At 47.4% G+C, this 144,179-nt stretch overlaps 2 protein-coding genes and 1 long non-coding RNA gene across 6 annotated transcripts; all 3 read left to right on the top strand.

Annotated features, from left to right (window-relative positions):
* The first annotated feature begins 5,445 nt into the window (after positions 1-5,445).
* LOC146178269 (uncharacterized) lies at positions 5,446-10,190 on the top strand. The gene is made up of 3 exons (XR_014700578.1): positions 5,446-5,981; positions 6,337-6,498; positions 9,125-10,190. It is a non-coding gene; the product is annotated as an uncharacterized LOC146178269 (long non-coding RNA).
* A 10,135-nt stretch (positions 10,191-20,325) lies between these two features.
* Positions 20,326-22,192, top strand: APP-BP1 (Nedd8-activating enzyme E1 regulatory subunit APP-BP1). Its single transcript, XM_084578078.1, has one exon. It carries the CDS (start codon positions 20,441-20,443, stop codon positions 22,049-22,051), a length of 1,611 nt encoding a protein of 536 aa, XP_084434204.1. The 5' UTR covers positions 20,326-20,440; the 3' UTR covers positions 22,052-22,192.
* A 44,878-nt stretch (positions 22,193-67,070) lies between these two features.
* LOC146178267 (FYVE, RhoGEF and PH domain-containing protein 2-like) lies at positions 67,071-138,745 on the top strand. 4 transcript variants are annotated; one of them, XM_084578075.1, is made up of 20 exons: positions 67,072-67,417; positions 94,131-94,331; positions 95,741-95,835; positions 96,464-96,936; positions 97,697-97,900; positions 100,841-100,988; positions 101,055-101,314; positions 102,339-102,495; positions 102,750-102,837; positions 106,756-106,806; positions 107,027-107,085; positions 115,757-115,903; positions 116,270-116,454; positions 123,272-123,302; positions 123,770-123,841; positions 124,003-124,140; positions 126,133-126,342; positions 128,084-128,206; positions 130,208-130,368; positions 134,682-138,745. In XM_084578075.1, the coding sequence occupies exons 2-20, from the start codon at positions 94,157-94,159 to the stop codon at positions 134,728-134,730; spliced, it is 2,826 nt and encodes a 941-aa protein (XP_084434201.1). In that variant the 5' UTR covers positions 67,072-67,417; positions 94,131-94,156; the 3' UTR covers positions 134,731-138,745. The 4 variants fall into 4 exon arrangements, with proteins under 4 accessions (XP_084434200.1, XP_084434201.1, XP_084434203.1 ...); XM_084578076.1 differs by having other exon boundaries at positions 67,074-67,417; positions 101,079-101,314; XM_084578074.1 differs by having other exon boundaries at positions 67,071-67,417; positions 100,841-101,314.
* The last annotated feature ends 5,434 nt before the right edge of the window (positions 138,746-144,179 follow it).

Here is a 144,179-nt window from a genome sequence, read left to right as displayed (position 1 = left end):
CTGCACAATTCAAACTACCACTCACAAAGAGTTCATTTTGTTGCCTTTGACCGTGCTTACTGATGGTGCTGTCAACGACAATAATCATTTGAATTTTTAATTGTGAGCGCTTTGCATTCTAACATCTTTTTATAATGGCTTCACCGATACTTGGTACTGTTCTCATGTGGTTGCACTCTCGTGATGTACTTGTTCGCATAGTTTCATTGCTGTATACCACTTTTCAGCAGTGTAACTCTATTACATTTATTGACATCACTTTTTAAGTAAGTTGTTCTGGGATTCCTTGCAGTGGTGTCGCTAGGGTCACCCGCACTCGCTGCAGCGGCACGGTGCCCCCCCCCCCCCCCCCACGTTGTGTATGTTGCATCTAATAGCTGACTTAAAGAGTTGATGAGAGGGAGAAAAGGATGGAGAAGGAACGTGGAGGAAGAAAAAGCAGTGCGGCTAGAGGTATCGACTAACTCCTCTGCACCGGGTGCGGGTGACTCTAGCGACGGCACTGCCGACGGGTGTCGTTTAGCTCCGGCGCAGTGGTTCCCGATGGGTATCGGGTTAATGTTGCTGTTTCTAGGGTGCACACACTTACACAGGCCCGATCCAGCGTTAAAACGGCGTGGAGTCTCTGGTATAAACTACAGCATGTGTTTTCAAGCACTCACAACAGAATAATTCGTTCTACGAGAAGGTCACACTTGCCATTCAGTGGCACCTATCCGCTCCTTTTTGCGTCTTTACACAATAATTCATTTTGCCCCCACCCCTTCCTCCTTCTCATTGCCCATCTGCACCCCCCTGAATGCTGCACCCGGTGCGGACCGCACCCCTCTCGCGACGCCACTGATTCCTTGATTGGTGCCTAGAAAAATTTCTCAATAATTTTTATCACAGTAACATGCTTCTGTTAGTGTGTTGTTCCATTCACTCACTGAAACTGCATAAAATCAGAAGAAAAAAGCTTTTTCTTCCAAGCTGTGGTGTCTGAGAGATTCCAGATATGTTACATGCTTTCAAAATGCTCTCATTTTACACATATATGTGCGGGAGATGTTTAGTAAGAAGCTTGCACCAGCTCAGCTGTGCGTTTTATTTCTAGCGACCGTCCACATCTCATGTAATGCCTTTATGTCAAGACGTGCAGCCCCACAGGCAGGCCTCTGGTGAAGCCCCCATATATATGGTTATCATAAGTGTATATCAGACAGTTGTTGTGCAGAGATATTTTGCTGTTTCTAAGCAAAACTCATCCATGGTCGTTCTGCTGACCTTGTTTTTAGTTGTGCAGCCCCCTTTCTAAAACTATGTCAAGTGGCAGTCATTAAATAGTAAAAGAAAAGCATTGTAGGAATATCACAAATTTTGCACACTTTTGTAAGCATACTTCATATATGCTTGCAAGCACATGCAAACAACAAGGCTTGTGCATTACTTGTTAAATTTCATTATTTCTTTAAAGGTTGTTTTGTCATTTAACTTGGCTATTTGGAGAGGCAGTTCTTGGAGGAAAATCTTTTTACAGTTTGAAAAAAAAAGAAAAACAACAACAAATTCATAAGGTCTGAAAAGTACTCGTGTCCATACCTGGAGCTGTGTGTGCACTTCTTCAGATGCCTTTTAGTTTTTCATGTCTCTGTTACAGATTCTGTAAGGTAAAGAAATCTTTCTCATAACTTGTAATCTTGTATTCTCATTCTCCTTATTTCTGTGACTTGAAAATGAGGCTAATAGATTGTAAAAAAAAAATTGGGGGGGACACTTAAGCTCTTCCTTTAAGGGTATGACACAATAGCTTTAATAGCTCCCATCTGTGGCTCCCCTTGACGATTCTCGTTCGTAGACATGCACTCTACAACTTGCTTAATCACTAAATCCTTAATTCGTGCCTCTATAGTTCACACATACTCATTAGCGTACAGTTGCAAGCTACTACATTGTGTGAAAGGCCACCCAACATAGGTATAGATCCCTTCTTTAACCATGCTGTGCAAACATGCTTGTGTGGCCTTGGGATAGCATCTCTGGCTTGGGATCCAAGAATCCCAGAGGGTTCGATCCTTGCATTTTAAAGTAACTGCTGAAGCTGCTAACTTGACTGTATTGTGCTGCCTCATGACATCACGCTACACAACAACCAGTCAGTGCCTGGTCATGCTATTTTCCAACTACCGCCTGTCAGAGGCATTCTCAGGATTTTTTTGCTCACGTTGCCACCGTCATATTCTTGGGGGAATGGGCCCTGTAGGGGGGAGTGATGGTAATTGAATGTTGACTGGAATCTGAGCAGAGAAGATCCTCGATTGAAAGAGCGCTCAGGTGATAACACTCAGATACACAATCAAGAACATGCACCACCTTGCCCAATAGTCTACCATTCCAGAGAATATACATATAGTGAAAAGTGCATTTTTTAAAAGGTTTTTCAGAGTATCTGTAATGAAGATCTAGATCCATATTCTGAGTCTGCCTCGTTATCGAAAGTGTCGCCATCTCTCTAAGATCGGGTCATATGATTGGTGGAAATGCCAGATAGGAAGTGGCTACCACTTCTTGTTCCGGCATTTCCACGAATCAGATGCCTCGAGGTCATTGAGATAGCGATACTTTCGATAACAATGCAAACTCGGAATACGGACCATGGCATCAGAATGAAGGAAGAGTTAGCAGTGAGTGAGCCAGAAGATCAAATCACTTGATATTGTCGACCATAAACCCTGACTGCTCATTGGAGGGTCAAATTCTAAAGTTAAAGCTCAGCTACTTTGGTCATCTGATGAGAAGAGAGGAGTCGCTGGAGAAAGATTTGATGTTGGGAAAGGTTGAGGGTCGCCGGAGAAGGGGTAGGCAGCGAACGCGATGGTTAGATGGCATCCTCGAGGCATTGCAGATGAAGCTATGTGATGTTAAGAAGATAGTGAGAGACCGGAAAGCGTGGCGTGACATGGTCCATAGGGTCACGAAGAGTCGGACATGACTGAACGCCTGAACTGAACTGAACTGAGCACTTTTTTTATATTAAGCATAGGAGTTAGATTTGGGAAATATTCTAGTGCACTTGCTAAAGTCATGTTCCATCATTTGAGCCAATATATTGTGACAGTCAGGAAGCATTCTTTCATTGTTTTTTTTATGATGCAGTAAAACGAAGGATCAAAAGGGTTGTGGGGGGAAAAATAACCTGAAATGTTTGAAGCATTTACTGCTATTGTGTGGCACTACAATGCAAAGGCAAAGTGTGTGTAGAGGTATCAGCAGAATTTTGGTTAGAATTAAAAGTTTCATTGGGCTAGTTTTGATGAACTAGCTGTTAACAAGTGTCAGTGTTGAGGCCAGTGTTCAGAGTGTTTTATCAGTGTGCTAATGGTTCAAGTTGGACCCTAGCTGGAATGGGCTGGCACTGACTTGAAGCAGCCAGTTCTGAAGCGCATATGTGAGATGTTACTAACTGCTCTCATCATCATTATCATCATCAACCAGTGCAGGGTGAAGAAATCTCTCATGTTATTCCTATTAACCCTGCTCTGTGCTAGCTGCATCTACTTGACCCCTGCGAACTTCTTAACCTCGTCCGCACACCTAACTTCCTGCTGCCTTCTGCTACGCTTTCCTTCCCTTGGAATCCAGTTTGTTACCCTAAGTGACCATCAGTTATTCTCTCTTTGCACTGCATGCCCTGCCCATGCCCATTTCTTGTTGATTTCCGCTAGGGTATCATCAACTCGAGTTGTGATAGTGCTGTAGTGAAAGCTTTACTTCACTGGTATTAGCGTGCAATGTTCTGAAGAAGGCTCTTCCCGAAAGTTGTTTTCAGCGTTATAAGTGCATTGTGCCAATTTTTGTTTGGAGGAAAAGTGCTTTCCTTGTAACTGTGCTTGCACTAATTGTCCTTCTGTCCCTCTTGTGACGGTTGTCTCTCTCTATCTCCTTCTGCCCAGATCATTTGGATCATACAGCTGTGACTCTTTCGCTCCAAGTTGCTGGAGGGAACCAGCCTGCTTGTGCTCCACTATCTGGAGTCGGATATTTTATCGGCAGCGACCCTTAGCAAGTTCAGGGCACATTGTGCTGTGGCCGATGTCATGGATGTTTGTTTTCTCAGTGACATTTTGTCGTGCTGTCTCAGCAGAATCAGCATGTGGCCAGTTGTTATCACAGCCAGGACAAGCTCAAGGGATTTGCGCTGTTTTTAATGAACACATGTTAATTATCAGATTGGATGTTTAGACAAGTTGGTTTGGTATACAAGTAACAGCTCCGGCATACAAGTTACAGAAGTACACTAACGGAGCTCTGAAGTTTTGTCATAGGAAGTGTTTCTGTGCACGTGCATGCATGTGTGTTCTTTTCTTCCTCTTTTTTTTTTTTTTGAGGCAGGCGTGCCTTTAGTGGGTGCACTGACAGATTTTTGTATCATTGTGGATAGATATTTGTTCAAAGTAGGTGCATATGTGGGGTTGGGGGCAGAAGAGAGGTTACATGGTAGCATTTGCAAATGTCGTACCTTCAGAGGCATGCCTACAGCACATTCGACCCTGTACAGCGGACGATATACTACAACTTTCGTTTTTCTCTGTACATATATTTATAGTTATTTTATTAGATTATTTGTTCAGAATGCTTGACATGTGCTATTGTTGTCAGGAGTGGTGACTGTAAGCACACTGAAATCAAAGTTGTGTGCTCATAACCATGGAGGAATGCTGGGAGGTATTGCACAGCAGATGAAATGGAAGAGTTTCATTCATTCGTGAGTAGCAAGCAGTTAATTGCATGGCACTAAGATACTGCCAACCTTTTTTAAAATGAACCATGAAATGTTTTTCTAGAAAAATTTATGATTTTGCCCATCAAAAGTACATAATCATCATTAACATTGCCTGGTGCTGAAGTCAAAACCCGAAATCATTATGAAAACCATAAGAAAGGCGTTATTTTGTATTGCAGCCTGCTTATACTGCTGTTAGGGCTGCTCTTGGAAAACTGAAAGTGCATGTATGCTGATCTAGGTACTTCGTGCGAGTATGAAAAGCTTTTAACCTGGCAAAGACAAGGTACTAAAAAAAGTTAAGTGCTTGTAAACAGGTTGGTCCAATACAGCATATTTGCTTGACTGTTCACTGCTTGTTTTATTTTTCAACTGTTTACTTTGCAGTGACATGATATAACAGGTATACCTCTCAAAATACTTTGAGCCATTGACAATGTTATTCATAAGATGAATCTGGTGTATCATTCCCAGTAGGTTGCCATTGAAGGGGCTCAGAAATATCTCTGAGTTGTCTGCTTCCTCATGATATTTCAAATCTTCATTACCAGCACTAGAATGATGTTTTTGCAGTAAAAACAGGCAGGGCGACACAAAGAAATGCTATAATCAAGACAAGATTGTGAGGGAATTACCTCTCTGTTACCCAGCATCCAAGATAAATGCTGTAACTGCATTTCTTTTTCTTGGGGGAAAGCAGAGTTGCAATTTTTGTAGGTATAATTTAACTCCTGTGGTTTTCATGAATGGCTTTTCTCTGTGTTCAAATTTGCCCCACTTTAGCAATATTTTCATTTTGTTTAATTAATTTCATTTGGAAATCACTGCTTTTAACATCTCTGTACTTTGCGCCATCCTGTGCGTGTGCTTGTGCCATTGGAGGTACCCAGCTACCCTGCACATTCCATGATAGAAGGTGAAAGGGTATACTGGGGGCCTGTTGTATGGCATTTTTATAAGCTTGCTTGTTGGGTCTCTTATTAAACATGCTCATGACTAATGATATTCTCTGGTGGCACTTTGTTTTTACTGATTTTTACGTTTTTACAAAAGCCTCTGAATGTGGCACGGGATTAAAGGGAAGCAAAGAAAAAGGCCTAAGAAGAGAACTTAAGGGTTTTGTTTTGTTCCTTTACAGAGAATGTTCATGCTGTAAAATGCGGTGATGATGTCTTCACACTTGGCTTTTAGACAATCCTTTTCAGCACTTGAGATGTATGTGAGTTGGCTTAGGTGTCTTTCTATCATCTACTTCCTTCATTTGTGAACAAAGCAGTGCCGAGGAACACTGTAGTAACATGTTAACAAACAAAATATGGGCCTAGAAAATAACTGTTAAAGTCGCTGCCACCTTTATTAAAAAGAAAGAAAATCTTTTTGACGCTATAAAGCATATTGTAAACTGTTTGTATGACACTGTTGTTTTAAGCCAAAGAAGGACATAGACGCAGCTTTTTGTCTTTGTACTGTTCTTGAAGGAGCCTGGCATTTCCTCGCATCCTTTTTCATTCTGTATTGTAGTGGTTACTGCATGCACAACATAGCACGAAGAAAAGCCTTCTTGTGGTTTGCAGGTGCTACTGCTCAGTGTCAGCAGCCACAGCATCGGGAGCAAGGCAATCAGCCAACTCAGCGGCATCAGCAGTTCGGCACCATCACTGACCTCACGTGCCGGTTTTGCTCACGAGTGTTCATCTACCGCAGCTATCGGGAGAGGCACGAGCGGATGCACACTGGTTAGTCGTACTGCTCTGTATTTGCTTTGGTTTCTTTCCTTCTTCAGATCTCAATTTTCATCAGCATGCACAGTTCTGTTCAGTACAGTACAAGGGCACCCAGGGGAGAAAATGTATCGCACCTTTGCATTTTCACAATGATGTTCAGAAAAAGTATGATGTGTTGTTGTTTAACCTGAGGCGAAGAAGACCCTCCACTAACAATAATATTACCATGCCTGGAGTTTCTTCCTGCAACTCACTCTCAGCAGTCTAGTTTACCCTCGAGTAAATAAATTGTTAAGCACGAAAATTCAACCTTGGAACCAGGCATTGATTGCCAAGCCATGTTATTTTAATTCTTACTGCGAACTAAAATCTGCTTTTTTTGTAGGATGCATAGCCTTTTGGGAAATGGACGAAAACTAGCTGAAAAGAAATGCACGCTAGAGATGCAGGCATGGTCCTGTTGCACGAGCTGTGCCTGTGAAGTGACAAGTGTGTGCTTGGAAGCTGCTGCCACCTGTCACCTCCCACTAGCATGAACTGCACATGGGCAGCAAAAGCAGAGTAGAGTGTTTGCTTTCAACCAATAGAGCGGCAGGCATTCAGGTGCACAGAGCTGTTATGGGCAAAGGGCAGATTCTCCTACGTCAAGTGTCACCATCTCTGATATTGAACAGGAAAATTGGGGAATGACTGTCATTGAAGTAAAACAGCAAATTGTACCGCTTGCTAAACATACTTGGAGTATTAAATACTAGCCATTGCGAGGATGTTAAACGGGCTCCAGGCCTTTTTCTGTATGCGTGGCATGTCTCTTAAATCATGATGGCTGCAGTTCATCAGTCATATCTTTCGCTACTACAAAATTGGTATGGTAAGCGTAGAGGTCGGATAAAAGAACATTTGGGAACTGCAATTGGCATAGAAATGTGTTTGCATGGGAATTCACACTGTTGGATGAGCCATGATGGCACCTTGGCTAAGGCACTGTTGTACTTTGAGTGGGGCCGTTCAACTGCAGCTGTGGTGGCTTCACTTTATTTGTGGTAAAGTGCAAAGACAGATTTGTTCTAAAAATTCACTGCTCATTGAAGGACTTCAAGTGGTCCAAATCAGCCCAGAGCCCTCTAATGCCCTGTAGCATGCAAATATGTGTCAGTGTTTAAGTACACAGAGGTCAGACTTTGTACACAACTTATGGAAAAGCAAAAGGGTGCAGTAAAACTTACGTAGTCCCTGCTTTATGAAACAGTGATGAAGCAGTGACAAACAAGGTGCAAAAAAATGTTATACAATAAATGCATAATTATTACACCTCTTGTTAAAGGTTCGCAGAACCCAATTTTAGCTAACAAATTTAATGTTGTTCCATCCAGAGCACATTTCTGGATTGTCAGTATAATGCCCTGTACTTTGTATACTCATAGCTAGGCTGTCTATTCTAGCCTGCAAGCAAAAAAAAAAACGGCGAATAGATGAAAATTTTCCGCTAGTATTGTATTTTGTAAGGTTTTTTTTCTCTTACCTAAATGTACATAAAAAAACAGGAAAATTTTGAAATTTTGTGTGTAACAACGTGCATGCAGCATGCCCAGAGCACTTGCAGGTGCAGTCTCAAATGCACATAAAAATCAACATTCATTAGAGTTGAAGACAGACTACCTACATTCATACTCAAAGAGCCAGTAAGCTCTTCTTTTGTAATTTGCTGATTGCAGTTATTTCTTCAACAGTAAAAATACAGGGCTTTGAAACCATTACAATGAGCAGATTTTTGAAACTCGGAGCAGCAGCCACGAGAGCTTTCACTCCTTGTACCTACCTTGCTGCCCAGTTATATAGTCAAGTTCAAAGTGCCAGCAGCTTAGCACAAGGTGTTCAGTATTAATGAGTTAAGCAGCTTAGTGCAACTTTTAATCGACTTTTTTTTCACATGGCTGCTCTGCACATGCGCACCTCTCCTGTCCAGCTCCTCTGGTTGAAAACAAACTGCCTGCCTCCATGTTGGGGCAGGTGCATTTAACAGATGGCAGCAGCTGTCGAGCACACACGTTGCTACTTAGCAGGCGCTGTTGGCTGCTAACGGAATCAAATTGTGGCTTTTGCCTAACACATTCGTTTTATTTTAACCAGCAGCAGACAAATTTTTTCCGCTCACCAGGGGCATCATATCTTGTGAAAAAGGTGGATTGTGGGCATACATAAACACCAGTGTTGTCGTTCTGCTGCTGCCCACTAACAGAGACAACATTACACAACGAATAAGGTCACCGATCAACTCAGTGGATTGTGATATGCTGACAGATGTTTTGGGGGGAATTCTTATATAGTTACGATGTGGCCTACGCTACAGGTCGTTGGCCACGTTGAATACTTATAGGACAGGAAATATTTAAGTATCAGTAGAATATGTGTCACTTGGTTGAAATGATTGTGTAGCATTTGTGAATAAAAAATAGCCTCATGAAATGAGTTTGTTCTCTTTCAGTAGTCCTGAATATATATCTGATAGAACGTATTATCATCATGGAAAGAATAATCCAGCTAAGTCTGTCTTTAATGCTAACCCACCTATGTGCCTTTCAGTCAATTTTGTCTACTTGGTGTTATTCTAAGATCATTTGGTGGCTCTTTTGTGCAGGGGACAGGCAGTACAAGTGCAGCACGTGTGGCAAGACATTTGTGCACAAGCACCACATGACAACCCACCAGAACATTCATGTGGACGACAGACGCTGATAACAGGACCCAGTGTTGGCGAGCCCTCGCTGCAGGTTGCTCATGGCAGTTTTGGATTTACAACACCATTCATTGCCAATGATAGCTGACTGTCCAGAAACTGGTGGCTACAGCTCTTTTGTGGCATGGAACCTTGGTATTGTAAACTTGTACTTTGGTTCTAGTGCTGCCATTTCTCTGTCTGTTTTACTGTCAGGTACGGACACACTATATGTGTATGCTTTATACCTAGTGGCACGGGCATAGGCATATTATTCTACTTTCCTTTTGGTTGCCTCACCATATTTGATGTATGTGTATGCTGTGGAAGTTTTAATTAATCTGCATTGTCACAGCCATCCGTGCCTGTTGTAAAGAGGGTGACAGTGTTGTTTACCTGCATGCATGTCAGTTTCCCCATTTTGATTCGTTGCACTCCTGTTTATTGAAAATGCAGAAAAGTTGTTGCATTGTGCAGTTCTTTTGAAGCTTGATTGTAGTACTCCAAATTCTGCAGCTGTGAGTCTGCTTTTGGTAGCTTCAAGCAAACCTCAAAATTTTTCCTTCGGAAAGGGGTGCCCAAGTTGGCGATGGATTCGGACAAACAGGTATTGCAGAAATCGCTGAATGAGCACCCTGCTGGTAAGACACTAAAACCGTGGCTCTCTACAGCCAGGAAAAATTGAGCGCAGATGGAGTGTGTCACTGCACTCTTTGCTCATTTAAGATTTTATTGCTGCAGTTTTTGGTGCAACTGAGCACTTTTGCTACTCCAGTCAGTTGGTCAATACACCCCAGGTATCAGACCTCATGCTGGCCAACTTTGAGATGAGCATCAGCTTAGTCTTCTCTAAAGAAAGCAAAAAAAGTAAAGGCTTAATTAAGAAAGAGGCTAACATTTTTGCAGTAAGGGGAAGCGTGTAACATTTCGCATTTCATCTCGAACAAATGTATATTTTGTTTTAGTAAAAAAAAAAAAAAAAAAAGAAGAGGTGGACCTATATAGCAATTGTGCAGTGAATAGCAGCCTGTATCAATCACCACAGAGTGTGTAATGGGAGTAGGTTATTAGGCAGGACACTGGCCAGCTCTTGAAGGGAGGACAAAGGACCTTATTGCCAAGAATATTATAAAGCTGACAGTGATAAAAATATTTGCCAGCAAGAAGATAGGCAAAACAAATACGTAATCTAGCTGGTAGCAAATTAGAGATTCATGTTCTGAGGAGTCAACTTTTGGCTGTGCTTTCATGTCTCTGCCATAGATCGCCTGAGAAGGAGAGAAGGGGAAATTTCACTGAATACTGTTTTTGGCATTCGGTGAATGGCCATGCACTCTTGAGTTTTGAATGCACGTGGCTTTGGACTATGCCTCAAAGGTGGCATTAGAGTTGCACTTTCATATGTAAAGTAGCCCCAGTCAGCCATGGGAACTGTTCACAAGACTGTCTGACATTACCTATAGTTCTTGCTGAGCCATTCCTTTGACTGCACAGGGAAAGTCATTTTTTTTTTTTTTGTGCATTAATTCATATTTCATTCCTCCTGATTTCATTCCAAACTGTGTGAGAAGAAAAATTAAAAAGGGATTGAGGACAAATAAATTGATGCAGGCATGTGCATCGACAGGTTGTTGACAGCGGAGCTGCTTTCACTGAAATTGGACTTCTCAGAGTGTAGAGGAGACCAAAAAATAATGTTCAGGTCTCTCTGTCACCTGCCATTTCAACAAGCAAACTGTGAAGGAAATATTCTGTTTTCTGTTGTCGACCTCGGAGGCTGGGCTCTTCTGCCATTCACTTCCAAATGGTGATCATGGAGTCTTTGTTGTGATCAGTGCCACAAGTTTAATAAAGCTGTAGTAGGAAACAAAGATTAGTAAATTCATTCTTATAAGTAATAAATGCATCTTTTGATATAACTTTTGTAGCCACAAAAAGCAGAACAGTTAATTTTAAATAAGATTATTATTATTATTATTATTATTATTATTATTATTATTTTTTTTTTTTTTTTTTTTTTTTTTTTTTTTTTTTTTACTGTCGGGTTTCTCCTTGATGTCTCTTCAACATTCATAAAAGTGTCTTTACTCGTGGTTTGGATAATTTTTCGCTTTTCACTTGTAGTGTTTCAGCCAGTCAGATGAGGCTGAAAGTGATGTTTGTGAAAATGATTGCTCCTGAACACAGTCCAAAGAGTTGAGGAGTGGGTTCTGGAGTCTTTCAGAACAAGAACACGCTATAACCATGCTCTCTAATGTGCTTACTGTATTACGTATGCATCTAGTTGCATAGCAATAAGCGTCCTGTTTTATCCCATTTCTGTCATACCTGCACTAACCTGTGCTTCGTTTCTATTGCTCTTTCATCCTTTTTTGGGATGCTGTTGTAGTGTGTGGCTATAGTATCAGCAGTTGTAACGTTCCTTCGTGCAACCATAGCTGTTGGCACAAGGTGAAAATTCATCTACTGTGGTTGCATTCGTGCTGAAGTTACTGCAGTATCGTTGCTTGAGCCACTGTAGCTGTATGTTGTGACGGTACATAGGTCAGGAGGTACCTGAGCAGAAAAGGTGTTTATTGCCCCTGAGCTAGCATTCTTGACACGCCGCAGTGTTATTAATTATGGGCATCATAGTGCTTTTACAACCATGAAATGGTGACTGGCTGTATGCTATTCGACTATCCCAGCCAGCAAAAAAAAGCACTGAATGGAAAGAGACTGTTTCAGGGCTGTGTGTCTGGTAAAATGTGTCAGATACTGACTGTAAGTCCTTTTTTTGTGAATGATCTAGCATTGCTATCTCTTAATTTGAGATGTGCAGCTGGTCTCCTCAGACGAGTGGTAATGCACGTTTTGATTCCACCTCAAACCAAAGAGATAATAAAGACTAGTCTTGGCAAGTAATGCCGCAGTGTGTCTAGTTTGTGTTGCAAAAGATATTAGCACATTATATAAACTACTGATCGATTGTGTTTATTTAGCAGGCACCACTGTTGAGTCTGGTTCTGGAGCATTCCTTGTGATAATTTTTGTTTTGATTTATATTACAATGTTTCTTGCTTATTTTTATGTTATGAACTTTCTTCAAAGCAAAAATCTGGTCTGATGAGCTGTTTGACACCAGAACAAAATGTATCAGAGTCACCGTAAAGTTGTGAATGTTGAAAAATTGCTGCAAACGATGGGCTTGTGAATGGATCTCATTTTCACTTGTAATTGAAATTTGCATTTATCTGCAATACATTTGTATTCCTATTGGGTGGTGTTTCATCAAATGCATGCTATGTTGCAAGCATTTGTCTGGCTCTCTCCTTGAGAGCTTCTCGTTGTAGATCTTTTTGTGTTTCTAGTCACGGGCTGTTTATACTGAGTGTCTTAATGTCCACCATGAAATGTAGCTAATTGAATGATCAGCCACCGCATTCCTTTACAGGAGAAATGGCAGTATGCCAGTCAGGAGGGGGTTCGGACAAGGCATCCACTGCTGTACAGTGTACGTTTGCAGGGGACATTCAGAGGGATGAACTGGGAAGAGTGACATGTAGGAGTGAATGGAGAACTACTTTATTGCCTCAGATATCCTGATGACATCACACGTTTAGGTAATTTAGGAATCGCACTGAATGATTGACGACCTAAACATTAGCAAGTAGAACAGTAGGCTAAAGAATTAATGTGAAGAAGACAAAATAGTGGTCAGCCAGAGTATCAGAGAAACAAGAGTTTAAATAGGCAGCCATGTTTTGGAAGTAAATAGAGGAGAAGCCTGCCTGAGCCAGGTAGTGACCCCTGAACTGAACTGTGCAGAAAAAATTGTGAGAATAAGATTTAGTACCTGTAACTGTCCAACATCTTGTGAAAAAAAAAGTGTGTTATAGCCATGTCTTATCAGTACTAGCCCGTGGGTCTATCAGACATGAAGGCTAATGAAAATGGAAAAGCTTGAAAATAACTTCAGGCCTCTTGGCTATCTGTAGAAAGTAAAATGGTGAAGAAGCAGAGATGGCAGCAGAGTGGACTGCAAGAAAAATAAAATTTAACCAGGTGCAGCACAGATCCCTGCAGGAAGATTAGAGTAGAAATGCTTTCTGGAGTAGTGTGGCCATTGCTGGCGCAGGACAGGGGAGACCAGTGGAAGAGGCCAGAAAAGACCCTGGAGGTGACATAACAAAAGATATGATGATGAACTTATCACAGTGTAGTCTGTTCATCAAGGTTTAGTATGTGCCATTTTTTTGTCTCATTCAAGGAGACATGTGTTTTCTTGTGGTAGTTGGAGCTAACAATTTTGCTCTGTACACTGTCTGCTAATTCTTGTATTAAGTTTTATTGCTTACATATAGTGCAGCCCAGTAAAGTTCTAGCCATATCATATTACAGTGATGTTCCCAAAGCCAAAATCATGCTAAAGTCATCCTCACTAACATTTCAAAGTATAATTGTGGGCTAATATGTTCAGTACTGTCACGCTATATGTCTGTACCTTAGTGCAAAATTAGGAGAATCCCCCAGGGTGGAATAGAATTTGCAATAAGGGAGTAAATATTCATTGACATCCACCTAAGCGTAGTCCTAGCTTTCCTTTGTAGCCGTATGACTTCACTTGAGTGGATGCTAGTGAGTAATCACTCCCTTATTACATACCTGTACATTGAACGAAAACATACTGTGTTCTTTTTAGTTCTTTTTTTTTTTTTGCCTTCTAAGGTGTTTTTTTAAATCTATTTATGAAGCAAGTCAGGGTGCAGTCCTTTATTTTATTTTTTGAATTTGTAAGCTTGTTCTATGGTGGCTTCATTTCCACTGTTTTCATACTTGATCCATTCTGCATTTTATTATTCGAACTCTCCTTTTCCAGGAAAGCTGCTCCAAGCAACAAGGCGTCTCTTTTTGCATGCTCGCAGTGTTAGTTGTCTCCTTACAGCTTACTATAGCTGCACCCATAAACTTTTTGATTGCAAAATCGTCATCACTAAGAGTGTAAAAATGTCTGATGAGTGACCATGGGCATATACTTGATATATTTCTGTTGTTTGTATCTTGGCAATGCTTTGATTTTGCAAAAATCTGTGTTATTTTTTAAAGATTAGCAACAGACCTCGTTTGGCTTCCTGTTGGGTTCATAGTTACTTTAGTACTACAAAGAACATTAGAAAAGGGGTGCCTAAGCATTGAAAAGCATGTTTATGCAGGGCTATGTGTGCAATGCACATAACTGAGATAATTCAACTGGTAAAGCAACAGGAGATGGCAGGCAGGTGATGGTCGACAAATTTTGGTAAAACCATGAGCCTCGTGCGTCAATGCAAGCTCGAGTTGAGGTTGTGCATCTAAAAAAAATTAGGAGAGGTTTAATCGGGTCAATTCAGTTGCACCAATGGCAGTGTGCTAGGAGATGCTGTTTTTTTTTTTGCGGTATAATTTGAGGCTAAAGCTTGAATCAAAGGTCAAGTTTAAGACGGGTGAAATTGAGGTCAAAAGTCCATACATAGTCATAGGCCAAGCTATACCAGCCTTAGTTTGAGTTACCCTTTTGAGCCAACATGGTTGTGACGTCATGGAACAGCTTAGCAAATCAGAACGGTGGTACGCACATTTCTGATGCTCGCCTTGGTTGATCTTGTGAGCGTACTTCTCGGTACATTAAAAATTCTTTCCAACATTTGTTTTGCTGGCCAATCTTGCAGAGCTGCCTGCTGCTGCTGCTATTGCTACAGAGCCTCCTGTGGCAACAAATTCTGTCCCTTCCTCCTCCTCTTCCTCTGGATGCGGTGATACCAGTAACAGCAGCGACGACAGCTCTAGTAGTGAAGAACATGTGCCCGCAACTGAAGATCATGCTTATGCTCGCAAACCAGGGGACACCGGAGCTTTTAAACTCCTGTCCATAAAGCTTGAGCACTCGCCACTTGATGCAGCATGCCCTGAAGTGCCGGACATAGCACCACAGGTAGGACACTACTGCCTTATGAAATCTACATTTTGTTCCAGCATGTGCTCTCTAGAGGGTTTGCCATATGCTCAGCTGTTGTAATATTTTTAGGGGTAGGCGAATATATAAATTTTCGGATACGAATCTAGTACAAAAATTGGAAAAGAATGCCTTCGAATATTGAATACATGATCAGTGGGAAAAATGAAAAGCTGAAAAATAGCGAACACTGTTTGCCTTGTTTATTTTAGGATTTGCATAGTATTTGCAAATAAAGTTAAAGTAGCATCGCACAGAAGTGTATATACCCTGTTAAAAAATCTGATATAAATTTTATAGAGGGTCCCATATACCAGTTTTTTGTACAGGAAGGACCTGCATGAAACCAGATGGGCTGTCGTATTGCTGCTGAATATAGTAAACTCATTCATTCAGTCTTGAAAGAACTAGAAAAAATATTCAAGTTAGCTGAAAGCTCAAATTATTGAGTGGGCTGTAAAAACTGCTGAAAACCATTTGCATCACTGTAATTTTTTATCATGAACACCTGTACGACGGATGTTTGCATTTTAGATGAAACTGAAGTAAGAACAATGTTTTTCCAGTTTTGTCAAGTGCTTCTCTTTGCACACACTGAAGAGAAGGTCCTTTTTACAAAATGACCTCGTCGCATTTTGAAGGTCCCTCTCTGCACAGCTCATGCGCTAAAGCATTGTGGTGAAGTGCGCAGTGTGGAGAAACCGGCGAATTGAGAAATTTTCGGTATATTCGGTAAGTTTTGAATATTTGAAAGTTCACAACATCAATTTTCAAGTATAAATATCTAATTACAAACATATTCGATTCATATTCGTAATTTCAACTATTCGCACACTCCTAAATATATTACAAACAGCCCGAAGAGCTTGCACTTTTTAACTTTGTAATGGGCTGTATGGTTCCTTCAGAAGGCCTAATGCTTGGTGATGTAGGAATGAAGATGAAAGTAATTCAAAGCCATCCACTACTGCACCACTCTCATGGCCCCTGCGCATCATGGGGCTGTTAGAACTCTCATACCGTGGCAATGCCTACCTTGCCACTGGGAGATGTAGAGCACAGATGTTACAATGTGAGCCACACTGCATGGCTCAGATGAAAGTCTGCTTCAATATATAATTTTGACACAGGTTGTATCTTCTTATAAGGTACAACTCTGTAAAAGTCTCAGGTCTTGCATACTGAAAGGAGAGTATGGACCGACAGTCGGCAGTGAGTAAAGAAGTGCATACTATTCTCATATTTGTAATGCGAAAACAGGGGCAAATATATTATTCAGTAAGTTACATAGTAGCTACATGCATAAGCATATCTCTTATGAAATTAAAAGGACGTGGCAGTCTTTATAGGAGCATTAAAAAGAACTGAAAAACTACTTCTAAAAAATAATTTAGGCAGCAGTCTAAGCACTGTGGAAAGATTCTAACGGTAGCCTTTTTGGCTTCTTGGCACTGCTGATTCTGCTGGCGGCATATGGTTGCTTTTTCTTGAACTTTCTAATTGCTCACCTCCATGATTACATCATTATTTCACAGTGATTTGTACAAAAAAAGAAAAGTTATGCTTTTCTTAGTGCCTGTGACTTTTGGATCTCTTTGTATGCACAGAGACAGACACTGACTTTTGGGTTGAGTGGAAGCCTTAGCGCTAATGCACTGAAAGATAGAAAAAATTGGAGGACACTTAAGCTCCACCTTTAAGGGTATGATGCGACAGCATTAATGGCTCCTTTTTGCCGACTCCTGAAGATTCATGTTCACATATTTACACTTTGCTACTCGCTTATGACGAATTGGTTTTAGTTTTGCCTCTATTATCTCATACATACTGATTAGTAAGCAGTCATAAGCTACCAATTATATGAAAGACTGCCCAATGAAGATATAAAGCCCCATTTTAACCAAGCATACGAGCGTGCATGCATGGCCTAGGACTAACATACCTAACACATGAGCCGAGGGTCATGGAAGGCAGCCTCACTCTCCCATCTCAAATGCAAAGTCCAGAATGGCAGTGTCTGCCAATTCGGCCATGTCATGGTCTCGTGAGGTCACAGAACCTGACAACCAGTGAATGTCTGGCTACGTCTCCGGCTAACTACCTCCTGTCAGCGGCATGCCTGTAATTTTTCGTTCACAATGCCGATGCCGGGGTTTCTGAGGAATGATGCTTTATAGCACTATCATATTAAAATAGAGTGTCACATTGTGCCCTGCCCTGCCTGCATCACTTGGGTGCACCCAGAAAGCCGAGTTGATGTCAGTGGGAAGAGACAGAAAAAAACGCATGGTGAGGTGTTGCATTCATTGGCTGGAAGCATTTGCAAGGAGCACTTTTAAAGATTAATTGTAAATTACAGGATCCATGCAGAGCTTTCAAATTTGACTCGAATGCTCACAAAGACCTTGTCTGTACAGATTTGCTGCATTAGAATTTCAGGGTCCCTTTAAAAATTAGTCATTTTTGTTTCTTCAGATAACACCAGGTAGTCAAAATTATTCTAGAGTTCTTTGCTTGGGCTTGCTTGCCATGTATATGCCACATAGTGTGGCATACACAAACAGTAATGTTTTTGTTGAGTCTGTGCAGGTAGCTGACAAAGATGGCTGCATAAATAAGATCCAGGTGGCACGTGGGTCATTGAGCTTACTCCTCTTTGCAGGCAGCTCAAGGTGGGCGGACTCACAGCATGGAAGACCGAGCTCAGGGTGATGTAAGGATTGATGAACACGATGACTCGCTGACTACATGCTTTGTGTGCGGCGAACCTTTTGGGGCACGGCACCTCCTGTTGCGCAGCGAGCTCCATGCCGAGACACGAGTGTGGCACAACTGCCACCTGTGCCCCATGAGGTTCACCAGGGCACACCTGCTGGAGATGCACTTGAAGACGCACACCAGCACCAGCCAATAGGCTGTGGGTCTGCTCTTGCCTGTAGGAAGGAGCAGCTTCGGATGTATACACGGTCGGTCGTTCGAGCACATGGCCGGCAGTTGCAGTGGGGTCATGTGAAAATAGAAACAAAGCTAGGCCACTGCTCTGTTTCAGTGCTACATTTGTGAGTGGACATATTATGCTGACCAAAACGCCAATGCAGTCTCACCACGAAAGTACATTCTGTTGCTTTTGGTGCCACCGAAACGAGGACTTGCTGCTCAGGGACATTGTGCGCGTTTCTCTACGCAGTATGTAGTTTATTTGCTGCCTTGTCATCAAACTTCTTCGAATAAGATTCAGTGGCATGAGTGAGTAGGCAGTGTTTACTTTCTGTTATTCTTTTGGATTTTCTCTTTTTTGTCTGTGCTGCAATTTTGACATAGTGGCTTCATTGTTTTCTGTTATTTAATGACCCTTTGACATGTTTTTCCCTAACTGCTAAAGAGTGACAGGTGGTCTAGACTTGCTAATCACCGATATAAATGCAGAAGCATTATTTAGCACCAGTTTAGCAGTCTCGCTTGACACTGTTCAGTAGTCTTATTTTACATTATTTAGTAGTGTCATGATGCTTGGAGGACATTAAGCAAAGCAAAACTAGTTATGCATCTCTTTACACATACTGCATCATCGAAGACATGAGAACCGACACAACTGGACAGTTATGTTCCATTAGATAATGGATTATGTTCAGAAATAGTCTTAATTCTTCCAAATTAAGTAACCATGGAAAATAAGTATTGCTGGGCTTAATTAGCAATGCCTTAATTTTTATTTAATCTTAATCTTAAGTAATCATAACTAGTCTTAAATATGATTAGTTATACATAGCAAACCTTTACCTGTTAAGCTTAGCTATAACCAGAATAGCAGCTTGGGCTTGTTGGGTTTTCCATCCTGAGGTAATAGTGCAAAACGTGGATGGGAGCACAAGAGAAGACGACACGAGTGCTGCGTTGTTATCTTCACTGTGTCGTCTTCTCCTCTTGTGCTCCCGTTCACGTTTTGCGCTATTACCTCGTGTTAGCTGTAATATCAGTCACATGGCTATTCAAGGGGCTTCACACACCATCTTGGCAAAATCCAAGACTGAAAATGCAGCAAGTATAGATTCTGTATTGAAAGATCTATGCTGGCATTCAAGTACTAGAGGAGGGCTAATTTTGATCAGGCATACAGTATTTTATATCCTGTGTCAGTGCTCTCTTTATGTTCAAATGATATGATTTCATATAGGTGAGCCTGCTGCCACATAACCTGTTGGTGGCATACCTGCTTTCTTTTTCAGTGTGTTAAAATAAATTATTTATTACTGTCAGAATATATTCCTTGTGCTGGTTTTCTACTAGTGCAGCATGCTTGCAACGAAATGTCCTTGACACATTGGGGATTACAGATGATTGTGTGCATATTTTCACTAATTTCTTCAAGCAGCTTACTGCGAAGGGGGTACGAGCAATATGATCTCTATAAATAAATGAATGCACACGCCTTCATTTTGGAGTTTCTGTTTAAAGTACCCTTTATATAGTCAGGTAAGTTGACATAGCTGCTCAGACTGTGAAACTGTTGCTAAAATCCTGTGCATCAGGTAACAAACTTGGCTAGTAAATGTATTGTGCAGTGGCAGTAGCAGATGCTAGGAGCCACATAATGAATTAAGACATTGTATTCTTGTATGCTTTCCATTTTCGGCTGGTTTCTGGGGTGCACCCATGTAAAGGCCTTTTAAATATGCTGCCAGTGAAGCCAATAGGTAAGCACAGCCACTCCTGAATGTGCACTGCGCACAAAAAAGAGTATTGACACAGTGTATTTGATATGCAGTCTGATCAGTTGAAATTTTCACTGTAGTGTTTACAACTTGATGGCATGAGCAGCCATGAGTGCAGGTAGCGTTGCGTAGGTGTAGAAAGGGGGCGATGGTGTAGATCAGTCATTCTACTGATTCTACAGCATCCCTCGCAGCTTTAAAACATTTCAATTTTAAGCTTGTTAGCCAGTGCACATAATTAACTTATTAATGCGACAAGGAAGGCCGACGTCTCAAAAAAAAAAAAAAAGCGCACGTTCAGTCCTTTCGTTCGGGTCGCGCCCACGACATTTTTCCTAATTTCGGTAGTAGTGTAATAAGGTGAAAATGTAGCAGCAGTCAGAAAAAAAAAAAAAAAACTAATTCCAGCCAAACAACCATTGACATCCAGATCCAGTCGTATCCATATCCAGTTGAGCGCAGCAACAAATAGCAAGTTAGCAACGACGCCACGGCCCACGACGCTGACACAACGCTTTCGGACGGTTTGCCGCGTTGTGTTCAGGCACCGGCATCATGAAATCTCAAGCTGCCGAGTCCGAAAAGAGCAAAAAGTACGACAGGCAGATACGGCTGTGGGGCGAACATGGACAAGCCGCCTTGGAGTCCGCTCACGTGTGTCTCATCAATGCCACGGCCACAGGGACCGAAGCTCTGAAAAGCATCATATTGCCAGGCGTTGGCGCCTTCACTATTGTTGACGGGAACACTGTAACCGGTGAAGATGTGGGCAGCAATTTCTTCTTGGACAGTGCGAGCATAGGAAAGCCGAGAGCGCAGGCCGCTACTCTTCTTCTGATGGAACTGAATCCCGACGTCCAAGGCGACTTCGTAGAGGAGACCCCGGAGAACTTGCTCGAGCATAACCCTGGATACTTCTCGAACTTCACTGTCGTTATCGCAACGGCACTTCAAGAAAAGACGCTGCTGACACTGGCTGCAAAGTTGTGGGACGCAGGCGTCCCACTCGTCGTATGTCGTTCTTACGGGTTTATCGGCTACATTCGGCTTCAGGTCGGCGAGCACCCAGTTATGGAGACGCACCCCGATAACGTCCTCGATGACCTCCGCTTGGACCGACCGTTTCCTGCGCTGCGGGCTTTTGTAGACTCAATTAATATGGAAACACTCACGGACAAAGAACATAGTCATACTCCGTACGTGGTCATTCTTCTCAAAGCACTTGATGAGTGGCAGCAGCAGAATGGTTCACAGACTCTTCCCAAGAACAGCCGAGAGAAGGATGCATTGAAAAACTTGATTAGCAAAAAGGTGAGGGTGAAGGAGAACCGCGCAAGTGAGCCAGAGGAAAACTTTGAGGAGGCAGTAAAAGCAGTAAACAGGTCTCTCAATGCTACAGTGGTGCCTCGCGAGGTGAAGGAACTCTTTGAAGATGAAGCTTGCCTTACGATTACTGCTGAGAGTAAGCCATTCTGGGTAATGATGCGTGCTTTGAAGGATTTTGTCGAGAACGAAGGAGATGGAGCTTTACCTGTGCGAGGAACACTCCCTGACATGACATCAGACACTGATCGGTATGTGAAGCTGCTCAACTTGTATCGCGCTGAAGCTGAAAAAGATGTGCAAGCGGTGTACCGTAGAGTTCAGCAGCTTCTGAACACAATCGGCAAGCCCGAGGACTTTATCACGGAAGCTGATGTGAAACTGCTCTGCAAGAATGCCCATGCGGTGCGTCTGGTTCGTGGTCGCTCTCTGGCAGCAGAATATGATGCCAAGGAAGCTCAAGTTCACACTATACTGACAAGCCTGGATTCTCCTGATAGTGAGATAATCTTCTACGTATTGTTCAGGGCCGTTGACCGTTTCTACAACCAGTACAACTGTTATCCTGGCTACTTTGATGACCAGCTTGAAACTGACATCAGCAAACTAAAGGCATCACTGGGCCAAGTGCTCCAGGAATGGGGTTCTGGGCCAGTTGCGAGAGATGACTATGTTCATGAAATGTGCCGGTACGGTGCTGCTGAGCTCCATGCTGTGGCAGCATTCGTTGGTGCTTGTGCAGCTCACGAAGTCATCAAACTGGCAACGGGTCAGTATGTTCCACTAAGCAACACATTTATATACAATGCTATGACAGCTGCTTCGGAGACATTTCTTTTGTAACGTCTCGAGCCTTTCTACGGTACCAGTGGCTTGATGCTGTCACAAGTTATGCTGTGTAAAGTTTTTCTGTGCTTGTGTTGGTGCAATGCATACCAGAGTTTCTTTGTGAGGGTAATATAATAAAACTTTCCTTCCTTTGAATTCTGTCAAGTGCTGTATAGAAGGGAGGAGGGTTTATGGCTTCTGCTTTCTACAGAAACCTTACGTTTTGGCATCATCGCTAATCTTTTGGCACATTGGACAATGGTCCGTCTGCAATATTTGCACTGTCCTATGGAGATTTATACCGTCCTGTGATAACTGAAGCACACAGTATTCAATGATTACATTTTCAGTGCATCTGTAGTCAGACACAACCAGAATGCTGCAGCAAATGCCAATCAAAGGAGATTCTCCTGCCAATGGTGTATCAACTATCGCGATGTTGCAGTTAACCACCAGCATGAAATCGCAGGCTGCTGCTACATGTCTTTGTGAAATGGGATCAACTGCCACGGCATGAGAACGTGTCAACGCCATTTGACTGGGCGGTCTTCTTTGAAAACTTGCTGCTCTGCTGCATTCTTGAGTTGTGTCCAGTTATAGTGAATGCCTATCAGATAGATGGAGTTCGCCTTTGCTTAGTCTTACAGTGACATTCTTATGTTTTGTATTTCCTTAATGGCTACGCATTATTTAAATTTCATTTAATCTCTTTCCTGTAACTTCACTCTAACCTCATCTTGCTTTGTTGGCTCTCCAGGTTATTTTCTCCTTGCAAATTAAAGCATCTAAATGAATACTTTGTAGTTGTATTGGAGGGAATAACAGTTGATTTGACTGTGTTCTGGTCAATACCTTGTTCAGAGCAACAACAAGTTTAGTAGGAGCAGTCCACTGTTTAAAAACTGCCTGCCGCTATTTCATCCCTATGAAATTAGCCACAGGCCCAAAAGCTAAACACTTCTGTTTTAAAGGGATTCCTTGTTTACGCTTTTGGCACTTTATTTCTTTCTAGTGTAGGCTTTTCAGGCAAGTCAATTGTCCAACAGTCTCTACTTGCATCTTATTTCCCTCTGACCCATATATTTCCCAGTATGCGGCCACATTCTTGTCCTCTGCCTGGGCTTCATTGGTATAAATATCCAGATATCGGCTATAGAATAGGTCTCCTCTGTTTCTTCCAACCAGTTCTTGTATGAAAGCCTTAAAGGAGTATAAGCATATAATTTTTGGTTACGTGTTTCATTCTTTGCAACAATGTGTAATGCATTGCTATACACAGATTGCACGCTATTTGCCTATGTTCGTTAAATAATTTATAAGCGAATTTCTTCTCTCGCCTGTTGCGGTTTTGGTTTAAACAGCTGAGCTACGTTTCATATAATGTCCCTGTCACACAGGCAGAGCTGAACTCCATTCAATTCCCTTTGCCCAAGGTCGTCTTTACCTCGAGGGAGCTGCGTGCTGTGTCAGACGGCAGCCCTTTAGAAAAGGAAGTTTAAGGAAGTTCCTAGTGAAAGGAGATTGGTGATCTTCCTTGAAAGGTAAAGGGAGTAGTCTCATTCCGAAGGTGCATTACTTCCGAGTCGCTAAATAAACTTTTTCTTTGATATTGTTATTTTTGACCACAAATATTAGTTTTTATCGCATCAAATGAGTATTCTAGCTCGGTTAGTTGTGTTTATTTCTTGCGACTGCACCATACTCTCGCTTGGACTGTGCCTGCATGTCTTGTTTTGATCTCATGCACGCATGCTCGCAGCTCGCACATGAAAAGGCGGGCAGAGAAGTAGCGCGGTATGGTTATCACTCATTGTACGACTAAAATGCACCAGAACATGAGCTTGCTGATAACCACTCTAGACTGAACGACAAAAGAGTGGCGGTGACGATGCCGAGTCGCAGACGCTGCATGGTGTCCAGCAGAACGGGAAGAAACGCTGTTTATAACATGCTCGTTTTTAGCATGTGTGTTTTATTGTAAATAATATGTCTAGATAATTGCATTTTGTGAAGAGAAGTGGAAAAATATATCAGCTGTTCTGAACGTTATTTTGTTACATGCTTGTACAAAATAAGCAGTGCTTAATGGTCCCCTGGCGTGGTATTACAGAACTGCGTTCAGTTCTGAGCGCTCTGTGATTGGCTGGAAGCAGACGATGCGAAAGTGACGACACACTTCCACTTTAAGCTTTGGCTAGTATAACACAAACTGAACGCTTATATGTCAGTTGACACGCACTTCTGGCGTGGAGTTTTGTCAAGAGGAAGAGCTCAAACAAAACTCCACACCGGAAGTGCGTATCTGGTTACGTAAAAACGTTTAGTTTGTGTTAAGTTTCTGTAATACTGGTCCTGGCAGATACTCTGAGAAGCTTGTTGCAGGCCATGTGGCACGGCGACGACTCCTTTGAAGCAAAATTCCCTATAATTACCTTGCGCTCCTTTAGGTCAATGAAGTTCAAGGTAGTTTTGAGTCGGCTGTGTGAACTCGCATGAGAGATGAAAAACATTCGAGGACACTGGCGACTAAACTGGTGAAAGGTGAAAGCCTTAGTGTTGCATTCTGCTACGCGACCGTTGCGCATGTAGCAATGAATGCTGCTGCGAGTAAAGCAAGCGACTGCTCTTTCACATTTTGCGAGTGCATTTATTCAGTGAATTCTGCTCGGCAGCGACGAGATCACGTTTCGTGTATCTTTGTTCTACGTTTACTGTTGGGTGGTTGATTTTACCAGGTGGGCGATATTAATTAGTAACTAATTAAGTTCAAACAATTGCCAATAATTAGTAATTTGTCATTAATTAGCAGTTAGTAGTAATTAGTGGTTAATTTGTAATCAGGAATTAGTAATTATTAAATTATGTCTTAATCAGTAAGTAATAATTAGTCATTAATTGGTAATTAGTAGTAGCTAGTGGTTAATATGTAATAAGCAATTAGTAATTATTTAAATACTTAGTCATTAATTAGTAATTGAATACTGACTGGCATATGGCCATATAATGCACGAATTCACACATACTGTGACGGGGCTCTGTGATTGATCGAGACCTCCATGACGTCATCCCGTCTCGACCATTCAGAGCCGCCGCAAAAGCGCGACACTTGCTGACGGCAACGATGAGGCAATAAAGGCTTAATGGGTGTGTGCCTGATGTGCCTTGCAGATTAAGTTTCTTAGTAATGGAGTAACACAATTGTAACCATCCAAGTTATATTACACATACAACTTATCAGGTTGGCTTTGACTTCTGGCTTTACTGGGTGGGAAGTGCTGCATCGGTTTAGAACTTTTAAGAGAATGTTTACAAAGTGCTTCAGGCAAACCTGCCACTAATATTAAAGTATAGGCTTTGCAAGGTAGAAATGTTGCTTTTGTGGTATATAATGTCTGGAGGCATCAGAAAGCATATGTTATCTATAGTGGGATACAACTCTAGTCTGCATTAAGTGCCGCACATTCTTCCATGAGAGAAAATAGTTCACTGGTAATGCTTTTCTGCATACCTATATGAACACTTAACCACCAGACAAAATTATAAGCTCTAGAATTGCGATGCCTCTGACTTGTTTGGTGTAGTCAAATATCAAAAACTGATTCTGTTTTCTTTTCGGCAGGCTGATGCACATGCACGCATACCATTGCAACAGCTGTTTCTCAAGTTATATCCTACCATATAGTAATTAAGCTGGTCAAATAATATCTAAACATTTTATGTATTGCTGATAGGCACCCAGTTACAATAAGGGTTTGTAACTTGTGATTAATAATAACATCATCAGATTTTAGAATTTTGAAAATGCAATTACCCTAGCCACTTATACTAAACAAATTTTGGTCATTTCTCGTGCATTTCTAATATGGTGCATACAGCAATGCAACTAGCCCGTGATTCATTTCCATGGTGAGTATATGCCGCGGAATAACGCAGTGGGATGCAATTTGATTGGTGTCACTGAGCATGCATCACTGGCACGCGATTTTCGAACTTTGGGAAAAATGGCATAAATTTGCTTAGCCACAATGCCAAAGTTATTCATGTTTTCGAAATTCTAAACACTGGTAAGGCTGTGACTAATTGCCAGCTACAGGTAGGCTACTACCTGCAGTATCTAGAAAGTATTAAGCAGCTCCTAAATGTGTTTGTCTGATTTCTGGTGTTCGTCAACACTGGTGCAGTTGAACATCGAACATAGCGAGCTCGAAGGTGATTACGAATATTTCAGTGTATTGATAATTCGGTGAACAATATAGCAAAAAATAACCTTATTTGTCACGGAACCGAGGATATAGTGTACCCACGCTACACTGTTCTGGAAGGCCACGCTAATGGCGCCCTTCCTGCAGCGACGTATATATATGTGCCACCGGCTGGCGAAGTCACCTAGATCGTAATATGTTGGGTGCTCAGTGTTCTTTACGTTAACTGATTATTTCCTCTGCACAGTCCAACACTAGTCCCTTGATTTTTTCCACCAATCCTCAAGTCGCCTCTTACTTGCTTCCACTGTTTCATAATTTAGCCTGTCATGGATGTCCCGAAACCCCAGTGCTTCTCGAACCCCCGAGTCAACGTCGTGCATTGGTGGTTGAAGTGCCTTACATTCTATAATAATATGCTCAATCGTTTCCCTGTTTTGCATGCAGCAGCAGCAAATGTCATCTGTGCTGTCAAATTTTTACCGGTAGCATTTCGTCCTCAAGCACCCAGCCCTAGCCTCGAAAAGTAAACCGCTACCTTTGGAATGGACCATTTGCAGAAATCTGCAAGTCAGCTTCTCTGCAAGGCTTGTTTTCCCACCAAAAGGTCTCGTTTTCAGACACCACTCTCGCATTATTTGAAGATGCAGAGGCAAATTCCCCTTCATAAGTAAACTCTGAAATGTCTTCAGTTGACTTCAAGATGACTCGGGGAGAGGTGTCGAAAAGGTACAAGGTTGAATATCACCCCTCTATATATACAAAAGGGGTGGAGATCATCCAGCGTCTTGCTTCTCGAGCATGACTGGTTTCGGCTCATTCGTCACGCTCTCTCCCTGTGAGACTCGCTAATCGCCAGCATGAATGCGCCATAAAGAAGTGACTGTCTCTTACTGCGAGTGCGAGAGTGACGTCGGCGAACGGGAAATTTTGGTTGGAAAACAAGCCCCCGCAGAGAAGCTGACTAACAGGTTTTTGGAAATGGACCATTATCAAAAAAAGTTTTCTTTTTAAATTTAGGCTTAGCCCCCCTATAAAGCTCCATCGTCGGTTCTTCCAGCATTCTCTTTTGCCAACGGGAATTTTCTGAGGATTTAACTTTTTGTTTCAAGTTGGTTTCTCTATCATTTTCTTCCCCATAACATTTGTATTTATTTGCGAGCTATCTAGTTCTCCTCCATGACTCCATGTCGTATCAATACTGCACCGGTACATGCTACCTGAATATTTGTGCCGCCCAGCTCTTCTCATTCATTTGCCTCGACCGTTCTTCTTGAACTGCCTCATTAGTAGTGGCTCCATGTGCCCCCAAAGCAAGTCTGCCGACTGTCCTCTGCTTTATTTCAAGCGCCGAAGTTGTGGCAGATCCCAAGCGCAGCACGTGCTAGCTGCTAGCAGCGCCAAACGATGAGCAGCGCATTGCTAGCTAAGCCTTGCTGCGGGGTGTAATTAACCTATTTCGCATTGATGCCGCTGCGGACGGTGGTTTGGAACTTATCACTGTCTATCATAAGAGGTGTTTTCTGTTACCTAGTACATGGAAGTTGAATAATATCTCGTTGAAATTAACGGACTGTTGGTTTCCGCAACGCCTTCGACAGCGAAACACGGGGCAGATGCGTACGGAGGCCGAAGACCATCCTTACGCACACCTCATGTTCACCTCAGCACGTGGTTTCGCAGCTCTAGCGCTGCTATCTGGTACCCAACGTCGCGCTGTGGTGGTGGTGCTGCTAGTGGTTTATTGAATATTCAAAAAGGAAATAAAAAAAATCACAGTGACTTAGCTGTAGTTAAGCCTAGGAGATTGCGAAAGCAAGAGAGGTGAAGTGTTTCCAGTGGAAAACTACACCAACTGTTAGGGTGCCTCGATGCGCGCGCCCTCGCGCGGCGGAGGGGGGCGCGCGCATCGAGGCACCCTACCACCCTACCACCTGTTAGACCACAGCGCATCTAGTGGGAGAAGCGCGAAACGCCCGCTGTGGCTAGCATGGCTACGAGCACGATCGGCTTTATAATAAAGCCGATCGTGGCTACGAGCCACGCTACGCTGAAGAGCCGACTTGGTAGCCCATCTTCGCGTCGCTTATGACGTCACACCATGGATGGATGGATGGGTGGATGGAATATAGGAGCGTCCCCTTTGAAACGGGGTGGTAGCAGTAGCTATCATGCTCATTTTTCTCCATATATCTTAATTATTGATTTAGAATGGTTAACTAAACCATCATTCTATTTATTAAATTTTGCTCCTACATTACTACACCACCTGTTACACTACAGCGCACCTAGTGGGAGAAGGGCGAAACGCCCGGCGTGGCTACGAATCACTATTCTAGCCACTGTAGAGTCACGCTACAGTGTTGTCACGCTACGCTGAAGAGCCGACTTGGTTACAGCTTACTAGAAGGTTTTCTAGTTCACTATAACTTGGTAGCCCAACTCTCGCGCTGGTATGACGTCAGTAGTCACGTGGTGTAAAGCATAACTACCGGACCACGCTACGCTGAAGGCTCGAAACCTGGCGTAGTATTGCTTTCGCAATAAAATTAAAGAGCACTGCAGAATATGCATTTAATATCGGTTTCCATTGGGCGAACAGGAGCAATTTTAGCTGCACTCAAAGTGCTCTCGCGAGGTTCTGCGCCTACCAGTTGTCGAACAGGAGCAGTATACGTTGTGTTCCATTGGCAGAGGAGGTGCGCTTTTGGGGTCCCGAGAGCAGCCTAGAGCAGTCCTTAGTGCTCCGTCGCCAGCGGCGGAGTACAGGGAGAACGGAGGAAGTCACGTGACCTTTTTGACGTCACTTCTGGTCATTCGCCTGGAGCCCGGGTACAGTGAACTAAATATTCTAGTTCACTGTAGGCCGGGGAGGACGGTAGAGAAAAATGGCGGATGACGGCAGCGGCGGCGTTCGGCCGGCGGATACGGGCGACGCGAGCGCGGGAAAAGTTTGATCACATGACGCCTGACGTTACGCGCTTCCCCTCGGCAGCGTGAATGTTCCGTTGGGGAGACGAGAACGCGCGTCCCCAGTGCTCTTGTGGGCTGCTCTGGCTGCTCGTTGCTCTTGCTCCTGTTCGCCCAATGGAAACCGGTATAAGTAATGCAAAAGCAAGGATGCGGCTGTTGGTTGCTTCCAGTTGCTTCTAGTTGCTTAATTCAAGTCTTCGGTACTTTCAAATTGCGTGCCAATCCTTTCCTATGCCCTTTCTTCGGCTCTACTTCCGGTTGCGTGACGTCACATCCTTGACGTCATATCAACTACGGCACCCCTTTCTCTCCGCTGTCACTCCCACCTTCCTCCCTTCCTTTACGGCGCGGTTCAGGTGTCCACAGAACAAGTGTGGCATATAATGCGCCTTTCCTTTCCTAGTTATTCTAATTAATTACCTAACTAACTTATTGGTCTAATTATTTTTTCGGCAGCAACATTACGTAACCCTCTATCGACTGAAACTGCTCATTAACTTCTACCACTTCTAAATTACTCACAACTGCTGCGGACACGATTTTGCGGACACGTTCTGCGGACATGATCTGCGGACAGAAATCTGTAAACATAACGAAGTAATGCTATGCTGTGAACATAGCGAAGTAAGTAATTGGGTGCCGCCTGCTAGCTCTTCGTCTCGACGCGAAGTGCCGCCGTCATCTAGAGCAGGTCATCTAGAGCCGGTTCTGCGCTCGTCGGGCCGGGTTCGTGTAAACCCGGTAGGGTTGAGTCCGCTCAACTGAACTCCCCAACTCGACGCTACGGTCCATGCAAACAGGGCTAGTATGTCTGCACCGGAATGTAGCAAACTCGGAGGCGCCAGACGCTCCTAAGCAGGTAGAAAACTGTGCCTTCGATTCGTTCCTTGGTATTGGTGTCTAGCCCGGGGTTTCCACGAATGCAGAAGGAGGCGTAAGTCCCGCGAACCGCATTGTAAAAGTTTACCTCGTCGCCACTTTGTTGTATTGTAGAAGTAATCAACTGACACAAAGTCGATATGCTACGTGCCAAGAGCCATGTTGCTGTTGTGGCGACTGTAGGATGAAGGAAAAGAAACTGCACGGGCCTGCTACTGGCTCTATAGCTGAGCCACCTCCGCTGCCTTGTACGGAGAGAGAAAAGCAGAAATGAATGAAAGAAAAAGAACAACAATGTGTTGTAGAAGTAATCAACTGATACACAGTCGATATGTTACGCGCCAAGAGCCTTGTCGCCGTCTGGCTCTCCTTTATTCTCATCCCCCGTACACATTATACCTTTGGCAACATACGTGTGACCGGAAGTTGAAGGTGCCTGGGAAGATTCGAAACGAAACTGAAACTTCAAGTTACATGAGCGGCACAACAGATGTCTCAGTAGGCCATAGTATCAGCTCTGTTTCTATCAGACTATATGTTGACGTCTAACTGAGGCACTATCTGGCTTCTTGGGGTCCCTGCCTCCAGCACTAACAGCTCTGGAGCATGGGTTAAAGAACTAAAGGCCACCTGGAAGCAGAGGCTTCATCTCAATACTCGAATGTCAAATAAATACGGTGGGGCCAACTAGACAGCTTGTCTCACACTCACTCGAGCTGCAGCCATCAACAAACTTGCCTAGCACCGGTATAGGCTTTTACCAAGCGGGATGAAGCCGCTCTTCAGGTTATGTTTCGAGCATCTTTACGCACTATAATCGGTCTCCCCCGTCACACCCCCCTGACGGCCCTTGAAGCATCCACTCCAATACCACCGTTCTTAGGTATTCTCCGCGAGAGCCACACCAACGAAATAATGACCGTTGCTCTCTCGCACTAAACAAGGCATTTTACTCGACCACTGGGATCGTCGTGTTCGTGTTCCCACCGATTTCACAGGGACGCCTCTACCCCCATGGCAACACTCGTACATGGGTTCACATCGGTGCCGAGCAATTGCACGTGACTGCCCGATACAACGCCGCATTGCAGTAAAACGAATAACATCAGCTAAAGCTGATCACGGAATGAACATTTATGTAGACGCATCCCTAAAATACAACGTGCTAGCAACGGCTTGGATTTGCCCAGAGTACCTGTCGTTCAACGGTTCTCGCACTCGTTACGTCCCATGGGTTACTCCGACCGACAGTGAGCTTCTGGGGCTCTATGATGCGCTAAAATACCTACAGTCGAACCCAATATCAGCGATGGGCCAAACCTCACTCCAAATTAGACGCATCACGGGCTGTCATATGCCGCCACGCTTAACTAAATGAACCTACTACTACCAACCTAATGGTGACCAAGCTCCATCGCATTTTGTCTATGTTCTAAGAGCGTGGCAATTGCATTCGTGTCGCATGAACTCCAGGCCACACTGGTGTTGGAACAGGGAATCAGTCCACCCATGAAGCGGCCAGGGAGGGTCTACTCACTTCTACTCCTAACGCTGCGCCCTGTTGATGAAGAGATCCCGTGCATGGCTCCCGAAACACTGTGCGATCAGATGAACATTTCCATCCACCATTTTCGATTGAACCATCTCAAGAGCGCAAGTCGCCGTCTGCTTCATGATACCACCCCTCAGGGTTTTTTCGCGGACGCCTCCAAGCTCTCTCGGGCTGAAGAATGTTTCCTCAACGAGCTATGTGCTAATGATCCTACGATCTTCCCATTCTCCGCAAATGGCTAGCACCGCCTCGCCCGCGATCGCTACTGCCGATTTCCCAAGACCGCAGTTTACCGATATGCCCGTACGGCCACCTTAATTGCAAGCCAGACCTATTTCACATAATATGGCACTGCTCCTTCTTGGATCGAGGCAGGGACGCCTTGGGTGCCAAACATGGCACACCCGCGGATGCTATCGCCTTCAATCAACTTCTTTCTCTCGGCCCCCACATCATTAAGGAGGACCTTGCTGCCTATGGTAGACGAAGTGGCCTTATACGAACATTGTGAGGCGGGGCTTCTCACCCTGCTTAGTGGATTTCTCTGAACTTGACTGCGACTTGTACCCTTATGTCTTCGAGTTGAACTATTACCTCACCGGCGTTTTTTCCCTTTATTCCTCATTCCCTAACTAAGGCCTCAGGCCTTCCCCCACTAATAAAAGTTCATTTATTCATTAATGCGAAAGCACTTACAGGCTATGTTCCTCAAAAACTGAAACCAAAACTATGTGCGCGAAAAGGTCAGTTGCTGCATCTTTCCCTCCATAGAAATGAACTTAAATATTAAGTTTAAGTGTCCACCATACCCAAGTTTAAGCTCTGGTCACCCCCACCAGCCGCCAATTCCTCGTGGAAAGGTTCGCGCGTGTGCTTTGTTTACTTTTGCAGTGACACAGACGCAGTGCGCGCAGCTTGTGCTTCCTTTTTAGTATTTTTAGATTATGCGACCCGGACCGTGGATGTCTACACTCTGTTTTGCAAGCGTCAAGCTGAATCGGGCAGTCCTGTAGATGTAGCCTGACACGGAGCCTACGGAGCTTACGCTCGTTGACTATAGGTTCAGCAGAGTTCCACATCGGCAATTTTTGTAGCGCAAGCTACATGTCAGTGCACGTTAAAGAACTCCAGATGGTCGAAACTTCCGGAGTCCTCCACTACGGCGTCTCTCATAGCCTGAGTCGCTTTGGGACATTAAACCAAACAAACAAACAAACAAACAAACAAACAAACAAACAAACAAACAAACAAACAAACAAACAAACAAACAAACAACTACGCTACTCAGCCGAGCATTTCGGCGTGCTTGGGAGTGGACACTAGTGGGCATGTGCGAAAATCGGAGAGGAGCAGCAGGAGTGAGTGAGTGAGCAACAACTTTATTTTCCACCATAGTGGAGGCCCCCTATTACCTGCCCCCGGCACGGAGGCCTAGGGGACGGGGGCTGGGACCCCCCGCGACTAGAGGCAGGCAAAGAGGTCTTGACTCCACGCGGCCTATTCCACCAGGTGGATGGCTTGTTTCTGCACAGTAGGGACCGATTGCTCCGCAGAAAAGCTTCCCAGGCTTCTCTACTATCTTTGATTTAGCCCCTGGGGAGCTATAGCTTTCCAGACAACATGGTCGAGGGTCCCTCTCTCCTCAAATTGTTTACATTTATTGTCCTGTCTTTCATCTCTCTGTACGTGATAACGTGATAGGCCCAGACCGGACGTATGCGATTCCCAGTCTTCAGGCACCGCCATGCAGTCGCCTTTTTGTTACTCAAGCTTTTATTCGGTGATGGCACCAGTTTACTTTTTTGCCTATAGGTTTCGACAATTTCTGTGTAATTTATCAGATCCTCATCCATGTTCTGGCAGTCGGGCAATTCCACGGTCACCCGAAAGTAGAGAGCTCAGGCTAACTCGTGTGCCGCCTTGTTGCCAGGAACAGACGCATGTGCTGGGGTCCAAAATTAGACTGACTTTTCTATTCAGTTCCTTTCCGGCCAGGATTCTCACCCCTTCCGGTGCTATCCTGCCCTTTCCGAAATTATAGATGGGCTCGGGGCCTACGCGATAGCGGGCCGACTCCACTGCCGATGCAGCAGAGACGCCCGAACAAAGAGAAGAACGTCTTTCCAAGCGGAGACGCCAAGATGCAGAGCTGCCTAGATGCTCAAACAAAGAACTCCTTGCCAAGCGGAGGCGCCAGGATGCAGGGCGTAAAAAGTGACGCATATCAGCAGGAAAAAGAGAATTAATGAGCGTAAGAAGGCGGAGAGCAGACGAGACGACCGAACAGAGAGAGGAACGGTGATGCCAGACTACCGAGCGTAATATAGCCGCCGAGATGGGGCCTACGGACGAATGCAGTCAACGGAAACCAACAGAAAAGGATGTGAAGGCATGCCGTGTGACTGGATACTCCATTCGAGTTTCCGAAAGTGCATCTGTGACCCGGGCATTTGAAGCAGACATTGTGAACAATCCGTTTAGACACATGTATAGTGTGCGCGAGAGACTGTGGTACCAAATGAACTTGACATCGGTTGAGTAATCCTATGTATGAGGCTTTGCATTTGGAGACTGCAAATCGAAATACTGTATAAAAATCGAGACCGCTGCATGCTACTTCACAGATCATTGGACAGTCTTCGTCTCTGTCAAGCAAATTGAACATGTATATACCCAATGTCTCTCATTGCTAAACATACATGACCACAACATGCTCAGCCAGGGAAACGCACCTCTCGCTACTTATATCCTGGCAGAGCCGAGCTAAGCCTCTGCCATTTTTTGTACGCGAGGTGTGAAGAAGCGAGTCGAGCAGTTTGTAAAAATGCGTATTAACGGTTAAGATGCGAAACGAGGCAAATCGGGAGCCTTTTTATTTCCGGTTTTCTTTCTTTATTTCTGTCCCTCTGTTTTCTCCCCCCACTGTCGAGCACATGACGCTTAAAAGGGGGTAAACCTTGAGTTGGATGCGTTGTCTCAGCCAAAAATGATAGGGAGAGAGATCTGCGCTTATCGCGTGCGTCCGCTCCTTGAATTCGGCTGCGCCGTTTTCTTCCTGTTTTATTTCGAGTCGGCATCGATCTCGGTGTTCTCTCTCAGCAATGTATTCGTTTTGCAATGAACTTGAAATGGGTTATTTCTTCCTCTCTCGTTGCCGTTCCGCTCCCTTCGAGAATTTTCATCGATAATAATTTTATACATTGTCTATAGTCGACTATCATCAATTTGCTCTCGTTTGGCGCCACTGAGTCCATTCTACTGTTCGAAAATTCGTTATTGTCTTTGGACAAACTCCTTGCTATGTGCGCTAATTAGGCTCCTTACTTTCCTTTTCCTACATTTTCTAAATTTTCGTGTTTGTTTTTATCAGTATAAAATCCTTGTCTCTCCTATGATATATTTTTTTTATCCACGTCACGCAGTCTGTAATATTTCTTTGCTGCTCACATGTGCGGCCAATCCCCTTCGTGCGTGTCGTTCTCAAGGGGCGCATGCATCAACAGATCGGAATTACGCTTTCGTGACAGCGCGCTTTGGTTACTTTGCTTTACTTTGATTCCTCTACCTTACCATTATTTCCTGCCTGCTTTGATCGCTGACCTTCACCCATGCAACGACTCAAAAGGGGGAGAAAGTTGTCCCCACGACAGCCCGTGCAAGCCTACGCCGCTAACTGCGGCCTTACTTGCTCCCCCGAAAAGTCGGAGTTGGTGGTACTACACAGCTCCCGCCAACGCAGACCCACTGTTGAAGTCAACCTCAATGGAAACCCAATACCACAAAAGGACACCATCAGGGTTCTAGGCCTTTACATCAACGACAAGGGCAGAAATGTGTACGCCCTCACTCGGCTCAAAAACACCAGTCTGCAGGTTGCGCGTATGATAGCCAGGGTCACTACCAACAACAGGGGTATGCTCGAACAAGACACCCTGCGCCTGGTTCAAGCATTCATCATTAATAGAATTGTGTATTCGACACCGTATCTGCACCTCAAAACGGGAGAATACAAGCAAATCGACTTCATTATACGAAACGCAGTTAAAAAGGCGCTGGGCCTGCCCTAAAGCACTTCCACAGAACGTCTTTTGCAATTAGGGGTGCACAATACAGCCGAAGAACTCCTTGCCGCCCAACGCGCCACCCAGATAAATCGACTAGCAGCAACACGCACGGGCCAGACCGTTCTTATGGACCTTAACCTGACTAGCCCGCAAGGTCTCGTACAAAAACAGGCTATACCGCCCGGGTGGTCAGACTCGTTCATAACCAATCCCCTACCCCACAATATGCATCCTCTGTTCCACCAAGGGCGCCGGAAGGCGCGGGCCAAATACATCCAGGAAAAGTACGGGACGGACACTGAATCCTACTACGTAGACGCAGCAAAGTCAGAAGCGGGGTACACGGTAGCGGTTGTGATTCGCCAACAACAACTGCTTGATGCCCTCACCATCTGCGATGACAATATAGAAATGGTGGAGGAGGTGGCCATTGCTTTAGCCGCCACGCATACCACCTGCGCCTATATAATAACAGACTCTGTGGCTGCCTACCGCAACTACATCAAAGGGCGAATATGTCCCCAGGCTGCCAGAATATTGAAAAATTATGGACACCCCGAACAAGACAAATGCCTCGTCTGGACACCGGGACATCAAGGCGTGGAAGGGAACGAGTGCGCCCATGCCGCTGCCCGAGCTCTCCTCCCCCGGGACTCCAGACCGGTGCTCGTATGGAAACATGCAGTTATCCTCCACCATGCGCCATTATCACCTGCACCGAAGGAGAAAAGACGAAGACGAAGAACCAGCTAATCGAAATGCGGAACCCGAACGCGTTACCTCATTTCATACCTGCCTGGGGCCGCGACCAGAGACCACAAGGCGCGAACTCAGCGATCGCTGCGCGACCGACCACAGCGGGGCGTCCAGCAGGTCCCCGTGCTACTTCGCAAGCACGGCAGGGCATAGGCTACACGGAGGGCGTTGGACGTAATGAAATGCGGCAAGTTGCACCTTGGCAGACTCGAAACGTGTCTGGTGCTGCGCCTTTTCAGGCCGGTGGTGGCGGTCGCACAGGTGGAAGACAGGATGTCCCTCAGACACCCACTGTCCAAGGCGACTTCGATGTCATCACCCCCGAAGACTTCGAATCAACCCAGGACAATGATAGGACGCTGTGAGTGGATTCAAATGATTGAAAATAGTGTGAGAGAGGAGGTGGTGAATCTTGAAGCACACGGCAAGCACAGATTAGTTATAGTTGCTCGTCAGCTCTTGTCCACCATTTCTTGCTGTCACTCACCACCGTTTTCGAGCTGTTCACATTACAATGTGCTTCCCTCCTAACATCACCGAGCAAAGTCCGACATGCGTACACGCTCCTCAATGGGGGCTAAAGTGCGCGTGCAAGCCTTTCCAGTGAAATTCTTCTTCACGGTGCACATTTTCAAAGTGGCGGGGGGGGAGGGGAAACATTGATTTATTCTTGATCCTTAGAATTACAACCTATACGGATGGGTCGGCTCGATATCGCGTAAGGTGGCCGGTAGCTTGTGGCTCTCAGCGACGCTTAGAGCTCAGGCTACCAGATGCTGCTGTTCAGCCGGATCCGAGCTGGACACCGCTATCGCCCACTCTCTATGTTGGTTAGTTGCCATTCGGAGGGTGGCTGGAGCTCGCAGCAAATGTAGAGGATATGGTGAAAGTGTGATCTGGGTGCCCCGAAGAGGGTGCATATAGGAGAGAAAAGGTCGGGGTGGATACGGGTGAGGTGAGCTGGAGATAGAAATCTACGGGACTGAAGCTGGCGACAGGTAACCTGCTCGAGTTTAGACAGAGATTTGTGAATAGGGTGGATACTGGAGCCGTTGCTCCCAATAGAGAGAAATCTCGTTACAGGTAACCAGGCTTAGCGTGCACTGCCTGCGTCTGTAGATGACCCTGGTCGGTTGGCGTGCGCTAAAGCTGAATTGTGGGCTGCTTCATTCCCAGAGTTGCCCGAATGAGCAGACACCCATAGGAGTAGATCTTATCGGAAGGGGGTTGAATAGAATTGGGAATTTTTAAAGTAGTGTGAATCTTGCTTAGTGCAAAATTGCAGATTGCTGTTTTTGAATCACTAAAGAATATTGTGGCTATGCTTGATGAGATTGCGGAGGCAGCTGCGGCTACCTCTGCCTCTAAAGGAAGACGGAGCTTTATTCGAACGGGAAACTATACACAGCCCGTGCCTGTGTGGAGCCAGATGAGCATTGTCTCATTTTGCCCATGGCAACATGCCTGGCAGCGAGGCAGCATTACGAGAACGAGACACGAGTGGTATGACGTGTCCTCTTGTGCTCGCAATTTGTTCGCTTTGCGTCCTCGTTTTCCGCGCTCAATTCTAATTTATGCGATTCAATACCGATACCGATACCGGTTTCTCGGTGAAGGCGAAAATCAGGAACGCTTGCGTGCAGTGCGATATCTGACAGCTCGCTGACGAGTCCCTTATGGTGCAAATTAATCAGGCGCTCATATAGTAACCATAGTTGTTTTTCCGTATTAACCTCACCTCACTGCCTCTCATAGGCCAAAAAAGTAAAGTGGCCTGCCAATGCGGATAAATAAAAGCACGAACAAAAGACAGCTGTTGACAGTGATAACTTAGAAAAAAGTATAATGACATAGCGCGCAACAATTGCGTAATACTGTGCATTTATTTAATCTTGCATTGCGTAAAAGCGGCCAGGCAAGCAGGTCCAAGGGAGAACAGAAACACAGGCCTCGACGGCGAATCCCAGGCGGGTGGGAACCGCCGCTCGATACCCTCGTGGTCCAGGAGGAAAGAGAAGGGGTCAGAAGAGCAACATGAGACACTCCTCGCATTAGTCCGGCGTGGTTCATCCGAGCTCCGCGTTTTACCAAGCATAAATGCACGCACACACACGACACTTAGCAATTATGTTGCACAAGCACTGTCTTCACAGTGCTGAAATGCCAAAATGTCCGCTGCGCCCAATGATGCCCCAGCGACCGCTGCAGACGTGCCGGCGATTTCACACGACGGAAGCGGCCCATATTCTTGACGTCTCGACTATTGAACAGTACGTTGGGAAAATGTTTCAAACAGAATTTTCTATGAATAAATGAATCTTTTTGTACGTAAGACAAGCATCAATGGCATAGCTCGGAAAAAGCGTAGAATGGTTGTGTGTGTGTGTAGGGGGGTGGGGGGTTGCAGAAATCAACAAACGCGACGGAGCTGTCCTTGAAACTGGATGAATGAGGCTTAGCAGGTTATGCTGATTCCTTGTGCGCTCTGCCTCTTGTCTTGCATGTTTTTCGAGCGGAAGGTGGCCATCTTTGAGGTCTGGCAACTGTTCATCATGTGGATGGCCGTCACTGGTCTGCTCGTCTTCGTGGGCAGCCTCATCGCCTTCCACCACAGTGAGTGCAGCAGCACAAAACACAAGAGCAGCGAAGCTTATCTGCTTATGGCGACCACACATCTGATGGAACTGCGCTTCACAACACGACCACCCTGGGTGTACCCCTTCGGTCAGGAAGCAGGTGTAACGAGCCGAATCACAGCCGCGTCGTGACGCCAGTAAACCAAAAATGCTGCTATAACGGCTGCGGCGAAACTGATCAGTTTGCATCGGCGAAGATGAGGGCTAACCCTAAACTTCAAAGAAGTCGAGTGAAGCAATGTGAGTACATTCATGCTGCCGAGACAAATACTGCTCGAATCACGTGTTCGGATACATGGTGCGTGAGAACAGGGCAGTTGTGGGACGCGAGTGTACTGTGCTGTCACCGTCTTTACGGGACGGGAGCGTCCTTTCTGGGAGGTCACAAGGGTGCTGTTTCAACGGGCGTGTGCCAGCAGCTTCAATCGTGATCGTCGTGTACTGCGCCATACGAACGTTGACGTATCACCGTGAGCTAGCCGTTAAAAGTGCAGGAGAAGCTTCCTTACGACACCGGGCGTAGTTCACGGCTGCCTTATGAGTTTCCGCTTCAGACTATTTCGCGCTGATAGGTGCGTGCTTGCTAGTACGTTTGAAGTCAGTCATTGCGACGTACGGCCACCAAGCCTAGTTAGGGACTTCATGCAACTGCGTCCGAAGTCATATTACGACTTAAGGTAGTGCGGAGAAACGAAGTTTTACTGCATGCTCGTAATTTTGGAGCAGAAAGCTCCACTACGCCATGCTTAGCCAAGGCCACCGGTGAAGACTGACCTTCAAGGCGGACGAGCGCCGAGAGTGTGTCGTGACGAAGTAAGACAACCTGTCTCGCTTGAGAGGGAGGGAGGAAATTGGCTGCTGCGTCGGCGACGACTTCTGCCACCGCTCCGACAGGAGACTATTGCAGAGAGAATTACCAAGCGCGGAAACGAGCCAAGATCAAAGAGGCAGCAGCGGCCGATGGCTCACGTTCTTGACTTGGTTCAAGGATAGTTAAACAAGTGTAACCAAGAGTAACGAAGCTTTTCGCTCTGTTATTTGGATTAGAAGACATAAAGTCTTGATTTTGTTTTTGTGCGTTATATATCGTTTATAATGCGCACTACGTAGCAGAGCCCAGCGTTGGTTTTAAAATGAGATGGTTTTGACGTAACACGAGTTGCAAGGATTGCAAAACCGTGTCGTCAGGCTCATATTTTCGGATTATTCTCATCATTCCAGCATAATTACACTGAAAGCCCATACCGAACTTGACCTTATCATATCGTCGCAAACTTTCAGTCTCGGCTCTCTTGCAAAACTTTCATTACGTCTTGCTCTATATTTCTTTCAACCACCGGAAATATTTTTTCCATGCCGCGATCATCGGAGCTAAACGAGGCATTTCCCGCCACACTTATTCTTTTGCAAAATCATTCATAATTCGTACCATAGTCAACTGGAATAATGTTTCATCGCACATAGCTGCAGAAAGTAAATTTAATAAATTTCAAGACCTCCTAGCACAAATGGCTTTCTAGCATTGATCATTGCTTGTTCTACTTTTTTCTTTCATGTGTATTGTTATTTTGCTTTGCGCCAACAGCTGCCTTATCCGCTTATGGTGACCACACATTCTAATGCAGATCTTATTTTGCATATTGAGGATATTTTGTAACTTTCACTGGTCTCATGCATTTATGCAATTGAACCTTTGTGCTTGCCTTCTTTAATTTGTTATTCTTGTATGCATGCTTTCGTACCGATGCGACCCCCTACGTAATACCAGAGTCGCTCTGAAAGGCTCTGGTAATACGCTCGACGGAGGGCCTGTATTTTATAAATTAACAAAATAATTAAGTAAAGTCCTCTTTACATTGGGACATGTAACGCCTTCAGCGCGTATTGTTGAGGCATATGGGCTAAACGTATTTTTCTTGAAATAAATTTTTGAATGCTTCTCCCGCGTTACAGCTCTAAAGGATTACAGCTCAAGTAAGTGTACACTCTTTTTGTATTTGAGCAAATGGATGCAGGGCATCTTTGTGGCGTGTTACTGAGAGCTTATCGATTGATTCGTGGCAGCATTTTGTGACTGAGACGCATTCTATTTTCTGGCAAGGAGGCCTTTAAATATTTGTTAGATCTAATGGGCAGGTGCCTTATCAGAATATCAGGCGCACTTTTAGTTCCGGTTCGAGGACTATGGTGTTTACATTGGTTGCACGCCGATGTGATAAAAAGCAACGTAAGTATGACAGCAAGTTTTCAGGCTTTTGTCTTCTTCATCATAATGTGCTGAATGTTCTGAGAACGATAGAAGCGAAGAATACATTCTTCGGTATATCTTAAATAACGTATTACCCACAGCGTGTCTCGCAGAGCTGTGTTTCCGCTGGCTGTGACGTCAGAGCAGAGCATGCAAAACTGTCACATATTGCCTCGGCCCACCAAGCAGTCACGCATTTTCTGACATGTCTCCAGGTGTGAGCAAAGGGTATTATAGTAGCGGTCATTTGCGAAAGATATCAGCGAATGCGTCACTGCTCCCCGGCACACGCGATTTGCGGCTGTTTTGCGTACCCTCCCCTGAAGTCACAGCCTACGAAAACCGAATGTCTGCGTGAAAAACACTGCTGGCAATAATTATTTCAAGCATGCCGAGACAAATCTTCACATTTCTCTCGTTCCTCGATCGCATTTGTCTCGACGAAAAAGAAAAAAAAAAAAATGTGCCAGCAATAGCTATATCATCCAAGTGATTTCTTGGAATGTTTTTCAGGCAGTACTGTTCTGCACACGCATGTCTTCGATCACGCTGAGCGTAAGTACTGAAAAAAAAAAATTGACATCTGAGAGGTGTGTGGAATATATATAAAAAAAAATATACGTTGATGAATTTCAACCGATTGCCACGTATATTGCGGCGTACATGTCTGCAGTCATTATGAAGATGAGAATTGCTGACAGTTTTCAGCTCAACTGTCATCATCATCGTCAGCCAGATTGTGTTGCAAGCAGTGCAAATGCCTTTCCATCTAACCTTTTCCTTCAGCAGCCGCTGCCACCCCAGCTGATTTCTTGACCTAATGTGTAAAACAGACCGTCGATTATCAATCTTCAACAATGCATGACCCTATCAAGTCTTTTTACTAAGAATGCTTTCCGCGGCGATATCATTAGCTTGCACTTTGGGATCCACACTGCTTTTTTAATGCGAAAGCATTTCTTAAAGAGCTTCATGAGCGGCGTACACACGAGTTGCCATCACGGCGGGTCATCACGAGCGACGACAAGAATAAAGTATGTAAGATAAATGACTCGTATTCACGCCAGAACTCGAACCACTATCCTTACGTTCCCCAGCCGAGCGTGCAAAGCAGTGCTTCAAGCAGACTTTCTTTTTTAATTGTGGCAGTCCATAATTCTCCTCGTCTAGCGGACGGACGCCGGAGAGCGTTGAAGGAAATGACAACAACAGCGTGAAGAAAAATAAAAATAGTAAAAATAAAAGTAAGAAAAAACCGTATAAACGAAACATTGAAAATAAATAAAAAATAAGAACGAAAATAAACAATGGTAAGATTTAGAAAAAGTAATAAAACCAAGTAAATTAAGAAAATCGGTAAAGTAAAAGTAAAACGCAGGATGAGCTGAAACTTGCAATGCTTTCGAATTTCCGCACCTAAGGAGGCTTAAGTGCATCCATGTAAATTTTCCATCTCTTAGCGTTGTTCCACTCACTTTGTATGTCTTCGGAGGGCTCCACATCACTTAAATGGAGACAGGGCATCCCCGTCCAGTATTTTGTAAAGCGAAGATTGATTGCACTGCTCTTTCTGCGTTTGTTAGTAGCTGTTCAACATTAAAAATGAAACGCGTTCATTGCTGAGAAAATGAAATTCGCAAAAAAAAAAATTCTTATGACTCAGTTCGAACTCGTAACATCTACAGCAAAAAAAAAAAAAAAAACAAGCTGCGTAATGTTCCTTTGGAAGTGAATGGCGGAGCACCGTGGCCTCCTTGATCCATGAAAAAATAAAAGACAGTAGTTTAATTATAGCCAAGTACGTTTTTCGCGCAAAAACATATAAGGTTAGGTTTAGCTAGACCTGTTAGGCTTTACTAAGCTTTATACGCTCAATCACGCTAGGCAGGCGTAACTGCACCAATATGTATTCATACACGTTCAGACGTCATTTCCTAACCTGCGCTTGGTTAGGCCTGATTACTGTTTTAGGCGTAATTATCTTTATCCTTGATCACTGCCTTGGTCATGGTCATGGCTGGGCTTATTTGGCAGCGACACTCGGTTAGGCTAACAGAAACCGCAAACCCGGCGAAATCTATCGTTCTAGGCTAGAAGTGTTTTTGCATTGCCGTCTCTAGCTTACGAGAATTGCGTTTTCACTGAACGTAGCGTCTCTGACATAAGAAAACGGCAACGAGTCGACACAGGCGAACCACAATTTGTCCTTACTCCCCTCGAAGGTGGTGGTGGTGGTGGTGGTGAAGACCTTTAATAACTCGACATCAGTCTGTACAGGGAGGCATAATATGATCAACCCTTTGGGGGCCGGTCTTGACAAGCACTAGGTGGGATCCTTAGTACGGGACACCAGTGGCATCGGCCGCTGTCCGGGCGCGCTCCACCAAGGCCTTCTGGGCCTATAGGTCAGAGCAGCCAAGCAGGGCCGTCTCCCAGTCCTCCCGTATAGAGTTGGAGTTAGGGGGGATAGCAGGGTTGGATGAGCAGGCCCACATGTATGTGGTAGATGTCCGAAGACTTCTCCGCACAGTGCGGACAGCTGCCCGAGAAAGAAGAACCAGAGTGTTTGAGGGCTGCCGGGCACAGCAAAATATTAGTATAAGTGCGGAGCAGAAGCCGCTCCTCCGCCTTTGAGAGGCCTTTATATGGGCGGGGATAAAGACCATGGCCAGATTGATAGTGAAGAACAGTATCTTTGAAAAAGTAGGCAGGAGTGAATTCCGGTTCCTGATTGTCGGGGTCGAAGGGGAATGCCCGGTGAGAGAGCGCGCGGGCGGCGGCGTCAGCTGCCTCATTTCCCTCAATGTTTGTGAGAAGAAGCCCAAAGAATGTTCCAGCGAGCAGGGTCTCCGGTATATACTCTGTTTTGTAGAAGGCGGTAGGCTAGGTACGGTACCCAGCCTTGCTCGACGTTCTGAAAGGCCCCTAGCTAGTCGGAAATTATTGTTTTGGAAGTGGAATGAGTTGCAATGGCGACCTCCTTCGCGTGTGTTATGTCCCGGATTCGAAAAGTAAGAGCAGCGAGAGAAAAACAAAAAAGCACCGTGACTTTTCATTGCTTTATTTGGCAAATATGCCCTCGTTTTGATCAAACCGTTTTGGCAGTGCTCCGGTGAAGTGCGCCCCTCTGAAATAGAGTGTTTGCTAAGCACGCGCTTTTTAAGCTCGTAGCAAGTACTCCAAGACTACAGTTTACTGCGAACATCTAGATTATGTGTCTATGAAGTTTTCTGCAACTTCACAAATCATCGTAGAGTCTGAAATTACAAATTATTGAGCAACGTAACAATTTAATTTATTAAGGAACAGTTTCGATATAAAGGGCTCACATGAATACCAACAAGCAGTTGTTCCGTCAGTACCATCTATTTCTCTCTTTTCTAAAAACTGGTCTGGTTTCTATGAAACACCTGGTACAAACGACGTGTAGGTCAGTTCAGCGTTGAAAATTGCGTATTACTCGTCCGTGAAAATGCGTTTCATCACATCATTCTCAAGCAAGAACTCATGCCAACGAACAAACACTGCAGCTGGTCAAGTGAACGGCACCTGTGACGACGTGATTCCGTGTCGTGCCAAGGCTGTGTGCGTGGACGGACGTTGCACCTGTCAGCAGCCCGAGTTCCACGTGGTCGCAGGGGTCTGCATGTCAGCCTCGACCGCCAAACCTGCGGCAGCAGGGACAAATGCCTAAATGTGGTGTGTGCGCTCAGATCGATGCCTGTTATAAATGTAAATTAATGTCTTTGAAATATATCGAGGAGAACCTACCAAGAGCGCATCGGGCTCTAAAAACCCACATTCACAGAATGAATGAAACAATAAATAAATAAACAAATAAATAGCATTACTCATAAACGAAAGACTTTCAGTACACGTGCTTGATGGTTGGTTGGTTGGTTCATAGGAAGGGAAGGGCGCAGTATCTGTCACACTTGCTCTGTGGACACCTGAACCACGCCGTAAGGGAAGGAATGAAGGCGGGAGAGAAAGTGGATAGAGAGAAAGGGGGGCCGTAGTGGAGGGCTACGGAGTAATTTCGACCACCTGGGGATCTTTAACGTGCGCTGACATCGCACAGCACACGGACGCCACTTCGTTTCGCCTCCATCGAAACGCAGCCGCCGAGGCCGGGATTCGATCCCGGGAACTCCGGCACAGTAGTCGGGCGTCTTACCACTGCACCACCCCGGCGGGGCAACACGTGCTTGAATGTCACAAAATGTTAGATAAAAATTCTAAGGGGCCATTTGGACCACTGAAGTACGATGAGGCGAAAACATGGCACCTGGCACTACCGGCACCTCTTTCTCTCTTTTTTTTTTCACTCAAACCTTTCTTCTTTCTTTAAGGCGTGGTTCAGGTGTCCGCGAAGAAGTGTGACAGATACAGCGCCTTTTATTCCTGTAAACCAATTTGAAACGTCGCTGATCCCTACTTTACTGAGTCTTCTGTATAGCACGGACGCCTGGCTCGGACGCCAGGTGGGGCCAGCTTCTTATATGCGTGAATTGCCCATTCCGGTCACCATTCAGTTCTGGTCATGACGTTAGGTCACTGCCGATGAAATCATCACGTGACGACGTTACAGTCAGTCATCTCTGTCATTATCATCAATGTCACTATCACCATCACTATCTATTGGTCAATATCTTTCACTAACTAAAGTTCTTCGCTGACAGCTTTAAAGGTAAATAGTGGCGGCGGTCTCCATGGCAGCCACGTTGACGTGACGCTAGACAAGAACTAAGATACGTTTTTCACGTGCCCGGCGTGGCCGTCAGGATGATTTACAGCTATATCATAGAGTAACTGAGGGCGAAAGCCTTTAATGGCTCATGTTGTCGTGGACAAAATGTGTCCCGCTTTTGCGGCGGCTCTGATTGGCCCAGGCAGGATGACGTCATAGAGGTCTCGACCAATCGCAGAGTACTACCACAGTGTGCGTGAATGAATGCCTTATATATGGTTTGCCAATTGATGACTAATTCATAACTAGCTAATGAATGACTGATTACCTAATTATACCTACTTTATTATTGAGTAATTAATTAATTGGTTACTAATTAGTGCCATTTGTGTAGCAGGATGCGGCGTTCAGGCTTTCGCCTTTCACTACTTTAGTCGTTAAGGTTGGTTGGTTGGTTGGTTCACAGGAAGGGAAAGGCGCAGTATCTGTCACACTTGCTCTGTGGACACCTGAACCGCGCCGTAAGGGAAGGGAGGAAGGTGGGAGTGAAAGTGGAAAGAGAGAAAGGGGAGCCGTAGTGGAGGGCTACGGAGTAATTTCGACCACCTGGGGTGCTTTAACGTGCGCTGACATCGCACAGCACACGGACGCCACTTCGTTTCGCTTCCATCGAAACGCAGCCGCCGAGGTCGGGTTCGAGCCCGGGAACTCCGGTACAGTAGTCGGGCGTCTTACCACTGCGCCACCCCGGCGGGGCCCTCGTAATGTTTTACATGTAGCACTGATTTATTTATAGGAAGGGAAAGGCGCGGTAACTGTCTCACTTGTTTTCTGTGGACACCTCAACCGCGCCGTAAGAAAAGGGAGGAAGGTGGGAGTGAAAGTGGAAAGAGAGAAAGGGGAGCCGTAGTGGAGGGCTAGGGAGTAATTTCGACCACCTGGGGATCTTTAACGTGCGCTGACATCGCACAGCACACGGACGCCACTTCGTTTCGCTTCCATCGAAACGCAGCCGCCGAGGTCGGGTTCGAGCCCGGGAACTCCGGTACAGTAGTCGGGCGTCTTACCACTGCGCCACCCCGGCGGGGCCCTCGTAATGTTTTACATGTAGCACTGATTTATTTATAGGAAGGGAAAGGCGCGGTAACTGTCTCACTTGTTTTCTGTGGACACCTCAACCGCGCCGTAAGAGAAGGGAGGAAGGTGGGAGTGAAAGTGGAAAGAGAGAAAGGGGAGCCGTAGTGGAGGGCTACGGAGTAATTTCGACCACCTGGGGATTTTTAACGTGCGCTGACATCGCACAGCACACGGACGCCTCTTCGTTATATGCAATGAACACCTGTAAAAGGCAGAGGATGAGATGCAAATGATAGGAGAGAAAAGGTATGATTTCGCCATTCTCCTCTTAAGAGATATCTGGGAGAATCTAATTTTTATGTTCTGGTTTTGCCGACGGACGGACAACGATTAGCCATCAAAGGCCTTCGCCTTAATAAATGAGCTGACTGGAGCACAATTCCTATAGGTCATACATCACACGCACACCTCTCCGTTTCACCTCCATCGAAACACAGCCACTGGCGGTTGCGTCCGAACCCGTGTATTTCGGACGGTGGTCGGGCGTCTCAAGAACTGCGCCACTGTGGTGTGGCCGTTGTCCTCTTGTGTGTACCTTACACGCAGAAACGCTGCTTCCGCGCAAGAAATGTTCCATGCGCGCCAGGCAGTAAAAAACTTCAGCCCCAGGTGCAAACACTGCGAGCCTAGATTTGGAGAACCTGACAGAACAGACGAGTCCTGGGAGGCACTACTACTCAAGCAGGACGAAAAAAGAACGTGAAGTTATCCGTCTCGCGCTGGCCGCTGCTCAGATACAAGAGATTCAGGTCGACGCCTGAGGGGGAGGACATTGCTGGGCCAAAGCTGCGCCTCGGATCCTCGCCAACCTTTTGACAGGTGCACATAAATGTTATTTCTTTCTCTCTCTCCGTGTGACTACCGTTGAATGTCGCATATAAACTAACACTGATATGTGGCGTAAGCAAGATGCAGTGGCGCTGCTCGCCAGGCTGGGCCGACTGGGGGTGAAAAGAAGGCTTAGCGTCCATAGGAAAGCACGGAAGAAAATATTTCAAAGCACTTTTTTTGATTTCACAGTGCGCGTATAATGTCGTCATCCGGTGCACGGTAACTATGCACATCGTAGAACACATTTTAAAGCGGAGTATTTTTAAAACACCGCGAAATGTAGCGGGATACAAGTCGTGATCATGGTCAAAAGAAACACATCAAGAAAGAAAGGTACGAAATAATTTTCCGGTTTAGGAGAGCACCAATAAACACGGCAGATGGTTAAATGTTAGCGGATGTTTGAAACAAAAAGTGTGGCAAAGCATGCTAAGTCGTTTTGAAGCCAATCAGTTTTTAAATTCCTTCGATAAATGTACATTATAAAGACCGACATACCCCTGAAAAACTAGCTCCGCTGGGTGCTTCTTGCTATCGCGACAGCGTCTCGTTTTGACCGACGAGCTGCCGCGCAGGCTACATTCCCTCTTGAGTACTGCCGCTGCAATGATATAAACATTTAGGCAGAAGGCATTCCTCACACAGCACGATAAATGAACCGCGTGCAGCAGCAGACGACCAAAATGACCCGTCTGCTCACACAAGTAGCGCTCGAGGACGTCGGCGTCGTCCGCGCTCGAATAGAGCCTCGCCTGCGCCACTGTCTGTTACAGTGGACCGTTCTGTTTCGTTCTGTTGTCAACGTTTGAAAACACTAGTCGCTGAGCCATTTCGCGGAGCTCTGGAAAGGCCAAACTGCGCATGCGCGAGGAGCGGGTGACGTCGTACGGCGCACAGCTGGCACGTCGGGACAGCACCATCTAGAAAACTCTAGATGGCGCAGGCTGGGGCCGCATCGCCTCGCGGACAATGGGCTTTACGGACAATCTCCCTTCCTCTCTCTCTCCTTTTGTGATGCGCAGTAGCGATTGCGCATCGCCATCTGCGTGGTTTGTGGTGTATATATATGGTTTGTGAGGTTTAACGTCCCAAAGCAACTCAGGCTGTGTATAAGAGACACCGTAGTGGAGGACTCCGGAAATTTCGACCACCTGATATGGCTAGCGGTGCGCAGCAGCCAGTAAGCAGTCAGCCACGGAGAAGAATAGTAAAGAGGCCGCTGAACGGCGTAGGAGAGCCGAAAACCTTGACTCTTCAGATCGCGAAGTGGTTGCTTGGTAGAAGGCGCGGTGGATCGTAGCCCTCCACTAGGGCACCCCTATCTCTCTTCTTTCACTCCCACCTTCCTCGTTTCCTTTACGGCGTGGAACATGTGCCCGCGGAGAATTGTGACAGATACTGCGCGTTTTCTATCCTGTAAATCAATTTCAAACGCCGCTGATGTCTGCTGTACTAACTCCTCCTAGACATCTGGGTCCAGGTGTGGGCAACCTCATGAGGTTTCGACCTCATGAGGTCAACGTCAACCTCAAAACGAACTCAATCTCACGGAGTGAGGTGAGGATGATGTGAACTCGGCCACAGCTGAAATGTTTTTGAGTGAGGTCGGCAAATGAGGCCTAAACCTCATGCATGAGTTTGAGGTTGAGTGAGGTTGTAACTTAGTGAGGTCGGCTTGTGAGGTCGAAATTATTATCGTTTCCCACTGCGATAAAACAGCCGGCAAAACGCCTTACGCAATCCTTGTGTACATTCTTTTGGCTACCAACGCTCACGTACCGAACGTGCGTGTGCGTTCGACACGGACAAAAAGGGCGGAGGGGTGTGTGTGTGTGGGGGGGGGGGCAAGGTCGGAAAGTGCAGCGCGGCAAACGAGTGGGGCCGGACGACGGCTGAAAACGCACTTCCTCGATGTATTTCGCGCACATTTCACCGGGAACCTGAGCTCTTTGGGAAAGGGTCTGTTCGGCTCTCTTTTTCTTGGCCGAAGTGTCACTGAAGCACTTGGGGATTTCGTCGGCTAACCAGGTACAAGTGGTAAGTGTGTCCTCGTGGTTTTCAAGACACAGGAGGGCGGTCTCGGCGGGAAAGAAAACATTACCGAGCTGAGCAGTCGGATCCCAACGGTTGTACTCGTTGGTAATGGGTCAGCCAGTCTTCAACGTCGTCATCAGGTTCCCCTGTAAACGTTCGGCATTCCCGATGGGGTAGCCAAGACCTGGGTTGTCCGGAAGATTGGGTCTGAACCTCTTCAGTTGACATAACGATGATTTTTGACTGAAGTGGTGGTAAACCATCTTAGCGGCGGCTGCGACGAATGGCTAGCGGATCCAGGGCTACGCACCCAGCACCTCCACCAAATATTGTTACGGGTGGGTTGGGTTCATTATCAGATGGTAAAGGATTAATAATAATAATTGGTTTGCAGGAAAGGAAAGGCGCAGTATCTGTCACACTTGCTATGTGGGCACCTGATTTAACTGATTTATTTATAGGAAGGGAAAGGCGCAGTAACTGTCTCACTTGTTTTTCTGTGGACACCGCAACCGCGCCGTAAGGGAAGGGAGCAAGATGGGAGTGAAAGTGAAAAGAGAAAGAGGAGCCGTAGTGGAGGGTTACGGAGTAATTTCGACCACCTGGGGATCTTTAACGTGCGCTGACATCGCACAGCACACGGATGAACTCGAGGCAGAACAGGTAGCCAGGCCAACGTCCTTCGCACTTCGTCAGCCTCCTTTTCAAAATTTACGGTCACTTTCACTTCGTTCACACCAGTCGCTGCACAGCGCGTGACAATATCTACCAAGTACTGAGCGAAATGACTGCTTCCAGTTATTGCTGTGTGGCCTTGATAGATGACTCCTACTCGCAGGAATGATTGGCCACGCGAGATTAATCAAGTATGACACTGTAGAGCCGATTTTGAAGTAGGAAATAAAACAAAATGTTTGCTTCAATTTCAACACGAAGACAGATTGATTGATTTATAGGAAGGGAAAGGCGAGGTAACTGTCTCACTTGCTTTCTGTGGACACCTCAACCGCGCCGTAAGGGAAGGGGTGAAGGTGGGAGTGAAAGTGGAAAGAGAGAAAGAGGAGCCGTAGTGGAGGGCTAGGGAGTAATTTCGACCACCTGGGGATCTTTAGCGTGCGCTGACATCGCACAGCACATGGACGCCTCTTCGTTTCGCCTCCATCGAAACGCAGCCGCCGAGGTCGGGTTAGAACCCGGGTACTCCGGCACAGTAGTCGGGCGTCTTACCACTGCACCACCCCGGCGGGGCGAACACGAAAACAGAAACAATCATTATGTCAGTTTACAGTGCACGAAGGGAAGGATGAATGGCGAAAAGTGAAAACAGCTGCTTGGTCGTCGTTTTTATAGCAGGATATCCTTCGAGTGGCAGCGAAGAAGTGCTGAACAGCAATGCCGACAAAAATGAAGTTACAGTAATGGTTTGGTAGTATGATTTATGGGGTTTAACGTCCCGAAGCGACTCAGACTATGGAAAACGCCGACTTGGAGGGCTTCGGAAATTTCCACCACTTGCACTGACACTGTACACGTACAGCACACGGGCTCCTTGCTTTTCGCCTCCATGAAAAAACTGGAGCCGCGGCCAGGATTCGATCCCGCATCCTTGGGTACAGCAGTAGAGCACCCTAACCTCTGCACCACCGCGCCGGGAAGAAGTTACAATGATACCTACTATAGTAATACAACAATGAAGTGGCGAGATTGATCACCTTTTTTTTTTTTTTTTTTTCTGAGCGCCCAATGAAAGTATTATTTTTTTCTGAGCAGGCTTTTGAGAACGATTTGTTTTTCATCCGCTGGTGTAAATAAAAAGTTCTACTCTCTCTCTCTCTCTCTCTTAGAACATCAACCAAGTTAACTTTTAAGAAAGGAAGATAATTTTTTTTATTACGCAAGCTTGTCATAAGACATATTATAAAAACCCATGTAAATTATTTTCCGTCAGGAACCAGAGAAGGCTCCTGCTGTTATCGTTGTCGGTGAGCCATTTCCTCTTTCCTTGTTGCGGCTAGTCCCACTTCCTGCAGAATCTGTGTCCTTGATGCCCTTGTTCCTGCACAAGTCCACAGCAGGTGTCGAAGATATACAAGTCTACCTTTATCAGTGGATCTCCACAAAGAAATTGTTGTTGTTGTCCTCATAAATGGCGCATACCCATAAGGGGGATGGGCCACGACCAGGCGGTGATTACAGTTACTTATATTAAAATATAGATTAAAATTTTGATAAAATCCAGTGCACTGTCAGGGATGGTTGAGGGTGATGCATGGGCTTGCTGAACTTTTAATTACTGAGAATAAAAATACAAACAATACAATATTAAATAAATACATATTTAGGCATAACAAAAGTATATCAGCAATAAAAGAAAAATTATAACTATCAGTTAAGATGGAAAACGTTTTGACTCTAGAAGAAAAGTTTGTATGGCAGAGTACACATTCCCATCGGTACGCCCCAGCATAGAAGGCCAAGAGACAGAATAACCGCTGACGATAAATGCAAGCTAAGTTTCTGTAATGGCATTTCTAAACGCCGCCTCCTTAGCGATGCATATCGGCGACAGAAGAGAAAAAAAAATTTTAATTCTTTTTCTGGCTCATCACAATATTGGCACAAGGGAGAGGTTGCAAGACCAGGTCTGTAAAGGTAAAAGTTTAGCTGAGAAACACGACAACGCAGTTGCGTGGAGGAAAGTTCGAATTTGCGAGACCGCCAGGTTTTACTCCTCCAAGGGAATGGAAGGTGATTAAAATCATCCAGTGAAGTAAGGGAATTACTGCGAAATTCTCGCCTTAAAAGATAATTACGAAAGCGTGCTGCCGTGACTTTCGCACAGGTCGGAAGGAGCTTAAAGATAGGACCACTCAGGACTGCTTTCGCTAAAGCATCAGCAGTCTCGTTGAAATGAAGGCCCGTGTGACCAGGAACCCAAACCATCCTAATCGAGTGAACATGATGAGGGATGAGAAATTTAAATGTGCGAACTGCGACTCAGTAGATGCAGATAGGGAAGTGCACATCGATAATGAATCGGGGAGTATTAAAGCCTTCTTCTTTTACCGGAGGAAGATACACAAGTCAACCTCTATCAGCAGATCTCTAGAAATAAATTGTTTCCGGTACATTCTACCGCGTGCTAATGATGCCCTGATCATCGCCATCAGCGAGCTCGCACGTTCTATTCTCGAGACAACGTTCTGAAAATTCTAGTTGGAGACGCTACCTCATCGGCTCCAGGTGCGCTAAACGCTACTTTGCCGTACATCATTCCATCCCGCTTGTGAGGCCTTCATCCAGTGCCACGATTATGAACAACGACGAGGAGCTACGCCGCGCTGTTAGTACCGACCGAGGAGCCGAGTCCACACACTGTGACGGTCAAGAGCCGGAGGTCGAAATGCTGCCCACGTCGGAGCTGTTTCGTCATTTGCCAGATCGGCTAGTGACTGCGCCCAACGTTCAGACGCACGTCATTGACGGGTACGTAATCCAAGAAAGCTTGGAACCATTTCCGTTCACATATGTGAAAAAAGCTGCAAAGAGAGAACCGAATTCGCTACCCATGAACTTGGACGAACAGTGTCCAACAGCTCCGAATTCGCATTCAAAACCGCCTTCACAGCGAGACCTTGGGCAATCAATGACTTCGCCCGCAACAACAGAGTCGACGCAGACTTCGACCCAGGCTTGTACTTCGGCTTCGACTTCGCTTCCGCCTTCGGTTCTCGCCCTCGCAGCCGCCATGGCTGCAGACTCTAACCTTGTTGCAACGACGAGGCTGGTAATGGCTCCACTCCCTGTCCCGATCCAGATACCGGTTCCGATCATTGAAGATCCTTCGGGCCAGGTTCCTGGCGGAAACATCGCTAAGCGGACGCAACTGCGGCCATATATCTTGTTGCCGAAGAAGCCGCAAATGTGGACAGTTAACGACGTGGAAGGCTACGTCAGGAGGCTTCCAGGCTACGCGCAATACGCCGATGAGTTCCGCCACCAGCTCATTGACGGGAAAGCATTGTTCCTGCTCAATGAGCAGCACTTGATGGAAGTCATGGGCATGAAGCTGGGACCGGCTCTCAAGATGTGCAAAATGATTAAGACGATGAAGGAGAAAAAGTAGGACACTTTGCAGCCGCCGTTCCAGCACTGTTTTAAGGAGTCGCACTCATTCCTTGTTCATCCAGCTTCATATCTGCGCAGACGGCTCACCGATGAAGAGAGGCGAATGCTGTTGACGCCACGTTATGTGAACATTTGTCCCTTTCTCGTGCATACCAGAACACATTAAGCCATTTTTTTCTACAGAATAAAAGTGTGGTTGTGTGTTATGCGTCGTCGTCCTGTTTTTGGATTTGGTGACGTTTTTGTCGCTGGTAGGCAGATATATATGCAACGCGGCAACACAGAATGTAGGCGCTAAGCTGTGAACCATTAATGTTCATGAAGCGTTTAGGTTGTTGTGGCTGTAGGAAGAAGGAAAAGAAAATGCACGGGCCTGCTACTGGCTCTGTAGCTTAGCCACCTTCGCTGCCTCGTGCAGACAGCAGAGAAAATAAAGAAAGAAAAGGAAGAGGGAGAGAAAGACGCACGCCGCAACAACAGCCGTCGTCCACAACTGAAGCGGTGGCGGGTGCAATGACGGCCTAGAAAAGATAAAAATTCTGTGGAAGGCTAGCCCCTGCCGAAAGCGGCGGTGACCCACCTGTCCCAGCTCCATCAGGGGAGTACCCGCAGGTTCGAAGCCATGTCTCCTTCGGCGGAGCGTCGACAATGATCGCTAAATGTATATCATGCTTAAAACTCCGGAGCAGGGAATTAGGAGGGTCGGGAGAGACGCACTCGTGTCTTGGACAATATACATCGCCAGCCATATTTCTTAGCTTTTCTTCGCAATTCTGCCCCGCCGGGGTGGTGCAGTGGTAAGACGCCCGACTACTGTGCCGGAGTACCCGGGTTCGAACTCGACCACGGCGGCTGCGTTTCGATGGAGGCGAAACGAAGTGGCGTCCGTGTGCTGTGCGATGTCAGCGCACGTTATAGATCCCCAGGTGGTCGAAATGACTCAGTAGCCCTCCACTACGGCTCCCCTTTCTCTCTATCCACCTTCACTCCCACCTTCCTCCCTTCTCTTGCGGCGCGGTTCAGGTGTCCACAGAGCAAGTGTGACAGATACTGCGCCTTTCCCTTCCTATGAACCAACCAACCATCTTCGCAATTCACCGCGTGCTCGGCTGTAGTGATTGAAAGAAAAATGAAAAACGTCTCGGGAGGAGAGTAGATAGAGATGTGAGACTAAAGAGGGAAAGAAGAGACGCTCTTCGCGCGGTAGCGGCGTTCGACGAAACGCTAGCGACTGATTTAACCGCGTGGCAAGAAATCTCGGGCAGAATTTCCGAATGTAACCCCTGTCTCACAAGCTGTTTGCAGCACTGTGTTAGGTATACGGGCATTCTGAAGCAATCAGAATGCATCGCACTTCATAACTGTTCCTCTGCGTCTGCCTCTCCGAAATACATGAAAGGTCGTTGGCTCTACTAAAAAAAAATGTATACTAGTATTTCGTTTTTTTTTTAGACGAAAGCCTTTCAAAGCTCATGGAACGAAATCCCGTGTGCGAGAGTAGTGTGCGAGATTTCTCACATACCGCGAGATTAGTTTTTGTCTAGCTTCCTGCCATCTACAATTTTCAAGGAACGCTACGCGACAGGATTGATTGGTTTTTAGGAAGGGAAAGGCGCGGTAACTGTCTTACTTGTTTTCTGTGGACACCTCAACCGCGCTGTAAGGGAAGGGCGGAAGGAGGGAGTGAAAGAGAGAAAGAGGAGCCGTAGTGGAGGGCTGCGTAGTAATTTCGACCACCTGGGGGTCTTTAACGTGCGCTGACATCGCACAGCACACGGAAGCCTCCCTCTTTCGCCTCCATCGAAACGCAGCCGCCGAGGTCGGGTTCGAACCCGGGTACTCCGGCGGCACAGTCACTACTGCACCACCCAGGCGGGGCCCACCTCCGCTGCCTCGTACGGTGCCTCGTACGGACAGAAGAGAAAATAGAGAAGAAAAAGAAAAGTGAGAGAAAGACGCGCGCCGCAACAGCCGTCGTTAGGGTGCCTCGATGCGCTCCTAGAATCTGCTAGAGCTCTAGAATCTTCTAGAGCACTATATCGAGACACCCTAGTCGTCGTCCACCACCTAAGTGGTGGCGAGAGCAATAACGGCCTACAGCAGATAAACATTCGATGGAAGGCTAGCCCCCACCGGAAGGCTAGCCCCCACCAGTCCCAGCCCCGTAGAGCTAGGGGCAGCCACCATCCACCCCCGAGCGATGGTGTACCGTCCAAACAGATTTGTCGGTGTGTGTGTGACAAACACTGCGCCTTCCCTTTCGTCTAAACCAATTATAATTATATGTAACACTGCAACGAACGCCGATAAGAGGGCAACGGTGAAAGGCAAATGATAGGAAAGGAAGGGCAGGCTTCAATAATAATAATAACATAATAATAGCAATAACATAATAACAGGGTCCCGGCGCAGTCTTATGACTATGGGACCCTCGTCTGTATCTTTATGCACTTTGTAAATATGTTCAATCTAATAAACTTTCACTTTCACTTTCAAAAATATAATAATAATAATAGGTTCACAGGACGGGTAAGGCGCAGTATCGGTCACACTTGCTCTGTGGACAACTGAACCGCACCGTGAGGTGAGCCACCCTATGTCGCTTAACGCCTGGAGCTTGAGGCGCGGAAACTATTCAAAATTGCACCGATCCCTAAGAATATGCATTCATGACAAGGAACGAAGATAGCACAGAGCAAAATTTATTCAAAGCAAACTAATAAACGACCCTCTTGAGGAATCAGCCTATTGCGATGCTGCCTGCGGGCTAGAAGGGGCCGCGGTCATAACAGTGGTAGAGGGAACCACTCCCAGAAAGTAATTGGATCCATTAATACGCGTAACGCATTAATAGCTGAAGAGGCTGCAATAGCGCTAGCATGTACAGGCACTAAAACCAGAACTATCTTTTCAGATAATAAGGCGGCTGTTAGGAACTGCGGCAAAGGCCTAATTTCCAAGCAGGCGGCCAGTCTACTGAGAAAGCACCCGCTAAACCGGGAGGTTTCAGTCATCTGGGTTCCAGCTCACGAGGGTCTACCAGGCAATGAGGCTTGCCCATCGCCTCGCTCAAGATGTATACACCCGAGCGGCCATAGAGACCCCGCTACCCGGAGACAAAGACCCTCTCATCACCTACAAGGAGCTCTCCGAGACTCCCAGACTAAACAGAAGGATCTGTCCACCACCAGATAGGTTCCTAATACTCTCGGAATGCAGGGCCTGGCGAAAATTCGGGCCAACCGTTTCTTTCCTCATGTTACTCTGCATAATGAGTTGATAGGGGACCCAGCGGCTTGCAATCTCTGCAACGTACCTCTGAGTCAAAATCACCTAATCTGGCAATGCCCCGATTCTCCGGGGGCTAAAGAAACTGATCCCCTTGATAAAATTACCTGGGAGTCCTACATCCGCAGCCCAAATGTGGACGAACAAAAGATCGTCCTACGCCTGGCGGAGGAGGCTTACTCCAAGACCTTCTCTGCAGCCAAGGCGCAGGAGAGCCGGCAAGGGGACCCTCCCCCTGTCTGAGCCCCTGCCCCGAGGTCCATGTCGGTGTAAATAAAGTCTTCTCACTCACTCACACAAACAAGAAGTGAATTAAGTCACTAGAAGCAACCAGAAGCAACCAGAAGCACCCAACAACACCATCCGTGCTTTCGCATTACTCCGATGTAGATTCTGCTGTGCTCTTTATTTTTTTTTAAATATTTTTACGTTCATTTATTCAATCGTTTTTGTTATTTACCGACAGAGGCTCGTGAAGACCGAGATTTTCTCAATGCGGTGTACATAGAAATGTGAGTTTGAGACCCCTGCCCTAAAGGAAGTGCATACTGCTGTTTACATCAGCATTCATGCACGATCAGCAATTGTTAACATCGGCTACATGGGGGGCGGAGAAGGTGGAGGGTGGCTGCTCCTGGCCCTACGGGGCTGGGGCTGGTAGGTCACTGCCGCTTGCGGCGGGAGCTAGCCTGCCAGCGAATTTTTATCTGTTTTAAGCCGCCATTGCACCCGCTACCGTTTCGGTGGGGGACGACGGAACGCCTGGCGCTGTCGGTCGCGCTAAAAATTACACCTTGCAAAGGAAGATCGAGATAAAACCGCGAAAAGCAACTACATTAGAAACCCGACCGAGCGTGACTTCTATTATTCGAGATAACTCTGGCGTTATCTTGCGTTACAGAGATGTCATAAGGCGGTGTCTGACGGCACTGAGCATGAACAAGCAGAGAAAAGCTTGGGGTCTATGACACCACACCTACTCCCCTGATGGGGCTGGAACAGGTAATTCACCGCCGCTTGCGGCGGGGGCTCTCCTGCCACCGAATTTATTATCTGTTGTAGGCCGTCATTGCACCCGTCACCGCTTCGGTGGTGGACGACGGATGTTGTTGCGCGCGCGTCTTTGTCTTCCTTTTCTTTCTTATCTATTTTCTCTCCTGTCGGTACGAGGCAGCGGAGGTGGCTCAGCTACAGAGCCAGTAGCAGGCCCGTGCATTTTCTTTTCCTTCTTTCTACAGCCACAACAACAACTCAGCCGTCTTTCAGCAGTTTATGAGATAAATTCAGTCAGATACTATATATTATGGTTCGTTGGTTGGTTGGTTGGTTGGTTGGTTGGTCGGTCGGTCGGTCGGTCGGTCGGTCGGTCGGTCGGTCGGTCGGTCGGTCGGTCGGTCGGAGAGACGCCTATTTATTGCTGTGATTGTGTCAATAATCCTCATAGCTGTTAGCTCATAGCGTAGGCACTTTTCGTGTGAAACGAAGTCTTAGTATTAAACCTATTAAAAACATCAAAAAGTATTAAAAAGTCAAACACCCACTAAGCAAGCCTTAGCGGGTGCTTGCGTGTGTCGTCTTCGTTTATGTCTGTTTTTAAATACTGATAGAAAATGACACCACCAAGCCGTTACCAACCAGCCCAACTCAAGTTTTAACCAATTAGGCCTTAGTAATATGGGAATTGTGCTGGCGTTGGCGCTTAGAAGTAGTCAGCTTTGACCAGGTAATTGGATGTTGGGTATGCATTCCAGATGGCTGTTGCATACCACGCGAGCGAAAAATTGTGTCCTCCAGCTCCCTCCCCACCACCCCCCGCTCAGCATCCTGGAGCTTTTGACCGTTTGACAGTGTTTCGGGGCCTGCGAATAGAAAACGCGCGTGCGGCCTTGCTGCCACGTCGACAGCCTTTGGGCGGGAAGCGCTTGTCGCTTCACTGCTTTTCGGGCACCTCGTCCGACGATGTCCTCGGGGCTGCGACTGTTGTGGCACGGACAGAGCTCGTCTGCTGCTGACAGCGAGAGGACGCTCACCCAAGGTGTGGAGGCTTGATGCATAACATAGGGCGCAACGTAACTTCGTGCAGCGGTTTACATAAAACGTGCGAAGTACGGTGTATACGTGATGATGTCAAGCCGCAGGATTTCAACAGAAAGCTCACGACAGATTCCGTGGAGACGAGAACGTATTACCTGATTGCTACACATTAGCCCAAACGAGACTTGCACCAGTTAAAGGGCCAATGAAACGCTGTTAAAACTGGAAAACGCGCACTAGCAAAAGGTGTTCTACTAGTCTTCTTCACGACGCAAGAATATTTAAGCTAACATCAATAATACCGAAGATATAGGGATTGAAAATGACACTCTTCATTTCCCACATAAGCTCATCAACTCAGCGCACGCCGGTGTGCACGAAGAAAAACAAATTGTTGTGGTTTAGCTCTGGTTCACATAGTTGAATTGCGAAAGCAACGGTGTAATCTTACGAATACGGTGTCAGAATACGCTGCCAGCCCACATATAAAGTCGCGCTTCAACCAAGTCGTATGGACGCGTGCCTGCATGTCGTAAGGGTATCGAGAATGCAAACGGTTCTGGCAGGCTGATTCTGGTATCACCCTCCCATATGAAAGGAGCAACCGGAGTTGGCAACTCCTGTCCGTGGCATAGGGGCAACGTGAATTCAAATTTCATGACAGGCTGATTTTTATTTCGAAAGCAGCACTACGACAGCCAAAGCGAGACCTCGGGTGGCAGCAGCTATGTCGTGAAGAGGCGTATAGCTACGGTCTCCTCATAAAAATATCAGCCTGCCATGACATCTGAATTCACGTTACCCCTACTACACGCAGGCACGTTCATACGGCTAGGTTGAAGCGTAACTTTATATGTGGCTGGTAGCTTACGCTCCCGCGTCATACCCTTAAAGGATGAGCTTAAGTGTCCTCAGTAATGTAGCACCTTACACTGATAGGACGTGATAGGGGAATAATGTAGCAGGCAAAAAAAATTTTAATCTACTTAGCGCAAGTTTTTAAAGGATGAACCAATAATGATTGAAACTCTCTAGAAACACGTTTGTTTTAGTAGCAAAAGCTTCACTACGCTAGGTGACAGATACAGTGCCTTTCATTTCATATAAAACAATTTACAACTGAAGCGCAAGCTTAATTCACTACGCTCGGTAGCACTGAATTTGACCATCAAGTGGCCTTGACTTGATTAAGTGCGTGTGTTGTTGTTGCGCATGTAGGAAAAAAGGAAAAGAATATGCCCAGGTCTGCTACTGGCTATGTAGCTGATTGATTAAAAACTTTATCGAGTGCGTGGGAATTCTCGGAGTTGTGGGTGGTCCGCCTATTCCGGCTGCTCCGCAGCGTGGGTTCTGCGAACCAGTCCTCGTTGTTGGTCGGGGTCCTCGCTGTGCAGAATGGCCTCCCACTGCTCCAGATTGGGATTAGGAAGTTTATCGATAAAGGGATTTAATTGGTATGCCCACACCATGTGAAAAGCCGTAGCTACTTTTCCACAGTGTAGACACTTTGGTGTGTAAAGTGAGGAGTACCATTGGTGAAGTTTAAATGGCGTAACGAGAGTGTCTGTTTGTAGCCGGCGGAGGGTGTGTTCCTCCGCCTCGTCTAGAGTTTTGTAAGGTGGGGGGTATGTCTGTCTGGCCTGTCTGTATGCCTGCAGGTGTTCAGCAAAGGTGATCATGGGCTGTGTAATATGCTCTTTTTCCTCGTCGGGTAAGGGGGAATCCCGATGTAAGAGAGCTCGGGCGTGGCGGTGTGCGGTATCATTCTCTCCCGTGTGTTCCGTGTGTCCCAGAAACCATATGATTGAGGCCTGATTAGGACGATGTTTTGCTAATAGCGTCAGCCATGATTGATGGTTGGGTCCGCTGGTAATATTCCTGCACGAATTTTGGGTGTCTGTGAGTACAATATCGTTTGAATTGGTAGCTAGCGCTAGTGCAATGGCTGCCTCCTCTGCGTGAGTGGGGTTGGACGTGCGGACTGATGCGCAGTTAATTAATTTGCCATCGGGATTCGTTATGGCGATGATCATCCGCCCTTGGATTGGACCGGCAGCATTCACGTAGAGCGCGTCCGGGTGGTCATCCCATTTCTTACGAAGGCTTTCGGCTCTGGCGCTTCTTCGCTCCGCGTTATATGTCGGGTGCATGTTTTTGGGTGTTTGATGGACATAGATGTTCTTGCGGATGGATAGAGGAAGTTCCGTCCTTTGGTCACTGTGCAGGGTACTTTGAGGTGTATCTTGTTGAGAAGGGTTTGGCCTGTTCGAGTGATGGCCAGGCGGTTGAGCTCTGACAGTCTCTGCGCTTCCCAGATTTCGTGGAGTTGTGGATGCCGAGAGACATGAGGCGCAATGTTGAGGTGGTTTTCGGTAGATCCAGTGCCATTTTATAGGCCGCCCGTATTAGCGACTCCAGCTTTGTCATTTCTGACGAGGTGAGGTGGAGGTAGGCACTCCCGTACACTGCTTCGTGCGGACAGAAGAGGAAATAGAGAAATAGAGAAAGAAAGAAGATAGAAAGACGCGTCGCAACAGCCGTCGTCCGCCACCTAAGTGGTGGCGGGTGTAATGACAGCCTACAACAGGTAACCTCTGGTGGCCGGCTACCCCCCGCAGCAAACGGCGGAGACCTACCGTTCCCAGCCCCGTTGGGCCAGGAGCAGCCCCTCAGTGTCTAGTATGTTACGTCTCCCCCCTTCCTTTCAAAATATGAAAATGTGACCTGATTAGGTGTAGGTGTCCACTCAAAAGTATAAGGCGCCTTCACATCCCCAAAACCTATGGCTCTGTAGCTGAGCCACCTCCGCTGCCTCGTTTGGACAGAACAGAAAATAGACAAGAAAGAAAAAAAGAAGAGGGAGAGAAAGACGCGCGCCGCAACAACAGCCGTCATCCGCAACCACCGAAGCGGTGGCAGGTGCAATGACGTCCTACAACAGATAAAAATCAGTGGCTGGCTAGCCCCCGCCGCAAGCGGCGATGACCTACTGTCCCAGCCCCGTAGGGCCAGGAACTGCCACCCTTCACCCGGACCGCGATGTCAGCGCACATTAAAGATCCCCAGATGGTCGAAATTACTCCGTAGCCCTCCACTACGGCTCCTCTTTCTCTTTTTCCACTTTCACTCCCACCTTCCTCTTCCCTTACGGCGCGGTTGAGGCGTCCACAGAAAACAAGTGAGACAGTTACCGCGCCTTTCCCTTCCTATAAATCAATCAATCAGTCTCTCTCTCATCTTACTGCTTGGCTCAGGTACACTGTAGCTCAGGCGTTCACAGAGACAAGTGTGACAGATACTGCGCCTTTCTTTTCCTGCAAAACAATTATGATATTTTATTAAGGAAAATTATGCAAAATAAACGTGGATTGATTTGCAGGCGGTGTTACAGGAGTTACCTCTGCAACACTCACAGCTTTCGCTCTATTACTAGATTCATGACATGCTTAAAACCGACAATTTTTCTTTAGTATTTGCAAGCTCGTTCGTTTCACTCGCTTCATTCTGTTCTTCCTTTTCCGGTCACGACATTTTCGTCGTGCACTTGTGACGCACGCAACGTGGTGTTCGGTGGCGCCGAAATAGACGCGGGGACCCCTCGTGCGTACTTGCACATTCCACGGCCAGCGGATGCTTGCCAAGTTTTGACCTCAAACGGGAAACCCAGCGGGTGGTGACGCCGGGGAGGGCGGCGCTGGCCACGAAAACGCCGAGCTTTGCGGCCGACGAGTGGGAGTGATGTCAACAGCTTCTCGTAGGTAGCCGGAAAAGTACGCATCCCAACCTTTGGGCTCCGCAAACAACTGGCGCCTCTAATTAATGGCGTTTCATTTTTGTTTCAATTCGTCCACTCGTGCTTATAACTAACCAGCATGAGATAGGGAAGCGAGCACTCACTCACAGTCACAGGCGCCGCATTCCTTGCCTTTTCTGCACTGATTCGTCGCACAGCCACCGCTGGGTTTCTTTCGAGAAGCGAAATTAGTGCTGATAAATCTCTCCAACGATGTCAAATGGGTTATCGGACTCCCTTGTTCATCGGCGCTGGCATTCGAATGCGGAGTGAGCATTGGGCGCGCTTAAGTCACTAGACAGGCATATGTACTTTTACACAATGACCATAGTGAGTTATCATCTTTAGCTTGCGTCACCTCGTGGAATATCAGTGGCAGAAGAACAAATGATAAACAAAACAAAAATAAACGTGACAAATGTGGGTCCTGGGGCCGTATCATATATAAGATGCTCCGATTATCCATTTTTCCCGGCACGACGTCATTGTGACGTCAACATGAGGAAAGAATGGCAAGGAGCCAATAACAAGCGTGGAAACGAAGCGGGTCTCCAAGTCGGGGCAACCTTCACCATGTTAATGCATTATGCATTAACATGGTGCATTTATGCAATATATAAATGACGTTGCAACTGAGATACTTCCATTCATTTTGTGATATACGCCGATGATCGCACATTACTTCTTAGAGGTCGGAATCTTATACGATGTAAAATGGAAATGTAATGACTTATTGTATAGATTATCTAGGTGGTCTGTGATGAATAAAGTAAAGATAAATCCTACAAAGTCGAAGGCTATAATATATCGCGCAATAAATAAGCCAATAATACCAAATCGTATACGCTGAAGTTTGGAAACCAACAAACAGAAATTGTTGAGGAACACAAACCCCTTGGAGGATATTTTTCGTTTCATTTAAACTGGGATGCTCACGTTGGACATCTTTGCAAAAGAAAACTCTTCTGTCTGCGGGGCCCTGTAGCGATGCCGTGAAACTTTACTAATGAAGTGTAAACCACAAGTGTATTACACCTAACTTTTTTCTCACCTTGACTGTAGTTTAGTGTGGGCCACAATGACTAAGACAAACATAAATAAGCTTCTCGTATTGCAAAAGAAAATTGTTCGAATAATAGGTAATGTTGAATATTTGACTACCTCTTAATATGCATTCCAAGCCCATAACATTATCAGTGTTGATCATTTATATAATTATAGGTTACTACAAACAATGTATTTTACGAAAAGTCCCATTGCCGAATTTCTTTCCTAGCATCTTTGAACACGCGCCGTGATAACATACAAACAAGAAGTGCTAATGCATGGAATATACCACGTTTTCGTACTGATTATAAATTACAGATGTTATCTTATAACCTGCCCCATGTTCTAAACACTTATCAAGATACAACAGGATACGCAAAAGCTGAGGACGAGGAATAACTTTATTTTGTGTCCAGTAGGATTTAGCGCGACCGGGCCTAGGTCTCCTACGTGGGGACGTCGAGATCTTGTCTCTTCGCCGCCACGAGGGACTGCTGGACTGCCCAGAGTCGGCCGTTGAGGTTGGAGCTGCGCAGAGCGGCTGACCACCTCGACCAGAGGGTTTCGAGATTAACGCCATCAAATTGGGTCTTGCACTCCCAGAGTATGTGCTGAAGTGTTGCTATGTTTGTCTTGCAGACCTTGCATGTGTTGTCATATATTTCGGGGTAAATCCTGTTGTACTGCAGCGTGCTCTCGTATGTATTTGTTTGTAATTGTCTCCAGGCGACTGCCTGATCCCTGCATAGTTGGCTGCTAGGCGGAGGGAAGGTCAGGCGGGCCAGGTAGAAGGCTTTGGTTAAAGTCATTAGAGCTCGTCAGCCTCTCTCTCTCCCCTTCTTCGCCATGACTCTCTCCCGCTTGAACCAACAGAGGCATTTATGTACCTTGTAGTCACCCTAGATAAACATTTACACTGGCAATAACACATTGACTACATTTGCTCTAATATTACATCCGGATGCTATAATCTTCAGACGCGCGAATGCTTTGACATCAATATTATGAGCATCATGTACTTCCCATTAGAACATGCTCGTCTTTTGTATTGCATCGAGTCGTGGAGCTGGATGTACTTACCTAGAACTAACCTATTAAGAAGTTACAAAACCGAGCACGTAGAATAATTTCACTTTCTGGTTACTCCGTACGCAGCAGGGCGTTATTTGCTAAACTAACTTTATTACCTTTTGATTTTCTTCGTGGATCAAGAACCTCTGAATGCGTGCGTAAAATATCTAGGAACAACATTCCGTTTCACATATTTCACATTCCGCCACTTGCAACACGGAGCCGCATGTACGGCAATTTTAACCTGCCATTGAAAAGAAGCGTATAGGGGGAGCGTCTGATAGATTTTATATGTGCAAAAATATGGAAAAGCCTGCCACATGACCCAAAGACTGCCAACAACGTTTCCTTTGCAATAAAAAAATTAGTACCCTCAAATGAAAGACACACTTTGAATTTATATTTCCACCTTTTAATGTCTTTCTTAGACACCAACCTGATATCATATGCATGTGCTGCACATACTAATGCCTTTATTTATGTATAGATTTCTACAATCGCACCCATTGCACAAAAACTTTGCGCTCGAAAAGTGCTTACCGAGTTATGTTCTCGTGTATTGACTGCATAAGGTGTTTTGTAGAGAGTAGCGATTTTGCCGTAGTTATTTCGGATGCCTTAATTGTAGCGTAAGCTCTATGTATCTTTGTTTATTTGTAGGTTTTCAGTTTATATAATCTATGATATATGAGTTTTCTTTTGTCAGTACTCTTACAATTGAGTTGAGAGCGATCTATAATTTTCTGCATACTCACTTACTCTGTCCTTATTTTGATATATTGTTGTCTGCATACTTGTATATATATATATATATATATATATATATATATATATATATATATATATATATATATATATATATATACACTTTTTATTGGGTCCACAATTAGCCCTTGGCTTTGGACCCGAACAGTGTTTGCGTGTAATTGCACGCCAACAAAGAATAATAAAAAGAATGTATGAAAGAACTACGACCGAATACGGTTATAATAGAAACCTAACCTTGACATTTGGAAGGTTCAGTTTATAGGACCTTCTCAAGAATGCCATTCATTTTAGCAATATAGCAGAGTGCCGATGTAAAACGTTCGAGGCTGAAGACCTCTTCTCCTAGACGGGACCGGGTGTCCTCCGGCCGCGGTGCGACAGACTGCCTCCCCGGACGCCTGCGTGCGGACCCGGAGGTGGCTGCCGCGCCATATTCGGTGGAAATAAATGTTCTTCCTCCCCCTCTTCTTACGCCGTCAACAAGAAAAAGGAAACGAGAGAAATAGCATTAAAGAGATGATCTAACCTTCTAAACACCCCACACGCGGCAAGCGGACTCTGTTTCCAGGGGGCGCAGTGGTTCTGCCCCTGTTTCGCCTGTTTGTTTCAAAAATCACCCACCAATTAATCCCCTAAAAGCCTTCTCTATGCTTCTGCTTGAAGGTCTTATCACAGTACCCGTGGGGGGTCTTTGACTGCTCGCACCCCTTATGGTGCGGGGTGCGCGGCAGGGTTGGACAGTGCCAGAACGGGCGTAGCGGCAGGGAGCCCCGCGCAGTTAGGGGAGGAATGGGCTTTTGCATAATGACACGCCAAGCGGCGGCATGGAATGCCGGCCTGTGCACAAATGCGCGTTCTAATCTCGCGCGCGCGTGAGGCCCCGGTATCCTTCGTCGAATGACGTGGCGCGGCGGGCGGCGGCAGCGCTGGCGGCGACGCTACGGCGATGCCGCCGGCGTTGGCACGCTGTCGCTCGCTGCCTGCACCGATCGATGTCGGGCTTGCAGTCCGACCACCCATCACGGCGCAACGCTCGCTCCCAACGCTGACGCCGGATAACTGAAGGAGCCGCTTTGACGTGTGCTTGTGTGCTGTACGCGAGAAAGCTATGCGGTGCGGAAAGGCGTCTGCCTGAGTTCCCTCGTTTTGCGTGCTGCCCAGTGTAGCGCTACTGTACCGTGCACTGTGTGTTTGAACACCAGCGCAAGCCTGCAGTCGGGCCCGTCTGAACACCGCAACAGCGCCATGAGGTAAGGTGGAGTTCAGCACTCCGCGGCTGCCTTCCAGAGCGGCTGGTCTTTTTCGATTGAATGAAAGCCCTGGAATCAAGGGCCTCGTTTCTGTATTTCGACGTCTCTTCTCGTTTCGGTTCGTTCTCAGCCTTTCACTGGGTGCTGTATTACGTGGGTCATTCGACCGTCCCTATTAGTTTGCTTCACTTCAGTATACGATGAATTAACAGAAGCTAACGGGACGTTAACAAACTGAATTCTTCCTCGCTCGAGCCTGTTTCATCTGGCGAGCGACTTTACAATGGGCTTGCCGTACCGCGGCCACCTCATGATGGTGTACACTTAGTCAGCAATATTTTAGTTATACTGAGGAAGCTGAAAGAAATCCGGAAGTTCGGAACAGAGCTATTCGGTACAAAAACCGATATGCATGCAGCCTGATGGATTGAGAGTCTCAATCCACCAGGCCGCATGCATATCGGTTTTTGTACCTTTTAAGCTTCCTCAGCAGAACTAAAATATTGGTTAGTATTTCAAGGTCTCTCAGCCGTATGCCGTACTCATTAGCCAGGAGCGTTAAGAGCGAACTTTCCCTTTTTCTTTCACTGTTGTTTCGCTGTGGTCTGGTAAAACTCAACTGTCTCACTAACGCTCGAGTGAAGGCCTTTCTCTGGCGTCTCTCAGTCATCGTCAGGACGGGTACAGGATCTTTGTGCCAATGCCTTTGAAAGATAAATGACTTTAGTGCACTAATAACGTGTCTAATGGAGCCAAGTCACGGGAACAAACGCACCCTTGCGTCGACTGGGATGCATACATAGCCTTCCGCTCGCTTCCAGCATGTACGTAGTACGTGTAGACGTGACGGCTGAGGGTGCGGTTTTTCCGCTGCCGTTTGCGTTGAGTCTGCCCCTCGTACGCAGTTCCTAGCTGACGGCTATGCACGCCCGAGCAAACTGCGCGCGTAAGCGCTGTTGCACTCCGCCGCGCTCTTTGGAACGAGCACTCTTGCATCCTGGATTGTTTGCTGTTTGAGCTGATGCAGCTATAGAAGGGAACGCGCATTTCAGTCGGGGTGGAGGTTGCATGTGGGGAACCGCGGTGGTTACCTCGTTCTCTCGAAAACGCTTCTTCGTAGCTCTGATCGATGCACAAAAGTAAGTTGCTTTCTCGCTTACGTGTGAACAGAAAAGCCGTGATTACGCCTGGTAGTAATACATCTAGTGTCGCTGGTTAAGCAAATAATTAGTGCACTCTTCTGAATACAAAAAAAAAAAAATCTTTACAGCTCCCTAAAGTAAAAAAAAGAACTCCCAGTGCACGCTGTCGCCAAGGCCATGCCACACCAGGACCCTGACATTCATTGTAACGAGAAGAGATATCTTGTGGCGGGTTTAGACCAACCCTATCAACTGATTGGACCTATATAATGATGTTAGACCGGTGGCTCAAGAAAGAACGATAGTTGCAGCTAAATTCAGATGAGGACACATGTTAATTAGCTATCCCAAACCTCAGTTGAATAAGAATTCATTTGCAAGGGTGAAGGAACGGGCTAGTTGATAAATCATCTTGGAAAGCAAAACAGCGCACTTCAAAATACAGACACAGAAAGGGAACAACAACACAGCGCTGTGTTGTTCCCTTTCTGTGTCTATTTCGAAGTGCGCTGCTTTGCTTTCCAAGATAAGAATTTATGGCGTTTAATACCGCGAATAATTGCAAAGTGCCGGCGGCTGAGTTTCGATGGAGGCGAAACGGAGCGAAGTCCGCGTGCTGTGCGATGTCAGCGCACGTTAAAAAAATCCCAGGTGGTCTAAATTTCCGAAGTCCTCCATTACAGCGTCTCTCATAGCCTGAGTCGCCTTGGGACGTTAAACCCTGCTCAAAGAAGACAGTTGGGCTAGTTGGTGCGTTTCTGTAAACGACTGCGGCATGGCAAATCCAAACCAAATCATTTGTAATATCCAGTATTATCATCCTGCCTTTTAATATACACCTCCTTGCATGAAACGTGTGGAACCTTGGATATTCAATCGCATATTGGCATCTGGCAGTGGAGAACCGACGCTGATGAAGTCTTGAGAGCATTATGTTAAAACAGCGCTAGAAACACGGACAGATAGGAAGACAAACACATTGTGTGTTTGTCTTCCTATTTGTACGTGTTTCTAGCGCTGTTTTAACATAATGTCCAACCAACTCGCCTAACGATCCACTTTTCTTGAGAGCAACTCAGTTATTGCGATGTGAAGCAGTTGGCAAAAGCTAGCATCATAGAGAAACATACATCTCCAGCTGTGCCTTTTGCCATTTTTTCCGAGCGCGGAACAGACTGGAGTTTGAGAAACTTTTTCGAAAGCTATCGATATCAGTGTACAGGAGGTCAGAGTACACGTTTAAACCAGTGGACTGAACAGATTAGGCAGCGCGAGCCCTATACACAAAACAACAACAATAACAACAGCAACAAAGAACAACGTGCAAAGACACGAGGCCGCTGACGGACGCGTGCTACACGCAAGGGAAGGATCCGCCAGGTATATCTCAACCTCAGGTATATCTCAACGGCTCGATAACCTTTCCACGAGTGGCACTCTTTTCCTCAAAGGTCGCTATTACAAGCGTTACATCCATTGTAGAAACGCACAGAGGAGCCGCGCGCAATATTTCGAGCGAGACGGAAGATTCACGTCGCTCGACTTTGGCGTCCGAGCCGCCGTCCCGGAACCGGCATCCTGCCAGCTGCAGCGCGTGTCAAAAGGAAGCAGTAAGCTATCGACGGGAGCGAAGAGCTCCCAACAACGTCTGCCCACCGCGCCGGCAGGGCAAGGGGCGACCCGCGGAGCTTCCGCCGTACGAAAATTGCCCCGCGGCCTGATATGCGCGGAACCCTGCGGCGCTGCCTCGTATCCCGCTCAATGGAGCGAGTCTGCATCGCGGCGGCCAATTGAAAATGCGTCTGCGCGCATATGAAAACGTCCTCCGCCTTTGGCACGCCGTGTGGCTGGGAGACGGTTTGTGTCGGGCCGTTGCCCCGGGGCGACTGACTGCTCGATCGAATCACGTTGGGCTCCGCACAAGTCGGCGGGCGTCAGTCGGGGCGTCGACGGAGTGACCGGCGATGAGTGGATCTCATCGCGGTCGGGGCTGCCCCGTTATTATCGGTTTCCAGTCACATTTGCTGTCCGCGTCGGTCATCCGGGTGACATGCATGAGAAGGACTGCTTTGTTTTTGTACTGCGTGACCCCGCTGAGGCTGACTAAAGGAGCAAGACAAAGGAGTTTTTTGTGCCGAGCGCCAGAGGTAATCTTTTCGGTGACTCAGTCCATGTGAATTAATGGCAATGCAGATAATTAGTGCCATTTCATGCCTTTTGTGATGAGATATTAAGTACAAGCATTGCGAGGAGATACTGGGGAAGCCACGTGATCCCTTTTTAAACCCCCCTTTCAACATAAAATGAAACGCTGACAATTGTCCAACCCACTACTGTACTAAGGGAGTAATTTCTCACTGACATCCACCCAAGCGCAGCCATACGGCTACAAAGGAAATCTATACAGCTTTTTTATAACCGTCGTAGTTAAAGAAAAATTCGCCCTGGTCCGGGGATCGAACCCGGGACTCCATTTCGAGTTATTGATCGATTCGCTCTCGTCCTATCATCTGATCTGCTGACTATCCTGGTTAGCTCAGTTGGTTGAGCGACTGCCCCAGAAAGGCGGTGTTCCCGGGTTCGACCCCGGTCAAGGACGTATTTTTCTTTAGCTGCGAAGCGAAGTCTCTGAGAAAGCTGCATAGAGCTTATTCACGTGACGTCATTGCAGCTTTACTTGCAACCATGGCACGCACAACGCAATATCGGAGAGGGAGAAGGAAAGGAGAGAGAAGGGCCTACGGCGAATCATGACACGGCGTCGGTCAAATCGGAGCTCTGGTTTTACGGCGTTTGCAAAGATCTCAAGTCCGACAAATGAGCGGCGCGCAGCAGGACGTCGGACTTGAAATGTGAAAACTCCGTGTACGCGTCGCCGGCGCAGGAAAGGTGGTGGTGAAAACATTTATTATAATACATAGAGGTATATACACTAGGTGAGATGCCTAGACAGGCACTCCATTGGCGTTTGCCGCAGCCCGGGCGCGCTGCGTTAAGACCTTTTGGGCCTCTAGGGTGCAGCAGCCGGACAGGGTCGCCTCCCAGTTTTCTCGGGCGGGGTTGGGGATAGGGGGCAAAGATGGGTTTTTCTGGCAGGCCCACACCATGTGGTAGGTGTCAGACACCTCCCCACAGTGCGAGCACAGCCCGTCGAATTGCGGATCAAAATGTTTTAGAGTAGCCGGGCACAACATTGTATTGGTGAGCAGGCGCAGGAGCACCCGCTCGTGGTAGGCAAACCGACGGATTTCCAAGGTCCCGGAGGTTCGAACCCCCTACCTATCGAATGCGAGACGGTACGCCTAAGCGCTCGATATTTTTCGTTATAGTAAAAGAGTTGCAATTTTGTTCTTTCTAAAAAGCATGCTTGACTGACAGGGAAAGATCAGAACTGGGTCGTACACGAACTGCTTTCCTCCGTTTTTGGGCTCCACACTTTTCTGTTTAGCGGTGCCTTTTGCAAACAGTAAATAGCACTTTCCTGAGCTTTCAGCCACATTGAATCAATGTCATTCTTGCCTGTCAAAATTGAGTGCATATCAACGGCGTTCTTTCCGAGCAAACGTTGGCGCTGGATGCAGTGGAGACGAGCGGATAGAAATGCCTGCCGCGTATAGCAAGCGAGCCCAGTGCGAGTGGTGCGAGCATGCGGTGATGAAATCCTACCGGAAGTAGGAGAGGTTGCCGCACTTCCTGTTATGATCAAGGCTGCGCACAAACGTGGTCACGGGCGCTATTTGTTATTTTGCTTTTTGCGTGCCTAGTGCGCAGTTGGTGCTGCCGCAATTATCTGCGAATATAGGCATTCATGTATCATGGCTGAAGAGATGCACTGCATTAAAAAAGACGACTACTAAACACTTAAAGAACAGGACAAACGCAGACACACAACTAAGCTTGTTTTAACAAACAGACGAGTATGTATACACAGAAACGGAGAAACAAACAGATGCACCTGCGCGGAACCGCCAGATAGTAAAAAAAAAAAAAAAAGCGCATTGTAAGATCGAACTTGCAACCTTGGGACCCACAGCCACAGCGACAGATCGAGTTGTAGCGATAGCGAAGCTACGGCTTTGTAATTAAATGAATCACTGTTCCGCGCTTTTGACCGCATGTCATTGACGCAGTTTTAACCAACACGCGTCGGCGCCGTCTTTCCGCCCGCGTGATCTGGCAGCAAGCGGGACTCTGTCAAACGCGATGAATGCAGATAATTAGGAACTAATTCCTTCTGATGAGTACAAACACTGACACGACTTCTACGCAATTGACTAGGCTCGTTGTTAAAACCACGTCTTCGCTATCCAATGGTATTTGCCATTGACTTTGTACAGCGACTCGTATACACACGACGCAACACCCGTGTTTTCATTGTTTCTGTATTTATTATTCTACTGCGTTTAGTTTGAGTCACGTACGCTGCTCTGGAGGCACTTCGAGTGACTGCCTTGTGCCCCGCCCGGAGTTTTGTGCAAATAAGAAATTTATGGAATATTTAAGGTAATTGCGTAAGTCCAGTGAGATTAAGCTTTCATTTTTATTCACTTCCGTGAAAAATCAGCTTTTCCTTGATACCCATGGAGACAGTAACCAATGTGATCTCTCTTGGTAAAAATATGGGGATACCGAAACCTCGCTTATGTAAGGGCGTGGCGCGACTAAGTTGAGATCCCTTTTGCTGCATCCTACATCCGGTCCTTTCAATTATTAGATATTCTCCACTAACCTTACCATTCTATAGTCGGCATCAATTCCGTCGTTATTTATAGTACCTGCTTTATCCCCGCTCTCTTTTGGGCCCTGTTCAAGATCACTTCGTCCTTTTCTGAGGCAGAGAAAAGGAACTGATAACATCCGGGACCTTTCTGTAAGTGGACAGGGGGCTTTTTTCTTTTCCCTTCGGGATTCCGAGAAGTGTTTTCCAATTATGGCATGCGTGAGTGTCACCTTACACCTACTGGATTCGTAAGAGTATGCACTATATAAGTCGCCTGCCTATACAGTGCTACTGGGGTGCCTTGAGGCACCATATATTTCTCAAGCCAGAACGGCAGATGCTTCGCGCGATAAGATTACGATTTACACGGATGATGATATGTCTGCTGAGGTGCGTAGCCGCACACGACGGCACTTCCCCGTTGGCGAGGTCGTAAGCGGGTTCCGTATTGCGCCGTCAATATCCAGGGATTTCGCGGGGCGCAGGACGCTATGATTTTGTCGTTACAATGGGAGGAAACTGGCATCGGTATTTCATTACACCGGCTAAGGAGCGCGGTTTTTCTCTCGCGGGATCCCGAATCGCCGCAGCAACTCCTGCAAATTGAGTTTAGTTGCAGGCGAGAATTCAGTGTTCCTGCTTGTACCTTTTGCATTCAACCCGGCTCTTGGACGCTCTACTCGAGGCTACGCGGCATGTGTCAAAACTTTATTGTGATCCGTGAAAGTGTGTTCGCCGTGTATGCTTGGTTCCTTTCTTTTTATTGCGGCCGACACGATACTTCACTGGCATTCCGTTCAACGCTCGTTAGTGGTAAAGACAGATTTTGTAGCTACTTTTAGCGATGCTGACATTTGTCCACAAGAGGCGCACGAAAAATAATTGGAATATAATACTTTCGAACCAGTGGATTTAACTTCGTGACTTTCGCATCGAGAACTACGGTGTACTGGCGAAAGCGATCGGGGTTGGCGACACCTGTTTTTAAATTTCTCACCTTTTTCATGCGTGAAAGATTGGTTTTTTGTTGCAAGCAGTGCTGATTGCAGTGTCTCCTCTGTGAGCATTATTTTAGCCACTATGCGATATTGTCTGGCCACCCTTTGCTTTAAGCTCCACGTGAACGCACTGTGAGACACGCATTAAGACGTGCACTATACGTTGACAAAGAACAGCAAAACTGTCTATGGTTATAATCTACGTCATATTCTATTATATTCTTGTGCAAGATGCATTCTGGGGGGCATCGATATTGGCGCTCTGCAAGCATAGCTTATGCGCACGTTAAAGATCCCCAGGTGGTCGAAATTACTCCGTAGCCCTCCACTACGGCGCCTCTTTCTCTCTTTCAACTTTCACTTCCATCTTCCTCCCTTCCCTTACGGCGCGGTTGCGGTGTCCACAGAAAACAAGTGAGACAGTTACTGCGCCTTTCCCTTCCTATAAATAAATAAATCAATCAGCATAGCTTACCATGCGGGCACGTGGAACGTCGTCCGCGTCCTGTCTTCCTCTTGTGTTTGCCTCTTTTGCGCCTTGTTGCCATAAGAATATGCATCAACTAGCTCAGCAAAAAGTTTCACTTTAATATAGCGTATGCAACGACTCAGTGAGCGAGGAAAAGGCGTCCTGTTTTCTTCAGTGCGAACCAGAGGAAACGCCGCTAGCTATAGGTGTCTACGTCAATTCTTGAAATTTCTTCCCCGTTTTATTTTTTTCTCGGTAGGCAGAAAACGTGTCGGAGTGCTGTAGAGAGCGCAGAGGCACGCATACGACTTCGCGCGGTAGCCCGTAACGCATGAAACGGGGCACGGACAGTTTCCTGCGTGCATCTAATTCGCGACTGCGGTGTTTTGCGCGTTAAGCGCGAGGCCGGATCTTACATTGCAATGTTTAGGCCTTCTCGACGCTCAGGTTAACATGCAAAACGAAAGCGACGAATCGTTGCGCTTAGCGACAGAAGAAGCGGCCCTTTGCTCCTGACGGGAAGTGTGGGTGTGTGTTCACACGGTGATAGTATATGCCACGCCTGTGCTGCTCTTCGAGGAAGGTCCGTTTGCTTCTGCTAGGTAGCGGTGTTCTTCTCTTAGCTTTTTTTTTTTTTTTTCGAGAAATGCAGAAAGCAGCACGGTGGGATGGTACTTGAAGGGCGGCACTCCTTGACACGTAGCCCCACTAACCAAACGGAATTTTGACGAAAAAGGACACGTATTCGCTACGTATTGACTGGGGTAAAAATAATTAATATACCTCCGCACATTTTGCCGCCTTGATGTGGTAGCTAGCACGGGAGAAGGCGTGGAAATACTGCTTTAATTTTCAGCGCGCCGCTTTCCTTGACGAGGTGCTGTGTGTGCACTGTGACGGAAAACACGATTCCAATATGCGACGCTGAGTACAAATGCTAAACTGAAGGAATTCGTCACTTCCTTTCGCTTACACTCTTGGCGACAGATGAGGCAGGGTAAAGCGGCTGGTCTGCCCATAAAATATTCAATGTACTACATTTCACTGCGTTCGTTTGAATGAAGAATGCATCCTCCGGTGCTTCTATTTGTTGAAACGAGAAAGAAAGAAAGAAAGAAAGAAAGAAAGAAAGAAAGAAAGAAAGAAAGAAGGAAAGAAAGAAAGAAAGAAAGAAAGAAAGAAAGAAAGAAAGAAAGAAAGAAAGAAAGAAAGAAAGAAAGAAAGGAAGCAAGGAAGGAAGGAAGGAAGGAAGGAAGGAAGGAAGGAAGGAAGGAAGGAAGGAAGGAAGGAAGGAAGGAACAAGGAAGGAAGGAAGGAAGGAAGGAGGAAGAAAGAACTTTCATTGATTGGAATACGAGAAAAAAGAAAAGAATAGGTCATAAAAAAAAGAAAACGGTGAGAGCTTCAGCTCTGCCCTCTCTTTAACTTTTTCTTTGAGAAATGCCAAAAAAGAAAACCTATGCCCTGTTTGTTGTATACTAATCACGCAAATATTGTGGCTCTTCTTAAACTGCGGTTCCCTGTGAAAAGGATTCACCAAGGCTCAGGAGGGTCACTGCTTGGAGCGAACGTCGTTTGTGCAAGAGCTATATACGTGTTCAGGAATGTTCCCGTTGGTGCTATTTAGCGGAGACCTTCGCAAACAGAACGTGCGCTGCACTTTTGCTTTTTTTTTTTTTTTTATTGGTCGTAACGCCGTTCTCGGTCTAGTCACCACGGAAAGAAGAAGCAACCGGGACGAATAAAGATGTGCGATCGATATATAGTTCAAGCAGGTTTAAAAAAAGAAAAAAAAAATTGCGGACTTAACGTGACACCGGTTTGCACTTTCGCTTCCGGCAGTCTGTGAAAGGAACAGCGGGCCGCGACAAGCGCTTTTTATGCTTTTCCAGTCGAGTTCCTTTTCCTACACGGATTGCAAGTTTCTGAACGCTTGCGCGGCCGACCCGATATTTTTTTTGCTGACAATACGTTTCGCTTCAGTTTTAGCGCACTTTTCATAGTGCTTAAGTAATTCAGTTGAAGTGAACTCAACTTATCGAAGTTATACGAAATCGTCACACATGTTTTATACAGATTTTGTTCTGACAGGTCTTCGATCCATTTAACGTAATAAAATTCAAATAAATGAAATAATTAGTCGACGGTCTCTTTTTGATTGCGCAAAAGCAGCTTTGCTCGTAGAGCAGCATGACACAGGGTATCTTTTTTTTTCTCTTTTACTCAAAATTGGGCAAAATACCCATTTGCCAAGCAGTTCACCAGGACACCAAACTAGGGGCGATCTTGCACCCACTGTACCATCAAGGGATATCCGGCGGTACACGGTATTGAACTCGGTACTCCCGAATGAGAGGCGGCGCTCAAACCACTATGTCGACCGCTATAAATTAATGTCAGCAGACACAATTAAAGTAGTAACATGCCCACTAGGCCGACGCATATAGCGCCCTTAAAAGGATGGCTTTTTTTTTTTTCCGCGGTGTTTTCAATAAAAAAAGAAAACAGAACTAGATTCCATTGCATTCAGTAACTGAACAACATCTTCAATAATGGCGTGCACATCGAATCAGTCATCGCACATTACGGCTTTAAATAAAGCTGCAGACAACCCTGCGCAACAGAAAATACCCTCAATTTTTTTTTTCATTCACTCTGTGCTGAGCTTTCTTTTATGCGTTCCTACGCCGCGTGCGATCCAGAAATTTCTGGCTCGCTGCATTCCGGCAAGCATCTGCGTCGCACGAGCGTAACTAATGTGGAAACCCGACACGGCTGCCAAGGCTGAATAGATCTCTCGGCAGTGCCGTGCCCGGGCACGCTTTGGTGCTCTTTTGGTTTGGTTTGTTTGGTTTAACGTCCCAAAGCGACTCAGGCTACGAGAGACGTCGTAGTGGAGGACTCCGGAAATTTCGACCACCTGGGTTTCTTTAACGTGCACTGACATCGGACAGAGCATGGACGCATTGCTTTGCGCCTCCATCGAAAAACGGTCGATGATGCGGTGCTCTCCTTTTATTTTTACTTATTGTTGACTTATTTTTCACTCTCATTACGTCGTATTACAGTTAAATCAAATCAAAGGGGGTGACGGGTGAAAGCCGCTTAAGTGCGGCTTGACAAAGCAAGACCCCCTCTATGTACAGTTCGGTAGCAGTTCTGGCATAATATGTACAACATCATACTGGGTGGGAATTAAAATTGTACTTTATACTTCATGTACAGAAACTCACCCTTTACAGAACAGAAACACTGCACATGAAAACAATAGTTCAAAATACCTTAGAAAGATAGTCATTTTAAAACACACTGTGTTCTAAGCGTAATAAGAATAGAAAAACCACATTCATTTTTAAATAATTTCAGTTTTAAAATACCTGATCTCCGAGCATTAATACTAGAAAGTTTGAAAGCATGTCATCAAATTAAGCTTGTTGTTGTTGTGGCTATAGGAAGAAAGAAAAGAAAATGCACGGGCCTGCTACTGGCTCTGTAGCTGAGCCACCTCCACTGCCTCGTGCGGACAGAAGAGAAAATAGAGAAGGAAAAAGAAGAGGGAGAGAAAGACTCGCGCCGCAACAACAGTCGTCGTCCACCATCGAAGCAGTGGCGTGTGCAATGACGGCCTACAACAGATAAAATTCGGTGGCTGGCTAGCCCCCGCCGCAAGCGGCGTTGACCTACCGTCCCAGCCCCGTAGGGCCAGGAACTGCCACCCTTAGGGCCATTTTTTTTTAACCTACACCAGGTACATTCATCATCATCATCATTTATACCCACTGCATTATACCCATCTGATTATACCCACTGCAGGGCGGAGGCCTCTCCCATATTTCTCCACTTAACCCGGTTCTGTGCTAGCTGCATCCACTTGACCCCTGCGAACTTCTTAATCTCATCCGCCCACCTAACTTTCTGCCGCCCCCTGCTACGCTTTCCTTCCCTTGGAATCCAGTTTGTTACCCTCAGCGACCATCGGTTATCCTCTCTTCGCACTACATGTCCTGCCCATGTCCATTTCTTCTTCTTAATTTCTACTAGAATGTCGGTAACTTGAGTTATTTCTCTGACCCACTCTGCACGCTTTCTATCTCTTAATGTTACCCCTACCATTTTTCGTTCCATAGCTCTCTGGGTTGTCCTCAACTTAAGTAGAACTCTCTTGGTTAGCCTCCACGTTTCAGCCCCATAGGTGAGTACAGGCAAGATGCAACTGTTGTATACTTTCCTCTTGAGCGATACCGGTAAGCTGCTAGTCATAATCTGCGAGTGCTTGCCAAATGCGCTCCATCCCAATCGTATTCTTCTTGTTATTTCCTTTTCGTGGTCCGGATCTGCGGTTACTACCTGTCCTAAGTAGACATATTCGCCTACTACTTCCAGTATTTCGCTACCTAATGTAAACTGCTGTTCCGTCCCGAGGCTGTTGAACATTACCTTAGTCTTCTGCATATTGATTTTCAAGCCTACCTTTCTACTTTTCCTGTCTAGGTCGTCGATCATTATTTGCAGTTCATCCCCCGAGTTGCTTAGTAAGGCAATGTCATCAGCAAATCGCAGATTACTGAGGTATTCTCCATCTACCCTTATGCCTAACTGCTCCCATTCCAAGTCTCTGAATACTTCCTCTAAACAAGCTGTGAATAGTACTGGGGAGATTGTGTCTCCTTGCCTAACACCTTTCTTTATGGGAATTTTGTTACTTTCTTTATGCAGAACTATGGTTGCTGTGCAGCCACTATATATATTTTCCAGCACTTTCACGTACGGCTCGTCTACCCCCTGATTTCGCAATGCCTGCATCACCGCCGAGGTTTCAACTGAGTCAAATGCTTTTTCGTAATCAATGAATGCTATGTATAAGGGCTGGTTATATTCCGAGCATTTTTCTATCACCTGATTGATGGTATGGATATGATCGATAGTAGAGTACCCTTTCCGAAACCCTGCTTGATCCTTTGCTTGATTGCAGTCTAAGGTTGTCCTGATTCTATTAGCGATTACCTTAGTAAATACCTTATACGTAACAGACAGTAAGCTGATTGGTCTGTAATTTTTAAGGTCCTTAGAGTCCCCTTTCTTGTGAATGAGGATAATGTTTGCATTCTTCCATGGTTCCGGTATCGTCGATGACACCAGGCACTGTGTATACAGGGTGGCCAGTTTTTCTAGCACGATATCCCCCCCGTCCTTCAGCAAATCTGTAGTTATCTGATCCTCTCCAGCTGATTTCCCCCTTTTCATAGTTTCTAGTGTTTTCTTGACCTCGTCCTTCGTCACTGGTGGAACGTCTGACTGTTTTTCCCTACCGCCAATCTCATTACGGTCCTGACTACTTTGGCTACTGTAGAGATCTGTATAGAACTCCTCGGCTACTTTGACTATCTTTTCCATATTAGTGATGACGTTGCCAGCCTCGTCCCTTATCGCATACATCTGATTTTTGCCTATGCCCAATTTCTTCTTTACCGCTTTAAGGCTTCCCCCGTTCTTTACAGCATGCTCAATTTTCTCCATGTTATACTTCCTTATATCGGCCACCTTGCGCTTATTGATTAGCTTTGATATCTCGGCCAATTCGATCTGGTCTGTTGGATTGGAAGCTTTCATACTCTGGCGTTTCTTAATCAAATCTTTCGTCTCCTTAGACAGCTTGCCGGTGTCCTCTCTAACTATCTTACCGCCTACTTCTACCGCGCACTCAGTAATGATATCTCTGAAATTATTGTTCCTTGCCTCTAGGGTAATGTCGCCATCCTCAGTTAGAGCTGAAAACCTATTCTGTAGCGAGATCCTGAACTCTTCTGCCCTCCCCCTCACCGCTAATTCGTTGATGGGTTTCTTTCTTACTAATCTATTGCGTTCCTTCTTCAGATTTAAGCTAATTCGGGACCTCACCATCCTGTGGTCACTGCATCGCACTTTCCCGATTACCTCTACATCTTGCATAATGGCGGGGGTTGAACACATTATGAAGTCGATTTCATTTTTAGTCTCTCCGTTAGGACTTTTCCATGTCCATTTCCGGTTCTTCCGTTTGCTGAAGAAGGTATTCATGATTCGTAAGTTATTGCGTTCTGCAAACTCAACTAGTAACTCTCCCCTGCTATTCCTAGAACCAATGCCATAGTCACCTACTGCCTTGTCTCCTGCCTGTTTTTTCCCTACCTTGGCATATAAATCGCCCATTAGTACAGTATACTGCGTCTTTACTTTTCGCATTGCCGATTCTACATCTTCATAGAAGCTTTCAACTGCCTGGTCATCATAACTACATGTAGGTGCATAGGCCTGTACAACCTTCAGTTTATACCGCTTATTAAGCCTAATTACGATGCCTGCAACCCTCTCATTATTACTATAGAATTCATCTATATTACCCGCTATATACTTATTGACAACGAAGCCTACTCCTAGTTGCCGGCTCTCTGGTAAGCCTCGATAACACGGTACATGCCCGTCCTTCAGTACAGTATATGCCTCATTCGGCCTCCTAACCTCACTAAGCCCTATGACGTCCCATTTCATTCCCTCTAGTTCCTCTAACAGCACTGCTAAGCTAGCTTCACTAGCTAGGGTTCTAGCATTAAACGTTGCCAGGGTCAGTTTCCAACGGCGGCCTGTCCAGCGGAGCCAGGCTTTCTTAGCACCCCCTGCTGCGTCACAGGTCTGACCGCCGCCGTGGTCAGTTGTTCCGCAGCCGCTGGTGACTGAGGGCCGGGGTTTTATGGAGCTTATCATAGGAGGTAGCGGCCAATTACTGCACCAGGGTGGCCAACTCCTGTTCTGGTGAGGGAGTGCGTTGCCGGAGGTGTTCACCGGCATCAGGTCGCACCCCAAACCTGTTTATGCAATTCCATCGACACGCGGATTTTTTTTTTTTTTTTTTCCATCCGGTGGAGAATTGCGCGGCACCGGGATTTGAACCCCGGTCCTCTTGCATGCGAGGCGGATGTTCTACCGCTACGCCACCGCTGCAACCGCTACATTAGTGTAGCAAGAAAAGAAAACATTAAAGGTATAGGAGATTTGCTACAGTAGTGTAGTTGGTGTAGGTTAAAAAAAAAAAAAAAGATGGCCCTATAATGCTCGCATCGCTTATGCAATTTTCTACTTGTTTGCCTCACTAGCAGCCTGAAACGTCGTCCGTTCCTACGGTACCATGCCGTACAACCAGATCATTTCAAAAACAATAATGTGCAAAGCGTAAACTTCAAAAGAACTGGATCACGTTCCGCTATAACCACTCTACAAACAGGGAACAATTCCACTAACAAGGAAACCGCTGTGACGTATGTGGGATTACGCTTCCGTCACGGAAACGCGTTGTTTCCGGAGGACCGTAAATGTTTTTGACTAAGAAAGTTTTCCAATTTCTTTCTTTCGATAGCAAATTATCTGTAACTAGCCACTGCAAGTTCCTCTTCCCGGACGTTCTCCTCTAGTTGTGATGTTTTTATGTTTTCTTCACAGTTTGTGAGGTTAGTTGTTTTTAATTACGCTTCGAGATTTTTCCTCTAGAAACTTTTCTTATGGGCCTCTTCTTTAGTGTAATGCGCGATTTTGAGACGCTGTAAGTAAATAAATAAGTAATAAATAGGTGAATCGTGTTTCTGCATGCGGCATATGAATACGTGTTTTCTGATGAGCCCGTTATTAATAGTTTGTGTACAGGGGCCCTTATTTCATTCCATTTAGTGGCTGTAGTGGAAAATGGTCTTTGAAACTTTCGTTGGCTGTTTTGCGAATATAGCGAGTGCAAAGTTTTTTTTGCAAGTCTTTAGTTCACTGTATTGCTAGAACTGGTCGAGAACTACCTCATCGATAACATTTTCGTATTTTCCAACCTAAGCATCGATATTCCACCCTTACGAGAGTTGAAATGTTGCCTCGAAGTATTGAAATTCACGATGACACGTATAGAAGGGAGGCACGTGACTCCTTCAGGTGATACGTCTTAGCGAAGTACGCCCTCTTTGTGACAAATCCTGATATATTTTTTGCTCCTAAAATCGACAGTTCTAAGGGATGTTCACAAGCCTTTCCGTGTGGTTCTGACACCTTTGTTTGTACTTTAGCACTGCAGCTGTGTAAGAGCCAGGAACTGTCAATAAAACAAGCTAGAAATCTGCCACTCACTAAAACATGTTTTATAAATTTTGAAGCTGCGTGCCCTTGTGCGTTTTAGGGCCAGTAAATCTTACAACCTCCCGCTACTTTAAATATGAGAGTGCAGTTTTTTAAGTGTGCGTACACATGGAGAGCGAAGACAGTGAGGTTGCCTGTTGTGGCGCGCGGTATTGCCGAAGTAATTAACCGTGCCTTGTAATCTAAGTTGCTGTGTAAGCGGGGGCTCGGAGGCACGCAATAAATGAAAGGCCGCTATGAAACAATTGTTTCCATTCGATTTCGTTCAATTCTTGCCATTAGCTCGTCTTACTCATTGACTGAGTTTATAGTGCATGGGATGCAGTCTAGTGCAGTCTATAATGCAGTCTATAGCGCATGCAGCACTAACAAAGTGCAAAAAATAATCGCATTAAAACTTCCTGTTGGGCTGGCTGGTAGTTAATCATGACCTATAGGTTTTTAAGCGCATGTGTGTGTGTGTCGCCTCTCTTTGTTCTTGTCTTGCGATAAAAAACCCTACATCAAAATCACAGTGGAATGTCATTCGAATGAAGCCCTTGCATCACTACGCGCTCTACGTAATAAGAAAACCGATACCACTGCACACGCATGCCCTAATAAGGCCTGTCGTTATAGCTCTAGTCAGTGCTTAAAGTGTGACTCCATCAAAATGGGGAAGGGGGTTATAATCTAGCACACGCGGAAAGGGAAATAGAGGGAGAGAGGAACAGGCTGGTGGCCTGTTACGCACATCATTTTGTACAGAGTAAATATTTCGCCGTCTTTGGTTTTAGAAAATATGTTAACGGTCTTATTAAAACTCACTATGAAATTGCGGAAACAATACCGAAGAAGTGTTCTGAAAACCACTGGGAAAGATAAAAATGGCAACCAGCTTCGTATTTATTCAGTCCATAACATTTGAGCACGGGGGGGAGAGGTCTCAGATCCCTCTTAAATACTGGTGGGGGCTCTCAGACCCCCAGAGACCTCTCTCAGACTTTAAGCCCTGACTGTAGTCGACACAAAATTCTGCTCTCTAAACATGCCTGTTGGTCATGTCTTCTCACATCATCGTTATGTAGGTTCTCCTACAGCGAGCAAATCATATTTTTGGAGGCTCGGTGGATGGTAACCACTGCGCTGTTACAGTTGTTTAAACGTTCCACTTCAGCTTGGCCAACTGGTACCAGAAGGACTGACGTAGTGGTACCTAGCGGTTCTTTTGACTCATTATTGTTAGATTATCTAGGTAGCGATGTTACTACATCCAAATGCAGTAAACAACGTCTGGATGGGCCGGCGAATCACTTTTGCAATGGAGCAAAAGACATGACTCCAATCGCTGTGATCCTCCGACGACTACAGGTCGTCACTCCGCTGCAGCTCGGCGTCGCTTTCATGAAAAGTGTCAACAGCCTTTGATGGAGATAGAACAAAGTCATCACGTACAGCCTTCGTCAGAAATGTCGGAACTGCTGGGCCCTCCATCGAGCCGTCAAGCAAGACAGTCTTGATGGCCCTACAGATTACAGTCCTCTGAGGATAAGCAGATGAGTCGCGTCCTCACTGCTGCAGAATTCTGGAGTCTCATAGGCGTTGTGAGTGTCCTACTGGAGGGTTGTCAGCAAACTCTGCTGAACATGTGCTGGTTTGGCGAAGGCTGTACATAAGGGTCAGGCAACGGGAACAGTCCAGATGGCATCATTGAATGCGACTAAGCACATCGAGGAGCTGAGGATGTCCTGATGGAGTACTGCAACCGTCAACTCTTCGCCATAGAAAAAAAAAAAAAGAAACGAGAAGTTCATGCCTTTCCTTTTTTGTTTTGAGGCTTGTGGGAAAGCATTTCGTTCGGCGGGGGACTCGGACCTCACAAACCCCTCCTCCTCGGCTCGCTTGCTGGCGCAAGGCGTCCTCCCAGGGGAGTCCTCCGCGCCGCCGCGTCTAAATATACGGCTTGCCACCTCCGCCGCGCGCGGGGCCATTTCGGGCAGCTCATCGGCACTGGCGACACACGGCGTGGCGGCGACACTCAGCGGACGCCTGTGCGGGGCGCGACGCGCTTCGCTCGGCGGCGTCGATGGACGGACTCGCCGGGAGTTCGCGGAGGAGTCCTCTTGGTCACCTCACGACGCGGCGTTCGCTGCTTCCCCGAGGATAGCGCAGCATCGCGCGCCGGCCGTCTGCCGCCGGTAGTGGCCGGCTTTGGCTCTCATCATCAGTGACGATTGTGTTCGTGGAGCTCATTGAGGTGAAGCGGCGAGACGGTACTGTACGTGTGGTGCCCCGTGTCAGTGGATGACCACTCAGGCTTGTTTATAACTCAAGGTCAACTGACTATTCTCGAGCGTTTGGGCGGCTTCCTCACTGGAATTTGGCAAACGAAGAAGGTCTTTTCGTGAACCTAACCAGTGCAGGTGAGTGTTGTGCCTCTTTCCTAACCGGGCCGCGATTAACCCGTCGCCTCTTTTAGTGAAGACAAGAGAACACTCGGGAGTGCTTGGAATAGCTCCTAACTGTACTGCTGCAAGCGAAGCAACTCCTTTCGTGAGGTCAGCAGAATACTCATGAGTGTTTAGAGGCAGCTTCCTCTTGATCGGTGATGGAGTTCAATGCGCTGTACTTTCTCAGCTATCAACAACATTCAACCTGCGGTTACTCTTTGTACATCTTGCACATCTTGCAACATGCACATCTTTTTCTTTTTCATTGAATAGCTTTGTGCTGTATGAGCAGTAACATCATCGGAAGCATTCAATTTCAGTGCGGAAATAAGGGAGTAAACTGTCATTGTGCACTAAGGTCCAGTAGACTGAACCACTCCAAAGTAGTATACCCATATTTCGCCAGGACCAAAGTGTACCAGAATTCATACTTTTTTCCCTCATAACACATCAGTGCAACTATTTGCCCCCATTTTTTTTTTTTTGGTTGAATGCTGTAATTGAAATATGTTTGCTGAGTAGTTATTCCAACAAATATAATCCCTCTCCTGCTTGTGCAGTGCTGCTGCCTACGGTATTTTTAAATAAATAAATAAATAAATAAATAAATAAATAAATAAATAAATAAATAAATAAATAAATAAATAAATAAATAAATAAATAAATAAATAAATAAATAAATAAATAAATAGTTTCATATTTTGTACAGCGGCTACCAGCACGTTTTTATGCAACGGCTTGGAGCGGTTTCTCCAGCAGTTGGCAGGTTAATGACTGATATCTCCCCATATTGTTCTCCAGGCAGTCGATATGCCTCGTTCCTTCACCTTTGAGTCGCATTATGCTGCTATCGGCCTGTGGTTAAAGGTAGCTTGCACTCTTGACGGCTCATCCGCCGGCACTGTAGCCGATTAAGCAGCTCCACGTGACCGAGGACGACTACACCGGGATAAACGTAGCAAGTTTGTCTCTCGCATCACTGGAATACTTCGGCGTATACAAAGTGCGGTTCTGAATTAACATTTACACTTTTTTTTTTTAATTTTCTTTTTTAGCCCTGCTATCGGCAGTTGAACGCTATTTTCCTTCTTGATAGCGGAACTTGCCCGTTGATTTTTCGAGCAGTGCTGAATTTCCTAAGCGTAGCTGGTAGCGGTCACGTATCGAAGGTTTATCTGTAATCCGGATAGTTCGATCGTTTTGTTTTGTTAACTCGCGCCAAAGTCTGGTGGTATACGCTTTCATATCGAAATTCCGACCCCTGATTATATTTCTGGCGCCAAGCAACCTATACATTGTCAGATCGGGAGCCATGGATTATTGCAGCACTCCGGTTAACCTCTCTAGTTTTTTGTTGACGAAAAGAATCTGATGCTAGGACTGCCCGCTCAGGTTCTAGAATAACGACGTCAAAATTAGAGCCGCTTCGCGCCTCATACTGCTGATACAGGGGGAAAACTTGGACACAAGTCGAAAAAGAAAAGTTCGACATGTTTTTCTTCACACCCGTTCAGACAAATGCCTTTGCGTTGTTTCTAGGTCGCCTTTTTCAGTTTTCTTTTATGTTAAATTGTATTGTGGCATGGGCTACCCATGGGGTATGTGGCCGTCCTTTCGGAAGGAAAGGTCGGAGTGCGGAATGTACCGAATGCCGGAAGTGACGTACATATAATTTGATATCGTTTCTTCTAGCACTAATCCTGTGTTTGTTTTGATATCGTCGTTCTATTGCGTAAGTCTCGGATGACGTGTGCAGATTACGAGGTTACGTTCCAAGAACGAGCCGCAATGTTGATTGAGTGCGTGCGAGGAGAGAAATGGGCTCAGCGATGAACGCAGTGTAAGCATCCCCACCTTTCCGTGATGATAAAGGGGGAGAGGGTAAGCCTTGACTCGGTTGTGATTCCTGGCACGTACGACGCACACGTGACTAGGCTGGAGGTTAGACAGTGCCAGTCTATGGGCTGTGGTGGGGGTTGGCAGACAGCCCACTTCAGACCGGGCAACCACGGCACGTAGGGGGTGGTCCGCGTTTAGTAATACGTACTGCTTTTAACGCCCGTTTCAGCGAGCCGCTTCTTGGTTGAAGCGCTGACTAGAACAAAAATATAGTCAAGGCGCATGTTTTCACCTCACACCTGAAAACAAGCCCTTGGAGGACAGTGCTCAGCTATGCACAGTGTTTTTTCGCGTTCTATTGCTGCCGAAGACCGTGTTTTATCGACGTTGTGCGTCAGAGTTGAGCAGAAAGTTTGCGTACTAGTGTTATTTTTGTCGTAGCGTGAAGCGTGTTTGTCTTGTATGTGAGAAGTGTATGATATCGCCTAAAGCATTAACGGGGAACTAACCGACTCCGCTGTTTCTTCTGAATAAAGGCTCTCGACTGAAAATGGCGGCACGCGTGATGGCGGCAGGACCTCGGTGTTGGTGGCAAATTTAAATTTGAAGGTCGCCTCCTTATTGCATGAAAGTTAGAGCCCCGGTACCCTATCTCTGGCTTATCTGGAACGTGCGTTGTTCCCTTCAATGACGGTGCTTGCAAAACGCAGTTGATCCCTGAAGTGGCAGAAATTCGCTGTAACTGCTGCCGTGCTAAATGTGAAAAGAATTTTAACTATGAGCTCGGTTTGACAATATTTCTTTAAATAATACTGACCCCAGGCCGCCTGTTTACATTCCGCGTGCTATCATTTCTTTCTCTCTCCCTTTTGATTCTTGGATAATGTAAATCTGTCGCATGCGTTACGGGAAACGGGAGAATGCGGCCTAATATCGCGTAATTGAGGACATCGCAGAGGGCCATGGAAAGAAAAATGTTTGGTGTAAAGTTAAGGAAGCCTGCAGAGTGGGTCAGAAATAACTCAAGTTACTGACATTCTAATCGAAATTAAGAAGAAGAAATGGGTGTGGGCAGAACATGTAGTTCGAAGAGAGGATAATCGATGGTCTGTAAGAGTAACCAATTGGATTCTAAGGGAAGGTAAGCGTAGCAGGGGCGGCAGAAAATCAAATGGGTGGATGAAATTAAGAAATTCGCAGGGTAAAGTGAATGCAGCTAGCACAGGACCTTGTTGATTAGAGGAAAATGGGAGAAGCCTTTGCCCTGCAGTGGGTATAGTCCAGCTGATGTGATGATCATAATGATGATATGATGATGATGGTCGCGACTCCTGGAGAAATTTGACTTGGAGCACTATCAGTGTCGGTGATATTTTGCCCTTTTACATCAGGGTCCGTATCTCGAGGTTGCTTCGTTTTCAGAAGTGTCGTTATTTCTCTGACCTCGATCCGTCAGAGAAATAACCGTCAATCTGATGACTCAAGGTCGTGGAGATATCGTCACTTTTAAAAATGGCGCGAACTCGACATGCGGAGCGAGAATGCTTCGCATGAACACTACGTTGAGTGGGGTCTGTTGTAATACCACAAGGCTGTACAAGAACAGGCGGCGAAGAGTCCGTTTAGCTGCTCTTTTTCACATGCACAGCTGGTTATTTAGGTTCTGGGCGACAAAATAATAACGAGAGCGGTTGTACTGTGCCAGTGCAAATTATGGAATGGTAAGAAGTACTAGTAGAAGTGCGTGGTGAGCTAGAGTGTACAGATTGTTCAGACTAGCTGGAATACACTAAGCATAGCGCCCACCGGTATAGGTTTTTTAGATTTGAATGCGCTGTGCGCGACTGCAGTGCTTGTAAAACATACTCGGATCGAAAGAGGTTTCCTAGCCGCCTGCATTAAGTGTATGCTTCACGCCTCTTCATCATGAGGGAAATGTTAACGAAAATCACAACCACAAGACACACCCTCTCGCATAAACTGTCGAGTACAAGTATAGGCCCACAGTGAATAACTAGCTTGCTAGGATTGTCTTCCTGCTCTTGAGCCAGGACGTTGTGGTGTCCATGTTGATGCTTACTTTGGTTTGTGGAGTTTAACATCCCAAAGCGACTCAGGCTATGAGAGCTGTCGTAGTTGAAGGCTCCGGAGGTTTCGATCACCTGGAGTTCTTTAACGTGCCCTGACATCGCAGCGCACGAGCGCCTTGCTTTCCGCCTTCATCCAAATGTTGCCGCGGCGTTCGAGATTCGATCCCGCATCCTTGGCCACAGCAGCAGAGTGCCCTAACCCCTGCACCACCTCGGCGGGGCAAATGATGCTTAGTAACTCGGACTAAAACAATGAATGTAATCTTCTGAAACTGCATAAAGTCAGAGCTCCGAAGCCCTGACCTCTGGCTTATTTAGCGGCGGCCTATACTTTTTCTTTTACTTCGACGTAAGCAAAGAAAAACAGCGCGTTTCGACCTTATATCGTGCGACTGTTTGAACGTCAAACTGATAAAAAGATCAAGTGTTTGAAATTGATTGATTTCTGTTCTATGCGGCGCTGTAGGTCCTCTTCTGCGGCGTTTTACCTCTGCTAGTGTTGCACCCGTCACCACTGATATCTTGACAAGGCCAGCACACCCCGAAAGCCTACGTCACTACTGCGGAAGGGTGATAAGGTGCCAGCAAATGAAGCTGCGAGCGCCGATCTGAGGCGAGCCATGTGAAGTCCCCGCGCTGCGTTATCCAAGCACCTCCGCGCATAATTGTATTTCCCCATCCTTCATATCCTATCCGCTGTCGGGACGTTCGCTGCTGAGAGAGGTCACGCTCAGTTCTTGTTAGGTTCTGGGTGGTATAATATTGTCACGTCTCGGTAGAAGACCAAGGAGAACCTAGCGATAGATGGTTTGAATGGTCGACCAGAACAAGTCTTGTGTTCAAGCTTCTTTCACTTCCAGGCTCGCGCTTGTCGTCATCTTTTGCGTCGTCTTCTATGCGGCATTTGCCCCCCTCCTTAGGAAGCATCGTCCCGATGAGAACAAAAGGAAGTAGGAGGTTAAGGTCAGACTGAGTGGTATGGCTTCATACGCACGACGTGGACGACGTCAGTTTGGTGCTGGCGTCGCTTTGATGTCGACACCCCGTCTGGCATCACCTCATAAGTGACGTCGGTTAAACGTCGCTGAACAACATAGGGTCCAAAGTATCGTCGCAATAGTTTTTCGGAGAGTCCACGGCGGCGAATAGGTGTCCAGACCCACACTTTGTCGCCAGGTTCGTACATTACATGCCGGTGTCTCTGATTGTAGCGTTGTGCATCGTGCTCCTGCTGATTTTGAATCCGCACACGAGCTAGTTGGCGAGCTTCCTCTGCACGCTGAGCGAATTCCTCGGCGTCCTGGTCGAGATCATCGGTGTCGGCATTCGGGAGCAACATTGCATCCAGCATAGTTGTTACTGGTCGCCCGTGAAGGAGGCTGAATGGTGTCATGCGAGTGGTGTCTTGGCGGGCCGTATTGTAGGCGAACGTAACGTAGGGAAGTATTTCGTCCCAATTCTTGTGGTTTACGTCGACGTACATGCAAAGCATGTCTGCGAGGGTCTTATTGAGGCGTTCCGTCAACCCATTGGTTTGAGGGGGATAGGCAGTAGTTTTACGGTGACTGGTACCACTGAGGCGAAGAACGATTTCCAAAAGTTCGGCCGTAAATGTAGTTCCTCGGTCAGTTATAATAAGTGCCGGAGCGCCATGCCTCAGGACAATGTTCTCAACGAAGAACCTAGCTGCTTCGGCGGCGGTACCCCTTGGCAGAGCCTTGGTCTCCGCGTAGCGGGTCAGATAATCAGTGGCGACAATTATCCATTTATTCCCGGCTGTAGACGTCGGAAATGGTCCCAGGAGGTCCATGCCAATTTGCTTAAAAGGTGTCGCTGGCACTTGAAGAGGGTGGAGTAGGCCAGCTGGTTTTACAGGGGGTGATTTACGGCGCTGGCAGTCAATGCACGTACGTACATAGCGTTTCACTGTCGCCGGCAGTTTTGGCCAGTAGTATCCGTGCTGTACTCTAGCCAACGTGCGGGTGTAGCCTAGGTGACCGGCGGTTGGCTCGTCGTGGCACGCTTGCAAAACTTCAGTGCGGAGAACCGATGGGACGACGAGCAGAAGACTGTTTCCCCCAGGACGGAAGTTCTTCTTGTAAAGGACGTTGTTGCGAATAAAAAATGAAGAGATTACTCGGGCGAAAATCTTCGGCACAACCGTAGTTCGCTTCTCCAAGAAATCAATAAGAGGGAGCAATTCCTGATCCTCTCGCTGCTGTTGGGAAAGCGTTGCGTCATCTATGACACCTAAAAACGCAGTGTCTTCATCGGTCATAGTGGAAGGTTCGACCGGCGCTCGCGAAAGGCAATCTGCATCTGTGTGCTTCTTTCCAGATTTGTAAATAACTGCCATGTCAAATTCTTGCAATCGAAGGCTCCAACGCGCGAGTCTCCCTGAAGGGTCCTTTAAGTTCGTCAGCCAACAGAGAGAGTGATGGTCGCTGACGACTTGAAAGGGGCGAGCGTACAAATAAGGGCGGAATTTCATAACCGCCCATACCACTGCAAGACATTCTTTTTCGGTTGCCGAGTAGTTCGCTTCTGCTTTAGATAGGGTCCTGCTGGCGTAAGCAATTACCTTTTCCACACCATCCTGGCGCTGCACTAACACAGCACCTAAGCCCACGTTGCTGGCATCCGTATGAAGCAGTGTAGGGGCGTCGTCATCAAAGTGCGCCAGGACAGGTGGTGTCTGTAGACGCCTCCTCAGCTCATTGAAAGCTTGTTGCTGTTCTTCACCCCAGCGAAAGACAGCGTTGTCACGAGTCAGTGAAGTTAATGGCCAGGCTATTCGTGAGAAGCCAGCAATAAACCGACGGTAATAGGCGCAAAGACCCAAGAAGCGCCGCAATGTCTTTTTGTCCGTAGGTGTTGGGAACTTGGCGACTGCGGAGAGCTTTTCAGGATCCGGCCGAACACCTTCTTGGCTGACGACGTGGCCTAAGAACTGCAGTTCCTCGTAACCGAAGTGGCACTTCTCGGGTTTTAATGTGAGGCCCGCAGACTGTATGGCCTGAAACACAGCTAGCAAACGGAGTAGATGCTCTTCAAATGTAGCCGAAAACACTATCACGTCGTCAAGATACACCAAGCATGTTTGCCACTTAAGTCCCGAAAGCACAGTGTCCATCAGTCTCTGAAATGTTGCTGGCGCCGAGCATAAACCGAACGGGAGGACTTTAAACTCATACAATCCGTCGGGAGTGATGAATGCTGTCTTCTCCCGATCCCTCTCATCCACTTCGATTTGCCAATATCCACTTTTCAAGTCCATCGACGAGAAGTAACGTGCATTTCGTAGGCGATCCAAGGAGTCGTCGATGCGAGGGAGAGGGTACACGTCTTTTTTGGTCACTTGGTTGAGCTTGCGATAGTCTATGCAAAATCGTAAGCTGCCGTCTTTCTTTTTGTGAACTGAACTGCAAACTTGGAGCAGTGTGGTTGAATCAATCAATCAATCAATCAATCAATCAATCAATCAATCAATCAATCAATCAATCAATCAATCAATCAATCAATCAATCAATCAATCAATCAATCAATCAATCAATCAATCAATCAATCAATCAATCAATCAATCTTCCAGCGGAACAACCTTTTTCTTGGAAACCCACTAATAATACATTTCGCTTTGTTATCGACCATTGATACTGCTCCGTTGTCATTCATAATGACGATAAAGCTGCGTCGTTGGTGAAACGCAGGTAATAGCAAGTTGCGTGGGGTTTAACGTCCCAAAGCCGCACACACGTTACGAGGCACACCTTAGGGAGGGGCAGTTCAATAAAGAGGTGATACAAAGAAAACAAAACTAAATACCGCACCAGAGACCCTAAGTAGGACGTGGAAGCACGCACATGATGCAAACTGATGTTGCAATGTGATAAGCTTCCTTAGGATCGCGCGTGTTATTGGCTTGAATGTGTAAAAAAAACGGTGGTGTTCTTAAAATTTGGCACACATCGCTTGCGTTTTCCTAATCGCTTCAATCCTTGTGTGGCCAGTCAGGTTAGAATGATCTTGGCTCAGAGAATTCTTATTCTTGTGAGTACATTTAGGCATCGGCCACTGAGGCCCACCTTTTAGGTGGGATCCCGATAACACCCCGGCCGAATTCCCATAGAGGCGAAACATTAAAGAAAAAAATAGCTGTGGTTTAGCTTGTGCTTAAACCTGGAGTTATGCGAGAGCAATCTGCATGGCTATATATGCTTAGCTTCGGCTTGAAAGTAAAGACATGGCTTTTGCACATGGTAGTTTACTCTATGGTTTCAGCTTTATTTATGCCATAGGGGAATCACTTCACGTGTGAGCACCCCTTGCCTCTCGTCGTTGACCATTTTGATTCGGGTGTAGAAGACTTCTAGTGGTATAACATCGTCTCTACGTCGAACTCCGGAGCACAACGCCGTCACAACTTTCGAACGAACCGTCTGTCCTATCAACTCGCTGCTGTCGTTGACGTTTAACAGCTACCGAGTTCTCCTTCTAGTTCCCGGGTTCGAACCCGACCGCGGCAGCTGCGTTTCGATGGAGGCGAAACGAAGTGGCGTCCGTGTGCTGTGCGATGTCAGCGCACGTTAAAGATCCCCAGGTGGTCGAAATTACTCCGTAGCCCTCCACTACGGCTCCTCTTTCTCTCTTTCCACTTTCATTCCCACCTCCCTCCCTTCCCTTACGGCGCGGTTCGGGTGTCCACAGAGCAAGTGTGACAGTTACTGCGCCTTTCCCTTCCTGTGAACCAATTTAACTTATTTAACTTAACTTCTTCTTCAGTGTAGCTTTCCTTGCAATACTCAGGGTGGCCGAAATGAATCCTTAGTTCTCCTTGGACCAAAACCTGTATGACCGATCTATATTGCTTCCTGTGCGCAGGACGGCCGTGGGTTTCGCTGCTGGTCATGCGGGGAGGAGGGGAGGAGGAGCCCGGTGGTCCTCCTGCGGACGGCGCAGCCTCGCGACGTCTCACCCGCTGGACGATGCTGCTGCGCCAGCGGTCGTCGCAGTCTGGGAGCAGCTTCGAGTCTGAGTCGCCCGCTCGCCGCTGCTCCATAGCTTCCGGCGGACACTCCTCGGGTGAGCGCTAGACTAGATACGATGGATGGCACATAAAGAGGAAGGTGCCACGCGTAACCAAAAAAAAAAAAAAAAGAAGTTAATACAGCGTTCCGTTTGAACTGTTGGAAAGAGTGCTCCTTGTTGCATGCAGTGTTTACCTGTTCAAGAAGCTCCAAATATTCCTGCGAAAGCACTCATACGGATGCCAGAGCCGAACAAAGATCTCGTATTTCGTGCCTGACTCCTGATTGGCCCACCAGATCGTGACGTCACAGTTCCCATAGCCTGGCGCGGGGAATTCAAACAGCACAGCATAAATATTTTTACCATCGACTTCACCAGTATTATTGCGAAGGAACTAGTTTGCACCGTCAAACTCAACCAGAAATGCCGTGGCTTGCATCTGCCTAGCTTGGGCCGAAATAACAGACAGAGGGACCGGATTCGAACCCGGAGATATCTTGTGGGAAGCGAATACGAAATGCCGTAGCTGTCGCCGCATCGCCCCTCGTCAGCTTACAAATATATTGATTGGCGCTAGCTAGGGGCGACTAGCGATGCCATCAAAGGCAGACTCGAGGTTAACCCTGCTCGAGGCTAGGACAAAGCGTGGCGCTGGAGCAGCATTGGCTCCGTCACGAAGGGCGTAGGCAAACCGAGTGGAATGCGGCTCCAATAGGATCGCTGCGAGTGCGGAACAGTTGGTTAACCGCGTGTACTGACAAAGCAGCGCACCATTGCCGCAAGAGAAGAGGGAAAGGGCGCAAAGGGGCAACTACATGCTTGTGCAATCCTCTGGCTGTTTTTTTCCGGAGTCGTCACATTATCCCGACCCTGGGACGAAAATGGCGTAGGCGATTCCGGTCGCAAGGAAACTCGGCTGCATTCATCAGAAGGTCACTGCAAATGAGATAGTTCGGATCCCGTTCCTCTTCCCGACAACGTAAGAATGCTCAGTAGTCTATAGGTTTCTCTGTCGAAAATTATTCCCTACTTGCGGTCGCGCGCGCACGTGATACATGTATTTGAGCCCATCACTTGATGATCGCGGTACCGTATCCCTGTTTTCTTCTGCGCGCACACTACACTCACGCGTACAAGAGCAGGATACACAAGCAGTAGTACCTAGTTGGTGATGTTGGAATACGTGGTCTTTCTACCTGGTTTCAAACAGACATTTAACAGTCTCAGTGAATACTACTGACTTGTTCAGTGCGATACGTACGCAGAGAAGCTAGGTATCTCTGTGGGCAATCACGCTATATCTTTTATCATCCGTGCCACTGTCATCAGCGCCCGTAATCGGGTATGCAAACATCTTATATGTTCACATCACTGAACGGTTGCAGCGGTAGTAATGGTCCCCAAACATCTAGATAGGCAGTCAGCAATATTGTTTGCTTCTTACTACTCTTGGCACTCCGCAGGCGTGTGCGGAAGCGAGGCGGTCCAGCTGGTAGCGTACACTAGGCGGAGCAGCCTGGTACTGCTCTCCGCCATGGGAGACTGCGGCGACGTTCAGGTGAGAGGATTTTGCGTATTCGCGAAATGCTCATTTGTTCACCCAATGGGACGAACGCAGCAACAACGTGTCTCAATTTTTTAAAGGTTGCGTTCTTAACGCGCATTATTCAGATCTTCCAGATCACTTATATATATCTGAACAATATTACCTCGTCTTACTAATGCCTTGCAGACGATCGGATTAAAATGTACAGCAGAACTTAGCTTCCGGTTGAATTAAGCCTTACTTGCGGGAATTTTTAAAGCTATTGTGCATTGTGTTTGTTTTCTAGCAAGTATGCAAATGGGAAATACCAATAGCGTCAACGTCAAAAGAGGACACACTGTGAACACTCATCGCCTTTGATATATACTACAGACATTAGACAAAGAGGTGCACGTGTTTTCTTCTTTCTTACTCTGCTGTTAACGGTTTATACTCATCCGACATTTTCAACTTCAGCGCAGAAATCGCTACAGAATTCGTTCTGTTGTGACTGTTGCCTTTCGTATTCCAGCTACCTGTACGCTGATATGAATGCAATAGGATTGCATTTCTTGACGGAAAAAAATCTTTATTCGGCTTCCCTTTTTCGTTGTCCTTGCCCCCTTCCACTTCTTTCGGTCCCACCCCTCCCTTCCCCTAGGGAGTGGCCAATGCCCAGGACGTGGCTGACGTCCCTGACAGCGTCTCGATGGCAGCCTCGACAGACGACGTCGCATCCGGCGACCGCGGGGGATTCGAGCGCTTCCTGGAAGAAGCCCGCCTGCGGTGCGCCAGCGCCACCGAGGACCAGTTGGCGCACTTCGTCAAGAAGAACCGCGACAGCTTCGCCCGGTTGCTTCGCGTCGAGTCCTGTCGGCTGAAAGCAACCAGCGCCCCTGGGGCGGGACCCTCGGGTCCCAGCAGCGACCGCGACTCTGGCGTCTTTACGGAACCCGAGGGAGCGGCCGCCAACGGCGCTGGACATCCCTGCTGGCCGACGGGCGCAGGACCTGTCACGTCCTCGAGCGAAGGCGACCTCAGGGAGGCCCTGGGCAGGAATCCGGAACCGGATGCCCTGTCCATGGGCTCTGCCGATTTGCGCGCCCTCCTCAGAGCTTGTCCCTTCTGGGAGAGGTGAGGGTGCTTGGGTTGACATGGTGGATAACTCATATTCAGAATCGCATTCATGAATTGTACACTTTGCCTTAGCAACCCGAAAGAACTGTGTAGGCGTTTAAATGTCTTAAATATAATAGTTTATATTCAGTCAACTTTGATAGCAGCTAGGGTTCTAATGATCAATGTACCGTGCTCTGGGCAGTAAAGAACAAATCTTGAGTATGAGCAGCTTCCTGAGCCACGTTTAAATGGACTGCTGACAGCCAACTGAAAAGTAGACTAAAGGCAAAACCAAGGAAAGGAAGGCAGGTCAAACCGTTTGAGATTATATCGTTTGCTTTATAATCCCAGTGCAGATTCGAAAAAAAAGAACAAGGCATGTAATTTACCCAACGAACAAGAACTGCGTTGCTTTGTCAATAAATAAAGGTTGTAGACCTTTGCATGTCGTCCTGGAGGCACTCTTCAATGCGCACGCAAAATGTGAAGACAAAGTTAGTCTCGAAAATAATACCTGTCTTTCATTTATCGAGAATGTTTGTCACGTAACGTGCCACACGGTGATGCCGCTGCTGAAAAACTGCCGAAGCCGTTTCAGTTAAAGTTTCAGGCATGATGTCTCGAATAGCAATGTTTTTCACCTCGATTACAAAGTTCTCTCGATAACAAAGTGCGCACTTTCCGCGGATTCAGCTTCAAGTGTAGCCCTGTAGTAGTGTTAATGCACTAGTCCCAGCCTCACACCATGGTAATTCTGGGGCCACTACACACGCAGGAACAGTGGCGCTTTCCTTAGCGACGCTGTTTCCGAGCCACAACTGAGGCCCAAGCCACCGCGGCCCTTCTCCGAGTTCCCGACGCCCCTTCAGAGTGGTGGCAACGGTCTCGGGGCCGGAATCCCGAGTCGGATGAGCTCGTCCTTCCACTTCACCACCACCAGGACCCACTTCGAGTACTGTGGAGAGACCAACACCTACAGGTAGGAGACCAGCGATTATCAGCGCTTTTATCACAGTTTGAGTGCACCGTGTAGTGCGGAGTTCAGAGGTCATTCAGCGTACATCGCGAGTGAGGTTTTTGCCGGTGTACATCAGTTATTTTGAAGACTTCGATATGTGAACATATGGATGTTGCAATTTAGCGGCGGTCAACTCGCGTGGAGTTGATCCGTATCCATGGGTGTGGTGTGTTATAACGCCAACCGGAGAACGCCCAAACTCACTCTTTGGTGTCGAATGATGTGTGAGAAACTGAGCTCGCCTTTTAGACCTCAAGCTCTATTACTGTGGGTGCAACTTTGGATTTCACCTTCCTTTGTCGCAGTGACGTTGACCTATAACCTCAAGATCCTTCTATCCTCTTCCATAACGACACACTTAGGTGTCAAGATCCTTCTATCCTCTTCCATAACGACACACTTAGGTGTCCACCTAGAAATGAGACAGACGAACTGCGCATTTGCCACGAAAACGAATTAAACAAAAAACAAATTTGGCAGAGCTAAGCTGGTGGCTTAGCGCATCACAATCAGCGTTAGCTTATTGCCATTAGCAGCTCGAATGGTAGAAGGCTCCGGACTTAGGCCGGCAGTGCGGACGGCTGGAGTCGCACCTTGCTCTTTCCCAAACACGCCCACATTATACCGAAAAGCCGCTGGCGCCTGCGGCTTGGCACGGCTGCATAAGCGGATGCGGCGCACGTTCGTATTTTGGCTTGCACGTGCAAGTGCCTGCGTCGTCTTGACTGACTCGCGCTCGAATGAAAGTTGACGAAGAAGACGACGCACAGCGCAAAATGCTGTTTTAATAGGTGATCTGTCGAGCTGTAGCGATGGCTTGGTTGCCTAATGTTGGTTACATGGATGCTGACCTGCGCGCTTCGCCGTGAGTTCGAACCCTGTTCCTGGCCTTTATGTTATTTTAAGCATGAAATGCTTTTAGGCGCCGTTGTTGGCGATCTTAAAGCGACGTCGAAATCGAACCGAGAACCAATATTTTGTTACAGATTTCCAGTTATCTAGGCACCGATTTTCGACCATATGGGCAGCGAATGAGATTTAAAGAGACGATTTCTCTCAGCTCTTGTAGAGGACTGGCATACAAATGCTGCGTGCTGCTCAAATGAGTTATTACCACATTGCGCTTTGGTTTCGAGATGCAATGGCGAAAAGCGCAGAACCACCTCATTTCTGGCTGGACACCCCAAACGAGCCGTGAGATGAGAGACGTGCCGTACCAGAAATGAAACGCCCTTTATTGCGCTGCTATCTCTGCCTCACTCACAGCATAGACACGGCCAGTCCACTAGTGTTCTGGCGACGCCTCGAGTAAAAGCACCGAGCGTAACAAATGACGTCTCCGTCACAAGTGCATAAGCCGAGCAATGGAGCCAGACACACGATAGGACTGCGCCGGTATAAACCCATTTCTTGCTTGCATCTAACTTCAATTGAGAGAGAGGGAGGAATTTCTTTCAGTATGTTTTTATTATGCTCCCATCACGTGGTGCACGACGTAACACTGTGATGTCGGCACAGTGGCTTCAGTGCCTCGAGGGCTCACACCAGACATTCAGCAGCGCGCAAACTTTCGTTAAGCGCATGATCGGAAATGAGAATATTTTTTTTGGGGCGGTTAGACCAGAATAAAACTGCCCGTGGCCGTTTCTCCGTTCTGAGTTTCATGCAGTGATTGTATCTAGTTCCAAGATCAGACGAACCTGGAGGAAAGAAACGGAAGTTGGTGGACTATGACGTCATGCAAGAGGAGAACACGAGATTGCTCGCCGGTGAATGGACTGTACCATCGCGTATGCGCAGAGCACAATATCCCGCGACGGCAGATCGTATGGGGGGGGGGGGGGGCTGCACTGCTTCAGTGCCTATAGTTTCCACAGGAGAGCCCACACTGAGATGCAGTTCTACGCTGCAAAAACAGCAGAGTGTAAAAGGTTGTATTAAAGGTGTTATCGCATCTACTAGTAAAGGGTCCCTGAAATGCTACTTGCGGTAATACTATATTGCGGGAAATCCATAGAGGTGGTCCTTATGAGTATTCGAGTCGAATTTGAAAGCTTTGCGTGGAGCGCATAATTTAGAAATAATTTTTTAAAATGTGCTCCTGGCGACCGTTCTCGAGTCGCGACCGATTGGGGCGACACATCCCGGCGCGCATCGCGCGCAAACCTCCCATGTGACGTCATGTGGGCTTGCTGGGCGCGCCCGCTGATTGGACACTCCAAAGTTACGCGGGCGGAACGGGGCGTGATGGAGCGCCGTCGTAACTTGTTTACTTCATTTTTGTTGCTTGTCAGCGTGAGCTTAGATGAGGGGGCAGAAAAGGAGCATCATTTTCGATCGCCCATATATTAAGTGCAATTAAAGATAACTTAAAAATGTTTTGCGTTGCGGTGACGATTTATGGCATACCTTTTGCTCGCGCACGCTTTCTAGGTTTAGTAAATAGCTTTTCATGGGCCCTTTAAAGCGAAGATTAAAGTTCGTTTTAATTCAAACAGTGTACAGCATTGCTAAACCATGCATAGGTTGAAGTCAGGCCTCAACTCCCACCATTTTTTAGTTTGCTGCGACTTTGTCATTTACTCACTCGTTCACACGATGCACCCAACTAGGATGCTAACTTTTCAAAAGTAAAAACATCACGTGTGGCTAGGTTAGGACATGGCACGTGCATTGCTACTAGCGGGTTAATCCGCTCTTTGTTCGTAGCTTGAATTACCTTTCTCGACCCGTTCAGTTGACTCGAAGCATGGTGCAGTACCACGGCTGCTGTTGTGGTTTTCTCGTTAGTTTGCACTTCTGCTTTAAGAGCCTGTCAAAGTAGTAGTGTACAGTTCACCGTGATCCTGTCATAAGAACGGCCTAAAAAGCGAAGTAATCTGTATTCGTCTTGATGGTCAGGTTTCGTAACCAGGAGGTGAGCGCGAGTCTCGCTAGCAGTTACGAGAGCCTCTCCGAGAGCGAGGACGAGGAGGAGTCCCCGGATGACGACGACCAGCACCGGTCGGCGATCGCTCCAGTCGCCCGTAGCCCTTCCGCACCAACCGAGGTGAGGACCTGCGTGTACCGCCGCGAAAGGATCAGCTTTTCTTCGGACGATGTCGACTCACACCAGGGACTTGGCTCCTATGCATACCAGCCAGCGGGCGCAGCTGCGGGTCGCGTCGCCGAGGAACTGCTGAGCACGGAGCGGACGTACGTGGACGTCTTGCAGCTGCTGGACCAGACGCTGGCCTTCCGTTTGGACCAGGAGAACCGCGTTCACTCCATGGTGCCTCAAGCCACGGTGGCCTCCATCTTCGCGCCCCTCAAACCGCTGTTTAGGTTGCACCACGACTTCCTGCTGCCCAGGCTACAGGAGAGGCTGGATGCCTGGTGGGTCTCATACCGGCCACTCTTTTGCAGCCGCAAAAACGAGCTGCATAAAGCTAGTTTGATGAAGCCAGGTATGGTGCCGGCACCATAGGATCGTCGCGGCCTTCATTCTAGCTTCCAGTAATTATTCGGAAGTGGGCGGATATTGTTGCCGCTCCTTTGTCGCACCGTGCTTATTTTAAGAGGTACGCTTCTCTCTAAAGTTGGTAGTTTATACTCTTGACATTTGTTACTATGGGGCTTAAGGCAGGTACGCTTAACCTTTGGTTCATCCTCGCAGCCTTCTTGCTGTTTTCGCCCCGAGTCGGACAGTACCCGAGCCTTCCGTTAACAAGCGCGCAGTTTCTTAGACCACCAAAATCTAACCTTTTTTCTAGCGGCAATAAAATAATATTGCTAGCTCAATATACCTGAGCTACCGGATTTAAAATGGTGGTTTGGTTTGGTCCATGGAGTGTATTGTCCCAAAGCGACCCAGGCTATGAGATACGTTCTAGTGTAGGGCTCCGAAAAGTTCGATCACGGGGGGTTTTTAACTTACACTGACAGTGCACAGCATACGGGCGCCTAGCTTTTCGCCTCCATCGAAAAGCGGCTACCGCGATCAGGATTCGATGCCTCACCCTTGGTCACAGTAGTCGAGTGCCCAAACCACTGCACCACCGCGGCGGAAGGTTGCAAATGAGATGGCGCGTTTGGTGATAGATGGCGAAACTACGTCAATCTTTAAATTACAGGAGTGCTTTCAGTTGAGAAAGACCAGGTGAATGCCATTGTGACACTAGGTTATTACGGCGTGTCAGAGGTGGGGAACACTCCCCCGTAGTAAGGCGGCCATGAAACGATTGTTTCGCCCTTTATCGTCTGTTTCTTCACATAAGTAGAATGTCATTGATTTTACGAACGTGCTGCAATCCAGTTATTTGCCGCTGCATGCTGCTAACAGGTGTTCAGTTGAGTCTGTGAGCTTGAGCGAAGTTGGTTCTCCAAAGTGGCAATGAAGTTTGCTTCGCGGACCGCGCAGGGACCGCGACCCTCGCATCGGGGACGTAATGAAGGACTTCGCGCCTTTCCTGAAGATGTACGCCGAGTACGTGAAAAACTTCGACCAGTCCGTCCAGCTGCTGGCCACCTGCTACGCCAAGCATCCGCGCTTCGCCGCCGTTGTGGACGAGATTCACGTATGTTGACTCGTGTCACGGCACGTATGCTTGAAACTATTTTGCGATCGCAATTACCATCGTCAAACCCATGAAGTGTTAGACGGCCACGCAAGTTTTTCTGTATGGCATTGTCTACCTATTATTGCCTGTTCTGTCAAAGCTGTGCAAGTCGCGGGCGCTTGGTGATTGCGCCCTTCACGGTGACTCTCGCTGCCTTTTGTTGTGAGTATTTGCTGGTTTTAATTAAGCTGCGACGTCTTTCCTTGCCGCAGGCCATGCCTGAGTGCAAAAGCCTCACGGTACAGCACCACATGCTGACACCCGTCCAACGAGTGCCCCGATATCAACTGCTGCTCAAAGGTATTTGCAGGTTATTGGTAGCATTGGTGCATGGCTTCATTTTACCTGTTGCTTCTATACATTCCGTCCCCGAATAAACAAATAAACATAAGAAGCACGTGTATGTGGCTTCAGTTCTTTCCTGAAGATAAATTAGCGTACTAACCTCGCCACTCGTGCGCAGTGGAGTGTAGCCTCATTCATAACTGTGTGACGAGACTGATTTGCGGTCATGTGATGAGGGGACTAAAAGTGTTTGTTATCAGGGCTTATGGTTTCTCTACGTTTTATTTAAAGGGCATGTATCTGGCCACGAGGGGCCGACTGGCGTATCTTGAAAAAAATATCAAGCACAATTCTGTTGGTCGCATCGGTCTCGGCCACCAGCTGACGTGAATCTATGCTAAAGCGTGTTGTACAGCCTTTACGATTTTTACTGATATCTCACGCGACTGTAGACCGCGCGACAGAACAGCTCCTTCTAACGCCGATTATGTGGAAATCCGCGAGAGTTGGCTTGAGATCCTTTCCAGCGTGCTCGTCGTCTGCTACGCTGTTCACTTCGCGAGAACGCACCCCCCTACCGCACTATCTAGTTCTAAAAACGAACAAAGAAATAAATAAAAGATGGCGTGAATTGAGTCGAAAAGCACGGATTTAGAAGATACGTTGCTTTGCTTTCTTCTGGCCGGTGCAACACGGAGTGGAATGCTAAGCGTATTTACACCTCTGTGATTCCGTTCCTGCTTCGTAGCCGTCTGCTGGAAATCTACAGCTTACATTGCAGGCGATACTTCGTGCATGCTCGTGGATTGATTTTCTTGAATTTTATATTCTTGACTTCGTTTCGCGTATATACGGGGTCCAGTAACGCGGATGAGTAAGAGAACGGGTGTCGCTCTCAGATTTCTCATTTATGCAAAGACCCGGTTTTAGGTAGCATTTTTTGTACATAGCGTGGCAGGGCATGCGTCCGAATTCATGAAGATAATAGTCTATAGCTAACCACGCTTGCACTGGTTTGGACTCAGTGTGATTGCGCGAACGTAAGCTGATTTCCTTGCTTGTCGTCGTCATAAGGCGCTTACTTGCACCGCTGGGACTCTGAGCGTGGAGGTGCGTTCGATGGTCTCCATCGACTCTGGCCGTTCGAGCACAAATTGGATTCGACGGATTTTGGTTATTCGACGAATGAACGCCGAAGATATCGATTCTTCTAAGGTGGGCTTCCTTGTCTCTTAACGAATCTTGGGACTTTGATGTGTTCGACGAACCACGTGGTGAGCTAAGCCTGAGATTAGGCCTAGCGTTGAGAAGCCACCGGCGGCGGAGGCTCCGCTCGGAGACTGCCTTAGCCATGTGAGAGACCGTAGAAGGTAAGGAGATCGATCCAGAGGAATTGAACGTGCCGGCACAATGGTACGTTAATAAGAAGAAAGGGAAATCGGCCGCCCTAGTGAACGACGAGGCACGCAATATAGCGAGCCGCTGAGAAGCTCGCAGGCAGGAAGATGGCGGCGAAGTCGGTTGAAAGGCAATTTGCCGTTATTCCGGACGGCGCCGAGAAAATAGTCTTGAGGCCGCGCGGCGGTCTCGTACGTCTGATGAAATACGGAAGTGCGTATTTGGCTGACCTAATAGTTAGGGCGGCTGGCGCGAGCCCAGACGCGGCCGGATAAGATGTCATCTCATTGAATGTGAAGCAACATTCCATTTTTGTCCCCACCGTCAGCGCGGAAAGGAAGAGAAAGTATGCCGACTTGAAGCTCCTCGTGTACGAAGGGGGAAATATCGAACTGACTACGTACATCGCTCTGCCGGAGGACTACGAGAAAGGCGTCGTACATGAAGTCCCTTTGTCCTCCTCGGACGAAGATAGAAGGCTGCAAATCTACGGGAATCCTCCGGTCCTGGGAGTGCGAAGACTGGGAAGAAACTCCAGGACAGTTTAATACTGTTTAAAGACAAAGAGGTGCCGCGGTGGGTGAGACTGACGCCCGTGGCGCAACGCTGCGTTCTCTAGCGGAAGAAGTGTGAGGTTTGCAACGCCTGCGGCTGGCTCGGACACCGCGAAGACGTCTGCCCGGACCCCGAAAATGTGAAATGCCGTGGCTGTGGCGCCCCGCCGGGGTGGCGCAGTGGTAAGACGCCCGACTACTGTGCCGGAGTTCCCGGGTTCGAATCCGACCTCGGCGGCTGCGTTTCGATGGAGGCGAAACGAAGTGGCGTCCGTGTGCTGTGCGATGTCAGCGCACGTTAAAGATCCCCAGGTGGTCGAAATTACTCCGTAGCCCTCCAATACGGCTCCCCTTTCTCTCTTTCCACCTTCACTCCCACCTTCCTCCCTTCCCTTACGGCGCGGTTCAGGTGTCCACAGAGCAAGTGTGACAGATACTGCGCCTTTCCCTTCCTGTGAACCGACCGACCGACCGACCGACCGACCGACCGACCGACCGACCGACCGACCGACCGACCGACCGACCGACCGACCGACCGACCGACCGACCGACCGACCGACCGACCGACCGACCGACCGACCGACCGACCGACCGACCGACCGACCGACCGACCGACCGACCGACCGACCGACCGACCGACCGACCGACCGACCGACCGACCGACCGACCGACCGACCGACCGACCGACCGACCGACCGACCGACCGACCGACCGACCGACCGACCGACCGACCGACCGACCGACCGACCGACCGACCGACCGACCGACCGACCGACCGACCGACCGACCGACCGACCGACCGACCGACCGACCGACCGACCGACCGACCGACCGACCGACCGACCGACCGACCGACCGACCGACCGACCGACCGACCGACCGACCGACCGACCGACCGACCGACCGACCGACCGACCGACCGACCGACCGACCGACCGACCGACCGACCGACCGACCGACCGACCGACCGACCGACCGACCGACCGACCGACCGACCGACCGACCGACCGACCGACCGACCGACCGACCGACCGACCGACCGACCGACCGACCGACCGACCGACCGACCGACCGACCGACCGACCGACCGACCGACCGACCGACCGACCGACCGACCGACCGACCGACCGACCGACCGACCGACCGACCGACCGACCGACCGACCGACCGACCGACCGCATGGAACAACCACCACAACACCATTTCTGTGAGTGCAAGTGCCAACTGTGTGGGGAAAGGACACCCGGCCGACCGACCGACCGACCGACCGACCGACCGACCGACCGACCGACCGACCGACCGAACGCATGGAACAACCACCACAACACCATTTCTGTGAGTGCAAGTGCCAACTGTGTGGGGAAAGGACACCCGCTTGGTGACAAAAAAAATGTCGAGAACTCTACCGCGTTCCATACGAGGAGAAGAGGAAATGGGAACGCACGGTCAACATGCAACAACAGCAGCAACTTCAGAAGAAGGAGCTAAAGCAAATATAAATTGTAGAGAAGCCTGGGAAGCCCTGCTGCGGAGCGAGTTCCCTGCTCCAGAGCAACAAGCCATCCGCCTGGCGGAAGAAGCCATGAATAGCCCTCTTTGCCTGCTTCTGATCGCGGAGGTCTCGGCTCCCGTCCCTTTGGCCTGCGTGCCGGGGGCGGTGATTGGGGCTCTTATCTGGCGGAAAAATAAAGTTATCACATCACTTGCACCGTTGTCGACGGTCACTGGATATTGTTAAATATTCGGTATACAGCCTAAATAGCGCACAGTCAAGTGAAACGTGGGTAATACAGCGATGGGGAAGAATTACGAACACGATCCCGCGACATTTAACAGATCTTTTGGAAAACTAAGTGCGAAATTCTGGCGTAGTTTCAGACATTCCTTTTCTCTGAGAGATTGCTATTGTCTTTGTTATTACCTCAGAATAGGTGAAGAGATTGTCACAGACGGATTTTCTTTTCATTTTCCTCTTCTGTAGAGTACCTGAAAAAGCTACCGGAAACCTCTCTTGACAAGGACGACACGGAGAGTAAGTAGGGATTATTTCCGAAATTGCCAATCTTTGCGAAACTGACAACGAGTGCTGCTGCTTTTTTATGCGTTGGAGATTTTTGTCGATGTTTTCATATTTTGGCAATATCTAAAAGAATAATGCATCGCCCAGAAGAGAAGTGAGAAATCGTATGTACCCACGCTGGTTTATTTTGTCATCTGCTTAACGTACATCTTGCACAATCCTTCTTTCTTAGGGGCTCTGGAGTTGGTGTCCAAAGCTGCCGACCATGCTAACCAGGCCATGAAAAAGATTGTGAGTATGAGTTTCAGTAAATGGCGTGGACTGTAGATGCTTCCTCCATCGTAGATAATGGCCCCGTCGCGATGGCGCAGTGGTTACGGCGCACGACCGCTGCACCTAAGGACGCGGGATCGAATCGCGGCCGCGGCGGCCGCTTTTTGATGGGGCGAAAACATAAACTAAAATACAGCAAGGTTACTGTGTGCTGTGCGAGGTTCGGTGTGCTTTAAAGAATCCCAGTTGATTGAAATTTTCGGAGCCCTCATTATGTAGTCCCTCATAGCCTGAGTCGCTTTGGGACGCTAACCCCGATATGCCAACCAACCAATAGTAATCTTGCAGTGACTAAAAGCAGCAGAATAGCGGAGTATCGTCGGATGGCTTTTAGCAAATGAAGAGACTGAAAGCTGGTATACTTTCCAATTATGTGGAGTGAAAAGGGCTGCCTGTTTCGTGCGTGCATGAGAAGCAATGAGTTATGGCTGACGTATTTCTGATTAAGGTTTAGGCGGAGGCCATAACGCACATAATCGAATTTATTTTGATCGCCCGTTGGGGAGCGAGTTGGTATTGAAGTAGTAGGTATGATCCTGTTGAGGAGTGCCTCGTCTGTTTCAAGTGCTACACCTTTTTGCTTCGTATTTGGATTTCGTAGTGTCTTGTTCGCGTTCTTTTGTGTCGGAATTTCTTTTTTTCCCCCTGATATTGTCACGGGTTCTATCGCTACCCGGACGGCAGTACAGAAGGACACGGTCAAAGGACGGGGTTGAGGCACAGGAGGCAGAGAGCAGGCGCTTGACCAGGCAAAAGCAGCGGCGTCCCAGAACCACGCGCACTCCGCAGAACTTCGTCTTCTTCTCCCTCCAGAACTGACACGGTTAGCGCGGGTTACACTACTCCTCCCCCTGAAAGGCGCATCGTCCCGATGCGCGATCCAGCGTAACTGAAACGTTAAATCAAGCAGAGCTCAGAGTCAGAATACATGGTTCTAGCGTTCACAGTAAGTTTTGAGGCGAACCACATGCACCACTTCAGGATGAGGGGGCCGACGAGATGTGCTCGGAACAATCGGAATCACCTCGTAATTCACGTCGCTTATACGGCGAACGACCTCGTATGGGCCAAAGTAACGTTTTAGCAGCTTCTCGCTGATACCGCGACGGCGAACGGGAGTCCACACCCACACTTTATCACCAGGTGCAAAATGAACTTCACGATGCCGGAGGTTGTACCTGCGTGCATCGACGTGCTGGCGGTCTTGGATGCGTAGTCGTGCCAACTGTCGGGCTTCTTCTGCGTGCTGGGTTACCAGTTCGACATCGTCGTAAGAGTAGGCCTCCGGCTCATGGGGAAGCATGGCGTCAAGCATAGTAGTCACCTCTCGGCCATGCACCAGACGGAACGGCGAAAACCCGGTTGTTTCCTGAGTTGCGGTGTTATAAGCGAAAGTTACGTAGGGAAGAATATCGTCCCATGTACGGTGCTCGACGTCCACATACATAGATATCATGTCGGCCATAGTCTTATTAAGGCGCTCTGTGAGTCCATTCGTTTGGGGGTGGTATGCGGTAGTTTTCCGGTGGTGCGTGTTGCTTAAACGCAAGATCTCTGCCATTAGCTGGGACACGAACGCGGCACCGCGATCTGTGATCAAAACTTCGGGAGCACCATGGCGGAGGACGATGGACTCGACGAAAAACTTCGCTACATCAGCCGCTGTTGCAGAATGTAAAGCTCGCGATTCAGCATACCGTGTGAGGTAATCAGTAGCAACAGCAATCCAGCGGTGTCCCGAGTTGGACGTAGGAAAAGGTCCGAGCAGGTCCATTCCTACCTGCTGGAACGGAGTCATAGGCGGCGGAATGGGGTGAAGATGTCCTGCGGGTTGTACGGGCGGAGTCTTACGTCTTTGACATTCGCGGCAGGTCCTGGTATAGTGACGAACAGTCTTAGCAAGTTGAGGCCAGTAATACTTGGAACGAATTCGTGCGAGTGTTCGGCTGTATCCCAAATGCCCGGAAGTTGGGTCGTCATGACAGGCGTCCATAATTTCATTACGTAGGTCAGCCGGAATAACCAGTAGCCAAGACCTCGCACTCGCTGCGAAGCTCTTTTTGTATAGCACATTGTTGCGAAGACGTAGTGCGGGTAGAACGCGCAAGAAGACGCGTGGAATGGTGCCTTCTTGACCTTCCAGATGGGCGATTACTTCACGGAGTTCAGTGTCGTGTCGCTGCCGCGCTGCCATATCGACCGTGCTTATGGTACCTATAAAAGCATCTTCATACTCGTCGTCTTGACCATCAGACGCTGATTCTATAGGGGCTCTCGAGAGGCAGTCAGCATCTGTGTGCCTGCGACCGGACTTATAAACTATTGTAGCATCGAATTCTTGCAACCGAAGGGCCCACCGTGCAAGTCGCCCTGAAGGGTCTCTCAGAGTGCTGAGCCAACATAGAGAGTGATGGTCGGTAACCACCTGAAATGGGCGTCCGTACAAGTAGGGTCTGAACTTATTAATCGCCCAAACTACCGCGAGGCATTCTTTTTCAGTGGTCGAGTAGTTAGTCTCCGCCTTCGATAATGTTCGACTTGCGTAAGCGATTACACGCTCGGTCCCGTTCTGTTTTTGAATGAGCAAAGCTCCGAGGCCCTTGTTGCTGGCGTCTGTATGAACTTCAGTCTCGGCGTCCTGGTCAAAGTGCCCGAGTACAGGGGAGGTCTGTAAGCTTTGTTTAAGGCGGTCGAATGCACGCTGCTGTTCATCCGACCACTGGAAGGCGACGTTCTCCTTCGTGAGATGAGTAAGTGGTGCAGCGACATGAGAAAAATTGGGAACAAAGCGCCTATAGTAAGCACAGAGGCCCAGAAACCTCCGTACGGCGTTCTTGTCCGATGGTGTTGGAAAGGAGGCGACGGCGGCTGTTTTATCGGGATCTGGACGAACGCCCGCGCTACTGACGACGTGGCCAAGAAATTTTAATTCCTCGTAGGCAAACTTGCACTTTGTTGGCTTTAGAGTGAGGCCTGCGCTTCTTATAGCTTGTAGTACTGCTCTCAGGCGAAGAAGATGATCGGAGAACGTGCTTGAGAAGATTACAACATCATCAAGGTAGACCAGACAAGTTTGCCACTTCAGTCCGGCCAAGACGGTGTCCATAACGCGCTGAAAGGTTGCTGGGGCGGTACAGAGGCCGAACGGCATCACTTTAAACTCATATAGACCATCCGGGGTGATAAAAGCAGTCTTCTCTCGGTCGCGCTCATCAACTTCGATTTGCCAATAACCACTTTTCAGATCTATGGATGAAAAGTAACGGGCATGTCGTAGATGATCAAGTGCGTCATCAATGCGAGGAAGGGGATAAACATCCTTCTTGGTGACGTTGTTGAGACGGCGATAGTCAACACAGAATCGAAGAGTGCCATCCTTTTTCTTTACTAGTACCACTGGAGCTGCCCATGGGCTGTGCGAGGGTTGGATTATATCGTCGGCCAGCATTTCTTGCACTTGGTTCTGAATAACTTCACGTTCTTTGAAAGAAACTCGGTAAGGCGACTGACGAACAGGGTGAGCAGCGTCATCGGTAATTATTCTGTGTTTGGTAATGGTCGTCTGGCGAACTCCGGATGACGTAGAGAAGCAGTCTTGGAATTCTGCAAGCAGCGCTATCAATTTGGCCCTCTCGCTCACAGAGAGATTAGGTGCAATGCTTACACCCAAAGGTGCATCGTTCTGCTGCGAAGAGAAAGAGGAGAAAGCACCTTCGGACAGGGCAACAACTTGAATAGGGGCGGTAATGCTCTCCATGGTACCGAGAGCCGTGCCTTTCGTAAGGCGCTGTGGAGTGCCACAAAAGTTGGTGACTAGGACGTGTACGCAGCCAGTATCCAGCTGCGCGATACCTCGAACAACACCAAGACCCCGTTCAAGAAGCAGCTGAGCACTTCCTTCCAGCAAAACTTCGCCAGAAGCAACGTGGTCGGACGTGACAGGGAGAAATACGCTAGACTGGGGCGGTACGGTTACGTGCTCCGCCAAAACGCGTGCCGTGCAAACTTGGGGTTTTGTTTGCGCCGAGGTATATCGAGGTTGACGAAGCGTGAGGCGGCGGTCGGTAAAGTCGATTACAGCGCTGCAATCACTCAAAAAATCCATGCCGAGAATAATGTCTCTGGAACATTTCGATAGTACAACAAAGGTAACTGGGCACCTGAGACCGTTAATCTCAATACGAGCAGTGCATCTGCCGATTGGTCTCACGAGGTGGCCTCCAGCGGTTCTGATATCGGGGCCATCCCACTGCGTCGTTACCTTGCGAAGTCGGCGGCATAGCTCCCCACTCATAACAGAATAGTCTGCACCGGTGTCAACGAGTGCCGTCACGTCGTATCCGTCGATCACAACATCGAGGTTATTGTACACTGTGGCGCGACGGTCGTCGGAAGCTCCGTCGGGGAGTTCGTCGTGAAGTTCGTCAGAAAGCTCGTCAGAGAGCTCGTCGGAAAGCTCGGCGGGAAGTTCGGCGAGAAGTTCGGCGCGAAGTTCGTCGGGAAGGTCGTCAAGTTGATCGTCGGTTCGCGTGGGGGAGCGGGGCGAAAAACGTGGAGGCTCTTTAACAGGAACGGGTTCGGCAACGTCACCTCCAGACGTCGCCGGGCTTAGTTTTCCCGATGAGGGGACAGGCTTTGCCGTCGATTGCTGCGAAGGGGAGATTCGTATCGGCGGGACGGTGTCGAGCGAAGGTCGCGACGTGAAGATCGGTCGGGTGGTGGTGAACGGCGCAGATAATCCGCGATCTCACGGGGTTGCTCGCCGAACTCCGGGCGGGGAGCATTCCGCTGGAAACCGCGAAGACCAAGCTCGCGGTAAGGGCAGCGACGGTAGACGTGGCCTGCTTCTCCGCAGTGGAAGCATAGCGGGCGTTGGTCGGTTGTCCTCCACGCGTCAGCCTTGCTCACCCATTGCTGCTGTGGACGACGATCGTACACAGGGATACGGGGTTGTGCAGGCAAGTACTGACGGCGAGCAGGCGGCGGTGGTGGCTGCTGCGGCGGCGGGCGACTAGCAACGGACGCGTACGTCTCAATGGGCTGAGTAGGTGAAGAAGCAACGGAGCACTGTGGATAAAGGGCACGTTGTACTTCTTCGCGGACAGTATCCGTGAGGGCGCAGGATGCCGTACCATCAGCAGGTGGAAGCAACTGCCGTATTTCCTCGCGTACAACTTCGCGGATGATCTCGCGTAGGTTTGCGGTGTCGAGGGAACCAACAGGGAAGCGAGCAGCTGAAAGGTTCGAAACGCTGGGACCTCCAGCAAGGCGACGATAATGGTCCGCTCGCGTAACCAAGGCTCGCTCAATGTTCGTCGCCTCATTTACAAATTGTGCCACTGTAGTCGGCGGATCACGAATAAGCCCGCCGAAAATGTCACTCTTGACGCCCCGCATGAGTGCACGCACCTTTTTTTCCTCGGTGGCACGGGGGTCGGCACGGGAGCTAAGTCGTAGGACGTCTTGAACAAAACTCGTTACAGTTTCGTCGGGTCGTTGTACTCTTGTTTGCAGAAGGTCTTCTGCTCGCTGTCGCCGATACTGATTGGCGAACGTCCGTCGCAGCTCTTCCTTACAGGTGTCCCAGGATGTAAGGGAGGCCTCGTGGTTTTCGAACCAGTGCCGAGCCGTACTGTCCAGGCAGAAATACAAATTCTGAAGACAGTTTTCGGCATTCCAACCGTTGTGGCGGGCCACACGTTCGTACTGCTCCAGCCAATCCTCCACATCTTCGGAGGCATCGCCATGGAACGTGGCAGCCGCTCGAGGAGCCATCGGTAGGTACACCACGGACGGTGCGAGAAACGAGTCCGTCTGTTGACATTGGGTCGTGGTACTCCGGGCCATTGTAAGTTGTGGAGAGCTGGAGTTCGGCAACAGACCAAATTCAGGAGCAAGCCCTTGAAGTCGCCGGCTGGCACGTATCTCGGCCTCCTCGTCGAAGGGGCGGCGGCTGAGACTTGGGGGCGAACTCAGAGTAGCGGGTTTTGAGGGGCTGTGCTGCATTTACCCCGCACCTCCACCAGAATGTCACGGGTTCTATCGCTACCCGGACGGCAGTACAGAAGGACACGGTCAAAGGACGGGGTTGAGGCACAGGAGGCAGAGAGCAGGCGCTTGACCAGGCAAAAGCAGCGGCGTCCCAGAACCACGCGCACTCCGCAGAACTTCGTCTTCTTCTCCCTCCAGAACTGACACGGTTAGCGCGGGTTACAATATAGACTATTCCATATTCAACTCGGGTTTTTTTCCTCATCTGTTCGCAAGAGTTGAAAATGACTATTCTATATTCAATTAGCTTCGCTGCCGTTCTGGCTTTTGTAAATATTTTGATTTGGAAAATCTACTTCGTGATGCCATCACTATTTGTATGCTGTCAAGCGGAATGTCACGACCTCATTTAAGAAAGCGTAGATAACGGCAAGCGAGATGAAGAAATTAAGCGAGCCCGGATCCAGGCGAGGAGAGTATTTTTTCTTTCAAGTTTGGAGTTTCCGCGTAGATGCAGGCATGGCTATGGCTCCGTTGACACAGTAGCAGAGCCGTCCGTATCAAAGGAGGGTCGCTGTTATGATCTTAGTGCTATTCTGATGCCGAACTATTTCGGCAGAGAGTCAGAATAGCGCGACTCTCCTAATAGCGCTAGCCTCACGGTCATGCTTGGTGCGCCGCTGGGGGCTGCGCTGTAGGAACCTTGCGCTTTGTATCTTAGGAAGGCTGTGCAGGAAAGTAACACCGTCGTCCATGGGGAACGTCGTAGATTAGTCTCGACTTCCTAGGGCTGTAGGGGTGGCGGTGCGGACTTTAGTATACGGCTTGCGAACTGGCCGCCGATACAACGGAAGCTCTCCTAAGCGAGTTGCGCTCTCCGCCGCTGCTAGGTGCGTGGCGGACCTACCTCACTTAGAGTTACTATAACCACACTTTCAAAGAATGAAGGTTCGATTCCCGGTGTAGACAAGGTTTATTAATTTATTTTTAATTATCGCTCTCGAAAGCGTGACATCCTCTGCTAACAACCTCCTGCTGACAACCTTCCGTCGATAACGATGATGCATTAAAGGCTTTCTCCTTAAAGGCGCACAATCTGTCACACTTTCTCCGACAAGTGTGCGTTTGGATGGTACGCCATCGCTCCTGTCGCGTGGCGTTCCCTGCGTGCGTTCGAGTGTAGGATTGCAGATGGCAGGAACGCTATACGGCACTATAGCTATACAAGAACTAATCTCGTGGAATCTCGCAGAATGTGACAGATCAGGCGCACAGATCTCGCGAAAAACTCTCGCGCACGAGGTTTCGTTCCATAAGCCTAGAAAGGCTTTTACCTTAAAAGTTGACTGTAATTGTAAATACATATCTTGCTCGAATTATTTGCCTCAATCTATCGAAAAGCTAAATAAACTGAAGAGCTGCGCTCTAATTTCGCATCAGGAAGTAACGTAATTGTCGGCAATTTTTTTTCTTCCGTTTGCTTTATTTAACAATAAATGAACCGCATTCGCACATATAATGAATGTTATTTGCAAAGTTGTAGATCCCTCTGCGAATAATAAATTGTATATTGGTTCATATGAAAGGAAATGCGCAGTATAATGCCACATTTCAGTAGATACCTGAACCGCGCCGTAAATGAAAGGAGGAAGGTGGGAATGAGAGAAGACAGAAAAGGTTGTCCTAGTGGAGGGCTTCAGGATAATTTAGATGAGCTGGGGATCATTAACCTGCACTGATATCGCACATAACACGGACGCCTTTGCGTTTCGTCTCTATCGAAACGAGTTCTCGCGGTCGGGTTCAAACGCGGGTGCTCTGTTTAGTAGCCGAACGTCTTAACCACCCTGTAACCACTTTTGGTCACTTTCAGGAACTTCAATTTCAATGATTTGCGATAAAAGAAAGCCTTACGTGTTTCTTTTTTCCGAGCTCCAAAGAAGATCCACGAAATACAAAAATTATCACGTGCGCCAAGATTGTGCTGCTTTTAATAGTGGTTTGAGTGAACGAAATCAGGTGCTGCCATAACTTGACTGTACCAGCGGTGGGCTGATATGCTGACAATGGTTGCATTGAGCTCTTCGCGCCCGCTGCAGCTTGCACTGTCACATGCGCCTATTGACTGATGCAAGCGGGGAAATCGCAAACATATCGGCCTGTCGCTACAACGGGGCCGCGGAACCACAGCCATAGTTCATTTCGTGCACTGAAACCACAATTGAGAGCAGCACAGGTACGCGAATGCACGAGCACTGTGACTTCTTTGTATTTCGCGGGCTTGCTTTGTAACTCGAAAAATGTTACGCGCGAGGCTCTCTTTATCTGGAATAAATGGAATGAGGTTTCTTAAAGTGCGCTATAATTTGGCAAATCGCATTTATTGTCTAAAGTTAATGCTTAGTAAATAAAAAATGACAATTACTAAATTATTAATTATAAAGCAAAAAAAAAGTTCTTGTGGTGCGCTGTATGCAACTTCCTTCCTTTGCTTACATGAAATTTTTCATTTTTGACCTTTGGCTAAAATGAGCTCGGACAGCCTGCATGTAATGTGCGTGCGTAAGATGTGAGCAGTCTCACGTGTCACATCGGAGCCCTTCTCACTAAAAGAGCGGAGTTGCTCGTCGTCGAACAGGACCAGTTCAAGCAGCTTCTGGAGATCCAAGAACTGGTTGGTGGCGCCATCGACCTCGTGAGCCCCACGAGGGAACTTCTGCGCCAGGGAAAAGTGACCAAGATCAGCGCCAGATCTGGGGACCAACTGGAGAGATATCTCTTTGTGGTGAGCTCCTCCTTGAGCTTTGTGGTGAGAATGTCTCCAACGTGCTACTCGTTGTAAGGGTTCGAAAATCAGTAGTGTTCAGTGCTGACATGACGCATTTTGTTTGTTGAAAAGAGAACAGGAGCGCCATGCCAATTATAAGTATACCCACAAGATTTTATTTATTTATTTTCAATACTCTCAAGGCCCGGAGGCATTATGATTATCATCTCTTACACAGATATATCTTGACCATCGGCCATTAAAACGCAAAAGATGTACCTTTACGATTTATGAAGACGAATATTTGCGTTTGAAGCTGCATATTGTTTAAAAACTGAGGTCTCGTTCAGCGTCACACTGGAGGATTCCTATCGGCCCTTGCAGTTCACCGACCTGGTGCTGGTATGCAGCGCCGGCAGCAGCGGCGCTCGCCTGATGGGCGCCGGCGGGTACCGCGTGCGGGCCAGGCTGGATCTGGACGGCCTGGTCCTCCAGGACGGGGACAACCTGGAAACGCCCAACAGCTTCCACCTGCGCAACGCCGGCCGATCCATCGAGCTGTGCGCAGCGTAGGTGCCTCCCTTTTCCGAAGGATATGACTTCTCTTAAGGAAGCATTTCGGCAGTTTATGGGATCATTGTTGCAGCCGATGACTCAGTGGTGTTACCAGTCCAGGATCGCAAGCTTTCCTTCCAGATAACCTTAGTGAATCGCTGATGTTTTCAGCTGTTAGTTAGTGGGAATTTGGGATCACTGCTCAACTAAATCCAGGTCTGCAGGGCTGAAAATTGCGGGCCTGGCTAGTGTGACCAGAGATGGCTCAGTGCTTGACTGGATGAATACGTTCAGGCTAACGGGGTTACCTTCTAGAGTAGTTTATGGATGTTTGCAGAACTACCTAGAAAAAAATCTTCAATTGTCCTCTCTCAGGGACGAATAACTGCCATAAGCAGCTGCGCCACACTTCATTGGCTTTTTCGCTTCCCTCTCAATGTGGCAAACAGCTTCACGTAAAGGCGGATAACAGCTTTGCAGCAATGCAACCTCTGGCGTTATTTCGACTTGTCACATTTTCATCACTAGTACGTGAGATCAATATTTTACACTCGTGCGGTATGCATCTTCGAGCAGATAAACGGACCGAGCCTTATAACCAGTTGAAAAATATTACTAGAAATTCGACGAAAACGATGACTCTTTATCGTCTACGCACTGTGCTGCTTGCAGCTGTGTTGTCAAAGTGTAAGGAAATCAATAGTGCGAAAACACCGATGTCTCTGTCCCTGCTGTTCAAGAAACGGAACGGTGCATTCTTGACCATTCGACACTTCGTGTTTATACAAAGCGATGAGGGCTCGGACCACCGGCTGGGGAGTGAATAAACGATGAGACGGCGGCTTCCCTTTATGGCCATTCACTTGAAGGGGGCCTACTCAACTCTTTTCGATGACAGACGTTTTAAGCAGTACATGGTCAACGGAGTTAACTATTACCAACTAAGACTAACCGGTCGTTTCATTGACGACTACATATGACCAGCGCCGCAGTGCCTGTTTTCGGCGTGGTTTAGGACGCGTTCCTCACAATGACGCAAAACGTACGACCTTCCTCTTTGATTCAGCTCACAGCGGCCAGGGGAAATTAGTCCGGTGCTGCGGCGCAGCTATCTGAAATCAGTGACCTGTTTGCCTTTTACGATGAGTGGTTTGTAATGACTAGGATCATTGATGCAAAAAGCAGGTATACCATTCTTGCGCCAGTTTTCTCTCTCCATGAGACGAGCAGCAAGGACATGTCTCACTACGTTTCATGAAGGTGGGGACAATTCTGCCTGGAAACCTTCATCTTACAAGTTCCACAGCTGCCTATCTGCTTGACTGAATGCTCAATTTTCTAGCTTCGGAGTAGGATCACGTATGAGAATAGAACGATTGACAGCAGTTGTTTGATGCTGAGTAGATTCCGCGATGACCACTCCGGAGCCGCCTGAGCGGTACGAGACATTGTAATGTGGTGAGTTACCATAGCAGCCGCTTTAACAGCAAGGGCCGACAACAGCCGGTCAGATTCTACCAGCTCCCCCGCAAATGGTACGAGAAAGCACACCGCAGTTTAATCATTGCAGTTTTGTTCTTTTCTCGGAACGCGCCGGCTGCCAGAACTCAGAAAAAGAAAAGGTGGACACCCGCGCACGTGAGCAAGCACTGAAATGCTGCTCTGTGCATCAGCGCCCTCCACATGGCGCTGGCGCAGAATGGCTCAGCGCCCCTTTCGAGTTTGTCTCCCCTATAAGCCAATAGCTGCCGAAGTAGAAATATGCCCCGACACCGAGCTATAGCCGCGCTGCCACCACATCAGGGAGCAGCGGATAGCCGGTTAAAGCCGGCCTGGGATGTCCTCACGTGATTTTGTGGGCAGACCTGCCTGTCTAGCCAACACTGCCGACCACGTGAATCGGATGGAAAGTGGACCTTGGGGCTGTTCTTTGCGTTTTAGAGCGCAGCTCTTTGGCGCTCGTTCCTGGGTTTCGCGTTGTCATTGGCGTCGGCCTCGTAACCAGCTTCGCCCCCCTTTCATCCCCCCAGTTTGAGCTGGCGCTACGGCAACCGGAGCCTCGCAGGAAGAGGGGGGGGGGTACACTCAGCGGCGAACGATGGGGGCAGGAGCGCGCGCAGCAACCGGAGAACACGAGGAAAGAAAGAGGAGGGGGGGGGGGTCACCGGAGGCAGCGATAGCAGCGACTGACTGATGCCGCTCCATCCCTCTATCCACCCACCAAGCTATCCCTCTATCCAACCACCAATACCCCCCTCCGTAGCACCCCAAGTGCAGCATGATGGCAGCTAATCCTCCAATTCTTAAGGGCAACAACAGCCCACTAATAATCTGGCATTGGAACTGCCGGAGCATTAAGCGAAAGCGGGATCCTCTAGTGCAACTTATTACTAGCAACTCGTCACCCCCAGACCTTATACTTCTACAAGAAACTCGTATAGCACTCAACATACCAGGATATACAGCATACCATGCACCTAGCGTGGACAAGCCCGTGGTTACAACCTACATCAGACGCACACTCAGACACACAATACACGACTATACACACGAGGTAGCACACATTACCGTAGAAATTATACCGAATGATGTTACTAAAGAATCATTAATAGTCTCCAATATATACAACCCTCCTAGTAGCCCCGCATCTCGTTGCGCGAATCTAATTAGGACCATAGCAAAGGAAGCCAAGAAAACACCTTTATTAATAGCGGGGGACCTAAACTGCGCACACGCTGATTGGGGATACAGCCGTACAAACAGCAGAGGAGAGGTTCTGTCCAATCAGATACAGCAGTCACAGCTATCCGTACATAATGATTTTGAAATGCCCACCAGACAGGGTACAGTTGGTATTATGGATACCAGCCCAGATCTCACGCTCGGCAGACACATCCCGCACCTGAAATGGGAACGAACCGGACACACATTAGGCAGCGATCATTATATCATCGCCCTAACCCTTGAGGGACCACAGTGCACGCCAAAGACATATAAACATCGTTTGGTGAACTGGGAAAATTTTCGAAAACAACGACAAAACACCCCTGCTGAAGACAACATAGAATTAAGGCAATGGGTGCGACAACTACTTCAGGACCAGGAAAATAATACGCAGGTCATTGATACAAACAAAGATGTGCCAACGTTAGATGCCAGAATGGCGCATTTACTTGAGGCCCACCGTAGTTTAAATAAACGGTATGCCACACAGAAGCACAACCGCAAACTTAATCAGAAGATTAATGATCTGGCCACCCAAATTGAAGACTATGGAGCGCAATTGTTTCAGCAGAATTGGACACAAATATGTGAAGGGCTAAAAGAAAATCTCACCACAAAGCGTGCATGGCACCTACTTCGGCACCTTCTGGACCCAACCCAGAGCAAGACATATACACGAAACATAATAGCTAGACTAACCCATCAACACAGAGATGACACAGATGCCCTACTAGCTACTCTAAAGCATATGCACACCACCCCGGGTCAACCACAATCCCTTCCCTCCTATGCAGGAGGACCAAATGATATATTAGATGCTGCAATAACGACATCAGAAATACGGGCAGCACTTCACAAGCTCAAAAACACAACGCCAGGCGAAGATCAGGTTTCAAATGCGGCGCTAAGAAATCTAGATGATAAATCATTGGAGCAACTAACGGACCTCTATAACAAACACTGGGAAGAAGGGACACTCCCAGCAGAATGGACACACGGGAAAGTAATTCTCATACCAAAACCCAATAAGCCAATTTCCCCAGCGAATATGCGCCCAATATCGCTCACCTCAAACTTAGGAAAACTCTTTGAACAGGTTATACTAGCTCGGCTAACTGCATACATGGATGACACGGACCAATACCCGCACTCAATGGTCGGTTTCAGGCCCCGTCTATCTACGCAGGACGCTATGCTGCAGCTAACGTCAGCAGTGCTTGACCCACATATACCAACGCATACTAAGGCGATACTAGCAATAGAACTCAAAAAAGCGTTTGATAATGTACAACACACAGCAATCCTACAGGCACTCACGAACATTCAAACTGGTCCTAGGCTTTACAACTACATAAGAGCCTTCCTTCAGCACAGGACAGCCACACTTCACATCGACAATCTCCACACCTCACCGTACACGCTTGCCAACGTGGGGACGCCGCAAGGCTCCGTTCTTTCCCCGTTTCTGTTCAACATTACCCTTATCCCCTTAACCGCAGAACTACAGAAAATCCCTCACCTCGGTCACACCATATACGCCGATGACATCACACTCTGGACAACACACGGATCAGACGGTGAAATCGAAGACACGCTACAAACAGCAGCAGACACGATAGCCAAGCTTACCGCAACAATCGGATTAGAGTGCTCCCCAGAAAAATCAGAATTACTAATCATACCCCCTAAAGGACGGACCTACCAAAGCCCCATAGAAATTCGAATTCAGGGAAGACAAGTACCACAGGTTCATACCATCCGCATTCTGGGACTATACCTGCAACAGGATGGAAAGAACGTCGACACAATTAAGCGGCTCAAAAAGGCCGTTGCAAACACCACACAACTCATAAAAAGGGTGACAGGACGCGCACATGGGCTTTGAGAGGCGGACACACTTCGAGTAGTGCACGCCTATACCCTCAGCAGAATTCTTTATGCTACACCATACCTCAAACTATCATGCAGTGAGGTCCAGCAAATAGACTCATTAATTCGGCAAGCAACAAAGGCAGCACTTAAATTACCGAAAAGCACTAGTAACGAGAGACTACTCGAACTTGGAGTCCATAATACAATACATGAACTTCGAGAGGCCCATTTACAAGCACAATACCTCAGATTAGCTGCTACAACTACCGGACGACATATACTCACTAAGCTAGGCATCACTATTCCTGCAAACAATTCATCCCTATTAACACTTCCTAGCCAAATTTACACTTCAATCTATGTCAAACCATTACCGCGGAACATGCACCCCCACTATGACCAAGGTCGCAGGAAGGCGCGCGGCAGCGCTCCACAAATGGTACGGGAATGAGCCCGATGCCGTTTGGGTAGATGCCGCCTGCGATGAGAGCGGAGCCACTGCAGTTGTCCACAACCCCCACACTTCCCCCTTAACTATTGAGCTTCCTTCAGGCACGACCCCTGAAGAAGCCGAGGAGACCGCTATAGCTATTGCTCTGGCATACACCGATGCCAGTTACATACTCAGTGATTCAAAAACTGCCATTCTAAATTATGCCAGGGGCCGGGTTCATCCTCCGGCGCACCACTTGCTGCACATGCCCACCTCCCACCTCCCCCGACGGATTGAGCTCATCTGGGTGCCTGCGCACTCGGGAAATCCCGGCAACGAGGCTGCCGACTCCTTCGCCCGAGGGTCTAGAAACCGGGCACAGGCGGACCTCATGGGGGATTTCTCGAAGGATCGTATGCACTCGTTTGCTGAGTTCACCGCAAACTCCCGCGCTGAGCGCCTCATCTATCCGTCACCCCACCCATCCCTCACTATCAGAGAGCAGTCAATCTGGCGTCGTCTGCAGACACGAACTCTACCGACACCAGCTCTACTTTCGAAATTTCAGCCGGTATCCCCCATATGCACTTTGTGCTCCCACCCCAAGGCCACTCTTACCCACATTCTTTTATCCTGCCCTGCGTCTCCTCCCCCCGCCGGGCCGGTGCCTCTCCGAACCTGGGAGGACTGGGAGACCTCACTGCGATCAGCGGACCCGGCCAGGCAGAAGATCATCGTCAGCCGGGCCGCATACGTCATGGATAAACATAATATGAACGTTTAGATCGTGAGTGGGGTCGTGCGGAGACCCAGGAGGCCTGCGTGCCTCGAATTCTTCTGCAAATAAAGTTTTTTCCTCCTCCTCCTCCTCCTCCGCCGCTAGAGAGTCAAGACAACGTGACTGCGTAGAACACCGTCGCCGCCATGCAGAAAGAGGAGGAGGTGGTGCCCCCTCTTCCTACGTGGCGGCGAGGGTGCTCTCCGGCTGCCGAAACGCCGGCTCGCTATCAGCGGATCACGGTGCATCCCGTTCTCACTCGCTTCACTCGCTAGCGGCCTAGCGGCGTCAGCGGCATCAGTCAGTCGCTGCTATCTGTTCGTCGCGCAACGTTCCTACGGGCCCACGCGCTGCTTCCCGCAACCTTCCGATAATTCAATTGCTGTCTTCATTTCTTCTACCACAAAGCTTCTTTCATGACAGCCAAGAACTGTTAGTGGAGTGTTTCTTGATGGAATACGTGTGAAAAAATTAAAAAAATGTTTGTAATTGTACATACGTGTCTTGTTGGAAATCGTTGCCTCAATAAAGGTGAAACAGCTGATGATCTGTGCTCAAATTTCGCATTAGGAAGTAACGTAATCGTGGGCAGTTTTTTGTTTTGGATTTAGAGGTGTGACATAGAATGAGAAGTGGGCATTTAATAAATCAAAATCATTGTGGAAAGCAAGGAAACGGGTAAATGATTACAACAGGTAATCGAGAAACCAGGAAAGGACAAGCAACATCGCCTGATTGTGATGCTTGTCACAACAAAAAGTTACCGAGTGGGGATTCTTGACACATATAAGTGGCTGTTCGGGTTCCTTGCGGCAAAAATGTTTGAGAACTCCTGATCTAACGAAATGATGGTTCCGTCACCCTAATTGCCGCTGATCTCTGGATGCGCTCATTTGTGAACACATAGCGTCTGCCTGCACCCCTCCCAAGTGCAGCCGCGTTTGTAGTGTCTTTGATACCGTTTTAAGAAGATGAGAGGGCTAGCAGAATAACAAGTTTTTTTTGTTTATTCTCTGTTGTGCAGGTCGCCTGAAGAGAAGCTGGCGTGGATGCAGGTGAGGTCAATAGTGGCGACTAGTGAGATTCATGAAACCAGGCTACAAAGCAGTGCTTGCGAACGCATGAAGCTAATAGTAGAACAAATATTTTCGGAGGCAGTGGTGCGCATATGCCTGATATGTAGCGTTGCGGTTCGTTTAATGAAAACCGTCAGAACGCTTTAATAAGACGTCCCTTCGCATGCCAAGCAGAAGCGAAATCTGGGATGCACAGCTTACTTACCGAAGCTAATTCAATCGTCTTCGTCCCATAGCTTCTTAGTAGAAGTCTGTAAAATCAATTCAGCTAGTTCGAGTCAGCGTACGGGTGCTTCGATTTGTTGACAAACTCACACGAGCTAGGTTCGGTTGCGGCGCGTTTTTATGGTAGAGGCACTCAGGCACATTCTTGAATAAGTGTGTTGCTCAGATGTTTCGGTTTTCCTCTGTGCATCCTAAAATGCTTCGTATTCGTTCTTTTGCAGACACTTGCCAAGGCTGCTCACGACCTCAAGCAGCGAAAGAGCTCCTTGAAGGTTTACGTTCACGGACAAAGAGTGAGTTTGTTATGGCGAGTTTTTACTTTGCCCCTATTAAAACCTAGAAAAATCAACCTTTTTTAATACTATTACGGGATGAACGCAGACAAAGGAAATCACTAGGCCGCGCGTATAAACGGCACAATGGATCATTTCATTTCTTGCCCCTGTCTCCGTAGAGTCCCGAGGGCGGTGATCTGGGCCAGCGGGCACCCGTGCTTGTGCGCGCGGACACCGTGTCCCGCTGCATGCGCTGCTCGGCGGGCTTCTCCACCTTCGGCCTTCGGTGGAAACATCACTGTCACGCCTGTGGCATCGTGAGTGCCCCAGTTCCAGTTTGCATCGAGCGCTGCGTGGCTGTCAAATATCGCGGAGAGGGAACGGGTGGTTGCTTATTTGTTCTGCGTAACGTCTCTGTTAAAAAAATGTGTTTTCGTCGGGCAGAGGATGTTCGTTAGAAACATGACAGTGCGGTTTAAAGATCACGCTTCTGTTAAATATAAAAAAAATCTTGGGGAGATCACGTGTCTGGAGAAAAAATAGTTTAGAGCAGACAAAAGTTGGTTTAGTTACGGTAGTCGGTTGAGCAGCAAATTTTGAGCGTAGCTGAATTTAATCTCCCCAGTACTATTCACAGCTTGCTTAGAAGTATTCAGAGATTTGGAATGGGAGCAGTTAGGGATACGAGTAGATGGAGTACACCTCAGTAATCTGCGATTTCCTGATGACATTGCCTTGTTAAGTAACTCAGGGGATGAATTGCAAAGAATGATTGACCTAGACAGGAAAAGTAAAAAAGTAGGCTTGAAAATGAATATGCAGAAGACTAAGGTAATGCTCAATAGCCTAGGCAAAGAACAGAAGTTTACGTTATGTAGCGAAGCACTGGAAGTAGTAGGCGAATATATCTATTTAGGACAAGTAGTAACCGCAGATTCGGACCATGAAAGGGAAATAACAAGGAAAATAAGACTGGGATGGGGCGCATTTGACAGGCACTCGCAGATTATGACTAGCAGCTTATCGGTACCGCTCAAGAGGAAAGTATTCAACAGTTGCATCTTACCTGTACGTACCTATGGGGCTGAAACGTGGAAGCTAACAAAGAGGGTTCTACTTAAGTTGAGGACAACGCAAAGGGCCATGGAAAGAAAAATGGTAGGGATAACGTTAAGAGATAGGAAGCGTGCAGAGTGGGTCAGAGAAATAACTCAAGTCACTGACGTTCTAGTGGAAATCAAGAAGAAATGGGCATGGGAAGGACGTGTAGCGCGAAGAAAAGATAATCGATGGTCGCTTAGGGCAACAAGCTGGATTCCAAGGGAAGGAAAGCGTGGCAGGGAGCAGCAGAAAATTAGGTGGGCGGATGAGATTAAGAAGTTTCTTCCCGTGACACTACCCTCGGGTTGTCCATCTTCAGCCGTCGTCAGGACCTCTTCCTTCCATGGTAGCTGACCTCAGAATGCTTTCCATGGCAGCCACATTCCAGTTTCACATTCCTCGTCTCTCACCATAAACTCCTAAGCCACTGAGCCACTCGTTCCTTTTCACATTCTAGTCTTCCAATAAATGCGGGGAGTGCATTTTCATCTATCCACCTGCTGGCAGTGGTAAGCGGTTTTTTGATCCGCTCCATAGTTCGGAAGTGGCGGTTATGTTGACTACTCTAACAGCGACGAAGTGACTTCGACAACACATCTATAGTACAGTGTGGCTGTTCTCAGCAAAAATGTATCGTGTAGCGCTTGTAGCTATTGTGATGTTTGTCATATAGCAAAAAGGCACGCGCGCGCGCGTGTGTGTGTGTGTGCGCGTGCGTGCGTGTGTGTGTGTGTGTGTGTGTGTGTGTGTGTGTGTGTGTGTGTGTGTGTGTGTGTGTGTGTGTGTGTGTGTGTGTGTGTGTGTGTGTGTGTGTGTGTGTGTGTGTGTGTGCGCGTGCGTCACCATACCTTATGTTCGAGACGCTGCACTTTTATCTATGCAGTGGTTTGCCGAGCCACATTCTGTGTGAACCGATATAACCCATACATAAAAATTTATCGTATTGTATAGGAGGTGTCAAAACCTTCGAGAAAGAAAGCTTTGATTCTATTGACCATAAAGGGTAAAATGCACACGTACCTGCATCGCCTACTTCTCGCGATAAGTGGTTAGTCCATACGGATACTATAAGTGTGGCCGGTGTCTCTTTGCAGTTAGCTTCTGCAGATGTGATGGTTGCTCATTGAAGGAATTCATTTATGACATAACGCTTAGCACTTGAAAGAGTAGTCTCTGTAGGTCTTTGTTCTGTTGACCTTGCGTCGCAGGTCGCTTGCGGCAAGTGCGTGTCGCGCAAGGCCCGCCTCCCGTACGACGGAGGCCGCGCGGGCCGTGTGTGCGACGCCTGCCACGCGGCTATGGCCCCTGTGTCCGACGAGGAGCAACCGCCGCAGCACTGCCACCCTCCTGGTGAAGAACTGCCTTCGCCCGGTGGTCCGCTGCCCCCGTTCCCGCTGCCGCCAGGACAGCAAAACCAAGTGAGGACCTTTTTTTTCGTCTACCGCGTGAATCTTTTTTTTTTTTTGCAGTCTATCTGTTTCGTTTGTGCAACCAGTCTGAGGTAGATTACTGTGTGTTTTTATTCGCAGCGTTACATGCCGCCCTACTTTGCCACTAATCATCATATTATTCAGATGGGTCACCGAAAAAGCTACCCGCGTCGTCGCTGCCCAGCGGCCCGGCATCGACGCGACACTGCATTATTTCCCCAACTCTGGTCTTCTGCACGCACTCTGTGTTGTCTCTGCTCTTTTTGCATCCGTACTCTGTAGTCGCTTGTACCAGGGTGTTAGGCTTGGACAGTGAGGGGTCCACTGCATAGTAGTTCATTTGCGGCGCCTGCGAAGTCTGGGAAGCAATTGTGATTCTTCATCTATCCCCTCAGCATATGTTTGTGCCTCGTTTGTATTCATACCGCACCAGCTAGCCGCTTTGACTTGCTCCTCTAATTAAGGTTCCGGTTCTGAATCACTTCTTACAGCGGAAAACCGCCTTCATGTTTGATCGTATAAGCACGCAGTCCAGAGAATCCTTCAGGGTGGAGAAGTGTTTGTACTTTGGTTTTACTGTTTATTTTCATTCCCGGCTGAGGTGTTGTGAAAGCCAAATCGCGATTTCTGAAAGTGGCAGGCAGCTGGTGTGACTGTGAGGACAGGGGAACGGTATTAAGCGGAAGTGTAAGGGCTGCGTGTCGCTGAAAAGCCGGTGTCAGCGTAGTTGTTCTTCGTTGTTGGATGGACGGATGGATGGAAGTTATAAGAACGTCCCCTTTTAAGTGATTGTTGTCACCCTGCTCAGCCTTCTTCTTCTTATCTTTTTAATTTAGACAACTCTTCAACTTCAACGACTTTGATTTTAGACCCGGTATATTTTAAAAGACTGCCTTTAAGAGCAAAACGGCGTTCCCGAGGGAAAGACCTGGTACCATATTTTTTTTCCAAGTACCTTTTAGTGCTTAATATCTGCTGTACCCTCATAATGCTCTATGCTTCATCATCGCGGCATCCCTTCGCCCCTTCGTCCCTTCGCCCTGATGTTCTGTGCATGTTTTCCGGACGTACACCTGCCCTTCGTTTATTCGTGCCACTAGATGCTCGTATTTATATTCTGCCAGTCTTGGCATGTCACTTCCTTATAAGGCTTTTATCAGTCAAACCAGTTAATACCATCAGACCTTACTTAGTAGCGCTGGAAGTAAAGCCTACCGCATCTCCTTCGTACCCACAGATATTATTCAATGCTTGCAAATCTTCCTGGCTATCGGCTAATAGAACAATGTCGTGCGCACGTACATTAATCACGGAAGTCTTCGTTCTGCGTCTCTTCCGCCTAGCCTATGCGAGAAATTGAAACGAAGGTTGCTCTTTTGCAGACTCTTTTGCAGTGCGAAAATCAATGCTATCATGCTGCGGCCGCAAGAAAACCAATGATCGTACTGCGCAGCCGCAGTACAGATGGCGCGCAAGCAGTTTAAAAGGTCCGCTCAGTATATGCTTTGCCGTACGACTTTATGCTAATGAACAGCTGTGTAATTAGGAAGGAAATTCACGGAATTAACTGGCAATGTTAAGGCGCTATGGCGTCTACTCTTAAGACGAAGGTTCAGTTTCCCCCCAATTTTTTTATACTCCACCCACTCGCGCTGCGCTAGCTGGAGCAGAGTAGCAGCTAAGCTCACCTTGATGTAGCATTGCAGTCATCTATCGCTGCCTCTTGCAGTGTTCGGGCGCAGTGCTGAGCGGGTACCTGCGGCTCAAGACGGGCGGCCGACGCGCCCACTGGCAGCGGAGATGGTTCGCTCTGCACCGGGATTTCGTACTCTACTCCTTCCGGACGGAACAGGTAGGTGGCGTCGCGAGTGGCTGACCTGTGAAGCGCACGTTCCTGTCTTGCATCCCTTTGCAACTGCAACTCCGTGGGTTGCTGAATTTTCCGTGCAACCACTAGTATCTGACTTACGTGCACGCCTTTCGGGTGAACGAAATCGGCACGTTTGGCGGAGTAATGTATTTGAGTCGTCCGGGCGCTTCCTTCACCTACTACTCTCCCTTCTCTCTGTCGCTACCATGCGTCGCTGAGCCTGTCGTGCCGGACGCCGGCCATTCAATAAATGAGTGACCGGAGGTGAATGAGTGAAATGATGGATGAGTGAGCGTGAGTGATGCGTGCCTGAGTCTGTCCTACCCCCCTTCGCCATGACCGATTACTTGTCCTGGCTTCCACATCATTTTAAGCACATGGCATTATCTCACCGTTGGCACGCTAATAGTGAGTGCAGCGGCGTCATCGCGGCAGATATCTCACGCCCGTAACTCAGAGCTACAAATGACAGTATTGAAGAAGCGAGCTTGTTGGGGCCGTTTGTTGCATGGTACGTGAAAAAAAAAAAAAAAGCAGAGACGACGCGTTCACAAATACAAATGTCGTTCCTGAGTCGTCCCGTGTACTTCTCCTTGTGAACGCGTCCTTTCCGCTTTTTTCTTTTTTTTTTCACCTTCAAATCACTGGAATCAATATTGAACGCCATCCTAACTAGCATCGCCGCAAAGGTAGAGGCGCGGCGAATTTTTTTCAGCTAGGTTTTGCGTGGTGTGTGTCTTTGGCTGTTGGCGAAATATATTGCACCAAAATTCCCACATTCACTGCCTGGTTATTCATTAGAGCTGTTTTTTTTTCGACTTGGCTGTATTATCGGGACCGAATGCCCCTAGAACACAAGAACAGCGGTCCATAGATATAGATGAGATGTGCACCAAGAACCCTTTATTTCCCCAGCAAAGTCCTTGAGACATCTGTTTCCACAGTACGTCTAGGCGAGGCATTTTATTTTGTTTCCTCTTACTTTCGTGTGATCATGAGACGAAGTACTGATTCGAAAGAAGCATCTAATATAATTCACATTGGGCAGTCAGTGACTTCTAATAAGATTTAATAGCCACATAGCAGTGGAAGAAAAAATTAGCTGTGGTTTAGCTTGTGGTTCAACCTGGAGTTAGGCGAGAGCTATCTGCATGGCTACGCTTATGTTTGGCTTGAAAGTAAAGACATGGCTTTTGTACATAGTAGTTTACCCTATGGTTTCAGCTTTATTTATGCCACAGGGGGCACTTTTTACCACTAAAGTGCGATGAGGCGAAAGCCTCTATTGCGCGGTGGTCCGAAGCCCTTCACTACGGCACCTCTTTCTCTTCACTCCCACCTTCGCGATGTCGCGATAGCGTAAGCTACCAGCCAACATATAAAGCCCCGTTTAACCGCACCGTCTGAACGTGGCTGCGTGGCAGAGGGATAACGTGAATGCAAGAGTTTTAACAGGCTGATTGTGATATCACCCTCCCATATGAAAGGAGAGGCTCGAGTGGGCAGCTCCTGCCAAACATAATGTTAGGAAGCCCTACGTCCAGTTAGTGCTCGGCCATGTCAGCTGCCAGCTACCGTCTCCCACGACTTCTTCTTCTTCTTCTTTCTTCGCTCTTCGGACAGGCACCAAAGAGGCATGGACAGGCACGGTGAAATGGCGAGAGTATGGCCAATGTAGCTCTCGCTGCAAAAAAAAAAAAAAAAGTTAGCGGTCGATGTATTGTAACTTGGAATATCCGCGCGCACATATATCGCATGGACGGATTTTCCTGGTTTGTTAAAGGATGTCTAGACATGCAGTGCACCATACAGTTGCTACAGTCAAAACGGCTACCCGTTACATGCAATGTCAAACTGCAATCTTTCGTGTACCAACGGAAAAAGAGCTCACCCTGCGCCATTAATTTGAAGCGAGGCTTTCTAACGTAAAACGGGACAGTTCCTTCAAATTGCGGCAAAGCGAGTCACTTGTTTGGTGCGCAGGACGAGCTTCCGCTGACGTCTGTTCCGGTTCCGGGTCTCGCTGTGGCCGCCGCCGAGAAAGCCGACGGCCTTGAGCCGCGGAGCTGCGCGGCCGCCTTCAAGCTCTTCCACCAGAGGAGGGCCTATGTCTTCCAGGCACAGGATGCCCCGGATGCCCAGAGGTGAGCCCCATATCTACTTTGGTTGTGCCGCGTTTTCGGAACTGGCCCATTTCTGTACTTATCGGACGTGGTAACGTATTAACGCGACATCCTTTAAGGCCCCGTTCACCAGAAAATCCCGCGTTGGTGTTATGAGCGAAATATCACGAGCGTGGCGCTGGCAGGCGGTGTGGCTGGCAGATGACATGGCTGCGCGCTAATTGGACGCAGGGTTTCCTGACGTTAAGCTGCCAACTCGGTGCCCTCGTTTTATATGGGAGGGTGATATCAGAATCAGCCTGCCAGAGCCTTTGCATTATGAATCAAACACGTTAGCCTTAAGCCACGCAGGCATATGTTCATACAGTCTTGCTACCACGGAACATTATATATCGGGTAGTAGCCTATACTGAGCGTCATGCCGTTAAAAACGGAGCTTAAGTGTCCCCGATGATTTTTTTTTTTCGTGTGATCTAGCTTCTGCAGCTCTAGTGCCTCGTCACTATGGACCCACTCATTGATCAGTCTCATGTCGCACGTTATTCACCAATCGAGCATGATTAGATAATCATTGCCAGTACTGCAATACGAACGTTTTAGAGCGCAGCGCTTTGGCGCCCGTTCCTGCGTTTCGCGTCCTCGTCGCCGTCGCCGTCAGCGTTGTCCGTCCCTCGTAACCAGCTCCGCATCCGGGGCAGCGCGCTCCTTCCCAACCCTCCTCTTGGAGGCGACCGCGCGTGTTTTCCGATTGCTGCGCGTGGTCCTGCCACCACCGTTCGCCGCTGTGTACCCCCCCCCCCCCCCTCTTCTCTCCCTGCGTGGCGGCGACGGTTTTCTCCGGTTGCCGAAATGCTGGCTCGCTATCAGCGGATCACGATGCGTGCATCCCAAGCTGAAACGCAGAGCCACGTTGTCCTGACTCGCTAGCGGCGTCAGCGACATCAGCCAGTCGCTGCTATCTCTTCGCCGCGAAACGTTCCTATGTGCCCACGCGCTGCCTCCTACAACCTCCCGATAACTTAATTGCTCTCTTCATTTCTTCGACCACAAAGCTTCCTTCATGACAGTCAAGAACTGTTAGTGGAGTGTTTCTTGAAGGAATATGGTTGAAAACGCTCGGTTCTCAAACCTCCGGTTGCCGCGCCGGTTTTCCCGAGCGTTGCCCATGCATTCACGGTCTCTGCCTTTCCCGTCCCGTCTACGTTTGCATAGCTTTCAACCCTGTCTGCTGTCTTCCTCGGCCGTCGGTTTCTTCAGTTTCTTGACCTCTCGGAATTGTGTGCGACAGCAGCCCGAACGACTCGGGTCGTTCGCGAGCGCATACCTGCAGGCGGGCAGGCTGCTGTCCACACATACCGGCGGCTGCCGTGGAGGAGACCTTTCCAATTCATATCCCTGTCCCATTCAGCGCAAATTAGCATACACTCCTGCCGAGCACGGCTTTTTTTTTTTTTTTACATATACCTTACAGGCCTCCAGAGAGGCATTGTGTAAGGGGACAAATACAAAGATATCCGCATAGTCGGTAAAAAACAAAATCACAATCGCAAGTACAGGAAAACAGGGGTAATTATACAAATCTACAAGACTGCTTTCTTCTCTCGCGCTGCCGGGGTCAGTCTCCGGTGTTGATGTCTTCTGCGGTTTTACCGACGGCGGCCGGTGACCCCTCGCGGAGTTGACGCGATAACATCGACTCTGCATGGATGCTGGCAGAGCGTGCAAGTTGCCCGCGTGCAAACATGTCGTCGTCGTTTTTAGCCAGGAGCGAGAGGCATCTCTTGTACATAACGATTAGAATGTATACGCGTATCACCGACGAGAGCATGGACTGATTATCGCTACAGAGTTTGGATATCGGATGACAGGTGAGCACGAATTATTCGTCCGCGAATCTTAAGAATTGAGATTAGCAAAAAGGATAGTGTAGTGCTTTTTTTTTTTAAGTCCTTTCGCACATCGTTTAAGAAGTGCCAATGCGTAACGTTCACGCGTGTTTTATCTCACGTGTACGCATCGGCCGAGCCAGAATCGACGGCGCAAAACATCAGCAAAGCAGCTCGGTACATCAAGTTCGGTAGCGTAGGTTGTCACCGATTTCTGCAGCTACACTCAAGAATCGCGCACAGGAGCACGCGAACGACTAGGCTAGAGACGAAGTGAACGCCGTCCGCCGTGGCTTAGATGCAAAAGAAACAAGGCCAATGAGCAGGGAACAGCGCACGACCGGAATGTCGTCGGCCGCAGCGCCCGCGGACGGCATTTCTGCGGTAACCTGGTGGCATCCGGTGCTGCACTTAAGTGGTGTGAATTTGTGTACTTTCGCGATGAAGCTGAGGGCCGACCTTTTTTGACGCACGTTTCATTAATTTATCAACACGCCGCACAAATGGTCGATGCTGCAAAGACGAGACGGGACAACAGTACGCTGCTGCGCCGTCGGTCGGTACACGAAGGTTGATGCTGCCTATTTAATCGGTATGGTGTTGAATCGAACCAGCTCGTGCTCTTTTCGCACTCCTGCACCGACGCGCACTTTCAGTTGGACGCCACCACCTTCTTGGTTAACATCGCGAACCGAAGCGCCAAGCTCGAGTTCACGCATGCAGTGCATGCATGCAGCATTCGAGCAGACGACTTCAGCAGCTACCGAAAATGTGTCCGTGACGTAGGGGCCGTCGCGGCTGCAACCAATGGCAGCCTGTCTTGGCCTGTCACTATAGTGAACCCTGCCACTCTCGGCACTTGTGACGTAGGTAATAACGGCAGAATAGTTCCAAATCTCGCCGCCACGCGGAAACGGCGCAGCCCGCGAATTTCAATAAACGCTGTTTTTTAAAAATCAATAATAAATCGCTGGATTTTTTCCGATGAGTTTTACTTTGGACGAATGCTCGGAAGCATTTGTTCTACACACTGAAAACGTTTATCAGTGACCTTTCCAGCCGTTTCCTACCCCCTTTGAGTATCTTGTAATCTGTCTATTTAGCCATACCATCTGCAAAATTCTCCGTGAGGTCCATGTATTCAAACTCTTCAGCCTGACTGGTCCAGAATTTAGACATGTATGTCACTTGCAACAGAAAAATGAACCTCCCAGTGTGACCTAAAGCATGGGGAAGGAGTTTACAGTTCATCACCAGAAGCTAAATTGATCGCTCACTGGCAGCGCCATCATCTGCGAAAAGGCCCATCTCTTCAATCAGCCTTTTGGATTGGTTTGGTTTGTGCAGTTTAATGTCTCAAAGTGACTTAGGCTGCGAAAGATGCCGTAGTAGAGGATTCTGGAGATTTCAACCACCTGGGGTTATTTAAAATGCACTGACATCGCACAGTACACGGGCTTCTTCCTTTTCGCTTCCATTGAAATGCGGCTGCCGCGACCGGGATTTAGACTTTTGCAACTGATATATTGCTTGTAAGGTAGTTGTCAGGTTGGGAGTTCCGTACTGATCCAATATTTAGGGGAGTCTACTGATGTGGAGTAATAAGAATAATAATCATTGGTCTACAGGAAAGGAAAGACGAAGTATCCGTCACACCTCGACGGACACCTGAACCATGCCGGGAGGGAAGGGAGGGAGGGAGGTGGGAGTGAAAGCAGAGAGAGAGAGAGAGAGAAAGAGGTGCCCGAATGGAGGGCTATGGAATAAGTTCGATCACCTGGAGACTTTTGATGTGCACGGATATCACACAGCACATGGATGCTTTTCTGTTTCACCTCCATCTAAACGCAGCTGCTGGCGGTCGGGTTCGAACCCGGGTATACCAGGTACTCCGGTATAGTAGTCAGGCATCTTAACCGCTGTGCCACCGCAGCGAGGTGGTACATTTGTAATAAACGAGGGATTACCCATTAGCATCCACCCAAACAAAGTCACATGTCTAAAAAGAAAATCTGTATAGGTTTCTCAGAAATTTTTAGGTAAAGAAAAATTAGTCCTTGTGAGGGATTGGCAGCATTTCGGTGGATACTATTGAGTGATTACTCCCTTATTACAAATATACTCTGCCTTAAGGGATTATCTTACCATTGAATCTACACTGGTCCTATTTCGAGTTAACGATCGATTTGCTCTTGTCCCACCATATGGTCTGCTGGCCAACCAGCTCAGTTGTTATAGCGACTGCTCCGGACAGGCTGTGGTCCCGGGTCGAACTCTTGACCACGACAAATTCAAATTTTTCTTTGACTACAAAGTTTACAGTGAAGCTTTGTAATTTTTCTTTGTAGCCATAAATATGCACTTGAGTTTATGTTAATGAGTAGCTACTCCCTTGTGAGTTGCTAAATGCCTAATTGAGCTCTGATGTTCGTACCTTTTATTTATCAGGTGGATGGCCGCACTGGAAAGGGCGTCGAAAGCTGAAGAACTAAGTTAGGCAACATGGAACTGCTTAACAAATTGACCTCTTCAACAAAATGCACCCGGTGTCCATGACGTCACAACACCCACGACCCTTTCGGGCCAGTCATCTGCGGCGTCCATTGAAACGGACTATCCACCAAGTGTTGATTACCCCCTCGGTTCTTGTTCTAGTCATGGTCAGCTTTTGTGAACCTACCCTTTTTATGATCTCAGTCAGGCTTCACGTTGCACGGGGATAGCCGAGCCGAGAGAACTGTAGGCTGATGGCCCTAGTCTAGAATATATGTACCTTTACTTTTTGAAAGGCAGTGATGACTGTTCACTGAGTTTCAATTTGCAGCTGCGTGTGTTTTTATATTGTGCTCACATTGAAGCTAATCGGTTACAAGCCTATGTATATGTCTGCGCTTCTCAGTGACTGACATCATGCTATGCTGTGGAGTGCTTCATGAGATAGCAAAAGTAACACCATGCTTGCTGATGAAGACATTTAATGTAGCAATTGCTCGTCCGCAGCATCTATTTGCATGCCACACTGCATAGTTACAAGAATCTAGATGTAAATACTACAATGAAGCAGTTGTTTTTGTCAGAATTCACTAAGAAACATTTACCGCATATTACTATTAGCAACCCATGTCGAAAACTGATCGCAGAACTTGCATATTTGCATGCTGTCTTCCCACATGTTGCGTCATCAAAGAAATCATTAGCGGCAGAAATCACTCATTTTTCCTTAGGAACGGACGCCATTTTGCGACACAATAGGACACAAGCATTTCAGTTGAGTACCTTTGTAGCACTACGCCAACAATGTGTTATTGTATAAAGTGGGTATCTCAGTCCTTTCATCAGTAATTCCATCGTTCAGCTAGGTATAAAGAATTAAAAAATAAAAAGGCAGTGTTCAGAAAAAGTTCTTGTACCTCCCACCGCAATGGTGAATTTTTAAATTAATTCCACTAGAATTCATGGAAACACCTTAAAAAAAAACAGTTCCAGGGATTGAAAACATTCATTAATTGCTCATTTGAGCTCACTGATCATTCAAATTTAGTCATCGTCACATTCGCAAACATTACTATTTTATCATCGCTTTTACGAAAACTGCCTGTGTTCTAACGCCCCTGTCATACTTATTGCACATGAACTGCAAAACTAGAAAGAAGGCAAGCTTTTTTTTTTTCAATGCACGATTGTTTTGCATAAAGGGTAAATGCTGGCATGGTCAGTGTACTGTACTTATATAATATTCTCAGCTCACTTTGATATTTCATAAACACGCCAGTCAGAGCGGCTCAAAAGTCATGACGGACGAAAGGCGAATGAATAGCAATGCAGCCATGCGACACTGCTCAGCGTCTCTTTACACTGAAACCTGCCCATGGTGTTTCCTGTTACATCTCCTAGGAATAGTGAAATGCGCTGCGCATTGATGTCAAGTATGGTTGCTGAAAAATTGTTACGGGGCCATCATGTCAAAAGCGTATGAAGAAATCAGCATTCACAACCAGAATGTCAAGCATCATAGATGGGCAGCATTGTGATGACCCCTGGATATAAACTGTATAAAACTTGCATGTACATATTCAATGTGGCCAGGTGCGGCAGATGATGGATTTAGAATTTCCTGCAGAGGAAGACTGGAGTTGATGAAAAGCAACAGACTCACGACTGTAGGTGATGTATGGCAGTCTGGAGTGTCTGGCCCTACGCAAAGTGCATTGCACCATGCAAATGAGCATGTGGTGAGCAGCCTTCAAAAGGCGACTGAGTTTCTCTTGTCACAGGTGGTCTTGCTTCGTCCCAGCTTAGTCCTTGGAAGATCTTGAAGCTGGAGAGGCATTGTGTTTGCTTGAAGCAAAATGGCGACTGTGGTCCACTCAGAGAATAGCCCTCTCCTGTAGTCCAGGAAAGGTCAGCGGATGGTCCAGTAAAGATGTTGTAGTGATGACCACTTGCTAAACAGGTGTGAATCATGCTGAAAGGAAGCATTTGCTAATCGAACTACTGAATCCGTTATCGTTAGCGAGCCTATCAGCAAGGCTCGGACAGTACCAGTACACGCTCACGTGCTTTGATAAATGTTAAGGACAGTAATGCACTTGCGTCTACGGAGGGAGTTCTTTCTTTGATATTTGTTCTGAGGCTATCTGCACTGCCACATCTATGTATTGTGCTCACCATTGTTATGCCGAAGTTTTGTGTGCCATTGCAAAATGGTAATGTTTGGCTGTGCAAGATCGACGGTAATGGTCCGTAGACTGCTCTGGCATATCACTCTAGCAGGCTGGGAAAATTTCTTTTCACAGCAGAGTTAGCATGCTGGCTGTTTGACTGAGGCTACGGGATTGTGCATTTTTTGAACTTTTGCACAGTAACCTTGCTTCGAACAAAGGATGCGCGCATTGCTCTGTGATCGCATGATGAAGTTTGTAGTGCTTGTTTGAAGGCTGATGACTGAAATGCATCAGCGACGTTGATGTATATATGCAAGAGGTTTTCTTCGTGTTCTCACTTGCACAGTGCCGCAATCTTGTGTGACAATTGTGAATGTTCTTGTTCAAACTGAAAGCCACTTATACGAAGCTCAACTCTTACCTAAGTTGTTCATGGCATAGTAGGGACCTTGCTGTTAGCATTTTTGAGAAATGGTAATGGAACAGCCGGTTTGAGACTGGGGGCTCGTTTCTCTTATACCAAGCCAATGGGAGGTTTTGCAGGAGCAGCTTCCAGGCACCCACCAAATTAATCTGAACTCATCGCCTGGAGTAAGGAGTACTGGAATGGTTTCTTAATTATCACGTCAAAGTGTCCGTCGATATCGATAGAAAGCGCTGGGAAAGTTAAGGGCAAAGTATGAGCTCGTGTCGACCATTGTTGGGTTACACGGAAATGAGACAAAGAAAGGCTATAGTTTGAAAGTTTCATTGAGCCGTTAACTTAATAGTGCAATGGAGTAGTAGACAGTTCTGCTGGTGAGGTTAAGTTCAGTATGCATCATGTCATGCCCTCAGTATGGTTCAGTATTTGAACTTGTCTGAATATTATAGCCAGACTAATCCAATTATTAAAGTCTGTTGGGAACATTCCGACTCATTTACGATTGGTCTTTTTTAGCCGGGAACCACTAAGATGTAGCACGTTGCCCTCATACGACATGCACTTGGATCGAAACCTAAGCAAATATTACAAAACTAACAAAATTATGTGATCAATTTGACAGTGGAAATCACAAAATTGGCAAGAAGGTGGAAGCACACTCATTGTGCATTACCATACTATCATATTTGGGCCGCCTTATAGTTCTTTTAGCTGTTTTCAAATCTTCTCATCGGAAGTTACCCAGGCAATCAGTCTCAATGCGAGATCATTGAAAAAGATGTTTCTTTGACCTACTAAACAGGTTTAACTTCCTGGATAACGCGTTACTTTTTACTGTATCACTAAGTGGGGCCCTTTTCATCCCTTGTGTTTGGAAGACGGCCGTGTTCACGTCCTTGGCTTGGTGGTAAAACTGAAGCTTTCCAAGAGTGCAATTACATGTCCGCAGTCAGACAAGTCGTCAAAGGAGCTACCGTTGCGATGGCATGGTGCTGGAGCTACGCTACATCCCTAGTCAATGTACGACAGACGCCACAGAAATGTGCATGTATGAATGTTGGGCTGTTGATTGTGCCAAACCTCTCGACGGGTTTCAGGTTTTTGTGTGTTGCTCTGTGGCATAGCACATCATAGCTCAATCTGTACTATATGCACAATGACTCAGATTGTTTTCTACGCGACGCCCGAATTAATATTTTTGTTACGCTGACCTCTCGAATGGTGTGCACCTTTTGGAAGTATTAATACTTTTCACACGGAGTTTGTGACGTGGCGAAACTATTTGAAGAAGCCATGCACGCGAGGACACCAGCATGAATCGAAATCACTCTGTGTATTTATGCCTGTACGTTTTCAGTCACAAACATTTCACTCCTGCCACCTAGGTGCCACACCCGTGGACAAATAAAATCCTGTAAAAACAATGGGATGCATCCTTCATTTGTATATGCTGTCATTTAATAGCAGATAGAAGGCTTTAATTTAAGCTTAGAATAAAACAAAAATGGGCTAATCTAGACAATGTCCTAGGTAAATAACCGGCTGGACGGTTGAGGAAGCTTCACGCTGATACTTCCTACCCTCTCGGTTCAGCGCGGCCTTTCGAACACCATCTTCGCCATAGCACCATAGACGACAGTTTAGAAGGTTGAAGGTTCCCCCCTTTATTCGATGTTGTCGATGTCAGGCTTTCGTCGTACGCTGCGCCCCCGCCTATGCTACGCCGATATCGGCCTCTCAGACGGCGGGGAGCACAAGTTCGTCGTGTCTACCCTGGCATCAATTCGTCTCGATCGCGAAGAGCATCCTCCGCATCAACCATATCAAAGTGCGATGCCATCCGCATGGCGGTTTTTTTCTTCTTTGTTATATTGTTTCCTCTGCTTTCCGCAGAGCAAATCTTACCTTAGCTCCGGAGGGGCACTTTCACGCGAAGCGTACTGAGTTCGTTGCGCCGAAAAGCCGTCGCAGCACCTCGGTTTGAGAGGGAGCTGTCAAGGCCAAGTGAAAACTGTGCCGGTGAAGTAATTTGAGTGGCGCCGATGCGGAGGTCACCGGAACTCCGACTTGAGACGTCTCTCCCGGTACTGATGACGCTACCTTGTTGTAGTGCGAACTGCGCATGTACTTCAAAAACAACTCGGAAAACACGCCAGAAAGATGGACGCCTTGTGTTGATAGCGTGTTAGTGAATAGCGATTGATTGCGGAAACATGCCTGCTTGGTGTAGGCTAACAATCTCGTTCTGTGTCGCTAAGTTTGAACACATGTGATGGAACCTGTGGCTGGTAGCACCGCGAAGTGGTCGTCTGGCATTGTACCAGATTTGAGGACGGGTCTTCTCGTGATGGTGGTGTTTTACTACGAAGGAGGCTTATGGCGATTTCCACTGGTCGATCGGAACTGGGCGCCCGAGCCGACCTAAAGCGCTACAGAGCGAATCAGCCTTGGTCGACCAGCGGAACGTGTAGAGCGCGCGGCGGAAGTAAAGCTGAGCCGGTTTCGAAAGTTGTAGCCGCATCCCAGCGCCAAAATGTTTGCGGTTGATAAATAGCCAGGACTGCGGCCCTGAACAACTCGCTTTCTCATTTTTTAACGCTGCAGACGTTTTTCGATAGACGCACTTCGACATATTCGCGCAAAAAACGGTGCTGCCCAGTGTCCTCTGCCGATGTCGCTGAAACGGTCAAAAACAGCCAAAAGAATCCAGCAGCATCCGGAAGTGACCGTGTCAGAGACTAGGACTTCCAGCGAGATCCGACTTCGGTCGGCGGATCGAGCTGGAGCGTCCCGAGCTGCCCCAAACGACCAGCGGAATACGCGCAACCTATCTTGGTCGACCAGTGGAATTCGAAATCGTCGTCCCGGAGCAAGAAAACGTGCTCCGTAGCGACCAGTGGAAATCTCCATTAGTAAGACAGATGCCGAGAAGGCGGAAAAGGCTTGGCATAAGAGGTAGCTATGGATGGATGAATTAAGCGAAGGCGGGATGCCGAGGTACGAGCTTAGAACTCAGGCAATGAATGCGCTCGCTATCGCGTCTACATTTAAAGCGAATTTTCAGCGTCCTAAATTTTTGTTTTCACGCCTTTGCCGATACGATGAAGAGGTTTACAAGAAGCCAGGAGTGAGGTAGGAAGCAGAAGTTGTGGAAATAATTTGTTTGTACTTTCGGGCTGTGAAGGCGAATCCAATCCAACCTACTCAAGGAAAATCCGCTGTTAATGCACTGTTATTCGCTTCACCAGAACATAATCAATCTTAATCCAGAATAGCATCATTTAACCTAGATTCACTGTAACCTAATTGCCATACGTATTTCAGCATAATCTACCCTTAGTCCACCTTATGCCGTAAAGCAACCTAATGCAGTGCAATTCACTCTTAACGTGCCACAATATACCCTTAATCCAACGAAATCCACCGTTACCGAACCTGATCTAACCACAATCCGCCTTACTGCAACTCAATGTAATCACCCCATGACATCCTGGGCGCTCTGATCAGTGGCTTCGGACGGACTTGGCCACATGACTTGGTGTGCTTCCTAAAAAAGCGACGCCGTAAAATGGCAGTCGCAAATGGAACATTGAATAACCGGACTCTGGGCGAAAATATCGGGCTTTATTTTATCAAAATTTGTTTCGTTTTATTTGCTCTTACCTTGGGGCGCTACCTCTTATAAAGTAGAAAAGAGAAATCATCGCGAAAGTTGGGACAAACTCGTGACCCCACTTATTCGCATAAACGCTGTTCTCGTCACAGTGGAGAAGCGACGCTGGACCACGACGCCGCAAGACCACGACGCGTTTAGCAAACCTGACGATCTTTGTTGCAATTCTCTGTTCAGAGTGTGCACGGCGCTTGTGCGACCAGCCGACGGATAATGGTTTCTGTGACTTAGTTTAATTGGACGTGGCGACAACAAGTGGCTAGGAACGACTCCAAGCAACACCCGGCGCATCTGTGATTCGACGTTTGCCTCCTTATTGTCACTTTCATCATGATGACGTCGGTACCAAATTAAGTGAAAAAGAAATGAACTACGGCAAAATAAGCCTTCTCCCAGGTACACTACTTTTTGAACCGCGCTTAAACCATTGTTGGTGCCACTACACTGTCAGCTAGAAGCTGTCCACGTATTCGCACTCGCCGTCCGCCAAGTTCAGCCTAATCGTGGACGAAGGACAAAATTGCCGTACCCTTACGGCAGTTTTTTCGGTTACCCCAGCTGGTATGGCTAGCATTGAAGTCGCCAACCACTAGTAGGGATCCTCCCGCGCTAACTGTGAGGGCTTTCTTGATCGCGTCAATGAGGAGGGCAGGAGGGCTCTTGGGCGGGCTATAGAGGTTGAGAACAAAAAGGGTGTGTGCTTTTCGTGTGTGGGGTAGGAGTTCCAGCAAGAGACCATCCACGTCATCCACCTCAAGAGGGTGTTCGACCGCGGTAAAGTTGCGGTGCACCAACGACGCTACCCTGGATTGAGGCTGGGTGCAGGGCTCGTAAGTAGTATAGTCGCGGAGCTTAACCGAAACAAGCGTCTCCTGCAGCGCTATCACTGCCGGTATCTCGCTAGGGGATAGGATAGATAAGTGAGGTTGCAGGTTATTCCGCTTTGTGCGGAAACCTCTGCAGTTCCACTGCCACACGCTAATTCTGTTGGGGTGTGCCGCCATGTTGGGTGCTATCAGTAAAAGCTAAAGGGATAGGTAGTACAGTGCAACCTCTGGGGAGAAGCTCACAAACTTGGGTTTGGATTTGAGAAAACGAGGCCTCTTGAGCACTTTGACGCTTCTCAATAGCCTCTAGTCGTTTTGCGGCGTTCGTCATCCAGTTCTGGGTTTCGTCGCGGAAAGATTGTACCGAGCGTTCCAGGGACTGCATTGCTATCACGAAATCTCTCTCCATTACCGTGATCAACGAACCATCTACCCTCCTCCTCATAAATCTATGACTAAGCTACAACAGGTGACGTGGCGCCAGCTTCAGTCCCGTACATTTCCATCCCCTGCTTTCTTATCTTTGATCCATCCAGGACTGTTCTCGCCGCAGTGCTCCCTGTGTGGGGCACCTAAAGCTGATTTTGAGCATATTATGATCAAATGCTCGGAATTACACCCTCCAGCCACTTGGCAACTCTCCGACCTCGAGCGATAGGAGGCTGCGGTGTCCAGCTCTGACCCGGCCGTTCAAAAGCGGCTGACAGACTGGGCTTTGGGTGTCGCTGGGAAGCACCAGCTTCCGGCCACAACACGCAGCCAAGAGCCGACCCATCATTAGCATGTATTCCCTTAAGGCTCCCAAATATAAAGTTTTTCCCCACCACCACCACCACCACCACCACTCGCGGAGTTTCCTGTTTCAGGTCAAAACTTGGCAAACGTCCGCCAGCCTCGGAATGTCAGCGTACGCGCGAGTGGTCCCGCGTCTATTATGGCGCCACCGACCACCACGTCACGTGCGTCACAAAACACTTGACGCAAATGTAAGGACCAGAAAAAGACCAACAAAATATAGCTGCAGTCATCTGAAAGGATAAAATTATTCTTGTTGTACTCCTTTTATTAAGGCGAATGCCTTTTTAGGCTATATTTCGGCGAGGCCATGTCACAAAACGTGTCCTCGGCCATTGTGTAGTCCTCACAGTCCTCAGTAAAGTTAGGATCAAACAATGGTTGTGATCGATAGAGAATGATATGAAGATGCTTGCCTAGAAAATTGTTAAAATGATTAGTTAATTGAGCCAGAATTCTAAACGTAAAATAAAATGTACTTCGACATTAGCCATATACAACTGATGTCGACGTCCAATGGATGTGACAACACGCCAACCGGAAGTGTATGTCTTTGTGACGTAATATATTTTTTGTGATGCTTATTGCCTCGGGGCATAAAATGAATGTTATGAAAGATGAAAGGCAGGGTCAAATAAATGAAAAAAAAAATAGTGCTTTAGCTTCGGTGGAAGCTAGTGTGAAGCGAAAGCTGAAGCATGGTTACACATGGCAAAGCTCTTTATTCAGCAGTGGTTTAAGCATGGCTCGACCTTGTGATTGAGCAAAAGCTGTGAGTTGCAGTGATAGCCTGTTTAACACCTGTTTTTCAATCCGCGGTTATTTCATAATATGTTACATATTACATGGTGGCATGAGAAGCGATGGAACAATATTTATTTAAATCAGGTTTTAACCTGATTTAACCAGGTCAAGATCATGTTTTCATATTTTTCTAGTATATTGTACATTGGTTTATAGGGAAGGAAAGGAGCAGTATCTGTCGGGGGCTAACCTGCCGCCATATTTTTATCTGCTGTAGGCCGTCATTGCACCCGCTACCGTTTCGGTGGTGGACGACGGCTGTTGCCATGCGCGTCTTTCTCCCCCTTTCCTTTTTCTTTCTTCTCTATTTTCTCTTCTGTCCGCATGAGGCAGCGGAGGTGGGATCCCCAGGTGGTCGAAATTACTCCGTAGCCCTCCACTACGGCTCCTCTTTCTTTCTTTCTTTCTTTCTTTCTTTCTTTCTTTCTTTCTTTCTTTCTTTCTTTCTTTCTTTCTTTCTTTCTTTCTTTCTTTCTTTCTTTCTTTCTTTCTTTCTTTCTTTCTTTCTTTCTTTCTTTCTTTCTTTCTTTCTTTCTTTCTTTCTTTCTTTCTTTCTTTCTTTCTTTCTTTCTTTCTTTCTTTCTTTCTTTCTTTCAATCCCACCTTCCTCCCTTCCTTTACGGCGTGGTGTAGGTGTCCACAAAAAACAAGTGAGACAGTTACCGCGCCTTTCCCTTCCTATAAATCAATCAATCAATCAGGCAGCGGAGGTGGCTCAGCTACGGAGCCAGTAGCAGGCCCGTGCTCCCGCATCACCTA

Source organism: Amblyomma maculatum, chromosome 9, assembly GCF_055883805.1.
Source record: "Amblyomma maculatum isolate TAMU_Amacu chromosome 9, ASM5588380v1, whole genome shotgun sequence".
In the NCBI taxonomy this organism is placed as follows: domain Eukaryota; kingdom Metazoa; phylum Arthropoda; class Arachnida; order Ixodida; family Ixodidae; genus Amblyomma; species Amblyomma maculatum.
The sequence above is the reverse complement of the archived record's forward strand: the minus strand, read 5'-3'. Positions and strand labels throughout refer to the sequence as shown.

Excerpts from the sequence above, each read along its gene's own strand:
- APP-BP1 (XM_084578078.1), top strand. The coding sequence starts at position 20,441 with ATGAAATCTCAAGCTGCCGAGTCCGAAAAGAGCAAAAAGTACGACAGG.
- LOC146178267 (XM_084578074.1), top strand. The coding sequence starts at position 94,157 with ATGCGGGGAGGAGGGGAGGAGGAGCCCGGTGGTCCTCCTGCGGACGGC. Across the intron at positions 95,836-96,463 it reads GAGACTGCGGCGACGTTCAG|GGAGTGGCCAATGCCCAGGA; the intron begins GTGAGAGGATTT and ends CCCTTCCCCTAG. Across the intron at positions 126,343-128,083 it reads CGCCAGGACAGCAAAACCAA|TGTTCGGGCGCAGTGCTGAG; the intron begins GTGAGGACCTTT and ends TGCCTCTTGCAG.